Source organism: Falco rusticolus, chromosome 19 (genome assembly GCF_015220075.1).
Source record: "Falco rusticolus isolate bFalRus1 chromosome 19, bFalRus1.pri, whole genome shotgun sequence".
Lineage (NCBI taxonomy): Eukaryota > Metazoa > Chordata > Aves > Falconiformes > Falconidae > Falco > Falco rusticolus.
In genome coordinates this window covers 2521375-2628258 of record NC_051205.1, presented here as the reverse complement: position 1 = coordinate 2628258, position 106884 = coordinate 2521375, and the positions used below count along the sequence as shown (strand labels likewise).

Sequence of the window (106884 nt, the reverse complement as noted above, 5' to 3'; positions counted from 1 at the left end):
ATGCACGGGGCTGGGGGCTCCCCCTTGACCCCCCTCCCTGGTCACAATTCGCTGGGCTAGGGCTAGTCCCACGGCATTGCCTCTTGCCCAGCCTGCGGCATGGCCAAGGATGCGCGGGCAGGGATGCGGTTTGCGGAGCCGTAGGGATTTTCCTCCCACGCGGTCTGTGCCAGCTCGCCCTGGCACGCGGAACGCCGGAGCCTCCCAGCCCTGGCACGTCCAGCAGCCAGCACCGCGGGCAGGATGTGGATCGGATCTGCCTGCCCTCATCCCAAGCCAGAGAAATCCCGGCTGTATCGATGGGGCGGCAGCTCACCAGCTTCCTGGCAAGGTAGCGGAGGTGCCAAAGGGGATGTTTGTGCAGGATGGAGCTGGAGAAGCTCCAGGACGTTGCGGTGCTCAGCCTTCCCCCATTGCCACACTGAAGGCCCGCAGGAAAGGTGGATAAAAGCCATTCTGCCTCCCGGGCTCACCACGGCCCTGCTGAGCTTCCCCAGCATCCTCCTGGATCCCAGCCCAGCCCCAAGCCTGGCCTCAGGGCAAATGTCGCCAGGTTGGAGGCGCTTCCAGCACCTTCCCTTCACCCCCAGGGGAGCCCCGAGGCGAACGGTTGCGGGTGCAAGAAACATCAAGCCAGGGGCTTTTCTATGGAAAACCAGCCACGCGCCCAAAGGTCTCGTCCCTGGGGCTTTTGGGATCCCACAAGCATCTCGAGGGATGGATTAATCCTGCCTCTGAGGCGACCTCACCTACTTGTACATTTTACTCAGGTGCGCAGCGTCCAGCCCAGCACCTTTGCTCCTGCTCCGTGGGCAGCGGCAGGGATGAAACCCCCCTTTCACCGGGGCCATTTGCGGCCAGGCTGCCCCGTGCCAGAGACAGCCTTGGGGCATTGCCCCCTCGGGGACAGGGACAAGGTACGTGTCCCTCCTGGCACGATGGGATGGAGCAGCCACACCCCCCATATCCAAAGAGCATCCCCACCACCAGCCCTGGTGCAGCCCCCTCCCCTCGGGTGGGTGCCTCTCGCAGCATCTTCTGTCACCTCTTGGCAGCTCCCTGGAGAAGGGGAGATGCCTCCAGGTGCTGGCAGCTGTGCCCACCCAGGAGCAAAGCGGATGAGCCATCCCACACTCCAGCTACCAGCAGCTCCACGTCTTCTGACGCCAGAAGATGGTTTACAAACTCACAAGTCCTCCAAAACCATCATCTCATCCCTTTCTTGAGCCTGTTTGTCCTTCTGGCCATGCTGGATCCTACAGCAATGAACTCTGTTTTATTACATGCTGTCCCAGACATTTTCTCATACAAAATACGGTGTTTTGCTTCCCTGATTCACAGCGATACGGAAAACTCAATTCTTCCCTCCTTCCCTCCTAAATCCACAACCCTTGCCATGGCAGAGGCAACTTAAAGTGTGACTGAGCAACGCTGCAAAGCTCAGGGAGCAGGATCTGAAGGGAAAACCAGCATTTACGATGATTTATCTCTGGCTCCCGAGGCCTGACTCACGGCCCCCCTGCGCTTGGCACGTCGAGCATCCCCGGGGCTCCTCCTGCAACAGGGACACCGCGCCGAAGGGGACACCATGCCCAGGGCCTGGGTGGTGGGAGCTGCTCTGCTGGCAGCCGAGCATCCTCCCTGCTCCACATCCCTCCATGTTTCCTGGAGATGGACCATCTGCGCCAGCCAAACACCCCGAGCCCAGACGGGTGCGTCCGCAGCCGCCTTTCATTCATTTCCCTTTACAGAGCTTGCTGCAACAGGGGTGTTTTCCTGCTATTTCCTACCACCTCCCGCTCCCAGCCCCACTCAGCTTTTTTGCTGGGGCAGGAGAGAAGAGGGATGTGGGCTGACTGGCTTTACTACACATCAGTGCTGCAAAAAGCAAAATACTTTTTTATAAAAAAAAAAAAAAAACCAACAACCAAAAAACCCAACAAAACCACCTGCACTCAAAACAGTGCAAAACGGAAGCGCCGGGGGTAGCCCCACAGATTAAAGCAGAAAAAGAAACAGGTTGAGTTGAAGAAACGAGAGCAGGATGTTGCACGAAACTGTGGTCAAGAGCACGGAGCGCCGGAGCAAGGGGATGTAGGATTTACTACCTGCTTGCTCCAGCCCGGACCCTCTGGAGTTTGAGCAACCCCAGAGCTGCTCTGGGTGACAAAAAAAGTCTTCTCCCAAAGCAGGGCGAACAAATCCACCCCATGGGGGGAAACTCTGCATATCGGCTCTGGGGGAGGGTGGGGAGCCCCCAAAATGCAGCGGGGAGTGCCTGGGGCACAAGGGGAACCGCGGAATAAAGCTGGAGCAGCCGCACGCAGAGGTTCAGCAGAGCTGCTCCTCCGAGCTGCTCCTGCAGCATCTCCAGGTCCGTGGGCGGAGGAGCAGTGGGTGTTTTCTTAATGGGGTTTGGACGTAAAAGGCAGCGGAGGCTGGAAATGAATAGATGAACATCAAAGGAAAAATGTGATGTATAAGTGCCGGGGCAGAAGGGGCCGAGCAGCTGAACGGGCATTTCCATCCTCACTATTAATTAGGGGCTGCGGCGTGACGGAGCCCAGCAGCCCAGCTCAGCCACAGGCTGTTTGTTTGTCTGTTGCCAAGTGCCCTGCGGCTGCGGATTGGGATTTGCAAGTCCTGTGGTTCAGCCGCTGTGTCGGACTGGTTTGGGACTGGGGAAGCCGGGGAGATCCCTGCCTTTGATCTGGGGGCAGAGCCGAAACCAGAGGGTTGGGTTGGACTGGGAAGGATGGAGCCTGTGGTACCTCTGGGCTGGCCATGCCGGCACTGGTGGAGGCACCAGTTGCTGTGGGGAGCCATGAGGATGGAGGCTGTGGTACCAGGAAAGGGGTCTGGGCTGGCCGTGCCGGCACTGGTGGAGGCACCAGTTGCTGTGGGGAGCCATGAGGATGGAGGCTGTGGTACCAGGAAAGGGGTCTGGGCTGGCCGTGCCGGCACTGGTGGAGGCACCAGTTGCTGTGGGGAGCCATGAGGATGGAGGCTGTGGTACCAGGAAAGGGGTCTGGGCTGGCCGTGCCGGCACTGGTGGAGGCACCAGTTGCTGTGGGGAGCCATGAGGATGGAGGCTGTGGTACCAGGAAAGGGGTCTGGGCTGGCCGTGCCGGCACTGGTGGAGGCACCAGTTGCTGTGGGGAGCCATGAGGATGGAGGCTGTGGTCCTGACGGTAGATGCTGATGCACCGAGTGCTGGGCACCCCAGCTCACCCAGGGCGAGCGCAGGGTGCTGGTTACACACACAAGCCCCAAGAACCACTGCGCAAGAAGGGCTGGAGGACAGATCCCACTGGGAATGACTCACGGGCAGTCAGGGAACACCCTTGGCTCTGACAACAAAGACAAAGTGCCCTCCCAGTCCTGTGCTGGGGGTGAGTTTCTGCTTCCCCTTCTACCTTTGCACTTCTTGGTGCAAAGCCTGCCCCCAGCACGCTGGCCTCTCATACCTGCCATGCCTGGTCTGCCCTGCTCAGTCCACCCCATAAAACAGCCCCCACCACCTTCCAGTGAGCTGGGGAGTCCTCAGAGCTCATCCATCCAAGAGGCACAGGTCCATGCCTCAGTTTCTCCATTTGCCAGACTGGGGTAAGCGTCTTCTTCCAGCCTTTTCCCATCTTAGTTCCTCACCTGGGAGTTTCTCTGGGTAGACCTGGTCTCTTTAAGCATCTAGAATCACAGCGTCACAGAATGGTTTGGGTTGGAAGGGACCTTTAAAGGCCACCTCGTCCGACCTCCCTGCAATGAGCAGGGACATCAGGTTGCTCAGAGCCCCGTTGAACCTGACCTCACAATTTTCCAGGGATGGGGCATCCACCACTTCTCTGGGCAACCCATGCCAGTGTTTCACCCCCCTCATCCATGACCTTCCCATGCTGAGGACCCCCAAGCTGGACACAGGGCTGCAGGGGGGTCTCCCCAGAACGGAGTAGAAGGGGAGAATCCCCCTCCTCGACCTGCTGGGGGTGCAGCCCAGGAGACAGTTGGCTTTCCAGGCTGCTGGCACACATTGCCGATTCGTGTCCAGCTTTTCCTCCACCAACACCCCCAGGTCCTTCTCGGCAAGGCTGCTCTCAATCCCTTCATCCACCAGCCTGCACGCAGGCCAGGGATTGTCCCCAGCCAGGCACAGGACCTTGCATTTGGCCTTGTTGAACCTCATGAGGTTCACCTGATCCCACTCGCTGAGCTTGTCCAGGTCTCTCTGGATGGCACCTTGTCCCTCAGGCACATGCACCGTGCTCGGTGCCATCTGATGAGGGTTCACCTGATCCTACTTGTCTTCTACAGAAGGCATATTATCCTCTGCATCCCTGGCCACATCCAGTTCCAGCTGCACCTTGGCTTTCTTGAACCATCCCTACACACCCAGCAGCATCCCTATGCTCTTCCCGGGATCCCCATCTGCTGCCTGCACGTTTCCTTCTTGCCCGTCGGTTTGACCAGTAGGTCTCAGCTCAGTCATGCCGGTCTCTTGCCTTCCTTTCCTGATTTCTTACACCCTGGGGATCGAGAGCTCTTCGGCTCTATGGAAAACACCCTTCAAGTCCTGCCAGCTCCATCCTGCTCCCTTGTCCCTGAGGGCAGTGTCCCAGGGGGTCCCACTGGCTGACCCTGAACAGCTGGAATTTTGCTTTCCTAAAATTCAGGGTCCCGACTTTACTTTTCGCCTGTCCTATATCCCTTGGGACCACCAACTCCACCAGTGCATGCAGCCCAGGCTGCCTCCAGTTTTGACACTGGTGACCAGTAACGCATCCTCTCTGGTAGGATGCATATACAGGGCCCCTTTGTGAGGCCAAGCCCCGCTTGTGTCCCAGGGTGCTGGAAACTGCCACGACACCAGTAAAGCCACGGATTGTTAATGATTACGGAGCATCAGCCGCACCACAGGCCCTGCAGCTCTGCCAAACCGGCACCAGCACCCGGGGTCTGACCGGCCGCACGATCTCACAGACATGTGGCCGCATCCATCCCGCTTCCCGATCCATCCCCCTCAGTGGCCAGCGTCCACCCGACATCCCCGTGGGGCTCAGCCCTGGCAAAGCCACGGCACAGAACTGTCTCGGTGGCACACGCTGCGGGTGCCGCTGGATCTGGCCCCAGGGAAGGCTGGATTTAGGGGTGGGGGGCTCTCCCAGCCAGCCGAGGTCCAAGGCTCAGCTCAGCAGCTGGTTCCCCAGGCGGGGAACAGGAGCGATCGGCAGCACCATCTCGTGTCTGGCGTGTGCAGTACAAAAGAGGCGAGTCCAACCTTGGGACAACATTGTCCACGGTGGCTCCTGTTCCCCATCTCCTGGGGACCCTGAGCTGGGTGGGCTCGGGGGGGCTGCCAGCAGCCGTCCCCACCCGGTGGCTTCTGGACAGAGATGTCACTCGTCTCTGAAAAGTCCCCAACCTGGAGACCTAGGGTGGTGTGGAGATCATCTGGCTGCCACCCAGCGAGCTTTCAGGCTCCCAGCACCCTGGGGATGCTCACCCACAGGGATGCCCCCCCCCCTCCACCCCCTCACCCCGCTCCGCACATCCCTGCTCCCCCTGCAAAGCACATGGCACCGACGGCACAGGCACAGATTCATTTTTACAGGCACAGCACCAGGGGCTGGGCAACTGCTTCTCGTTAGAACAGCAGAACCTGGCAGTCAATGGTGGGCACTCAATGGTGGGCAGCACCGCGCTCCATCACTCTCCCACCCTATGCCAACCCCTTTCTCCCTCCAGGCTGTTTGCCAACAGCAGGCTGAGGAGCGGGGAGAGGGGGAAAAAGGCTCCTGGACAGCAGATAGTCCCCGTGAGGCAGCCAGGAGATGGGACACGCTGCCAGGAATCAGAAACCAGCTGCAGCCCCTGCATGGAGCAAGCTAACGTGGTGCCACCAAGGTGGGACCGGGATGGTGATGAACACAATCCCTGTGCAGGTAAAACGTCACAGCGCTGGACCAAAAAGAGACCACTGGAGACCTGGGATGCGCCAGCTCCTGCATCCCTGGCTCCTGGGATGGACCTGTGGTCCTTCCTGCCTCCCACTGCCCTCCCAGCCCAGCTGCATGGTGCCAGCATCCTCCCCTGAGCACAAAACACTCCCCTGCTCCTGCCGGCAGATCGCTGGCGCCGGGATCTCATTGCTCCCGAGGCAGAGCGCCAAGCGATCCAGCCGGGAGCAGGCAGCGGGCTGACAGCCGGGCTGAGCTGCAGGTGTTGGGCTGACACTGCTCAGGGCGGTGGTGGCAGCGCCAAAGGTTCTCCAGTTTCCAGAAACAAGATCTCCAGGGAGGCTGCCTGGCCCGGGCACCAACTGGCAGATGTGGCAAACACCCTGCTGGTGACGGCTCATCAGCGTGGTGCCACCCTGCTGTGCCACCACCCTGCCTGTCGCCGGAGCATCGCCTGGGGAAAGACTTTTTGGTGCTGCCTGCAGCCAGCCAGGTCCCCAGCCCTGCCCCGAGCATCCGTCCCGCTGACACTGACCTTGAAACTCCTCCAGGCAAGGCGATGGGTCCGGCATGGCCCAGGGAGCCCAGCGCATCTCCTGACACGGGGATGGAGCACGGGGCCCCACATGTCCTACGGGGGCATCAGGGGGGCTCTTTGCCAAAGCACCACATTGTGCCATAGGCAAGAAACGCCTCCCTGCCATCAGCCACCAAGGCAGGGCGGCCGAGCCCCTCCGTCCACCTGCTTCCAAGGCAGAGCCAGGGTGGGATGTGAAGCAGCAGCAGGATAAAACATCAGCATCGCTGCTCCGGGTGCGACTCCCTCACCCGACCCACTGCTGCCATGTCACTGGGATGGGATGACGCTGCCCCGAGCCCCCTCTGCAATGCCGAAGCCAGGGAGCGGGAGGCTTCGGCCACCATGGGATGCAGTAGTGGCCAAGGGTTGCCCCTTGCTCCTCTTGCTGGCCACCCAATAAAGATGTCGGAGCCCAAGGCAGTGAGACGTCACAGGGGGGGCGGTGGAAACCTCAGGCGTTGCCTCCTGCTCCCTTTCAGCTTCTCCCTCCTGGCCACATCCAGGAGAAAACCTCAGCCCTGGTGCGTTCGGCACATCCCTGCGTCCCCATGGCCAGGACCCGGTGAGCTCCCAAGGGCAGGGGGATGCTCCCGCAGCCAAGGCGAGCCCAGCATTCGGGGGAGCATCCCAGCTGCCTGCAGCTCAGCCTTGGATTTATACCAGGTGGCCCTTTGCTGCTCGCCGAGGATCCGGCCCCTTGGCAGGCTCTGAAATGATCCCAAGCCCCTACACACCCCCCACACCCCCCCCCGCTTTGTTATTAAATCAAATCCATCTGGCCTCGATGTTTGTTATTTGAGATCCCTCTCCGAGCTGGAGCTGGGATTAGCTGCTGGGCATGGGGGGGATTCTCCCTCCCTCTCTCCCACCCGCTCCCAGCCCCTCCTGCCTCTTCTCTCTTTTGTGTTTCTCCACTTCTCCAGGAGCAGGGGGAGGCACGGGCTCTTCAGGCAGCTTTTGTGCCGCACCAAGCTGCACGGGTGTCCCCGCGGGACCATTAAGCCACCGTGCTCCCGGCAGGTCCCATTGAGATATAATTGCCTGCATCTGACTTACCCGCATGCGTAGCCCCCCAAAACCCTGGGGGTGCCACGGGCTGGCAACGGGGGGGTTCCACCATGCTTTGTCCCAGCCACCTGCCATTCCCATTTCTGGGCAGCCAGCACTGAAGCGCCGCCAGGAGCTGCTTTCCCCAGGGGACACGTGGGGCTGAGCAGGGTTATCCCCCAGCCCAGCCCCGGGGAACCCACCGCCCCAGGAGAGCGGAGGCAGGTGCTGGGGTAACTTGGAGCGATGCAGGACACGCTGTCGCTGAACAAGTGCTTTTGGGTGTTGCAGCATGTGCTTTCGAGCGTTGCTGCTCGCCTGGGCCGTTGCTGCTGGTTTCCCTGCAGGCTGCAGCGTTCAGGTTGCTGCTCAGGAGCATCGCGCCAGTGCCGCTGGCTGCAACTTCCACGAAGAGGAACCAATATCCACCGCTCCGACAACAGAGACGATGCAGGGGACTGGGACCCAGTTGGGGTGAGTGGGCACATGTGCTGCCAGGGCCACCCCTGGGGCCACCAGACGCCCATCCGACCTCTACCCGGCTGGGATGAGGCGACAGCGTGTCTCGCTCCAGCCCCACAGGGACCCCTCGAGGTTGGGCAGATGGGAGCGGTGGTCCCCACAGGCTCCCCAGCACCGGGCCCTGTGCTCAACTGGTACCAGCAAAGGTACCAATTAGCGCACCAGCTCATTTCGGAGCTATCACTGGGCACGGGCTTTCGCTGAGCCATGCTGGGGGGCTCGGGGGATGCCCCAGCCCCACCGCTCCAACTGAGGCCACTTGCATCTCCGCTGCAAGCTCCTTGGCAGAGAACACAGCTCACAGCCCCACACGCAGTTATCTCCACCGCCGCTGCTCTGCATGGTCCCCACCAAATGCCGCTGCTCACCCGCTCGCACCCCCAGCCCCTCGGCCCCCCCAGACACCATGGGATGAGGCGCATCCTTCCCGGGGTGGTCTGGCTTCACACCAGATGAACAATCGCAGCAAAGCGCTGAGCAAAGGCCAGTTGGGTACGGCACGAGCAGGGGCTGGGAAAGCCCGAGACTAACTTTAAACATGGACTCGGTGTTTTAAGCTCATCTGCGAAGTCAGGAGGAAGCAGCAAGCCTGCGTTTCCTTTCCAGCCTCTGCAAACGTGATGCCTTGAATACATCTGATGAACGCTGGAGGAGCGGGTACCATTCCCCACGTTCCCCTTCCACCACAAGCTTGCCCGTACCAGAGCCCGTCCAGCAGCTGGGAGCAGGGAGGTGACATCGGAGCAGCCGCTGCAGGATGGCCCCTTGTCCCGGGAACCATCGCAGCACACGCAGAGGCTTGGAGCCTGCTCCACATGCCCGCAGCAGCTTCCCATCCCACTTCAGGACTAGCCCAGGGATTCGGCATCCCGCAGCCGGGTAATGCCAGATCTGATGGATTTCAGCCTGGCTTCCAAGTCCTGGTCCTTCTGCAGCTGGCTGGAAAATACAAAAGGAGACAAAGCACCTTCTCAGGAAGCCCTGGGGTCTGGGCCACTCAGCAATGCAAGAGGTAACAGCAGGTGCCTTCATCCCTGGGATATAAGGGGACAAACATGATTGCAGCAACTCCCCTCTCTTAGAGGTTCCTCAACACTCAGGCACCAAGTCTGCATCCAGCAGGAACTTCTTTATGGCACAAGGGACCTCCTGGTGATAGAGATGGTGCTGTCACCTCCTCCTGCTGGTACCAGACCACACCAGGGGTCTAAGCGCAGATACGGGGTGTCCCAGGTCCTCCCCTCGGCCACCCTGCCCTGCGGTGGGCTGTCAGCCCCTTTTGGAAAAGCCCAGGAACGCGTCCACTTGACGTGCCTGAAAAGCAGCGCACATCTCCCCGTTGCTATGGAAACACTGCTTTTAAAGGAAATGAATAATAATAATTAACACGATCTATTAAATAATAGTAATAAAGGCATTAGTAATGACTCGTAATTGGTAAAGCACTCTTAATAATAGACGCTCCCTCCATGACCGGCACAGGAGCTGGGGCTGGGGGCAGCATCTCCCACCCAGAGGCGAGTCCCAGGTTAGGGCGAGTGCCCTCTGCCTTCGGCACCTTAAAGGCAGGAGCTTAGCGGGATTCAGTGAGGGATCAGACATTTATCTGGATAATGAGGATGTCTAGACTGATAAGAAGAAGGGTTAAATTGGCTCAGGGCCCGATTCTGCTTCCTGGCGCTGTTGGGGTGGCTGGGCACACGCCGGCCCCCTTGGGAGCAACTTGTGGGCAAAACCAAGATGGTTTGGGGCTGAGTGGCCGCAGCCAGGCTGGACACAGCCCTTGCTCTTCCCATTTTTAAACCTAGCAGGTACAGAGGTATCATCAGGATCCTTAACCCCTGGCAGGCAGGAGTGAGAGGAACTCTAAGAAACCTTTAACCTGCTCAAATTAGCTTTTCTGAGCTCTTATTTTCCTGTCTTGGTACTATGCCCTCACTGCCTCCGCGCTCTGCGTGGAGCAAACCCACAGCCTGGGGCACAGCCGCCAGTGACACCATCCTGCAGCCCGTCCCAGCCCGAGGAAGGCAAATCCTGTGGCAGGGAGAGGGTTTTAGCTGGAACCGATGGATTGGAGCCATGCAGGACTGGGCTGGACGAAGCAAACCCCAGTTCCACAGTGACTGGGCTCTTGCTGACTCCAGTGACCCTTGAAGAGCGATGCCCGGGGAGGTGAAGGAAGCGATGAAAACGAGCATCACCCTCAGCCTCCTGCTGCTGCATCCGCTCCCAGCCCTGACACAAAGCTGGAATCTCCAGGACTCACCGGTCCCTGTGGCTTGGCAGTTCCCCCAGCCCGGCCAGCCGGGTTATCCCGCTTTGCCCGGTGCACGCCAGCCCTTAGCGCCCTGCTCCCGAAGCTGCAGCAGGCAGAGCAGCGGGCGCAGTGCAGCGGTGCACGCCTGAGCACCGAGGAATCGCTTGCAGGTGCAGCCGAGCTGCTGCTGGAGCTGGATGTGGAGCAGGGATCCCACATGGATCCTCTGCTGGGTGGAGGGGATGCCGCAGCCTGGCCTTGAAGGGCTGGGAGGCATCACTTGGCACAAAACTCCAGAGATTTGATACCTCCGGGGCCTCCGTCCCTCTGCCAGACTCAGTGGAGGCTCTTCAAGCTGTGAGGTGCATCCCGAAGGATCTGGAATTGCAGAGAGCAAAGAAATGCAAAGACCTGACAGCGTCAACCTGCTCGTTTTGCGCCCAGAGTCTCTTGGCTGACAAAGTCTGCTTCGCACAGCGGCAGCGAGGACCGGCTCGCTCGGAATTGCTCAGTGCTCCCGCCGGAGGCTGATCCAGGAGGCGAACGCCCTGGGAAAACCTGGCCCTGATTTAGGTACCGGCATGAGAGTTGAGCTGTTTGGGAAAGCAGGTCCCCACTGTCAGCGCTGAGCCTCTGGGGAGGCATTATCCATCCCCAGGCTTGCGCCAGCAACTTCGAGTCATCAAAAAAAAAACCAAACAAAAAACCACTTGCAAAATGTGCTTTGGGGTTTTTTTCCCCCAACCCACCCAGCACCCGCGCTGCTGTGCCCCGCAGGATGTCACAGCAGCACCCGGAGCAACCAGGCGCATCGCAGTGATCGCAACACACCTGCGTGGCTTAGCCTCCATCCCACCCCGCCACGCCGCGCTGCAACTTCCACCCCGAGACTAAAATTAGTAGTGAGAGGAAGAGCTCCAGAGGACGACGGGATGATTAAAGCATCCCCGGGAAGGAGGCATCACGTGCAATGTAATGACTTGCCTCATCCCTGGCACAACGACCGTTGTGGAATACAATGGGGAAATGGAAGGAAGGGAGAAAGGGCTCGTTTCTTATACAAAGTCTTCAAAATATTATTGTCTGGTCAATAATAGATATTGTCTGGTCTCCCAGGCCTGATCCCATGGACCTGGACTCGCCAAACCCAATGGACTTGGAGGAGCTTTGGATCAAAGCTCTGCGGTAATGGACTTATCTCATAGAAGAGCTTAATGAACAAATGGTTGCAAAGCACTTGAGGATCGCGGGCGTGGACAGCGAGGTGCCTCTTTGCTATCGGTCCCATCCACACATTCACTATATATACAATAATATATATTCTTCAATAGCTCCTACGCACATTGGAGTGATAGTGCTCACCTAGAGGAGCGAAACCAGGAGTGTGCCACGGACACACCGGGTGAGTTTGGTCAAATTGCTTCTACAGACACAAAAATCTCAAGGATCACACACGCTACCACCGCCTGGGATTTAGAAACAGCTTTGGTTCCAAGCAAACACCTAGATTAAAGAGGCGGGGGGGGGGGAAATATATATCTCTTTTACATCTATTTAAGTTTGCGTGTTGAGAGCGCTTTGTGAATAATCAGTGTCAGTTTTCCAGCACTGTTTTTTGGAAGGGATGAGGCACTGGTCCTTCACTCCATGCCAGGATATCCAAATCCACACTTTGTTGGCCTTGGTTGGCCAAAAAGACGACTGCAGCCCGCATCCATACTCCTGAAGGCAATGAGATTTCATTGGACCTTACCCCTGGCTAGAAAGCTTCCCTGTTTTCATTTAAAATCACCCATAATTGGAAAAAGCAGGGAACCCACAGGTTCAGCCAGCCTCCGAGCTGGAAGACGTGTCCATGCTGGGAGACTTTGCTTGGAGCTCGGGGAAAAACACCTGCCCCCCTGGTTGCACCCTAAACCAAGTTGGTTCAGTGCCCCAGGACCCAGATCCTCGTCTCCCAACTGGAAACACGGCACATCCCACCCTCTCCCAGCTGGAGCTGTAAAGACAGTCCTCGCTTGTTGGGGTGACAGGAGCCAGGTGAGCCCCTCGGATGGGGCTGCCACGTTTCCATACAAGAATTCCTGGAGAGAAATCCGTGCACGGCTCGACAATCAACGTGCAGTGAATCCAACACATCCTGGACGTGGTGGGTTCGCTGGGCACACGTGGACCATCTGGCCAGCACGTGGGCTGGGGGCTCGACACATCCAGGGAGCATCTGACTTCACTGCGGGGGGACGGGGCAGCCGATGGGAGCCCGTGCGGGATATCGGCACCACTGGGATCACGGATGATGCGATGCCCAGGGAGCTGGTCCGACGCGTGGTAGCGCAGCCGCACCGGGATCTCTAGGCTGATGCTGGTTCAGAAACACCAGGGAAGCAGCCAAAATCCTAACTCCCCCTCCCCCCCGCCCCCAACAAAATTTAGACAAAACCACGTGGTAATCCTGCCATTCTGTAAATTGAAATCAGGAATTATCTGCTTGAAGAAGATGGGATTCCAATGGGAGGGAAACGTATTCCTGGGAAAACAAACGACCTGTATAAGCAGCAGGAGTAAGGGGAGAGCATCACCCTGAGACCCCCTTCCAATCCCAGACCTGAAATCATCCGGATTTCAAACAGAAGGAATTACTTCAACAACTTTAGGGCAGATTTTCAAAAAAAACCCAAACCCTCACGACCAAGAGTCCCAAACCTCCGCACTTACAACCACGACCAATCCCGCCAAGCGCTCAGCACCAGCCGCCCCACCGCCAGATTGTCCCTGTAGCTTAGCACCCCATCTGCAGCCAATATGCTGAGCTCTTAACAAAATTGAGGGGGGTTTAAATCTGGTCTCCCAGGCCTGATCCCATGGACCTGGACTCGCCAAACCCAATGGACTTGGAGGAGCTTTGGATCAAAGCTCTGCGGTAATGGACTTATCTCATAGAAGAGCTTAATGAACAAATGGTTGCAAAGCACTTGAGGATCGCGGGCGTGGACAGCAAGATGCCTCTTTGCTATCGGTCCCGTCTACGGAGCAAAGAGGTTTAACATCGAGGCGCAGTGAAGGAATTGTAAGGATGTCGCAGACGGGGGGCAGCCAGGGACCCCCGGGTGGGTCAGCTGCCACGGGTGGGCACATCCATTTCTGCGTCTTGTGCTGTAGGAAAGGGCCAGGGGCTGCCGGGTGAGGCGGTGGGCTCAAGGCTTCAGGGAGCCGCAGGGTGGGAGGGATCCCTTCCATCCCTTGGGATGCTCCTGGCCTGGAAAGGAGCTGCCCAGGGATGGGGAGACGATGCCTCGGGATCTGGTGGCGATGTTACCCCAGCTCTGGCCTCACACCCTGTGAAAACGAAATACCTAAAAAAATAAGCGTCCCGCTCACCAGCAGCGCTTTTGCCTCGCCGCTGCCTGCATCGCCCTTGGCTTTTCCCAAACCAGGGATACTCACCCCGCGTTAACGCTTTCTGAGCAGCCGCCTCGGGTCCTTCCAGAGGGAAGAAGGACGCCGCACAGGGATGCACCAAACTTCACTTTGCATTGATGACACAAACGAACCCGGAAAGTTCCTTTCCTGCCTTCGCTCCCGACGGTGACCGTACGTTACTGTTCCGCCTGAGGACAATCTGCTGGCACCACCTCAGTCAATGGCAGCTTTATTCTTGCCTTTGACGGGGTTTTCTGTTCCAAGCTGTGGTGCCCGGCTTCCCCTCCCCGACAGCTCTGGCATCGCCAGCCGTTGCCGTTTGCAGTTTCTCCCTTTTCTTTGATCATTCCGCAACCTCCTGCCCAGGAAGGGGGTGAGCAGCACGTGACGCCGCTATATGATCCCAACTTGGCAGAGTCTTCCGTCGGCCCTGGTTTTAATTAATACTTTTTTTTTTTTCCTTTCTCTGACAGTAATTCAGGGATGTGGATTTTGAAACATTTGGAAATACCAACTTTTTAACTAGAAACACTGTGCTTCTGCCAAAAGCCCGGTAGGTATATCTGCAGAGTGGATGTAGCTGCACAGAGTCTACACCCGTAGCAAATTACTCAGCTCGTAACCCAGCACAGCTACCTGGAACCAAGAAATAACCTTTTACTCCCACATCCAGGGAGCTACAACCAGTCGAGGCTCCGCCGGTCCCAGGCTAGGAGCCCCGGTGATCTAGTCCAGCTCATTGAGTCGATCCAAGCTGAATGATGATGGAAATCCAGCTTCCCCAGAGAGCAGCGGTGCCAGACGGTGGGGCAGATCATTCCCAAGCCATCGCCATCACCGTGAGGAGGATCAAAATCTTGGTCGGAGCCCAGCGACACCCCCAAAATACCATCTGCACTGAGGAACGGCGCTATCAGGAACCCATCGGGATTAGTCACCGCCTGCTTTGCCAATTCTTGCCATTTTTCCGGGAGCACTCACGTTTGCCTGAAATTCCCAGCTCCCCGAGTCGCGTGAATAGGCGCGAGGCGGAATTTTCATTTGGTAAAGTAAGTTGCTCGACCTCGTGGCGGTGCAGAACAGCGAGGTGACGTAACCCCAGAAAATTCCCAAAGCCCCGGGAGAAGGCACATGAAAAGAAGCCCCCTATTCGTTATTTTTGCGGAGTCACGCAAACATTTGAGTTTTATCATTTCTGTTTGAAAGCTCGGAGCTGGAGCACTGCAGTTTTCCCTTTTTTTTTTTTTTTCTCCCCCCCCTCCTTTCACTTTATGATTTGGGGGGACACTTTCTTCTCCTGAAAGCTCCAGAACAGAACGTAAAATAGAGGTTGGAAGCAAAACGGTGTCCCTGGAATGACACGATACCGACAGACCAGGCACCTTTATTGGCTGCGTGAACCAGATCCAACTTTGACAGATGAAAATGTCGCTTTATAATTTACAGGACAAGATACGCCAGCTCTTAACAAGACCACAACACACTGTATGCACACGTGTTAATGCACACATGTTTACGGGCACGGATGCATGCATGAACATGCACCCGTGTTACAAACACACCTGCATACGGACACACGTGTGCACAAAATCACTGCATATAAACACAGATTTGCAGTTTCTGTACGTCTTTCAAGGGAGCACCACTCGCACGCTCGCTTTACGTGTTGGCATTTTGCACACACCCCCCGTAACACACATGCTTACACGTACACACACGCTTTTTACATGGTTTGAAGGGGCGTGAGGGAGCCAGGGGCAGCAGGTGTGTGCAAGAGCAGCAGGCAGTGCATGTGTGGACATCCACGTGGATTAAACGCACGTGGGTTTGGCCGTGTAACCTCCGTGTGGCACGCGGGACCATGAGTATCCCCACTAAATACTCCGTGCAACGCGTGTGTATGTGCACACGGAGCTACTAGCCATCGTATCGCAACACGAACAGATGCCACCTCCTTGATGAAGGAGAGCATCCCAAACCGCCAGGCTTTCACAAGTCCCATCACCATGCAAAGGTTAAAAATAATAATAATAATAATAATTACAAAAAAAAGATTAATTCAAGGCACTGTTCTATAACCAAGCCCGAAATGAGCCACGTGAAACGCAGCAGCGTGAGGGGGTTTCTTGTGTTTTTAGCGAGATTTTTTTTTTTTTTTGAACACTCGCCACACAAACAGTAAAAACTCCAACCTCACAGCACCTCAGCTCCGGGTCCTGCAGCAGAAGCAACCTGCCACCACCAGCTCGGCTGGCCGGCGTCCCAGCATCTCCCCGACTTTCTGCTACGGCTCAGCTCGGGAAACCGGGATGCCAAGCCAAAAATGCAAGCAAAATTCCCATTCCCAAAGTGCCTGGGCAAGGGAAAAGCTCTAGCAACACCTTACCGTCTGAGTCAGTGGATGAGACATTTCCTTGTGCTGGGTGCCCCATCTGCTTAGTTCATCTGCAAGCTGAGATCTTCTGCTGGTAGACCCAGAAAAGGGGAGGGGGAGAAACCTCGCTGTGAGGATCTGAGAGCCAGAAAGAGGAAATCAGACAAAATAAAGGAGGGGGGGGGGGGGGGTTAGAAAAAATTCCTGCCTCGGTGACAAGGCACCAGTGCCACCATCCTCCCCCCCACCCCCCCGCCAGCTCCGTCCCCAGCCAGCGCCGCAGCCGTCGCTGCTGCCAGAGCTGCGGCGCAACGTGGCTCGCTGGGAGCCTGGCATCGCTCCGCATTGTCCCTTGCCCCGGTGTAAGCTCGGGAAATCTCGTTTCGTGGGAGAGACCCCCGGATCGACTCGAAGGGATGGAAGGGGAAGAGGGGAGCGAGGGGCACCTCGCACGCGCCCAGCCCAGCCCGGCTGGCGGGGAGCTGGAAAAGCTATTTCCAAAAAAAAAAAAGCGATTTTCAATGTTCCCCTCGGCACTCAACCGCCTCTCATTTCAATGAGAAAAGCCACGCGGGGCATCCCACCGCTCTCCCCCAGCATCCCCAGTTTGCAGAGGGGGCTTTACTGGGAGGGGGAGCCTAAGCCCCAGCAGCTTCCCCCCCCCCCCCCCCCAAACCTCGCCGCTCCTGTACTTGCAGCCGGCGCCAGGCCTTGGGGGGCCGGGGGATCCCCCCTTTTCCTCTCTTCCCACACTGGACACGTGGTTTGAGCCCTCAACCGGTTGCATTTTGGGTTGGGGGTCTTCCCATCACAAGAGCGATGGCCCCGTGTTGGGGGGGGGGCAGCACCTCTTCGAAGGCTGGTGTCCCCCTTGGCATGAGGATGGAGCCGGTGGGCTTATCCCTCCAGGATCTGTCCCGGTGCCCCTGCCCCCACCGGTCACCCCCTGGGGTGTCCCTGCCTGGCCACCGCTTCTCCCGAGGGTCCCCACCGTCCCACCAGGTCTCCAGGCCCCCAACCCTTCACCCCTCCACAGTAGCCCTCACGGGTGGGCAGCACCCACACAGACCCTCGGGGATGGGATGCACATCAATGAGTCCCCACACAGCCCCCTCCCCCCATGACCCCTCCATGTCACAGCGGGTCCCCACACAGCCCCCTCCCCTCCACCCATCACCCCTTCATGTCACAGTGGGTCCCCACGAAGCCCCCTCCCCTCTGCCCATGACCCCTCCATGTCACAGCGGGTCCCCACGGGGCCCCCTCCCCTCCCCCCATGACCCCTCCATGTCACAGCGGGTCCCGACACAGCCCCCTCCTCTCCACCCATCACCCCTCCATGTCACAGCGGGTCCCCACGAGGCCCCCTCCCCTCTCCCCATGACCCCTCCATGTCACAGTGGGTCCCCACGAGGCCCCCTCCCCTCCCCCCATGACCCCTCCATGTCACAGCGGGTCCCCACACAGCCTCCTCCACTCAATGCATGGTGGGTCCTCATGCAGCCCCCCCCCCCCCATCACACACTGGGTCCTCACACTGCTTCCTCCACCCACGTCACCCATGTCACACCCATGTCACCCATGTCACAGCAGGTCCCCATGCAGCCCCTCCACACATGACACACCGGGCCCACCAGCTGCCCCTCTGCCCGTGACAGACTGGATCCCCACACAGCCCCTCCACGTGTAACGCACTGGGTCCCCCCGTCACCCCTCCACCCACGACACGCTGGATCACCCCCCCCTCCCCCTCCCCCTATGACACACTGGGTCCCCACGCAGTCCCCTCCACCTGTGACACACTGGATCTCCCCGCTGCCTCTCCACCCGTTACAGACACACTGGATCCCCCCAGCACCCCTCCAACCGTGAACACACTGGATCCCCTCCACCCCTCCAGGCGTGACAGACACACTGGAGCCCCCCCACTGCCCCTCCACTCGTGGCACACTGGAGCCCCCCACCCCCCTCCACCCCATGCCACACCGGGTCCCCACGCAGCCCCCCCCCCCTCGTGCCACACCAGGTCCCCACGCAGCCCCCCCGCCCGTGCCACACCGGGTCCCCACAGTGCATCCCTTCCCCGGGGCACAGCGGGTCACCCCCCCCTTGCCACACCGGGTCCCCCCACCGCCCCCCCAACCCGTGTCACACCGGGTCCCCACGGCAGCCCCCCAGCCCGTGTCATACTGGGGCCCCACGCAGCCCCCCAGCCCATGTCACACCGTGTCCCCACACAGCCCCCAGCCCGTGCCACACCGGGTCTCCCCACCGCCCCCCCAACCCGTGTCACACCAGGTCCCCACGGCAGCCCCCAGCCCGTGTCACACCGGGGCCCCACGCAGCCCCCAGCCCGTGTCACACCGGGTCCCCACGGCAGCCCCCAGCCCGTGTCACACCGGGGCCCCACGGCAGCCCCCAGCCCGTGTCACACCGGGGCCCCACGCAGACCCCCAGCCCGTGTCACACTGGGTCCCCACGCAGCCCCCCAGCCCATGCCACACCGGGTCCCCCCACTGCCCCCCCAGCCCGTGTCACACCGGGTCCCCACGCAGCCCCCCAGCCCATGCCACACCGGGTCCCCCCACTGCCCCCCCAGCCCGTGTCACACCGGGGCCCCACGCAGCTCCCCCCCCCCGTGCCCCCCCGGGTCCCCCCGGCGCCCCCCCCCCCGGGGCACAGCGGGACCCCCGCCCGGGGCACAGCGCCCCCGGCACGGCCCCCCGGTGCCGGGACTACATCCCCCAGCAGGCCGCGGGCCGGGGCCGCTCCCGCTGCGCCCAGCCGCCTTCAAACAAAGAGTTTCCCCCCGCGGGGCTCCGCGCCGCCCCGGCGGCCTCCGCACACCCGGCGGCGGCTGCGAGCCGGGGGCTGGGAGCCGGGGGCGGGGGCGGCGGCGGGGGGACCCCGGCGGGCTGGAAGTGCCTGGGCGAGGGAGCTCGGGTTACAGAGAGAAAGGGGCTTGGCCAGGCGGAGGGGAGGTGGGCGGAGGGTCCTTTTCTCTGTCTGTTTCTCTCCCTCTGCCTTTTTTTTTTTCCCTTCTCCCTCCCGAGCTCTTTGTGTCCCCCCCCCCCCCCCCCCCCACTCCCCTCCTCTCGCTCTCACACCCCCCCCTCCCCAACCAACCACCACCACCCAACCCCCTCTCAAGTCTTTGTTAGCCATGCCTAGCCTGGTAGTACCAGGGATAATGGAAAGGAACGGGGGTTTCGGCGATTTAGGCTGTTTCGGTGGGAGCGGCAAAGACAGAGCGCTGCTGGAGGATGACCGGGCGCTGCAGCTCGCCCTGGACCAGCTCTGCCTGCTGGGGCTAGGCGAGCCTTCCTCCTCCTCCTCCTCCTCCGCCGTGGTGCTGGTGGAGGACAGCAACAACAACAACAATAACCCGCCGCCGCCGCCGCCGCAGCAGCCCCCGCCGCCGCCGCCGCCGCCGCAGCAGCAACCGCCGCCGCCGCCGCCGCCGCCGCCTCCACCGGCCCCGAAGGGCTCGTCGGCGCCCAGCGCCGGGGCGGCGGAGCCCAAGTTGTGCGCCTTGTACAAGGAGGCCGAGCTGCGGCTCAAGAGCAGCTCCAACACCACCGAGTGCGTCCCGGTGCCCAGCTCCGAGCACGTGGCCGAGATCGTGGGCCGGCAAGGTGAGCGCCGGGGTGCGGGGACCCCCCCCGCCCCGTTCCCCGCGCCCGGGGTGTCCCGTCCGTCCGTCCCCCCTCCATCCATCGCCCGGCCCGGCCGGGCTCCCCTCCACGGGAAACTTCCCCCCCGCCGCCCGTGGCATCCCCGCGGCCGGGAGGGCTGGCGACCGCCCCGCCAACTTCCCTCGCCGCCCCCTCCCTCCCATTGTTCGGGGCCGGGCGGGCACCCGCGCCCCGGTCGCCGCAGCCCTACCGGGGACAAAGCGGAGGGGGCGGCCCGGGTGGGTGTGTGTGTCCCCCGCCCCGTCCTCCGCGGGACTCCCGGGGTCGCTGCTTTGCTGTTTGGGGGCGGGGGGTGTTTTTTGTTGGTTTTTTTTGGGGGGGGGGGGTGTCTCTATGGAATCTATAGGAATGCCTGCGTGGGTTTGACCGGCTGTCTGCACCGGAGCCCCCGAGCCCGTGGTTTCTCCGGTTTATGCGAGAGAGCTGTTCCTGAGCCGCGCTCTCCGCCCTCCTCCTTTTTTTTTTTTTTAATATAAATAAATAAAAATAATTTTTCAAAAGATAAAAATAAAGCGGGGGGAGGAAAGCCGAGAGCCGGGCTGAGCCCGACCCCCGTGCACCGGTCGGGGGGTCGGAAAAAAAATCCCCTTTGTTGGGCTCGGAGCGAGGGGGTGTGGTTGTACCGGGCCTAGCCCGGCTCCGATCCGGGCAAGTTAAACTCCTTCTGCAAAGCGTGTGAGCGGCGGCCCCCCCCCCCCCCCCATTTCTCTCTGCACCCCCACCCACCCCCCTTCCACCTCCCGGAGCGGGGACCCGGGTGTCCCGCGTGGGCCCCCACGCGCGCGCCCGGCCCCGCGCGCCGCCACAGTGATGCTTTTGTTCTCCTGACGGCTCTGTTCGGAGCGAGGTGGAATGGAGGAGGGCTTTAAAAAAAATAATTATATATATATATATATATATACACACACACCACACCCACTCTTAAGTCACCCCTCGCCCACCCCCCTCCGCTCCGGGCTCCCGAGTGTGCGTGTGGGGGCGAGGTGCGCTGCGGGGGGGGCAGCTCTGCCGACCCCCCCTCCTTGGCATTGCGGGAGCTGTGGCAGGGTTGAACCGTGGGGCTGGCGAGAGAAGTTTTGTGTCTCTTACGGGGGGGGGGGGGAGGGGGAGGAAAAAAGAAGAAAAAAATAATAGTGTGGCTAAGTGGGATTTTTTTTTTTTCTTTTTTTTTTTTTTTTTTTTTTTCTTTCTCTAAGCAAGTAACTTGACGCTCTGGAAGTGTGACGGGCAGAGACTGCGGCTCCAAATCCAGATGCTTCCTCTTGGGTTGGGAATTGAAATCGCCCCGAGCAGGGGGTTTGCAGTTTGACATGGGGGGGGGAGTGGCTCCCTGGGGCCGGTGGTCCCAGGAGGGGCTGTGCGGAGGTTGGGGTGGGCGAGGGGAAGCCGTGGGGAGAGGGATCCCGATGGCTGATGGCTGTACATCATCTGCTGGAACGTGTTAGGGGAACAATGGGGCCTGGGGTGGCTCAGCACCCTGCCACCAGCCAAGCCCGAGGCTGTTCCCCATGCTGGGATGGAGTGTGGTGCCGTCCTCCCCTGAAACTCGGGGTGTCTGCAGCGCAGGGAACGCCTCCTGCCCCGGCTTCCCCCCCTTGCTCCCCACCGTCACGCTGGGATCGTGGCCCTGGCGCCGGGGGCTGGAGGTCCGGCCGAGGAGATCCCACCGGGGCCTGATCCTCCTGGTTGTGCTTTTACACTGCCGCGAGCCGAGCGTGGCCAGAAATGGTGGGGCTTTGCACCAACTCTGCGCCGGCGGGTGCAAGGCCGTGGAGAATCAGGCCCCCTTTGTTTCATAAAGTTAGAAAAGAGAAAGGATTCGGCAGGCGGAATCGAGGGGATGCGGGAGGTGCCTGGGGTATTTTCTCCCTGGATCTCCCTGCTGCCCCAAACTCCCGAGAAGGGGGTGTGTTTCGCTGCCTTCGGTACGCAGCCGCATGCCTGGTGGTGGCCGGAGTGATGGAGAAGAACGTGGAGACCTGGATTTTTTTCCACCATTTTTAGTGTGTGTGTGTGTGAGTGCGCTTGTGTGTAAGGGCTTTCCCACAGCTGGGAAACTGGGAAATGTCAGTGGAGCAGAGCCCCGGCGAGCGGCCTCGGCAGCGCTCCATCAGTTCGTGGGGCAGGCGGTGTAAGCTGTGCCCCTTTCTCGAGGCGGCTGGGTCGGATCCTGTGCTGGCAGAAACCGAGATTCCTTCAGCAGGGTCGCCGCAGCCACAGCTCTTTACTCCGGCAGAGACTGTGGCTCACACTTTTTATTTTTAAAGGCCTACAGGAATGTCTCCTCGGTCATGTTTGCAATCGGCTGGATTACAGGGGTCTGCTCTCAGATGGTGCTGGGCGCAGGACACCCCTGGGGGGCCCGATCCTGTGCTCTCATGGATGCCCACCCAGGAATCCTGGGGGGATGCCACAAACCGCAGAGTGTCACCCCTTTGGTAATGCTGCTCCTGGGGCTGGTGGTTTTCGAAGGAAATGAGTGTTTGGTAGGTTCTTGTGAATAGGGTGATGAACATCTTGGAGAAGAGAGAGGAGGGGGGAAGGTAACGGTGAAATAAAAATTATTTCAGGGCTTTAATTAGTAAACAGGGTTGAGCTTGTTCGTTAACTTTGTATTTTCTGATCTGAGGCACCACGCTGTTCCTTCAGATTATTTTAAAATAGGATCTACTGCCTTTGAAAGTGTACCTTCCTGACAGATGTATGTATGGGAGAGGCCTGGATCTGGGCACGGGGGCCCTCTTATGTGCATCTGGCAACGGCATTTCCACCTGCCACCAGATTGTCCTTTACCCCGCTGGAAGGGTGTAAAGACACTTGAGTATAAATACGGCTCAAGCCCCATATATTTTTATTGGAATGTTTGTATGTGTGATTTGTGAAGAGGTGTAATTGTGGCGGAGGGGGTGGCTCCGCTTCGAAGGAGGGATGCTGCAGGAGCAAAACCTGTGCTCGGTGGCTCCTTGCCTTTCGCGGGATAACGTGCCCTCATGGAGCCAGTGGCGTGCTGGAAAACTCGACGGAGTTTGGGCTGGTACTGGTTTGTGTGCTGAATTTGAGCAGCGCTTCTTCAGCGGCGTGACCGCTGGCTGGGTGGGATGGGGTAGTGGGTCACCGGCATGAGATCGTGGGTTGCTGAAATCGTGGGACGCTGCAGGAATCGGCCGTGCGGGTGCCGAGAGCGGCTCCTCCACCGTGATGCCCCAGGGTCTGCGGTGGAGAGCTGGGTGGCTGGTGGAATGTGCCAAGGACCGCTTTGCCAATTGAAGGAAACTGGAAAAGGAAGGATGAGGGGATAAAGTCATAACAATCCCTTTGGCTGACGTTTATGACCTCTTCCGTTCTGCCCCTGGCCATGGTTGGCAATGACTTCCCTTCGCTGCCTGGAAGTGGAGCCATGACCTTCACGCGTGCCCTCCTGTTGCTGCTAGGGTGAGGAGCAGGGGTGGCTCTGTCTGCATCGTGGCTCCTGCAGATTGTTCCCCCCATCCCTCGGCATGTGGCAATGAGTGTGAACTCCAGCCGCGCTCGGCTCGGATGGCTGAAGCTCCTGGCGTGTGCCGCGGCACACACGGTGCTCCCAGGGTCTGGAGTCGGTTTGGGGCGCTTGGTGGCTCTTGCGTTTCGCCTGCCGGTTCTTACTGTGGGCATCTTCCCCGTGGCACCCTTTGCGGGGCTGCGCGTGTTCCCGGGGCTACGCAGGTGAATTTGCCAGGGTGTAAAGACAAAGCACTGAAGCGGTTTGCAGGTGGGTTTTGAGGAGATGGTGGGGCACCAAGGGAGTTGCACAGGAGAAGGTTCTTGCAGCTCAAGGGCGTGGGTTGAGGAGGGCGAGATGCTGGGAAGAGTGGAGAGTGTCTGAAGGTCTCATAATTTGGCTGTTTGGGCTGTCGACTTAGAAAGGGGCAGAAATCCTCAGTCACCGAGATGTCCAGGTTCTTCCCTAGAAGTCACCCGAGGCAGGTGTAGACCAGCCTGATGGAGATGTGTATGTGACTTTTAAACCCACTCCCACTGACAAACTGGGCTGCCGTCAGCAGAGCCAGGGCAGGGGCCGCTGGACTCTCAAGCGGGGCATGTTTAAGGCTAGATCTCGTGGTTAGGGAGGCACGGTGGCGGTTCTTTGTGTGTCTGGCACAGGGAGAAGGTGGTGGGTCAGTTTGGCTTCCTGCTGCCTGCAGAAGAGCAGCGCAAGCCGCCCGCTCCCAGCAGGTACCTTCCCTGTAAGGGCATTTTTGCTCGCACCATCAATAGTAGCATCCATTGTCACCTGTACCCAGAGCCACCCTTTGATGAAGCATCGCCCAGCCTGCTCTAACTAGCCTGTTGTCAACAGGAATGAGATGATGTGAGAGAGGAGCTTAACATAAATTGCTCTTTCTTGGCAAGGTGAAGTCAAATAACAAGAGGCCCCGCTAACCCCAGGTGATGGGGCTCTTTGTGTAGCTCCAAACATGCTCTAATGCTTTCAGCATTTAAAAATAGTCCAAGGAAGCCTTTTTCATTGAGGAAGTCTGATGATTGCAGCTCCCCCACCCACCATGTGGAGGTGGATGTACAGCATCCGAGAAGCAGCAAGGGGGTCAGATCCTGTTGTCTCGCTTGCTTCGCGTAAATCTTGGAGCTAAAGCCACCGGGTCCGGCGGGACCTGAAAACCGACCTACTCACGCTGCTCGAGATGGGCCTTCAAGGGAAAGAGAAATTGCAGTCGGTGTCAGATTGTTATAAAGTGTTAATGAGAATCCATCTGAATTTACACCAGGGAAAAGTGCCGAACGGGATCGACTTTGTGCGGTTTGAACTAGAGGTGGGAGGAGAAAATGGGTCTGGGAGAGAGACAAAGGGAATTTTCTAGGGAGACACGCACGCTCCGCGCATCGGAGCCGGCTGCTGGATGCCGCGCTGACCGAGTGAACCGCGCCGCAGCGCAGCCGGCCGGAATCTAGGGCAGTGGGAAAGCGTGCTGGCGTTGGGTGGGGGCCCTCGCCCCCCGTTGCTGCCTTTGTCTGGCGGCCCCCTCCTCCTGCGTCCCTCCGTCCCCCCACCAGCTCGCTTTGCCCCGCTTTCCCCTGCGCGCCGTCCAGCGCTGAGCGTGTGTGGCGGGGCCGCGGCAGGATTGTGCCATGCAGGGGGCCGCGGTCACACCCACCCCGATGTGATGCATTGCTGGCGGAGAGCGGCTGCTCGGGGCCGGGGGCTTCCAGCCCGAGTTCCCAACTTTCCTCCACCGCACAACAAGGCAGCGATTGTCTGTGGCATCTGGGTTGTTGCTTTTGGGTCGCGTTGCTTTTTCTTTTTTGTTTTTTGTTTTGGTTTTTTTTTTAAAAAAAAACCACCACCCCCACCACCCCTTTTTTTTTTTAATCATAAACAACTTCCATCGCTACGTGAAAAAGCTTTAAATTACTGCACTGATGTGAGGTGGTTGCTTATTTTCATGGCGTGGTGGTGTGGTGTGTCTTTTTTTTTCGCCCCTTCTTGTAAACACAACTTGCATCATCAGTACAATAAAACCTCAATGCAAAGGGATTTAGTTGTTTGCTTGTGGTCCTTTTGTGTGCATTTGTGTTTTTTTGACACCACTTTCATCAGATTTTCAATGCAGCAAAATCTTACCCCACAGATATTCAGGAGGGTTTATTTGTGATGTTCTTTGTGTGCTTGTCTTTTAACATGGCTTTCATCTTAAATGGGAAAAGAATGCCCCACCTTACCAGAGATATTTGAGGGTTGTTTATTTTATGGTCCTCTTTTTAATTTTATGACTATAACAGAAAAAAGACCAAGTTCTAATTTGCCCTTAGGCTCTCTTACACCACACCGGCAATGTCAAAATATCCTAAGTAGGGTATTTACAGGTGTAATTTATACCAGTGCAGTGTAAAGGTGCCTTAGTATATATGTGAAGAGGGCTAAAAATCTTTTGTCTGTAGAGGTGATTTTGTATCTGATGAAAACAAGCAATTTAAGGACCTGGAGTGATTTGTGTGGTGTGTTTATTTTTTTAAATAACACAAAAAAACCCCACACAAACCCCACCCTGCACCTTGGTGCTGGATCCTTAGCTGTTTGCTGTAAGCTGGTACGGCACCTCTCATGCTTTCAGGTGAAGCCCACACTTCTGGGCATAAACTGGTACATGCTGGGGGTGCGCCAGTTTGTGCCAGATAAAGACCCTCTAGAACTACATCAGTAGCAGTATGCCCCTGTGCAGGATTTGGCCTTCTAGCAGCAGCAAGGAAAAGGTTGCCAGCAGGTTTAACTCTGAATTTCCACCAAAGTCAAATATCTGACGGAACTGCTCCATAGGCATGGCTCGTTTTGCATTGCACCGTCCTGCTGGCATTTTCACCGTGCGTGGTGCAGTGGGCACATCTAGCGCACATCCATCCTGTACCCTGCTCCGGCCTTTTCTTTCTGCCAGGGCATGGACGGAAGCCTCGGTGCAAACCGCAGCGAGGTCCCATGGCAGCACCTTGGGTTTACGCCACTCTGAGTGCGAAAAGATTTGGGATGTGTTCGTGCAAAGCAAACGGCGGTTGGGTCGGATGCATCCTACACCCTTGACGCCCTCGTGAGCAACTGCCATAGCTGGAAGGGTGGACCAAGCTCTTGCATCCTTCTCTGGGAGTTTTGATAGATTTGTTTACCCCTGATGCAGGGGTAAGCAGAGAGCATGTGGCTGTGCATCCAAATCTCCCCCTGATTCCACACCCTCCCACACCCCCCCTCCCGAGCTGTCACCCGTTTGGCAATGTCTAGACTCGATTTATTTATTTGTTTTTAGCCAGAGTGAGCTGCTCTGTGGATTAATTCCAGTTAGATAACTGGTCAGGGTGCAGGAGGCTCGACAGTCCTCAAGGGTTTGTTTCTGTGTGTTAACATTTGTGGCTTACTAGGGTAATTTGCAAACACATTTACTTTGAGTCAATTGGCAATCAGTTAACCGAAGTTAAAAAGGGGTGGGGGGAGGAAATAATCGTACAAGCCTCCTTTGCAAAACGCTTTGGGATCTGCGTTATTGGGAAAAAAACAGAGTAATAGAAGCTAGGTAGTGGAAACACAACAAGAAAGGGCTCAATTCGCTCTCAGGATAAAAATCTTAACTGGCAGGAGTCTGCCAGGGATCAATTAGCTGATGTCTGCACACTGCCTTAAAGAGTGGAACGCCACAGCAAAGTTGTATATTATTATAGTTTCTGCAGGTTCTTCTCTCCTTTTAGTTTTACATTTTTAACACCACCTACTAAGCAGTTCTCTCCCCTTTTAATAATCCACTGAGTAACGTGGTTTGTTGCATGTTGTCTTCAAATTTCGGTTATGCACGAAGAAAACCTTTCATTGAAAATAAAATGTACGGGACAGATTTCATTTGAAAAAAGCACATAGGACTGTGCTACTCATCCGGCCAGGATGCAAAGGGCCCACATCCTGATCTGGCTTTGGAGCAATGTCGGAGGAGGCTCAGCCCCTGTTTAATTGTGCGAAGTAAAGTCAGGGTTGTGGGTGAGATGGGCTGGGAGCCTTGGCACTGAGTGGGTAAATCAGATTTAAGCCCAGCCTGATCTTAGCTGATGTAGATGGGTGCAGCTCTCTCGGAAGTTGGAGTTACCCGGCTCTGTATCGCTGATGGCTTGGCCTGTTGTCTGCACCAGTTTCGAGCTGCTAGAGATCTGGGCCACTGAACCTGCTGGGCTGCTGGTCTTGATGGAGTTGGTCTAATTTCCTGTAGGGTTATTTTCTCCAGTTTTTAAGCACAGGATCCCCCATCTGTCTGTCTCTGCAAAGCTGGCTTTCCTGTCTGCAGGCCTGCACGGAGACCCTCCCTCCTCCTCCCCCTGCTTCTCACACCATCGACTGCACCATGCGTCCTTTTGTCCGTTTCTAGATCCTCCCTCCCCCTCTCGCCATGCTCTCTCCTTGCCCGGCTCCCTTTTGCCATTTTGGGGGGGTCTCTCCTTTGCCTCCACACCCTTAATCCCCCCCTCCCCTCCCTCAGAGGGATCACAGCGTGCCTCTCCCTCGATTTCCATCACCTTTCCCCCATCCCTAACTCCCTCCCACCCTCTCCAGCTCGTGTAACTCGCTTACGTTTGCCCTCATTCATGTGTATTCCTTGCCACCACCGTTTCCTTCCATCTGTCCCCAGCACGGAGCCCCCGTCCTTTGTCACTGCTCTGCTCGCCTGACCCTCTGTGTTGCCTCCCCAATTGTTTCCTGTCGTGCTGGGCTCAGATCCCTCTCCCCCCCGCCCCCCCCAGCCATGCAGTCATTGTCCCGTGGCTTAGAAAAATGCCGAACCCAAGCCCAGCCCTGACAAATGCCTACCTGAGGTCCTTTTGCAAACGAGAGCGAGCCCGGTGCTCCTGGGAGGCAGAACATGGGTCACCGAGGAATTCAGCAAATGTTACTTCGGTCTGGGGTGATGCGCGGGGGTCATTGCAGCGCAGATGCTTGCCACTGACACCCCCTTTCTTTCCATGCGATGCTCCGGTGATATCCCAGGGGAAATGGTGGCATCTCGGTTAATCTTCCTAAGATGGAATCTCCATCTTTGGAGCAAGCGGCATAGGAGCAGGGCAGGGAAATGTCTGCCAGGGATGGGGCAGGGAGAGCCGACCTTGCCCTGGGGCTGTAGGAGGGCGTAGGTGACCCCTTATCGCTTTATCCCGCCCTCCACGGGCTCCTTGGGATGAACCTTTATCCTGCGATTCCGGCTGTGTTGATTTATTCTACGGTTGTGTCGTGCCCAGCACCGTAAAGTCATCTTCTGTGAGTTTCCCAAGTACTAATAATGCAACGCTGTCGATGACCATCGGTCCGCATCAACCGCTCAGAAACTTTATACTAAACAAAGCATTGCAAATATACTTCAGGGTGCAAACTCAGCGGGGAGTAGTAACATGTGAGCTACGTTGGACTTGGCAGGGAGTGGATTTTGTTTGGATTTTGGGGATTTGCCCAGCTCCTTCTCCGGGTCAGATCTAGCATTTCCATTCCCCAGGAACGTGAAATTGATGGCTTAGAGATGGGTTTGATGCAGCAGCATCGCAACGTTAAGCGTTGTAGGAAGTTTTGCAGTAGCACAAGGCAGAAGACAGCTATTCTTCCCATTCTACAAATGGGGGACTGAGGCTCAGAGAGATGAAGTAGTAGCTCTGAGGAGTTAAAAGTCACATTGGGAGCCGACAGCGAAGTCAGGATTTACCGGCACGTGTCCTACACCCATGCCAAGACCCTCTGACAGGCGGTGGGGTTTCGAAGCTACGCCGTGAGTTTTTGTGTTCGCGCAGTCTCCTGCAGCTTGATGAGGCTGCACCCCGGTGCCCATGCGATGTTGCGAGATGCGAGTGTGACCTGTCAGGCTGAGCATGCTTTGTGCAGCTGTAACTATTGGTTGTACCGTGTGCGGCGCCTGCCACCGCTGCGAGCGCGGGGAATTATTCTTGTCAGCTGTAGTGGCACAAGGCTCCCATTTTTATCGCTAAAGGTGTGGGGTTCGATTCTTGCTAATGATACGTGGTGGTGGGATCGTTACGTTCCCGTAAATACCCCAATGTCACAAGTCTTGTGTCTCATGAGACGAGCTCCAGATACGTGGCAGCACTGAGTGGCAGCCCTGAACTCCCAGCTGGGAGAGATGTTGTTATCTATTAGGAACTGTATAAATAATAACGTTCCAGGCCACGAGCTGAGGAATCTTAACTTCTTGGTTGCAAAAGCATCGTTTGCCCATCATCTTGTGTTAAAGTATGATGTCAGTGTAGTACCTTGAGGAACACTTGCTGGTGTCAGATGGTCGGAGGAGAGGACAGGAGACAGGCTTCTTCTGGGGAAAGAAGGTGGGGGATCTCACAGGGGTTTCAATCCCATATCCTGATCCTCTTGTTCCGTGAGCCCCCGAGTCAGACACCTGAATCCTTGGGAAACCACGGCAAAACGCTCGCTTTACTCCACCTGCACTAGCAGAAATGCGGTGCCCTGGAGAATCTTTTTTTTTTTTTTTTTTTTTTTTTTTCCAGTTTCTTCTTCGAGATCTGAGCTTAGAGCAAACCTCCCCACAGAGGAAGCCCTGGTCTGCACGGGAGCTTGGTGCCAGGCTTTGAAAATGCCTTCAGGCACCGAGTAAGGCTTTTGGAGAGAGAGGTTAGAGGGACAGCAGCAGGGAGGGTTTCCAGAAGTCGTTTGGAAACCTGTGCCACATCTGTAAAAATATTTAGTTGCTTGATGGCATCCTAGTGTCATCTAGGAACCTGGAGTCACACAGCTGGCTCTAAAGCCTTCCAAAAAAGCAATTTGGAAGCCAAAACACACTGAAAAGTCTCTTGCCTTTTTTGGAAAAGCAGAAAGATGGTTTTTGAGCTGTGAGGAGCAGGGGACTTGGCTCAGTGGGCTCCACGAGGTGGGTACTGGTACACGAAGGCACTGGCATGGCGAGTGCTCCGAGGGAAGGGGCCGAGCGCTTGGCTTGCTGGGGGCGGGGGGGGGGGGGGGGCTGCGGCCATTGGTATTTTATGTACCGGGTGGAGGGTCCAAGGCAAAACGCAGCCCTTGGCTGGTGGCCTCCCCTCGCCGGGAGCCGCTGCCGGGCCTGGGGTCCGCACGCAGCCCGTGCCAGGGCTCTGCAAACACGGGAAGGAATCCCTGCCCGATGGCTTGTGGGTTTGACCCCCGAGCAAATACCAGCAGCCTGCTACCCCCCGGCCTTCCACCGACATTTGGGGTCCCGCCGTATCTGCAGTGGGGAGCCCACATGGCTGACCCTCTGCTGCATCCCCCCCTGAAACTTGGCCCCGCAAAAGTGACCCGGATCATGGCGGATTCACCCCAAAAGCTCTGCAGTAGGACAGAAGTCTCCATGGAGGGCTCTGCTGCCTTGATTTACGGCAGTTGTAGGGCTCTGCTCCCCTCAGTTATGGCAGTTGTAGGGCTCTGCTCCCCTGAGTTACGGCAGTTGTAGGGCTCTGCTCCCCTCAGTTATGGCAGTTGTAGGGCTCTGCTCCCCTGAGTTACGGCAGTTGTAGGGCTCTGCTCCCCTCAGTTATGGCAGTTGTAGGGCTCTGCTCCCCTGAGTTACGGCAGTTGTCTCTCCCTCGTGCTCCCTGTGAGCTGGAGCAGGGGGGTGAAGGGGCTCCGCATTGGCCATGCCTGGCCGTGGGCTCGGCATCCCCCTGCTTTCTCCCATCATCTTGTCTCTCTTGCCGCCTCAGTGTTGGCCAAATCCTTCCCACCCTGGGAGCTGCTCTGGCGGGAGGGCGGCCATCTTCTCTGAGGGGCAGCATGGCGCCTGGGCCTCAGCGGGGACAGGCTTCCTCACAGGGAGGTCTGGAATCCCCCCCATCCCCGGCTCCCTGGTGCCTGGGTGTGTGTGAGAGGGGGATCTGCGATGGGGGATTGCTGAGGGGCTGCTGATGGCCGAGGGGAGGCAGCTGAGGGGGATCTTGTAGTGGGGGGCAGCACACAAAATGGCGACACCTGCCTGAGGATGAGGGAGTGGGGAGCCCCTGAGGGAGCAACTCTGTGAGGATGGAGAGAGGGGAGCCTTCCTCAGGCGTTTCTCCTGGCAGGGTTAGGGGGTAAAAAGCCTTTCCCTCATGGCCGGTCCCCAGGCAGTGGCTGCTGTGTGGTGCAGGGCCTGGTGAAAACATGGCGGCTCAGCGGTCTCCTGAGGCGAGAGGAGGGTGGCGGGACAGCCTCTCTAACCTCCCTGCTTTGTTTTCTCTCTCTTCCCCAAGGCTGCAAGATCAAAGCCCTGCGGGCAAAGACCAACACCTACATCAAGACTCCGGTGCGGGGCGAGGAGCCGGTCTTCATGGTGACGGGACGGCGGGAGGACGTGGCCATGGCCCGGCGGGAGATCATCTCTGCTGCTGAGCACTTCTCCATGATCCGGGCCTCCCGCAACAAGGCCGGCACCACTTTTGGCAGCGCTCCGACCTTGCCGGGGCAAGTCACCATCCGGGTGCGTGTGCCCTACCGCGTGGTGGGCTTGGTGGTGGGCCCCAAAGGAGCCACCATCAAACGGATCCAGCAGCAGACCAACACCTACATCATCACGCCCAGCCGGGACCGGGACCCCGTCTTTGAAATCACCGGCGCACCGGGTAACGTGGAGCGCGCCCGGGAGGAGATTGAGACCCACATTGCAGTGAGGACGGGCAAGATCCTGGAGTACAACAACGAGAACGATTTTCTCTCCAGCAGCCCTGATTCCGGCATGGAGAACCGCTACTCGGAGGCCTGGCGGGTTCATACGCCGGCGCCGGGCTGCAAGCCCCTCTCCACCTTTCGGCAGAACAGCCTGGGGTGCATCGGCGACTGCTCCGTTGACCCCGTCTACGAGACTCCCCGGCTGAACGACCAAAACGACTTCAATTACGGTTACCTCTTCCCCAACTATGGCGTGAACAAGCAAGATCTGTATTACGGGGTGCCGGAGTCGGGTGCCCCGATGTGGGCTGGGCAGGAGAACACCAACCCCGTCTCGGTGCTCTTCTCAAAGCAGCAGCGGTCCAGCAGTACCGGCACCATCCACCCAAATTCACATCGCTCCCCGTCCTCCTCCATCCAAGAGCCCAATCTCTCCGGTCTCCCCAGGCGGTCGCAGGGGGAACCGCTCCAAGGGTTTTCCAAGCTGGGGACGACGACCGCTGCCCGGACGTCTGTCTCCAGCAGCCGCGAGTGCATGGTGTGTTTCGAAAGCGAAGTTACGGCGGCGCTGGTGCCGTGCGGCCACAACCTCTTCTGCATGGAGTGTGCCGTGAGGATCTGTGAGAGGACTGATCCAGAGTGCCCGGTTTGCCACGCTGCAGCCACTCAGGCCATTAGAATATTTTCCTAAAGAGACGAGCAGGGCATTGGGGTGGGGGGGTGGGGGTAGGAAGGGAGCGTGGGGGGGGGTCCAGGAAAGAAAAAAATGATGATAATAATAATAATAATAATGATAATGATAATAATAATAATAATAATGACATCTGAAGAACAAACAAATGAATGAAAGAATAAATTAATTTAAAGAAGAAGAAGAAGAAAAAAAAAGAAATTATTTTACAAGCAATGTATGTTATTTTTTAAAAAAAAGAAGTGAATAATAAAATTAAAATGAATAGCAAAGCCAGAAATTTTGAAGGGTGAACGATGCTCCAGCCTGCAATGTCTTTTTTAAAGCAAGTACTCTGAACGCACACTCGGATCTCGCAAGCAAAGCGGTTTAGTTCAGTTTTTTTGGTGGTGAGATTGGGACTTCTCTGCATTGACCAAGCCGGGCCATCTTGATCGGACGGGGAAGGGAGCAGGGACGCGGGGAGGGCCCTGGCAGCCTTTCTTCTCCAGCCACGTTCAATCTTCACCTTGGTCTGAAGCCCCTACTCTCCTCCCCCCCAGGGATGGCAGCCCAACTGGGAGCTCAGAAAGAAACAAATAGAAAGAAAGGAAAACGGATGACGGGGATTTAGAAAAGCGAAAAAGGAACCATCGACCTCTGGGAACCTGTTAGAACGAGGGCACAACTGTATTACCTCAAAGATTTAAACAAAAAAAAAAAAAAAAAACCACAGCAGCTAAAGAACTTTTATTGTTTTCCTTTTTTTCTAAAAAAAACCAAACAAAAAAAACCCACAAAAAAAAGAAAATCACAAAAAGAAGATGAAGAAATAAAAATGACGCCGGTGAAACTGAAGAAGGTTTGGAAGAACCTATTGGAGTCACACTGGGCGATTAACATTTATTTTATTATTCTGAGCCACCGTGGAGTCTGGAACTTTGTTCTTTTTTCCTTATCCGAGCAGGGATTTGTTCATCAGACGAATCAGGAGTCACTAACAGGGTATTTCAAAAGCAGTCCTGAGTTCCCATCCATGGGGGGAGTGTATCGACTTCCGTGTTTCCGTAGTTCACTCTTCATCCTTTTTTTTCCAAGCGATGCCAGCTGCAGCTACACACAACACGCATGCGCACACACACACACGCACACACCTAACATTGTGCTTTTCTTTTCTTAAAAAATATATATATCGCACCAAAACCTAAGAAAGACGATCATGCAATACAGGCGATGAGCCCATACGAAACCAACATGCATCCCAACAGAAAGCAAAAAAAAAAAACAAACAAAAAACCCCGAGTTTATATATATAATTTTGTTGTCGTCGTTTTTAAACTGGACCAAAACTTTTGTTACCCAAAACCGAGTGGGGGGAAAAAAAAAAAAAAAAAAGAAGAAAAAGTATTTCTTTATGGACCAAAACCTCTTCAGCTGTCCTTTACCTGGATCTTCCTGAGGTTGGCCACTTTTATATATTATATTTTTTTCAGAACGAAACAAAACAAAAAAAAATATTGCCTTGTTGAACATCCTTTAATCATTTCAAGACTCCTGGTTTTGTTAAGTGAGATACTTTTTAAACCATTGGGTAGTGGGAGAGGATGGGCTTCGAATATCTGGCTTCTGTGCCAATGCACACGAGATGCAAGCCAGCGTCTTAACATCATCAGGTTTGTTCAACCAGTCTCTGGATGCCAAAATGCTGTGATGGTAAAGATGTGTGTTGGATTAACCTATCAAGTACCAGTATACCTATCTATGAATATATGTGTATATATATATATGGGCGCTTGACTCATCAAGCACCTCTATATATATATATGTGTATATAAAATTATATATATATAATTTTTCTCCCACCACCACCGCTTCCCCGTTTCCTACCCCTCGACTTCTGCTCACAGATCCTGGACCCTGATTTAGAACTGAACCAACAAGTTTCACAACTTGGCAGAGACAGTTCTACAGCAACAAAAAAAAAAAAACACACACAAAAAAAAAAAAAAACAAAAAAAAAAAAAGGAAAAAAAAATCGCCTGAGATTTTTTTTTTTTCCCTTCAGTTACAGGAGACTTTATTTTCATCGTAATAATGTTCCTGGGAACATCCCCTCTTCTGCTCGGTTTGCTGCTGCTTGCTCCCGGTTGCTGCCTCCATCCCGGTATGGTCCGCTTGAGCCATCCTCGGTCACCGGAGGAGAGGCTGAGCCGGCCACTCTCGGGACAGGCTGCTCCGGTGCTCTGCGTCGATAAAGATCCATTTTCTGATCTTCAGATATCGGGTGGAGGGGCGTGAAATGATGTGCCTCCAACCATTTTGCATCAACGGTAAAATACTACGTAGGGGCAAGACGTAGATGGAGGGGTGGACGACGTTCCTAGGCTCTGTAGTGGATGCTGATGTTTTGGAAAAAAGTTTTAAAAGAAAAAAAAAAGAAAAAGAAAAAATAATTAATGCTGTGCTAAAGGGACACTGTCAGGTCGAATTTGTACTCGCCTCCTCCCCAAAGCTTTAAGAAATCTCCGGCCGCTTGGTTCTCCCGGCTCTGGTGTGCACCGGGACCGGGTCGGGATGCGAGCGCTTCCCGGGGGAAGGCGCCGTCATTTGGACCCGCCGGTGTGGGTGCTGTGTGGGGGAGCCATGGGGTGACGGAGGGCTGGGGGTGCTGGCCAGCCGAGCTCCCAAAGCCTCTGCGCCCCGCTGCTGTCCCAGGGCACGGATGTGAAAGCCATCTTCCCCCCTCTTCCCCGCCGTGGAAGCGTGGCCTTTGGCAAAGGCTCGCGAGCCTTGGCCAGCTCTGGCCACCTCCTTTCTAAAACTGGCCCAGTTCTCGTCCAAAATCTGGCTTCAGCTTGGTCCCAGTAAAAGAAGGGGAAGGGAGAGGGGGAACGATCCTGTTCCCTGAGCGGTAACCTCTCCCCTCCCCACACACACCACCACCTCCTTGTGTCCCCCCTTCCCCCCCAGGGTTCTGTTTTACCCGTTCATTGTGCAAAATTCTCCCGCTGATGTCGAGAGAGTGGTCGGGGCAAGAGCTGGGAGGGAGGGGAGGGGGGGGGGTTGCGGGACGGGCAGGGGGGGATCCAAACACCCTTCGAAGGGGCGTTCGGAAATGTTGGTGTTGGTAAAACGGAGGGGATTTAGCTGGAAACTGCAAAATGGCAAATGCTTCCCTGGCCGCGTCCCCCGGGGCCGCTGTGTTAGTTGGGTGACTAGTCGTTCTTGGCTGAGTGGAGTCTGTTCGTGGTAATGTGAGCAAGTTTTTGATCAATGTCTTTATTTGATGGCCAGGTTGTGAAGAGGTGGGGGGGAGCGGGGGCGGGGGGGGGGGGGGGAAGGAGACACCCGTGTCGGGGGGGGAGGGGACCTAGGGGGGGGGGGACCTTATTCTAGCACTGACCCTAGGGAGTGGGGAGGGGGGGAAGGTAAGGGGGGCTCTTCTCCGCTCCTTTTATCTCCTCCCTTACCTTAACAAGCGAAAAACGATGTAAAAGCCTCCTGCATGCTGAAAAAAATGTTAGAGAAAAAAAGAACAACCTTTCTTTTTTTATAAAAATAAGTTTAAAAAAACCCACACTGATTTAAAAAAAAAAAAAAAAACAAAACAAAAAAAAAACCCAGAAAAAAAAAGGAATAATGACCCAAACAAACGTCCATGCTTGCTGATCGGAACCGGAGGGGGGGGCTGCCCGTGCCCCCCTCTGCAGATGAGGTTCCTACTCAAGTCTCCAAGTTGGCCTTTAATAAAATCTTCAGTTCCAATAACCTTTATATATATATATATACACATATATATATACATATACATATATATTAAAAGAAAGCTTGATGTAGCAGTTCTAGTTTAAAATGAATAGAAGTATTTCAGCCCCTGTTTTATTTTGAGTTCTCCTTTTCCCCTGCTTTCCCCCGTAACCCACCCCCCCTCCATATTTTGATGTAGCAACTTTGGAAGAAAGAAAAACAGGCGCTGTAAACGCACCGAGAGCTACCTCTGGCCCGAGAAGGGGGCTGCACGGGGGGGGCTCGGGCAGTGTGGGGGAGCTGCGGCCCCCGCCACCCCCCAGGCCGTCGGGGGCACCCAGAGAGCGGCAGTCCCGGGCCCTGCCTGTTTTAGCATCCTAGGGGAGCCCGGTTGCGGGGCTTAAAACAACAAATTTGCGTAACTTTTTTTTTTTTTTTTTTTCTCTCTTTTTAAATATATGTATATATATAAAAATCTTAAAAAAAAAAAAATAAAAACAAAAAACGAGAAAAATGCCCATGACCTTAACTATTTGCTCTGACTTGTATCTTCCTTGATAGGTGACTAAAAATGGCTTGTTGGTCTAATTCACCAGCAATAACGTTAACTATAGAGAGACCCCTCCTCCCTGCACCCCTGCCCTTCTCAGCCAGCTCTGAGCTGGGGGGGGAGTCCCCCCCCGTGCAACGGGTGTGCTTTCCTCCTCCCCTCCCCCCCTGCAGGGATGCCTTTGGTGACCCACCTTGCAGCAAGCCAGGCTAAACCTGGCTGGCATCACCTGCCCTGAGCATCCCACCCAGGACTCCGTGGGATAAATCCTTTCGGGGTGCTGAATTGAGGTGGGGGCACCCTGCTTGCGCCCGGGGAGGGGGAGGCACGCGGTGCCGGGTCTTGCCGAGCCACCCAGTTCTCCCTTCCTCTGGTTTAAGGAGCAGCAAAAAGCCTCGCAGGGAGCCTGGTCCTCAGGATGCTCCATCCTGGGATGGATGGATCCTCCACACCTCGCGGGTGGCCCAGTGCCGAGGGGTGCTGCTGGTATCCCCTGGGTGCTGCTGGTATCCCCTGGGTGCTGCTGGCCAGGCAGGGGAGCGGGTTGTTCCCCCGAGGGTTTTCATCTGCCGTGGGGACGGTGAGGCCAGGGTGGGCAGCCGGCTGAGGACCCGCCTGTGACTTGCCATGCCCGGGTGGCAGTGTGTTGTGCCTCCCCCCCAGGCACTCATCCTGCCACAGGGCTGAGCTGTATCCGGGCGCTTTGCGAGGCGGGTGGCACGGCCGTCGAGGGCACAAGCAGTGGGGTGGAGGGCAGGTCCCCAAAAACCCAGGGGTCTCGGAGCAGAGCCGCATTGGAAGGTGCTGAGCTGTTAGCAGGGGGCTTCTGGGGCCGCGCAGCAGCAACCCGTGGGGGAATGGAGCAGACCTGGCCAAAACCGGGACCGATTGGGTGCCGGGTGCGCCGCCGGGATGTACAGACGTGCTTTGCCAAACCTCAGCCGGCTTCGGCACTTGCTAAAACCAAGAAAGTGGGGGGCTGCGGTGCTTCGCTGAATTTGGGACTCATCCTGCGACCTTTCCTTGTGATGGTGACCTCCCAGGCAGAGCTGTGGGAGCGGGGGCTCCCCGGTCCTGGCCAGGGCGCGGATGGGTGGCGGCGGGGTGCTGAGCAGGGGAGTTTTGGGGTGCTGCCTGCGCTGCTCTGCCACGTCCCCCGAAACCTGCCGCATCTTCGGCCGGTGCTTGCGAGCTGCTGCGACGGGGACAGGGACTCCTGGAGAAGGGACGATGCGGGGGAGAGGGTGACAAAACCTAACAAAGGGAAACGGAGGGATAAAGTAATATCATGCTGTGATGTCATCCTCATCGACATAAATTATATAGAGAATAGTATGTATTATAATACATAACAAAAGAAAAAAAAAAAGAACCAAAATTGGATTTATATTTAATGAGGAGATACTATAAAAATATCTTGTCCTAGCTCCCATTTGCAAAAGTATTTTTCAGCTGGAGGGATATCTATTATTTTTTTCTCTTTTCTTTCTTTCTTAAAAAAAAATAATCTCCATCCATACAAAGGCTCAGACTGTTAATATTGTGAACCTCTTAAATCAAAATGCTCCAACCTGTTTATTTGGTATTTGAAGGGTTTATTTTGATGCATTTACTGGTGTTTTTTAAAGAGAGAGAGAGGAGGGAAAAAAAGACTTAAGATTTTAAAATTAGAACATTTCTTTATAATTTAATATTCTATTTTAATAAATGCATTTATTACATGTAAATGTAGCAAGGAACTGGGCTAATAAAAATACTTTTTATTAGGTAATTTATTATAAGAAAAAAGGATATTTTATTTTATGATAAAGTGATCCTTAAAAGTTTAGAAGGTTTAGAATATATGTAGGTTAAAAAATACATTTGTATCCAGAGTATTGCTTAAAAAGTGTTTTTAATATATGTTTCCTTTTTTGTGTGTGCGTGTGTGTATGTAAAAGGTGATAGTTATGGTGCAGATAGCCCTTTCCAGAAATAAGAAATTAACACAGTTGGATGTATTTAAAAAAAAGAAAAAAAAAGAAAAAAGGTAATTAAAAACCAGAGAAGTAGAAGAGAAAAAAAACAAAACCACTATGAATCAAAGCCCGTGTGGTCATTTTGAAGCCCCCGTCCTGTGGTTGCTCTGTCTTGACAATCCCTTTGCAAGGGGGTCGCGGGCTGAGCACGCTGAAACGGCTCTGTGGGGTCAGGCCCTGGCTGCGGAGACCCCCCGGGTGGGGACTCGGGGGTCTGTCAGCAGCATCACCCAGCGCCGGGCTTCAGCGCATCCCTCGCATCTGTGGGCTCCCTGGGGGTCCTGGCTCCCATGGGCTTCCCCGGGGGTCCTGGCTCCCATGGGCTTCCCTGGGGGTCCTGGCTCCCATGGGGTCCCTGGTGGTCCCGGCTCCCCTGGGCTTCCCTGGGGGTCCTGGCTCCCATGGGGTCCCTGGGGGTCCTGGCTCCCATGGGCTTCCCTGGGGGTCCTGGCTCCCATGGGCTTCCCTGGTGGTCCCGGCTCCCATGGGCTTCCCTGGGGGTCCTGGCTCCCATGGGGTCCCTGATGGTCCCGGCTCCCATGGGCTGCCCGGGGGTCCAGCTCCTATGGGCTCCCTGGGGGTCTGGCTCCCATGGACTCCATGGGGGTCCCTGGTGGTCCTGACTCCCATGGGCTGCTCCAGGGGGGTCCAGCTCCCACCCAGCACCCAGGGCAGGCGCTGGGTGATGATGGTTTGCTCTGGCCGGGGTTTCTTGGGGGGGGGGGGGGGGGGCAGGAGCGTGGGGGCTCTCAAAGCAAAGCTGGTGTTACCCCCCTCCTCAGCCTTCCTCCCGGTGACGACGAGCCCCGTCCCATCCCAGGGAGCCGGCACAGCGGGTCGCCGTGGCTTGGCGTCGCAGTGGGGTTTCGTGGAGCCCTGCCTAAAACTGCTTCTTGTTGGAGGCGAGAGGATTTAGGGTCTTGCCCGCAGCCTCGACGGGAGGGACCCCAGCCGGTGCCAGCTCAGACCCCCACCCCGGGCCGGGAGCGTGGGTGGTTGCCATCCCTTGCCTCCATTGAGGCTTTGGCTCCGTTCCTTTAGCAGAGCGGGCTGCAAGAACGGGAATATTTTGTCCCATCGTTCAGTTGCAACCATCCACCATCGTCTTTTAATTTTTTTGGGATCGAGGGGCTTGCGTGGGACCTGGGGCTCTGAGCAGCCAGGAGATGGGGCAGCTGGTGCAGAGCTCCTGCCCACCTTCCACCCATCCTAGGCAGGGAGATGTCACCCTTTCTGCTCCCCCCCCTTAAGCCAGCGTGGGCACGTCTTGTGCCAGACGACCGGTGTAAGGAAGCCTGGAGCACCCCGCTTTTCGCCGGCGAGGCTCGGGGTTCGCCAAGCACCTGCTTTAATCCAGGAAAGCCATAAAGCTGGCACTTAGCTCCGGCCACAGCCCCGGGGGTTTTGCAGGATTAGGCCCAAGGAGGTGCTTTGCAAGACGAGCTGAGCACCCTCAACCTCCCCATGGGCTGGGGAGTGCGGGGGGTCCCAGACCCCCACCACGCCACCGGCCCTTGTCCCGCTCCCCTTCCCAAAGCAGCAGGAAGGTGGGGGATGCTTCTGCTCTGTTGCCTTTCAAAGAAGCATTTTAAAATAATTTTGTTTTTGTTTGTTTGTTTGTTTTTAACCAAAAAGGAGAAGAAGAAGAAAAAAAAAATTTTGAGTTGATGGGTATTAAAAAAAAAGTTAATAATAATAAACATTCAAATTTATTTCATATAATCCTAGAGTAAAGATTAAAATAAAATTAACTAGTTCAAATAGTAGATGCTATCCATATTGTTTAATCTATAGTAGATCCAAGTGATCCCAGACAGAGCAGAATGTAAAATAAACTTGTAAACGAGATCAGCTATCATTTTTAACTTCCCCAGAAATTCCATCTTTTTTTGGTACTATTTTTCTGAAGCAAACAAATAAACGAACGAAAGCCTAACAAAATAAGAGACCACCGACTGGTACCTTCTGTCAATCAAAGTCCTGAAGTTATTTTTATAGAGGGGAAAAAAAAAAAGAAAAAAAAAAAAAAGAAGGGATCTAATAATATGTATTTTTTTAAAAAGATACTTTTGGGTTTTTATGTTGCTTTTTTAATAAAAATATAAAGATTTGGCTAGTCACTGAACAAAATAAGAAAGTTTTAGGCCGTTATTTTTGCCTTATTCTGACCTCCAGCCTCAGGGCTTGGAGCATGAAATTTCAGAAAGAAAAAGGTTAAAAAAAAAAACAACAACCCAGTTGCTGTTACTTTTCTTGTGCTGTTCTTGCTTTTTTGAACTTCTCCGAGCACCGAGGGGGTCGGCAGGTCCCCGTGACGCGCGGCTGGGACCCCCGTCCCTGGGTGGGAAAGCGAAGGAAAGGAAAATTGGATGAACTCCCCTCTCGTAACGTGACGGACGGAGCTGGAGGGCAGCGAGGTGCTGGCGTGATGGCGCGGGGCTCCGGCGCTCCTCCGGGGCCGTGGGTTAGGCTTTCTGCCCTCGGAGCTGGGCAGTGGACATAGGACATTAGGGTTTGGTTTGTTCCCTTTTTCGTTGTCGTCGTCGTCGTCGTCGTTGGGTTCTTGGTTATATCTCAAGCCGGTGAGGAAGCGTTGCACCAGGGAGACGATGCGCGCCCTTGGCTCGCTTGTTCAGCAACCGGCATCTTTCAGGATGTCTGATTTGGCTCGTTGGGGGTGTTTGCCGTGCCGGATGCTCCCGTAAAGGGATTTTATACTCAGCCGGTACGAGTGCCGGTGCCACAGGTGAAATATTTGCAAAAAGCTCCCCTGGTCCTTCCCGTGGCCGTGCGGGACCATGGCATCCCTGAGCCTGCGCCATCCTGCTCGCGGGAGGGTGGCATCCATGGCGAGCGCCTGGGTTTTTTGGCTGCCAAAGCAAAGGAGAAGGCTGGAGGCTGTTCTCAACCAGACGCCCGAACCCTCGCAGTGGGTGCCTGAGGCAGGGGACCAGCGTTTGGGTGCCAAGGTTGGGGCGGTGGCTCCGTCGGCGTGGCGGGGAGCTTTTTTGCTGGTGGCAGAGGCGCTTGGGGCAGTTCGGCACAGCCCCGGCCCCGGCGGGTTAAACCTTGGTCCTTAACGTTTCAAAACCAGGCCAGCGCTTTTCTCCGGAGCGTCGGTGACTGCTTTTCGCTGCACCAAAATCACCGTTTACATGCTAGAACTCGATTAAAAAAAAAAAATGACCTAGCGTCAACTCTGTTCTTCTTAGAGAAGCAGAGCGTTGTGCAAGGCGGTTACCTCTGGGTTTAGCTTTTGCTCCTAATCCTTTGTGTCGTGGCTCGGCCGTAGCGAACCCAGGGATGTCGTGGAGCATCCGCAAGGATCCCAAAGCCTTCGAGACACGCAGCGGCTGCCCCTCATCCCCTCGCCCGGCGCCGCTCACCAGCATTCATTCAGCAAAGCCATGCAATAGGTTAGGACAGGAAGCGAAGACAGTTCTCATTCGGTTTCTGCGTATAGCACTGTGAATCGGAGGTGACGCCACGGGACCCTCCCCGCTCCGGAAAGCGCGGGCGCCACGTCTGCCACGCTTTCGGAGGGGGTCGTGCTTGGTGGAATCAAAGCACCCGGTCCTTCCCCGCAGGGGCGGCGAGGCGGCCTGTTTGCTCTTTCGTTTTTGTTTTTACCTCATTTGTTTTGGGTTTTGATACTTGAAGAAGAGTCAGTGATTGACATTGTACAGTGATGCCCTGGACTGGAGAGTGGATGCACTTTATAGTAACTTGTATACTGCTAGTGGGGTCCCATCCTGCCTCTGCTGAGCCCGCAGCGAGGTTTCCTTGGTGCCAGCACTGGCAGGAGCAGAGCCAGGATGGGCTGGTTCTTCCAAAAACCTTTCTAGGATGTTAGGGAGCAATCTCTGTATTTTATTGTGGGTTTTCACGTCCTGTAGAAACTCAGAGTCACCTTCTGCTGTCTGTTGACCTGGTGGAAAATCCAGCCGTGATTGGGCTGGGCTGACTTCAGTTTGAGGGCTGGGGACGGTGCTCCTGCCTTTACTCCCGTGTAACTCACCCCTGATTTCAATGGGGTTACTCTTCTGGAATCTGAAGTCACTTCAGCCCTGGCAGGCTGCGGTGATCCGCTGGATCCACTCCAGCATCGCTTCAGGGCTGCTAATGGAGCAAATTGAAAGTCACCCCCGGTAAAGTGACACTAATGTAAAATCTGGAGTTGTTCCATTGGTGCCTGTGCAGGGATTAAAAAAAAATTAAAAAAAAAATAATAATACTAATGAAGTCACCCTCCAATGGTGGCACCAGTTTACCAGGCAGCTGATGGCAGAACGTGTTTTCTGGTCTTGCGATGATGCTTTTGAAACAAGTTGCAGAGAAATGGAGCGGCGAGACGGAGCAGCACGTCGTGGCTGCGGAGATCTCTCGGCTCCCAGGAGCTGGGATGGAGAAACGCGGTCGCAGGCTGCTTTGCTCATCTACAAAACCATCAGCAGGGTTTTTTTTCCCTTTTTCCTTATGAATTCTGGTCAAGATAATCATTAAAAAAAAAAGGGGGGAAAAAAATTTATAAAATCCGGGGCCGGATCCTGTTTTGCAATTGAGGATTTGCTCCTGGGCCAAAAGCAGCGTTAAGCAAACATGAAAGGCAGCGGGCATGAGCGCTGGCAAATCCCAAACTAGCGGGTCTGGCCACGGAGCCGGCTCTGATCCCAGCCCCAGGTGAGCCAGGAAAATCCCCAGGGATGCCCAGAGCAGCCCCCCAGGCATCTGGCTGCAACAGTTGGGAGCCTTTGGGGCTGCAGAGGTTTTCCTCCGGTATCAAAGAGATCCAGGCTCCGGCTTGCTGCCATTGGGACTCTGGCAAAGCAGCTCCGGTGGGATTTCCCCCGTTAAAACAGGAGCTAAAAGGAACCCCAAACCTCCGGGGCCCGTCGGCGGCCAACCTGGCCGGTACCCACACAGCGGAGGCTGCCAGGAGAGCTCAGCCCCCCCGCCAACCCTTCATGGCTTTTTGCTTGACCGCTACCACCTTCGCTTTCTCTCGTCCTCGCTCCAAAACGCTGTACAAGTTTGTGTGTATCCGCTTTCCCCACGGATCCGGGCGCTGTCGGGATTCCCAACCTCGCGCTGAGCCAGCCAGCCACAGAGTTGCCCGGTTTTATCCTGGCCATCCTGACTGTGTGGCCCTTCCATTGAAAATCCATTCCCTATTATGTTGTATTTCCTTTTTTATTTCTTTTTTTTTTTTTTTTTTTTGGTCGTCGTCCCCCCCCCCCCTTTTTTTTTTCTTTTAACGTCATAGGAAACCTGTAGTCGGGATTGTTACTATTGGAAACCGATCACATGTTCCATCCAGGTATTTTTCATCTCTCCGGCGTTAACGCAAAAATAAAAGCCTGAGAGAGAGATATAACCGAACATAGAAGTAGAGTTAGGCTCGTTGTCTGAGTTTTGAGGCATATAGTATAAGGGGAGAAGGAAAAAAAAATTAAAATAAAATAAAAAATTAAAATAATGATGTTGCACAACTTGTAGAAAACAAAGAAGGGAAAGGGTTAATGTATTAAATGTGCTAAATTACATTAAGAACTTAATTTTATTAAAGTATTATTACTTAAGAAACTTGGTGGCTGCTCTTGGTTTCTATCTGTTCACGCTTTAGGAGGGGGGTCCGGGAGCGGTGGTGGGGAACGGGACCCCCAGCCAGCCCATGACCCCCTTCTGCCCCCTCCTCCACGGGTCCCTCATCAAGCCACGGGCTTAATTACGCTCAGCCCCCCTGTGCCAGCTGCCCTTCCCCGTGTCCCGGGTCCGTGAGCCCTGTGTGCAATCCCGTGCCTGGCTTCACCCTTCCCGCTGCTTCATTCCTGCACAAATCGTAGAAATGCGTAGAAAACCTGGACCAAGCCTGGACCAAACCCAAGCTGCCAAGCCTGAAAGCATCTCCACGGGCCTAAATGAGCTCATCATCCCGCGTGTGCGTGCCAGCACCTGGCAGGATGGCAGGACCGATGGCAGCGAGCCCCAAGGGACCTTTGGCTCAACGCTGCGCAGTGCCAGGGGCACCATCCTGCCCCCGCACAGCACCCACCTCTCCCGGCGGCAGGGCTGACATCACCCCTTGGCACCGCGTTTCGGTGTGGGCAGATGGTGGTGCGGGAGGGGGTGATGCTGGGCAGCTTTGCCTCTGCCAGCTGGTCCGGCTGGGTCAGGTAATAACTGTCACTCACCTGGGGACACTGTCACTCACCTGAGGACACCCTCCAGCCACAGGGACCGGGGATGTGGCCAAGGATGGGTCCGGCTGGCCCAGGGGTGATGCTTCCTCTGGGATGCAGCAGTGCCGTGGTGCGCGGACACGCTGCACCGGGGTAGCTGGAGCCAAGGTTATGAAGCTGCCAGGGCTGGGGTGGTTGGGGGTGGGGTGGGGGTGGGGGTTGGGGGCGGGGAGGGGGCAACCTCAAGCCCAAGGGGGCCAGCACCCCCACGGCGCAGCCATCTCAGCACCCCCTGTGCAGGATCCAACCCACCCCTCAGAGCCTGAATTTCAAGGTCTCCCCTGCAGCCGCCCAGCAAGACACCCCCTCACCCAGGGTCACACCTCCCTCCCCACCCCTCCTCCCCCTCCCCCCTCACGCCCTTCATCACTTGGGGTGCTGCCCAGCGCCCGAGCTGGCCTCGAGGAAGGACCCTGGGCAGAGAGAGAGAGAGAGCGCTTCCAGCAGCACCTTTATTTGGGGAATTTTTGCTCAAATTCCTGTTTCCTGGATAAATTGGTCCCCAAGGCAAGACCCTGGCCCAGATCCTGCCGGCGCAGCCCCTGGGTGGGCTGGGGTGACCCGGGGCAGCCATGGAGAGACAGAGACCCCCACCCCGCTGTGATGGGGGAACACACTCCCAGCACTGGGGTCAATAGGGACAGGCTTTCCCAAGCGCACACACCCACCTTGATTGACACCTGCCAATCACCCCCGACAGCAGCACTGGGCTCAGCCCCGTTTGTCCCAGCCCTTTGGGCAACTGGGAGGAGTGGGCCACTGTCACCCAGTAGGTGCAGCAGATGCTCCATCTAGTGGCAGCCGTGTCCCCAAAGCTGGCCCACCAGTGACAAAACCACGAGTGGGGCAGGTTCCAGACTCCTTGCAGCCCCCAGCCCAGGGACCCCCTGCGCTGGTACCAGCCAGGTGCATGCAGGGATCACATGCCCACCCTCAGCATCACATCCCTGCCCCCACCAAAGCCCCAGCACCCCCCTTGTCCCCTTCCTGGGTGCTCCCCCAAAGGATGTGTCCCCCCACATCCCTGCTCCAAACCCCTGCACGGTCCCTCCAAGCAGGAGTGGGGGGAGTCACCCCCCACACACCCCAGGTGCCCCAGCAGCACCCAGAGGTGCACCCAACCCTGGGTGCTGCTGGAGTGGGTGCGACTGTCTGCGTTACTGCTTCACCAGGCACAAAAAAAGGTGCAGCCAGTGTGTGTGTGTGTGTGTGTGTCCCACCCTGCCCCGAAGGGCTGCACCCAGGGGTGCCACAGAAACGTGGCACCAAACAAGGGAGTCACGCTGTTTGGACACGCAGTGATTGGACCTTCAGGGCTGGAAGAAGCATGGACACAAGGGGATGGCATGTCTCGAACCACGGGGAGAGAGGAGAGAGACCCCGCTGCTTCCCTACCCCCTGCCCCATTTCAGTAGGTCCTACACAAACACAAGGAGAGCAGCACGATGGCGCACACAGGAGCGCCCATGCAGAAGCAGCCACCAGCTCGCCCTGTTCTTGGAAGGGGGGGTGGGGGGTGGGGGCTGCAGCGAGCACAGGTAGAGGGTGAGAAACATGATGCTGGGGGGTGGGGTGGGGGTGTCACGGTGGGGGCACCCCGGGGGGCTCAGATGTTCTGGCAGCAGGGTGCCTGCCTGCCCTCCTGCTGCGTGGGCAGCACGCGGATGGGCTCGATGGTCGTGGTGGGGCCAAATTCTGACTCCGGCTGCCCGGTGATCTGCCTCTGTGACACGATGCGGTAGATTTCTGCCAGGAAAGAAAGAAGAGAAGGAGAAAAAAAGAAAAATTATTTAAGTATATATTTCGGGGGGGGGGGGGGGGCACAGGACGAGGGGGGACTTGCCCTCTCCCAAAACACACAGCTCAAGGGGTGTAAATGCCTTTATCTCCCCACCCAGGGGAGCAGGACCCTGGGATGCACAACCAGGGTCCCCAGCAGGACCCAGTATCCAAAACCATCCCCATCCCTTCCCACCCCGTCCTTCCTGGTTGCCCCTTACCCGAAAGGATGTTGTGGAAAGCTGTCTCCACGTTGGTGGAGTCCAGAGCCGATGTCTCGAGGAAGGACAGCCCGTTCTTCTCTGCAAGGACAGGGCGAGCTCAGGCAGGTGCCACCAGCCAAAGCCACCCTGGGGTGGGATGGGACAGGGCAGGATGGAGGAGATACCTGCAAAGCTCCTGGCCTCATCGGTGGGCACAGCCCGCAGGTGCCGCAGGTCGCTCTTGTTGCCCACCAACATGATGACGATGTTGGCATCGGCGTGGTCCTGCAGCTCCTTCAGCCAGCGCTCGGCGTTCTCGTACGTCAGGTACTTGGCGATGTCGTAGACAAGCAGAGCTCCCACCGCCCCTCGGTAATACCTGGGGGACATTGAGTTGGGGGGGGGTGGGGGGGGGGGTGTCACAGCAGGGCTCTGGGTGAGGGACATGGCAGGGGGGGGGCAAGGAAACTCACGCTGAGGTGATGGCCCGGTACCGCTCCTGCCCTGCCGTGTCCCAGATCTGAGCCTTCACCGTCTTGTTGTCCACCTGGATGCTCCTTGTGGCGAACTCCACGCCGATGGTGCTCTTGCTCTCCAGGTTGAACTCGTTGCGGGTGAAGCGGGACAGCAAGTTGCTCTTCCCCACCCCAGAGTCCCCGATGAGCACAACTAGAGGGGGGGGGGGGTTTGTCACAAGCACAGCGTCAGCCCCCCCCAGACACCCAGCAAAGGCATTTGCCTCCTGCAGTACCCACCAGCCCAGCAAACCCCCTCCCCAACAGCCCCCACCGCATGCAGGGCCAGGGGTTGAAGCCACACTTGGGGACAGGGACCAGCAGCCTCCCCTCATCCTGGCAGCACCGCCACTACCTGTGAAGACCCCTCGAGAAAATTCCTGCCATCTCCTGGGAGCTGCCGTGGGTTTCCACCCCAGCACCGGGGATGGGGGGGGCACCACAGGCACCTGTGCACACAAATCGGGCAAAAAAACCAGAGCCAGGACCTGTGCGGAGCCAGCCAGGCTGGAGGTGCTGAGCAGGATTTGGTCTTCTCTCTCCAGCCCAGCGCCAACCCCAAGGGCACACACACAAGAGGAGTTAGAGGCTTGGGCTCAAAAGCATCCTACTCCTCCTCCTGCTGATCCGCAGGAGGTCCCTGGGTGTGGGCTAGTTCAGTGCACTTTCTACTTGCCCCAGACTGGAATGGTTCCTGTAAAATCTGGTGCAACAGGCTCTGGGGAGGCTTTATCACCCGGCTCCCCTATCAAGTTTGTTGAGTTTATGACTCAACCGGCTTTGATTTTTTTCAAAAAAAATTTTTTTTTTTTTCTTTTTTACGTTCCCTTGCTGCCGGTTCTGTTCGTACTCCAGGTGCCCTCAAGTGCAGCCTGCTCCACTTCGCCCACCCTCCCGGGAGTGAGCTTGGGGGACACATCCCCCCACCAGGGCCAGACAACAGCAGGGCCGAGATCCCAACCATCCAGCCACCACCCTGGGGAGAAAGATGGCTCCGCGGGGGGGAGGGGGGGCAACACCACCAGCAAGGGGCCCCCGGCCATGGCACGCCACCGTGCCCCCCCCCCCCCCCCCCCGCCCCCCCTGGGCTGCACAGCACCCTGTGTTTGGCAGCAAGATGCATCTACGTTCCTGCAAGGCTCAGCAGCCACCAGCTTCCAAGATGTTGCTCCACACCCTGGGTGACCCCTACCCCATCAGCTCCCCCCGGGAGGGACCTGGCTCCCTTCCCCCTCGCCAAACCCCTGGTGGGAAGTGGCACCGCTCCGAGAAGCCCAATAGCCTGCGGAGCAACTCCTCGTGACCACCAAAGGCAGCTGGAAGGCACTGGAGCGTTGCTGGCCATCCCAGTATCAAGGGTGGCTAGCAAGATGGAAGGGTGGCTCCTCCAATGGAGGCCTGGGACAGTCTGGGCTATCCTGGACAAACCGGTAGGAAAATGCAGGCCAGTGACGAGGCAGGCTCGTTAACGCTCACCGAGCCTCATTAACGCTCACCGAGCATCGCCGCCTTGGTCGGGGCTTGGCGTTTAATCAACGGGAAGTTGCTACTTCCCCCGGCTCAACCGCCGCATCGCCAGTCCCGGCCGTACCGGGGTCCCTGGTCCCCAGCACCTCCGCGACCCAGGGGCGGGATGGCAGCGCAGCTGGGAAGCAGCACTAAGTACAGCCAGGGGAAACTGAGGCACGAGCATGCCGTGTTGCATCGCAAAAAAAAAAAAAATATTAAAATCTCGGTACAGGAAAGCTGTAGGAAAGCAAACTGGGGGAGGGAGGAAGGGGGAGAGCCAGCCCGCGGTGGCACACTGGCCTCGCGCAGCCCCCCACGGCCATCGCACCATGCCAGGGAGGGGGCAGGGGTCCAGCAGCATGCACGAGGGTGCCCCAGAGTGGGGGGGGGCAGCTCAGCCCCATCCCCCTGAGCTTGAAGGGGGGGAGGGATTGGAGCAGCATCCTCCACCCCACGCACAAAACCACCTGCCACCCCGAACACGCAGCGGGAGCTGTTTAAAGTGGGGAGTGGGCATCGCGCAAGCCGCGGTGCGACATCCCTGCCGCATCCCATCCCACCCCAGCGAGGGGGCTGGGAACAGCCTGGGGCTCCGCACAGGGGCCCTGAGGAAGGGTCCGAGAAGCAGCCATGCCCAGGGCCATTTCACGTCCGCCCCAAGCCCCTCCAGCAGCATCCAGGGCTTTCCCGTGAGCACAGCTGGAATTTGCCACCCGCTTTGCAGGAGAAGGCAGCTGACGCTCCCATCCCCATGGAAATCGGGGTAAAGTGGCTTCGGGTGCTGAGCATCTCCCATTTCTCAGGGGCAGAAACTGGTCCCAGCAGAGCCAAGCCCAAGGAACACTGGCCCAGCTCTGTGTCCCTAAACCCTTCATCCCGCTCAGACTTCGCTCCTGCTTCGGGAGGGATGAGCAGACCTCGCGTTCCAACCCAAGTCCTCTTCATTTTAAGGACTCCAGAGACCCCCGGGTGACCAAGGAGGGGGGACGCAGAGCCCAGCGCGGCAGCCCTGGCTCCTGTGGGATGACAGGGAAGGGATGGGCACAGGGGAGGACACCGTGCCGGGGCCACCTCGGAGCAGGGCGAGAAGAGAAGGATGCGCTGGCACCCGGCACCTCGCTCCCAGCCTGTCCCTCCTCGCCACGTCCCAGAAATAACTCCAGGGAGGAGGATTTTAGGAGCCAGGGGAGGTGTGCGAGGAGCCGGGGGCTCCCGACAGGTCGGTGGCTGGAATTACTCAGGGCTGCGGAGGGAGGATGGCTCACGGTGAGCTCAATCCAGGTTTTTTTTTGGGTTGGGTTTTTTTTTTGTTGTTGTTTTTCCAGGTATTTTTTTCCCCCCCAGGTATTTCCCAGGAAGCTGCGATGCTGCCCCGCTGTCCCCTCACTTCCCCCAGCTGTGGCACAAGGGGGGGGGGGGGGGGGGGGGGGGGGGAAGAGCTGCTGATGGCAGGGCTACCCGGCATGGTGGCAACTGGGATGGCGATGCTCCGAGGGGATACTGGGCCAGGAAAACCGACGTCACATTTCCAAGGGCCCATCCCCATCGCCTTGGCGCAGCGGAGAGGTCACCAGCGCCGGGAAGGACAATGCCGGAGCGCTGGATCCTTTCCCTTAACCGCAGCCAAGCCACAGCGCAGCTCTTCCTTTCGGGATCGCTCCCTCAGCCCCCAGAACTGGCATCTTCACCCCCCCACGCCACGCAGAGGAGACCACCCAAACCCACTCAGAGGGGCTCTGGGGCCAGCACAGCACCTTCAGCACCGCGCGGAGCAGCTCCCACCGCGGCCCCCCCCCCCCCCCCCCGACACCCAGCACCCTGCCACGGCCACCCCTCCCCTGGGTGCTGCCCCCAGCTGAGGGCTCCAGCCTCTTCCCACAGCATTAACGAGCTGCTTTAATTAGCACCGGGACCACAAACAGCCGCTCACACCCAGCGGCCGCAGACCCTCGGACCACCGCAGCGTTTTAACTCCACCCTGAGACCCAGCATCACCGACACCCACCACCAGCACCCCAACATCCCCCCCCCAGGTCCCCAGCACTGGGGGCTCCAGTTACACCCCAGTACAAGCCCAAATCCAGCTTCCAGCTCCATCCCCAGGGAGCTGCAGGGAGGGAGCTGAGGCCGTGCACAGCTCATCACACCCACCTTTGAAGAGGTAGTCGTATTCCTCGTCCTTGCCCCGCATCTCGCCCAGCACCACAGCCCTGCTCCTACTGGGCAAACTGGGATTTCCGGGCCTTATCCAGCCTTGGCAGGGGCTGTCCCTTGTGCACCCATTGGTGGCCACAGCCCTTCCTCCCCTGCACCCATTGGTGGCCGGGGCTGCCCGTCACTCCAGGTGTGCTCACCTGGGCCAGGTGAGGCGGAGCAGGCATGCAGCAGGGGATGCCAGGGCTCAGCACCCTGCTCAGCACCACTTGCCTGAGGGCTCTGGGCCTCCTTACACCTCCCCATCCCCGGTGTCCTCACACAAAGCGCTGTGTAGCAGCAGGGAAAGGTCACAGCCACGCGTGCCACTGACCGGGATGGCCACGGTCACGGCCACGGTCACGGCCATGGTCACGCTTTCGGTGCAGAATCATTGACATGAAATGGGAGCTGGGCTGACGCATCTTGCAAGTGCCCAGAAGTAAGGGGGATGTGGGGCACCCAGCACCAGTTCGCCCACTGCCAAGGGGGGGGTCGGGAACTGGCTGAGGCCAAGGCAGGGTCTGGGCTGATAAACCACCACCCGCTGCCCCCATAAGTCACTGAGGGGGTGGGGATGCGACTGGGAAAGGCTGTGTGGGGAGGGGGTGCGGGGGACCGTGGCATCAGGCTGGGAGGGGGCACAGGGGGACCATGGCATCAGGGTGGGGGGACACAGGGGGACCGTGGCACCAGCGTGGGATGGGGTGCAGGGGGACCATGCAATAGGGCTGGGGGGGCACAGGGGGACCATGGCACCGGGGTGGGGGGGGGCACAGGGGGGACCATGGCACCGGGGTGGGATGGGGCGCAGGGGGACCATGTCATTGGGCCGGGAGGAGGCACGGGGGGACCATGGCATCGGGGTGGGGGGCACAGGGGGACCATGGCGTCAGGCTGGGGGGGGGGCACAGGGGGACTGTGGCACCAGCGTGGGATGGGGTGCAGGGGGACCATGGCATCAGCAGGGGGGCACAGGGGGACCATGACATGGGACTGGGGAGGCACAGGGGAATCATGGCATCGGGGGGGCGGGGCACAGGGGGACCATGGTATCAGGGTGGGATGGGGTGCAGGGGGGCCATGGCATCAGGAGGTGGGGGCACAGGGGGGGAACGGCATCGGGGAGGGGGGGGGGCACAGGGGGACCACGGCATCAGGGTGGGATGGGGTGCAGGGGGGCCATGGCATTGGGCTGGGGGGGCACGGGGGGGCCATGGCATTGGGCTGAGCTGCTTGGGCAGCCACAATCTCTGGCATGCCATGGAGGTGGGGACGAGGGGATGGGAAAACAAACACACAGGAATTCCAGCTCAGCCAAGCTGCGTTTCACAAGTCCTTTAATGATTGCGTCACCCCCGCGCTGGACACGGAGCTGCTCCCAGGCCCCTCGGTACCCGGCTCTGCACTGAGCTCCATCCCACCATGCAGGCACAAGGGACCTTTGCTAGGTCCTGCCATCACGCTTGTCCCACGCCTGCGCTGGGGACAGAGGTGTGCCAAGGGCTGAGTGCTGCCAAGGGCTTGGGATGACCCCAGAGCAGCCCCCGGTGGGGATGGAGACCTGTGGGGACAGCCACGTCCCCAACGCGTGGCGCAGGGTGAACCCACAGGAGCAATTCCAGGGCCAGACGCAAGCGGAGAGGCTCCGGTCACTGCCACGGTCCTGGCCAGAACCTCCCGGCTCCTTCTCCCACGATGCCTCGGGTGTCTCCGTGCCCTGGGGGTCCGGAGGGGCTGGGAGGTCCATGCGTGACGGTGGCGAAGCTCATCAGAACCGAAGCAGACAGAGAAGAGCTGCCGGCACTGGTGCTTCTCACCGGTGATGGCAGGATTTGGCCCCTGTCCGGGCTGCAGGTCCCCACTGCACCAGGACAGGTGTGACACCGTGTGGCACCGCAGGCTGGGTGACACCTGTGCCGGTGGCCAGACCAGTCTGCACCGAGGCAGAGCTCTACGCCACTGGCACGTCCCAGGGCTGCGGGGGTCCCCGGGGGCTTCCCGGGGTGCCCGGCCGGCTCAGAGGGCCACGCAGCATGGGCGCTTCTCCATCGCCGCTGGGGCCGTGCTCTCCACGCTCTCGTTGGCCAGTGCCACCAGGTTGCTTTGGCTGCTCCTCTGCTTCTGTTTCTGCACTTTGTGGAAGATCTCTGCAAAACAAGAGGTGCCGGGGGGGGGGGGCGGGGGGCTGCGTGTCAGCTGAGGGTCCCCCAGGGAAGCTTCGAGCCTGCAGCCCCCGTTGCTCGCCCTTTGGGCCACTGCTTGCCACGCCGGTGGCCCTCCTTCCCCTTTATGCGGCAGAGGGGATGGGTTGAGGGTGCCAAGGGAGCAGATCTCCCCAAGTTGCATCCCTGCGGTGCCTGGGGAACACCCTGCACTGAGGCAATTTCCTCTTGCCCAACCTGGGATTAATGCTTCACCCCACGCTGGTGCTGGCAGCTCGCCGGGCCGGCCTGGCTTGGCACGCTCCGGCACGGCACGGCACGGCACACCTCGCTGCGCTCCTGCCCTGCCGCTGCTGGCTGCCATTCCTGGAGAGGTGCTCCCGGCTGAGCATCACCTCCTGCCATCCATGTCCCCCCAGCCGGTTCAGCAGGGTGCTGGAGACATTGAGTCAGGAGCCCAGGACAACAGGAAGGGGGAGTGGGGATTACAGGGGAGGGGGGAGAGGGAGCCCCCGGGGGCTTTGGGGATGCCCAGGGGCTGTGAGAACAAAGCCAGGGGTGCGGAGAGCGAAACACCCCGGCAGGAAAGGCCAGAAACCAAACCAGCCAGAAAAACAAGAGGGAACCAGCCCCAAGGAGCTCACGTGGAGCAGGGCAGAGCGAAGCGCACGCACCCTCTGCCCAGCCCCCTGTTCCCGCTAAGGGACCCCGCGGTGCCCTGATCCCCAGGACCCTGGTGCATGACGGCACCGGTGCACGTACCCTTCAGGATGGTCTCGAACGCCTGCTCGACATTGGTGGAGTCCAGCGCCGAGGTCTCGACGAAGAGCAGCCCGTTGTTGTCTGCAATGAGAGGAGACCCCCCACCCCCGCACCGATGCAGCCCCCCACTCCAGTTCGGACCCTCTTTCGAGGTGTCCAGGTGCCGGCATAGGTGCGGGTCCTGGCTCTTGAGGAGGGTGCCAAGCCCCAGCACCACAGCAGGATGCCAGCCTGTACCTGCAAACATTTTCGCCTCCTCCATGGGCACCTCCCGAGCCTGTGCCAGGTCGGTCTTGTTCCCCACCAGCATGACGACGATGCTGGCCTCAGCGTGGTCGTACAGCTCCTTCAGCCAGCGGTCCACCACGTTATAAGTCTGGTGCTTGGTGATGTCAAAGACAACCAGGGCACCCACAGCTCCCCGGTAATACCTACGGGAGAACCCCACCGTCACCCCCGTCCCCCAGCATCCTCACCCGTGGGGCTCAGCTGTGAGGGCATCACCACCCGGGGCAGAGCCCTGGTTTTGGGTAGCCCCAGCCTTACGCAGAGGTGATGGCGCGGTATCGCTCCAGCCCGGCCGTGTCCCAGATCTGAGCCTTCACCACAGCATCTCCCACCAGGATGGTGCGGGTGGAGAACTCCACGCCGATGGTGGTGCGGCTGTCGTGGTTGAACTCGTTGCGGGTGAAGCGGGAGAGCAGGTTGGTTTTGCCTACCCCGGACTCCCCGATCAGGACGACTGTGGAAGGGAAAAAAGCCCACCGGAGTCGTTGGGGAGGGGCGAGGGCTGCTCCAAGACCCTCTACGGTAATTAAATATTCCTTCCCAACCCGAGCCAGACCACCCAGCAGCTCCTCGCCTCGGTGCACGGGCACCCCTTGTCACCTGGTGACCCCAGACCTGGGCAAGCACATGGGTCTGATACCCACCACAGTCACACCTTCAGCAAACGGGGGTCCTGGCCCCACACCACGAGCTCGCAGCCCCTCGAGTGCGACTGAGCCACCCCAGCTGCCCAGGGGGTCGTGGCTACCAGGCTGTGGGCAGCAGGACACGCTGGCAACCCCCTGGTCACCCCACTTGGGTGGGCACCCTGAGCTGGTGGCACACCGGAGCCACTCCACCTCCACGTGCCCAACGGGAGCACCAAGGTCCAGCAGGATCTGGCCGGTAGCACCCACAGGACGCCGGGGTCCTGTGCCCCAGGAGCTCAAGCTGGGGGGGTACGAGGCTGTGCCCCCGTTTCTCCAGCCCAGGGTTGACCCCTGTGTCCTCAGCTTGTGCCACCACAGGTCACTGCAGCAGAATGACTTCCAAACACCCGCCGCTCTCGGGGGTTAATGGGCTCTCACCGCATTTATGTCTCGCACCCTCTGTGCCAACAGCTTGCCTGCGGTCCCACGTGGTGGGCCTGGGTCTCCCTGTGCCGTTTCCAGCCCTGGCCTCGCTGCCGCCAGCCCCGGGGTCACGGCCGGCGCCTGCTCCCCAGTCCCCTGACCCTGGCAGGCATCCAAGCCGCGGGGACGGCCAACAACATCCCAGTTCCCTCCCCGCAGCCCCCAGCCTCCTGCTCCATCCCTTTTGGGGAAGGGGCAGGGGGGACTCGGGAATCCCCCCGAGCTCAGGACTCACCCTTGAAGACAAAATTATAATCCTCCTCGGCGCTGCCCATGCTGCCCTGGCTGCCACCCTTGCTGGCGCTGCCGTCGCTTGGCTTCCTCCTTCCCGCTGCAGAGCCTCGAGCAGGCGGCACGGGGTGGGACGGGCTCCGGGAGGCACCGAGGGGGCAAAGTTTCCTCCGGGGAGGGGGAGGGGGGGGGGGAAGCAAGTGGGGTCTGGGGGTGCAAGCAGGGTGTGGGGGGGCTAGAGGGGTCCGGGAGAGAGACGGCAAGGCCAGCGGGGTTGGCGTCGCGGCGGGGCTGGTTGACTCAAGGGGTGGGACCGGGTGTCGCGGCGCAGGTTGGGCAGGTAGTGTCACCCCTGGGACCGTCACGGGGTGGCCGGAGGTGGAGCCGGGGCCTGATCCTGGCAGCTGGGGGTGGCGGAGGCAGCGGCGCGGGGCAGGCTGGGGCAGCGGGGGCCAGGAGCTGAGCCCCCAGCTCCAATGTGTTACCCCGCCTCTGCTGCCATCGTGTGAAAGCTGGGCAAAGCGGGGCAGGGACGCAACCCCCGCTGCCCCCCCCCGCCCCCGCCCCCCCAGGGTGCAGGGGGCTCAGCACCACGCTGACACAAGCCCCTGGCAGCGCTGGTTGACCCCAAAGCACTGCCCAGGGCACCCCAGTGCCTGCGCTACCCCCCCAGCTCCTTGGATTCACAAGAGACACACAGCACGGAACCATCACACGCATTTTTATTCCCCCGCCCCTGCATCTCTTATACTCCCTCCACTTGATTTTTATCAAGGCCACACCAAAGCAGGACCAAGCTCCAGGATGCCCGTGAGGCTGCTCAGCACCACCCCCCAGCACCACCAGTGAGGGCATGGAAGCAAACAGCCTTTGCACCTCCAAGCCCCTGAAGCGCCGTGCTCAGGATGCGGCCACTTGCGTGAGCGGCTCCTCCAGGTACTGGACCAGCGCCTGTGCCTGCGAGCGGAGAGCGGCGTCAAGGGGGGATGTGAGGTGGACCCCCCCCCAACCCATGCGCACCACCCGTGGGTTTATTTTAATTTATATTTAATTTTTAGGGCATTAAAAAGGTGTGGGGCAGTGCGTGGGGCTGGCACGGGGGACAGTGGAGGCAAGGAGCAAAAATGCATCCCAGGCGCAGCAGCTTCCTCCACCACTCCCATCCTCATCCTCCTTTTCCCAAGTGGGACGCAGCCTGGACCCCCTCCCCGCCCCAGCGCCTCCCCCCGCCCCCCCCCAGCATTACCTTGGCCTTCAGCATCCCAAATCCCACCGTCTCCTTGGCGTACATGCAGAGCAGCAGGTTGGCCACCCGCGTGATGGCCACGCGTCCCTCCTGCCCCGGGGGAGAAACAGCACCCATCGCACCCCTAGCTCGGCAGGGACCCCCAGCAGGGTCCCAGGGGACCCTCTGGGAGGGGGGGGCAGCCCCCAGCCCCACGTACCATGCAGTCCATGAGGATGAACTTGAGGTTGTCCTCATTGAATGCCTGGTGGCCGTTCTTGTCGTAGGCCACCCAGATGTTGCTGGCGATGGCTGCGGTGACCCTGGCATCGGTGTCCCCGTAGCCCGAGTAGGCAAGCAAGGACCCCTCATTGTTCAGGAGCCTGGAAATGGGGGGGGGGGGCCCCAAATTGGTGCCTCTACACGTAGCGGGGCAGCAGACACCACTGTGGTGCCAGGGGGCAGAGCAAACCGCCCCCCCCCCCACCCGGCGCCAGCACAGGGCACCCCAGGTTTGCAGGGGGCTCTGGCAGGGGGTGAGGGGTGCAGGGTGGTGGGGGTCCGCGGTGGCTGCGGCTGGTGCAGAATGGGCAGCAGCCCGGTGGGCACGCACGGTGCACCCTGCATGGCCCTGGCACCGTGCATGGCCCAGCACCACGGATCATGCACCGTGCACAGGCCCAGCACCACGCGCCGTGTACAGACCCAGCACCATGTGTCGTGCACGGCCCAGCACCATGCACTGTGCACAACCCAGCGCACCATGCATGACCCAGGACCGTGCACGGTGCCAGCACCATGCACGGCCCCAGCACTGTACATCATTTACCATGCACAGCACCAGCGCCATGCACCGTGCACAGCTCCAGCACCACACACTGTGCATGGCCCAGCACCACGCACCAGACACTGTACACAGCCCCAGCACCACATGCCGTGCGCTGCCCAGCACCGTGCATGGCCCAGCACCATGCACTGCCCAGCACCGTGCACTGCCCAGCACCGTGCACAGGCCCAGCACCGTGCACAGGCCCAGCACCGTGCACAGGCCCAGCACCGTGCACTCCCCAGCACCGTGCACTCCCCAGCACCGTGCACAGGCCCAGCACCGTGCACAGGCCCAGCACCGTGCACAGGGCCAGCACCGTGCACTCCCCAGCACCGTGCACAGGCCCAGCACCGTGCACAGGCCCAGCACCGTGCACAGGCCCAGCACCGTGCACAGCCCCGACCCCACGCACCACGCACAGCCCCACGCACGGCCCAGCACCGTGCACGGCCCCCGCAGGACCCCCCCGGTGGGGCCCTGGCAGGGCCGGGGGCAGGAACCTGTCCCCCCCGGCTGCTCCCCGCACCGGGCAGGATCATGCCCCCGCCCCCGCCCCTACTCACAGGGTGCTCTGGACCCCGCCGGTGTTGGCCTGGCTCAGCACCTGCGTGAGGGCCTTGGGGCGCAGCATGGCGGCGGGGGGCGGGGCCGCGCGGGGCATGCCGGGACGTGTAGTCCCCGCCCGCCCCGCGCGCCCGCCCCGCCCCTCGGGGGACCCCCCGGGTGCCGCCCGCCAGCTCGGGGGGCGGGGGTCCCCTCGGGGTGCCCTGGGGTGTGTCCCCCCCCGAGGGGCCGTGGGGTGAAGCCACCACGGGCGGCGAGGGGGCGCAGGGCAGGGCTGGGATGGGCCGGACACCCCCAAACCCCCAGGCAGACCCCCCCGGCCGGACACCCAAGCCCCCCGAGGGGAACGCCCAACCCCCCAGCCAGCCGTCACCCCCCCGGTGGGACCCCCAACACCCCGGCGAGACACCCCGAAACCCCCAGCTAGACCCCCCACCCCCACCCCGCTCGGACCCCCAAACCCCGCAGCCAGCCCATCCTCCCCCGCTCCCCACCTGGACCCCCAAACCCCCCAGCCAACCTCCCCTCGGCGGGACCCCCAAAACCCCCCAGCCAGCCCCCTCCCCCCCCGGACCCCCAAACCCCCGGTCACGGTGCGGGAGGCTGGTTGCCCAGTGAAGGGGGGGTACATGGGGGGTGGGGGTGCGGGACGGACACGGCTAATGGGGGGTGCAGGGGGGATCCGGCTAATGGGGGGAGGGCAGGATGGGTCCTGCCAATGGGGGGGTGCAGGAGGCATCTGGTTAATGGGGGGAGGGCAGGATGGGTCCGGCTAATGGGGGGGTGCGGGAGGGATCTGGCTACTGGCGGGGGGGGGGCGGGACACAGGACGGATCCGGCTAAGGGGGCTCTGCCGGAGCCCGGGGGTGTGGGCAGTTGCCCCCTCTTTGCCCCGCCCCGCCCCCGTCCCGCCGCGGTGCAACTCCCCGCCGGGCCGCCAGGGGGCGGTAACCCCGGCGCCGGGGGTCGTGACGCCGCTCTTGCGCGGCGGCGCGCGCCGCCTTTCTCTGGTGGCGGCCCGGGCTGGCGGGGCGGGCGGCGAAGATGGCGGAGCCGAGCGGCGGCGGGCCCGGCCCCGGCGGGGAGGGCGAGGCGGGGCTGGTCGGCCCCGGCGGGGCTCTCATCCGCGTCACCGTGAAGACCCCCAAGGACAAGGAGGAGATCGTCATCGCGGACGGCGCCTCCGTGCGCGAGGTGCGGGCGGGGGCGGGCCTGGGCTGTGTGGAGGGGCCGGGGGGGGCCTGGCTGTGGGGTGAGGGGGGGGCTGGGAGGGTGAGGGGTTGGGGGTCTGAGGGAGGGGGCTTTTTGGGTATGGAGCTGGCTTTGGGGAGGGGGGAGGGCTTTCGAGGGGGAGTGAGGGGCCCCGAGGAGCGGGGGAGCCTGGCTTAGGGTGGGAGGGGGGGACTGGGGGGGCTTTTGGAGGCCTGGCTCTTGGGTGGGGGGCCTGGGGGGTGGTTGGGGGGCACCCCTGGCCTTTGGGGCCTGGTGGGAGCCAGGCTGTGAGGGGGCAGGGGGATGTGGGTGAGGGCAGGTGCTTGGGGGGTGGGTGGGGGGCTGAGGCTGGGAACAGCCTTGGGGGAATGGTGCTGGGGGCAATCCGTGGGAGGGTTTGTGGGTGTCAGAAATAGGGGGTGAGGGGCTTGGAGATTGGGTTTGAGGGGGATGGTGGCTGGGGGTGTGTGTCTGTGGGCTGGGCTGTGTGGGGAGCGGGAGGGAAGGGCGCTGCGATGGGGAGAAGTGGCTTTGGGGGTAGAGCCGGATGGGTGCGTGGGGGGTGCTGGGGGGTGGGTCCAGACACTGGGAGGCTGAGCCCGTGGGTGAGAGGAGCTCCATGAGTCTTTGGGACAAAGGTCAGATGGAGCAGGGGCGGGGGCTCGGATGGATGGAGAGGGGCAGGGGGCTCGGATGGATGGAGAGGGGCAGGGGGCTCGGATGGATGGAGAGGGGCAGGGGGCTCGGATGGATGGAGAGGGGCAGGGGCTCGGATGGATGGAGAGGGGCGGGGGCTCGGATGGATGGAGAGGGGCAGGGGGCTCGGATGGATGGAGAGGGGCAGGGGGCTCGGATGGATGGAGAGGGGCAGGGGGCTCGGATGGATGGAGAGGGGCAGGGGGCTCGGATGGATGGAGAGGGGCAGGGGGCTCGGATGGATGGAGAGGGGCAGGGGGCTCGGATGGATGGAGAGGGGCAGGGGGCTCGGATGGATGGAGAGGGGCAGGGGGCTCGGATGGATGGAGAGGGGCAGGGGGCTCGGATGGATGGAGAGGGGCAGGGGGCTCGGATGGGTGGAGAGGGGCAGGGGGCTCGGATGGGTGGAGAGGGGCAGGGGGCTCGGATGGATGGAGAGGGGCAGGGGGCTCGGATGGAGCGGAGGAAAGGGGTTGTCACCCCACACGTGGGCTGGGGGGGTCTGCTCCTGCGAGGGAGCGTCACCGGGCACGGTGGCACGGGGTGAGCGGAAGGGCGCTGGAATTTGCAAGGACTGGCTGGAGGACCGACGGAGCAACTGTGCCCACTGGGGCAAGGTGGCATCGGTGCGGCTCTCAGCTTGCTGCGCGCTTTGGTCTGGGGTGTAGGGCAGGAGGCTGTGGTGTGAAGGACCCGGTGGACATCTCTGGGGAGTGGAGCCGTGGGGTAGGCAGGGGCTGTAGTACGTGTGGTCCTCCTGCTTCTTCCCGGAGCCCGTTGCTGTAAGTGGGATATTAGTGACAGCTTTGTACGGAGGAGGGCATGGAGCTCTGCGGCCGGGATGAGCCAGGGCTCCGGGCTGCTCTCCCAGGTGTTGTTTTTGAGGATTCTGGTGCGAAGGCTGCGAGCTCCTCTGGGACAGGTGTGCGCTTTGCTCTCCAGCCTAGCCTTCCCCTCTGAATTTCCTGTAGGTTTCCAAATGCAAGGCTTTTTTTTTCCTCCCAAATCAACTTAGGAATGCCCCAGCTGGGCTAGCCGTGACAATCTTCTTGGTAGGTGTTCACCCCACCCCATCTCCCAGTGAGGAAGAGGTGTCGGTGTTAGTGGCATGGCGTGCTCCTAGGGAATTCGGTTGCAGAAATAGGAATTGGAGGAGACCTAGTTTATTTCCATTGGCTGGTAAAGGATTGTTCCCTTTTCCATAGAGCTCTGTCCTGTATTAAATCAGAGTTGGGCTTTCCTTAGGAAAAAAAAAAAAATCAAATGAGCAGAGACAAAAACAGTTCAGTCATTCAGAGGATAAATGGTGTGTTTGGATTAGACCTAAGAGACACAGTTGATCTTGCTTTGGAAGCCTCCAGCTCTTCTTGAGGTAATTGCTCTATTCTTTCTGAAATTTACTCCACGTTTTGTAAGTGTAGAGCTTGTCTTTGTGTTTGTTGTTTTTTTTTTTTTTTCTTAACGCCTCAGACATCCTCAGCAACTGGTGACTGACTTGGTACCTGCATGGGCTCCTTTTGGGTGAGGTACTGAAGGACTGTCAGTTCCTTATGCTGTTTGCATAGTGGATATGATATCTGGAGTATTAGCTTTAAATTTCTAGTCTTGGTCCTTTGCCTGAAAAATATTTCATTTGTTTTTCAGTTCAAAGAAGAGATTTCCAGGCGGTTTAAAGCCAAACAGGATCAGCTGGTTCTGATCTTTGCCGGGAAGATCCTGAAGGATGGAGACACATTGAATCAACACGGGATTAAAGATGGGCTGACTGTGCACTTGGTCATTAAGACTCCGCAAAAGTAAGAAAGTTTTTCGTTGGGGGGGGGCCGAGAGTGAGCGGATGATGCGAATAAACGATGGTGGAGCATTTCTGCCCTGTGACTGAAGCAGGCGAGGCCAGAGCGCTGCCTTTGGAGCGTGCGTGCGTCTGGCAGCGGCGATCCGGCAGGAGAGCTCTCCCAGGCTCTCCCTGCTGTGGCTCTGCCACGCAGCTGTGGGGTTTATCGCTCTGCCTCTTCTCCCTAAGTTACACAACTGTGTAAGTTTGTGGCGAGTGCCTGAGGGGGTTGACTCTTCTTTAACACAGCTCGTGTATATGGCTTTGCGTATTTTGAGCCTTTACAATTTAGTAATCTTGAAAAAACCCGTTGAAACTTAATACTAGTTCTAACAGAGATAAGTTGCAGGTAACAGAAATTACTTTCCCAGTGAATTCGTGTTGAAGTTAAAATTAACACCCAGCTTTTCTTTTGCTTCTTATGACGTCCTCTGCTCTAAGCCAGTGCTCACGCTCTTAGGGGTGCCGTGGGAGGCACGCCGCGCGTGCAGAGCAGTGTCTGCGCTACCTATAGGCGCTTCTGCACGGGCAGGTGCAGACAGGTGGGTGCTCCTCAGTGGAGATTTGGGGTGTACGACCACCTGCCCGCAGCGCTGTGGTTGCTAGCTCCAGTATGGGACTGCGGGCGCACCCTGGCAGCTCCCAGTTTGAACGTGGCTCACTTGTGTCCGTCTGCACCGTGTTGCTCAGCCTGAGAACGGGACGCAGGATGGATGGCAGGGTCCTGCAGGGTCAGGCTTTTCCCAGTGCTGCCCAGTGGAGTGGTGGGCACGGCAGGTTCCTGGGAGCAGTCGCTGTACCTCAGGCACAGCCTACATCTCGTAGATCTCAAAACCCCCTTCGCAACCATTTCTTGGGCTTCCTGCTGTGGTTTGATCAGGCTCCTGGTGAACTAACAGGCTGCATCTATTTGTGCCGTTCTGCTGTCCCCTGGGAGAGCTGCCTTACTGGCTTAGTTAAGATTAGTGCTTTTTTTTTTTCTTCTTCTTCTTCTTTTACCCTCCTCTTTTTTTTCCCCAAGACAACCGTGTGTATTGTCAGCTTCAGCAGGAGGCCTCTCTCTGGGTTCTGCATCTCCAGGTAGCCTGATAGTCTGGTGCTGTTTACCACTGTCTGAACCATTTCAAAGGGTAAACAAGAGAGCTGTCCTGGGTTGCTCCTTTTTCCCCCCCTCTAACAGTCACAGATAACTGCTTACTGAAGACATTACAGCCTCTTCCTGTGCTGAGAGAAACCAAGTGACCTTTCTCCAGCTTCCTTCTTCCTTTTTTGTTCAGCTTCCTATTTGTTTTGTTTCCCCGCTCTCTGCCTCCCTCTCGGTGGCTGCTGGTTTTCAGCAGCAGTCAGGTGAGTCTGGAAAGTGGACAGGGACCTTTAGGTTTGATTTTTAAAATCCTAGAATAAGAGTGAAAAAAGAAAGAGAGTTAGAGAAAGGAATCATTCTTGGTTTGGAAAAAATATAATCAAGAAATTGTTGTTCTTATTTACTTGTCAGGGGCATAATAGCATTATTTGAGGCGAGTTAAATGAATTTTGTGGTCTAATTTCATGTGAAAGCTCTTCAGCACTAGTCCAGGACTTGCTGCTGTGTCTGCAGATGCCTCAGAGAATCTTTAAATGTTCTCTTTTTCAAATTCCTATAAAAATCCTGAGGAGGAACTGTGATTACAAGGTACTAGCTTGGGTTGGTTTCCTCAATAAAGCTGATGTCCAGCATCTGCTGCACTGTGGCTTCTGGCACAGCATCTGCATGTGTGTATTAAAAGAAGCTCTCGTCAACTTGTGTTGGACGGGGAAGGCTTGCATGCAAGGTGCAGCCAGTGGCAGAGACGTAAATTCGTAGCCAGGCTGGCCAGAAACGTTCGGTAGCTTCGTGGGACAGATGCTAGCTGCCTTGTGCCTCAGTTTCCCGATCTGGAGAGTAATGCTGATCCTTATTTTTGCCCCCAGGAGCACTGGTAGGAATATGCAGTGCATGGGAGGATTTGCAGAAAAGTAGTTTCTTGTTTACCCCATGCACTAGCCCTGCTGTAACCTCCTGTGGTTTCTGTGGGAGCAGCAGGAGGATTTTCCTGTTTGGAGCGAACTCATTGCTCAAGGATATAGCTGAGGTAAATAGTTCAGTGCGATTCAAGGAAGAGCTAGATGCAACTGGGGGTAAGACCAGTCAAGCCGCTTCGTGTGGGCCAGGATAAAATGTCAGAGGCTGTTCTGCATCAGGGTGGGAGGCAGATTCCAGCAGATGGAAGGCATCTGGGAGCACAGCTGTGCCTCCGTGCAGGCAGGGATGGAAGCAGCCAGGGCTGGCTGCTGTGGGGACAGCAGGCGTGAGGGGAGGCTTGGTCAGTGTGGGGTGCGCTGGCCTGTGTCCCCCATGGGGGACTCTGCTCACCGCTCCTGAATCTCAGGAGTTTTAACACCTTCTTTTGTTTCTTTGCAGGGTCCAAGATTCAACATCTGCTGCTTCTGCCCCCAATGCTGCTTCTGCCCCCGCTGCAACCCCTTCTTCTCCTGCTGCCCCGTCTCAGCCTTCCACATCCAGCAGCGCCGTTTCTGATGCGGGGAGCGGCAGCAGACGGAGCAGTGGGTCAGGGACCATGGGAGGTCCTGGAGACGGAGGCCCTAATAGTGCTACATCCATCCTGTGTAAGTGGTGGCTGCCAGAAGGTGTGGCAAGAAAGAATTCCCTAGGGTTAGACCAAGGAGTCGAGGTTCTTGACCCCTGGAGTTGTCTCTGCTTGCTTCGCATGAGTCGCTTCCACCGGCGTACTGTGGTTTCCCTGCTCAGGACAATGCCCAAGCCCTTAGTAAAGTGTGTGTAGGGGGTGTCCTCCCTCGCAGCTGGCTGCCGTAGGGATGTGGGATACTCCTAGGTTAGTGTGGGTGCAGTTCAGCTGATGTGCTTGTCCTCTTTTTGCAGCTGCCGACAGTTACTGACTCACACCTCTCTCCCCGTGTGTTGTTCCCTCTCCAGCTGGCTTTGGCGGCATCACTGGGCTGGGCAATCTTGGGATGGGCTCTGCCAACTTCATGGAGCTCCAGCAGCAGATGCAGCGGCAGCTGATGTCCAACCCGGAGATGCTTTCTCAGATCATGGAGAATCCCTTGGTGCAGAACATGATGTCTAACCCTGACCTCATGAGACAGATGATCATGGCCAATCCCCAGATGCAGCAGCTCATGGAGCGAAATCCAGAGATAAGCCACATGCTGAATAACCCGGAGCTCATGAGGCAGGTGAGTCAGTACGCCAGGGCCTCTTTAAAGCATGTTCAGGAGCATCTTTGTGGACCAGCTTCGGTGTGTCCTCTCCAAAGGGGGTGTGTGAATTGCCAGATCAGTGATTTTAGAGATCTCTTCCTTCCTGCTGTAAGCTCCCCACAAACAGATGGTGGTCTCGAGTTATGTGAATACTGATTACTCAACCCACATACTTGCAACTCTTTATCTCCCTTTCAGGGCTATTGAATCTGTCATGTGTTGGGCAAAAAGGGATGCTGGGATCATCCTGGCATGCCGCGTACAAGGCTACAGGGTTCTGATTCAGGAACAGGAGTAAAAGCAGTCACAGAGCAGTGAAGCTACCGCAAAAGCTTTTTGCTTCTCTATTTCTCTTGATAAAGTATTGATTGCAGAGCTGTGCAGGCGATATTTTACTACCTGTATCAGCAGAGAGTGCTCCTAGTCGTAGGCCAGGATCCCAGAGGTCTCAATTTTCTGTACAATCCCAGAACTGAGAGGACCCGTGCCTTAGAGGACCGGCTGTCTGGAAGACTGAAGGTTCATCGGAAGGGCAGCGTAAGGGTTGAGTGAGAGCCTGCGTATTAAACAGCCCTTGACAGGACTCTGCTGTTCCCCCAGGAAGACTTATCAGGAGGTCTTTCTGGGTTGGTGCTGGACGAACCTAGTTTCCATCTGCTTCTCGGTTATCTTTCAACTCTGCCAGCCGTACGTGAAGTGCCAGAGCTGCGGGACTAAATTGTGAATGATCCGTACTTAAGCAGCTCCCCAGATGAGATCTGGATCTCCCTCGCGCAGGGGAGACCCATCAGAAGCCTGGAGAGGGTGAATTTCTTGGGTTTCTTGAAATGGGAAGGATCTAATCTCTTCCACCTTCTCGGTTTTTGAATGCAGTCCATCTCCTTTGAGTGGGAACATATGGGTGTTAGATGTTTGGATGTCCTGATACTGCTTAGAAACAAAACAGTCTCATCCAGCTTGAATTGAGGTTGAGAAGGAAGAGAGCTGAGCAAGGATGGGAGGAGCCAGGATCCCTGGGCTCTCTTTGCTTGGATAAAAGATATCTCTGCTTTCTGGCTGTGAAACAGGTTTAATTATACTCTTTTCTTGTGGGAGCTGAGATTTAACTCTTTCAGTGCTGGGCTGGTAGATCACTAGAATGCCACTGGGCTGCTTCCCCAGCCTCTTGATCCACTCTGGTCTTCTGTGGTGCACGTGGGCCTGAGCTTTCCACGTTTTCCTCCTTCTCCCAGACAATGGAATTGGCTCGTAACCCTGCCATGATGCAGGAGATGATGCGGAACCAGGACCGCGCTTTGAGTAACCTCGAGAGCATTCCAGGAGGATACAACGCCCTGCGCAGGATGTACACGGACATCCAGGAGCCCATGTTTAGCGCAGCCAGGGAGCAGGTACCGGCTGCGTTCCCGTAAGCGGGATGTCGTGGGCTGAGCACGGGGAAGGGGTCCTGTGCTAACGGGGCACCCTGAGCAGGGTTCTTCATCCCCTCCCGCTCTAAACGATGAATGCAGCCACTAGCGGGAAGACGTTGCGCAGCACCTGGTTTTATTGCGTGGTTTGGTGTATCGGAGACGGGACCTGCCCTCGCTCCTTTGCTCCTCGGGCGGGCTGGATGCCAGCCATCGCTGATGGGAAGGCCCCACAGCTTCGTTAAGCGCAGCCCTCTGCTCCCAGCCCGGCTGGCTGTATTAGCTCAAGCCTGACGCCTTTGGATTGGAGCTGGCTGAGATCCAGCTGGCTCGGAGCGCAGGAGGAGGGAGCGCAGGTCTGTCTGCAAAAAAAGCTGTGCAGACATACTCCAGTCTAGCATTACCTACTGGTATGTCCGGGTGCTGATTTTACATGGATGTTTTGAAGCCCTGTGTTTGGGGAGCCAAATGGAGGGCTGTGGTCACTTCTTGAGCCTGGTCTTTTCTGAGCGAGGTGCGTCGTGGATTACGGATTTCTCGGGAGGCAAATTACGGCATGTGCTTAGCAAATTCTGGACCTGGATGAATATGATCGGCTGTTTCCTAGCTCCGGTGGTGGGGTTAGTCCAACATTCCCTGCTGGGGCTAACTGATGACGGCTATTTCTTTTTTTTTTTTTTCTTTTTCCCTAGTTTGGCAACAATCCTTTCTCTTCCTTGACGGGAAATTCTGATAGCTCGAGCTCTCAGCCTTTGCGGACGGAGAACAGAGAGCCGTTACCGAACCCCTGGAGCCCCACGCCCCCTGCTTCCCAGAGCCAGGCACCCAGCAGCGAAGGGAGCACTGGCTCGGCAACCACCCAAAGCACACCAACTGTATCCAACCCCTTTGGGCTGAACGCTGCTAACATTGGGGCTGGTACGTAAGCAAGAAAGGAGCCAGAGGGTGCTACTGACTGAACAGGTCGCTGCTCTCCAAGGAAGCCCGAGTTCCCTCTGGTGGTTGAGTGCCTGTGCGTGGCTGCTCTCCAGATGAATGATTCGAGCCCGGTTGCAAGCACAAACGGGGGGTTTTTTTCTGGTGTGCCAGTCGGAGGGTTACTGGGGGAACTCTGGTGTCCCTGCAGCCCTCGAGAGCATGGGAAAGTGGCAAGTAAAGCACTACCGTGGCGTCCACCACGATATTTGCTGTTGGCCAGGGGATGAAGTAAAAGCGTTGCTGTTACGTGTCAGGTTGTACTTCGAACATTGCGGCGGTGCTCAGGCTTGTAAGCGGTTTTCCTTTTGTCTTCTCTTCCCTTTCCCCTTGCAGGCATGTTTAACAGCCCAGAGATGCAAGGACTCCTGCAGCAGATTTCTGAAAACCCTCAGCTGATGCAGAACATGATCTCTGCCCCTTATATGCGGAGCATGATGCAGACTCTTGCCCAGAACCCGGACTTTGCAGCACAGGTAAAAGCGTTGCAGTTGTCTTGTGTTGTCAGACGGGCTGTGAGCGCAGTGCTGGCGAGACCCGTCTGCTTCTGTAGTTGCAGTGGTTCCCCCTGCAGAAACTGGAGAGCTGAGTGAACGTAGACAGTTCTGGTGTATTTCTCAATAGCCTGAAGGCAGTCACGGTACTGAATCCTCTGTCTTAGCAGAGCCCCTGATAAAAAAAGGTGGCTTTCCAAGGGACACGGGGATGGCCCTTCCTCTTGCCCATGGCCAAACAGCCCCTTGTTCAACACTGCTGCCAGGAACCGAGCTGTCTTATTTCAGTCCCCGCTAGCAGGGGAGCGTGTCGGAAGCCCAGGGAGGGAGTCAGGGGCGTGACTGACTTGTTCATCATGGCTTAGTTACGTAGAGCTTAACAGCCAGTGGCAGAAACCCTCTGACCCTACCTACCTGTGCTGTCTCTTGCTAGATCATGGTAAATGTCCCCCTCTTTGCTGGGAATCCACAGCTTCAAGAACAGCTCCGCCTTCAGCTCCCTGTCTTCCTGCAGCAGGTAAAGGCCCCTGTCTGGCCCTGCGCTGCTCTCAGCCCCGGGGCTCCAGAGTTTTTCCATCCTCCGTAGGAAAGGGAGTATCTCAGCTGCTTAGTCAGGCCGCGAGGACTAGGAAGCATGTGGGCTTGGGTGGTTGGGGACGTGGAAGAAAGGGGTTTGCACAGGGGAGAAAGGAAGAGCTTGCTTAGACGAGGCAATCTAAATTAAGTAATCTAAATTACCTAAAGGTGGACTTTCCAATTAGACTAGTTAAGCTACATCAAACCCCTGTGTGGACAGTCTCTCCCTGTAATGGGTTTACAGAAATTAAAACAGCTAATTGTGCTAGAGCAGCTGGTTCACTCAAGTAAATCAGATAAAAATCACTTTTCATTCCAAAGGCATGCGCCCCCACTTCTAATCTGATTCACCTAGTTCATTTAGGCAATCTGATCTAAACTCTTGGAGTATCTCTGTAGAAACCCTGCAGTCTGGAGACTTGACGGAGGAACCAGGCTCGCAGGCTCGCTCTGGCTGCAGCTCTGGGCCGATTCCTGTTCGGATGTAAAGCTGGTGGATCTCTGGCTGCCGAAGCTCTCGCTGTTTCGGTACCGCGGTGTCTTTTTTGCCTTTGTTCCCAGATGCAGAACCCAGACTCCCTCTCCATCCTCACTAACCCCCGCGCCATGCAGGCACTTCTCCAGATCCAGCAGGGACTCCAGACGCTGCAAACGGAGGCCCCAGGACTAGTGCCAAGGTAATAAGCGTTTCAGAGTGGGTTTCTGCAGGCAGAGCTGACGTGCTTGACACCAGCAGGCAGACTGGCTGTTGATTCATCGAGGAGGTCTGCTTAGGCCACTCCATCATGGAGACTTCGGCGTGTGTGTGCGCTCCGCCTAATTAGCGCTTCCTGCTTGTTTGTACTTGACGTGGGAAGCCCTTGACCCTTTCTTTTTGGTGGAAAGGTTTGGAAAGCGCTCGGGTCCCTCCCCCATCTTTCTTTGCCATAGTTCCTATCGGCTGAACTCAAGATTTTTCTCTCTCTGGAGAACAGCGTGAGCTGCACAGCCGCGACGTGGGGTGGGTACGTTGGGGCAGGCTGCTCTGGGTCACGTGCAGGCTCTGCAGTTCCTTTCAGGCCTTCGCCTCCGTTAGGATTGCTTCCTTCCAGCACCGCGTGCGAGCGGGATGTCGATGCAGCCGGTTTAATTTACAAAGCTGTCCTGTAGTCCGGACCTCAGCGAGGGCCAGCGTGGCAGAGCCTGGTCACCCAGAAGTGCCAGCTTGCCTCTGAGCGCGCCCTGCCTTCCTCTGCAGCCTCGGCTCCTTCGGCATGCCTCGAATGCCCCCGTCCTCCACAGGAGGAAGCACAATCCCGGAGAACCCCGTTCCCTCCGCTTCGACGCCGGCCAGTGCCTCTCCAGCTGGGGGTGGTAACCCCCAACAGCAGCTCATGCAGCAAATGATCCAGCTGCTGGCCGGAGGAAGCTCTCAAGTATGTAACGCCCAGCTGCATGCCGATACACTTCTGGGGGGGGACGTCTCCAGGGTGAGCTAGAGGTTGTACCCAGTGCCACCCCGCTCTAGGATGTCCCCAAAAAGCATCTCTTGGTGTGGTGGGTTGACTTTGGCTGGATGCTGTTGTCACTGCCCTCCTCAACAGGACAGGGGAGAGAAAATAAAAGGCTCGTGGGTTGAGATAAGGGCAGGGAGATCACTCAGCAATTACCATCACAGGCAAAACAGACACTTGGGGAAATTAATTTATTACCATTCAAATCGGAAAAGCACACCTTCCCCCACCCTTCCCTTCCTCCCGGGTTTAATTCCCAAATCCTCAACCTCCTCCCCACAAGGGGACGGGGAATGGGGGTTACGGTCAGCTCATCACACGTCGTTTCTGCCGCTCCTTCCTCCTCACACTCTTCCCCTGCTCCAGCGTGGGGTCCCTCCCGCGGGAGACAGTCCTCCACGACCTGCTCCAGCGTGGGACCCCCGCGGGGCCACGGGTCCTGCCAGCAAACCTGCCCCAGCGTGGGCTTCCCACAGGTCACAGCCTCCTGCGGGCACCCCCTGCCCCGGCGTGGGGTCCTCCCCGGGCTGTGGGTGGGGGTCTGCTCCCCCAGGGGCCGGGGGCACAGCCTGCCTCGCCGGGGGCTTCACCTCCAGCTGCCGGGGCATCTCTGCTGCGGCCGGGAGCGCTCCTGCCCTGCCCTGGGGGTCTGCAGGGCTGCTGCTCTCACAGTCTCGCTCCTCTCTTCCCCTGATGCAGATTTATTTTATTCCCCCCCGCCCCTTCTTAACGCGCCATCAGAGGCGCTGCCGCCATCGCTGCGGTGGGTCCATCTCGGAGCCGGCTGGCATTGGCTCTGTTGGATGTGGGGGGAAGCTTCTGGCAACTCCCCGAAGCCACCCCTGTAGCCCCCTGGCTACCAAACCCTTGCCAGCAAAGCCGCTACACTTGGCTCCGGCGCTTTACGCTAAGTTTGGTGTCTCAGGCCGGCTCCTTTGGGGCGTAGCGACCCTCTGCAGAGGTTTGAAGCAAAGAGTGTTGGGGGGGGGTGCTGGGGACCCAACCCCCTGCGCTGCCATCACCGTCGGGACAGAACTTGGCCTCCCCGTGGGCGGCAGCGTGGGGAGGTGGGTAACGGGCAGCGTGGGGAGGGGGGCAACGTCGCTAACGAGCCTGGGGTGTCTCCGTCCACCTAAAGCTGAGCTGGGGGTCCCTGCTCAGCCGTTGGTGGCCCTGCCCGTCCTGGCTGACACTTAAGGTCTTTTGTCCTTGCCCTCTGTAGGCGCAGAGTCCTGAAGTGCGATTCCAACAGCAGCTGGAGCAGCTGAACGCCATGGGCTTCATTAACCGTGAGGCCAACCTCCAGGCGCTGATTGCCACCGGTGGAGACATCAATGCAGCTATTGAGAGACTGCTGGGCTCCCAGCCTTCCTAAACTCTTGTCATGCTGCCCCACAGACGTCAGCACATGCATCCATACACATGCACAGGGGGATCTTTCAGGAAAGCCCACCATCATTTTCATATCTGACAGCTGTCCCATGTATTTAAAACAAAAAGATACAGCTTAACCCCTGACCTTCCTACTAAGTTAAGATTTCATGTTGAAATGCTCTTTAACTGGCTTGTATGTGGATTCCAGTTCTCATCGTGGCCACAGAGACTTCAGATGTGTATTTTTTCCTAAATATGCCCTCTGTCTCAGACACTCTTCTCTCTCTCTCTAGATGGTAGAGGCGATACTTCTAGTTACTTACCTGAATGATTGTGTTTTGAGTAGCTTGATTTTAACTGTACATGATTCCCTCCCCTAGCCCTCCTTTCAGGCAAATATTTAAAAACTTGAGCCAAGTTTGGGTTTTGGTTATTTCTCCCAGCATCTTATTGGGAATGGATCAAAAGAAAAAGAAAAAAAAAAAAAGAAAAAAAAAAAAAAAGAAAATAATTGAAATTACCTGGAAATTTCTGATGTCATTTGTCTTAATGTTCCATGGGATGACCTGAGCCTGTGTGCCTTGCACACAGGTGCTTCTGATCTCCTGGTGGAGGTTTTTATGGGCATGAGAACTACGTCGGAGGCACGGCCTTTTTACACTCTTGGGATGGTGTAAAGGAGCCTGGATGCCTTCAGGGATCAGGCTTGCTGTTCTTGAACCGGAGTGGAAAGTGCCGTGCGGAAGAACGTGTTTGAAAGGTGTGTTTCTGCCCAAGCAGTTTTAGTTCCTGCGCAGCGGTGTTGGAGTGGGGGGGGGGGGGGGGGGCGGGGTGTTGACTCTTGTGCTCAGCCGGCTCATTTCTGAAAGCCTAAAAAAAAAAAAGGAAATTGAAAAGTAAGTTAACGACTTTTTTCGCTTCACTGGAAAATGTTGAAGTTCATGTTCTTCCCAGTTTAGATCCATCCTCCATTCCCTCCCCGCCCCATTTTGGTGTGTTTGAATGTTACAACTCTCCAGGAAACTCCCCGAGGACCAGCAGGGTGATATTTCCCCAAGAGCCTCCATGGCTGTGTAATTTGCATACCATTTTTATCAAAGAAAAATAAATGCGCACAACCATCTGTCTCCCTGCACTCCATGTATCTTCCTTGATTGCCACGCTGAAGCTGATCGAGATCCTCTAATTACTCGTGATTAATCTGTCTTGTCCCTCTTGCAGGTAGCGTGGGGCATCGCGTGACACCCCCCCCCGCCCGGCCAGGCATCCTTCCCTCTTGCGGCAGGAAATTTTTTGACGTTTCTAAGAAACGCTGCTGAAACTTTGCCCAAAATCTGGCCCGTTTGGAAATTTCCTTTGGATTAGGGGCTCTGAAGGATGTGTAGGACGAGCTACCGGCCGCTTGGTCCTGCTGGATTTGGATAACGTGACTTTACAGAAGCCACCAAAGCCACCCAGAGGGGTTTGCTCACGGCTGGACGGTGCCGGTGCCCGGGGAGCCCTTGGGCCACCGTGTGCACGGTGGATTTTACCCCCAGCTTTTCCATAGTGAGGTTAGCTGGCTGTTGGTACTTTTTATTTATTATTTGCGCTTCCCCCCCCGCAAAGTTTCTTCTGGTAGGGGAGGATCGGGCAGCGAGAGGGAACGGGAGGAATACCTGTAAAAAAACCTGCTGCACCCAGCGTGCTCCAGAGTTGGAGCTGGGATCTGTCGGTGCTCTGCGGTGTTGGAGAGTGGAGACGGAGCGGCGGTTGCTCGAGAAAACACGGCAGCACGCGCGGGCTGGAAGAGCTCCTGCCTCCGTCTGTGTGCGTCGCGACGAGACGGGGTTTTTTTTAGCTGAGGATTCAGAAAGGCGAGCTGTAATCTCTTGGAGGTTTGCACACCGGTGGATTTTTTTTTTTTTTTTTTTTTGCAACTTCGAATGTAAAAAAGAACGTGCGAAGGCTTGTGTGGGTCCCAGCTCTGCCCTAACACTGCAGGTTGGCCCCTTGGCAGCTAAAAATGGGTTTGAAAGGGTCTGTAGAGGGGACACCTTTGATTCGGCGCGGTCCTGCGCCCGCGCTGAGGTCGGTTGAGCTCCGCGAAGGCTCTGTCCCCGTGTAAACCCCCCTCTTTGCCCCCCGTCTTTGCCGTAAGGTTGTGCTCTGAGAAGCAAAAACTGGTCCCAAAGCCTCTCATTGCCAGCCAGGAATGGTCCCTCTCGGCTCAGTGTTAGCAAAAGGTGCTGACGGGGTGCGAACCCGGGCTGTTCGCGGGCAGGATGGGTGCTTCCGACCTGTCCCCCCGCTTCCGACGCAGGAGGGACCCGGGGGGGGAGGGGCGCTCAGTGGGTCCAAGGTGAGGAGCCCACCGAGCGGTCGGGCTCCGGTGGGGCTGGGGGTGCCCGTTGCTGGCCCAGCGAGGTGGGAAGAGCTGGTGATGCTTCAGCGTGGTGGGGATGGAGCTGGCTGCTGGGCACCGGTGGGCGAAGGTGCCTGGAAATTCCTGTGGGGTGGAGGGATCCCGCCGGCAGCGCAGGCTGCGGGTTAGCGAGGAGAATTAACGTGATTCTCATTTTTGCTAGGATGGTTTTTTCTTAAGCTGGGGTCCTGCTTTTCCAGGGAAGGCTCTGGACCACGGCAAGTGCATGGAAGCCGTTCTCCGGTGCTTCCCACAGGAGGAAGATAAACCTGGGGGAGAAGCGAGCTGGGAATGCTGAGTCTTCACAGGCCATTCGGTCCTTGGTGTCTCTCTGCTCTTTTAAGCAGGAAAACATTAAGCAGCAAAGCCTGTTCCTCCCGTCCCTCCACATCACAACATCCACTCCGATGTCAGTTCGGGATCATTCCTCACCTGCTGCCATCCCACCAGCCCAGGTGCTAAAATCAGGATGAGGACAGGGGGCTCTCGGCTTGCAGCCTCCCTTTGCATCCCATGTTCATCCCCCCACTCTCCATCTTTCCCTGGGGAATCTGGCCAAGCTGCCGCCCTCCGTGCTGCTCCAGGGGGGCTTTGCCGTACGGATTTGTGGCTCCGGCTTTGGCGAAGGGGATGCGCTGGGGGAATGAACTCCTGTGAGGGCCGAGGGGTGGGTGCTCCCCCCCCCCCCCAGGGTGTGCTGAGCGCCGTCGTTTTGTGGGGTTTGCCCTGGGGTTGGTGCTCTGGTCCTTCTTCCCTGGGGAGCAGAAGAGCATCGTGACCCCCCATGGTGGAGCTGCCACTGGGGTCTGGTGGCCTCAGTGCTGGGCGGGGGGGGAGCAGCAGTGTCCCCCCCTTCTCCAAATGGGGGGGGAAAAGCTGGTGGGGAAGGGGCTGGGGCTTCCCCAGAAGGGGCGGCAGGTGGGGGGTGGCTGGGCTGTGGTCCCACATGCCTGGAGGGGGGAGGGATGCTGGTGCTCCAGCCCTGGGTGTGGGTTGGGGGCTCGGGGGTCTCTCTGCCGGCTGGTGACAGGGAGCTTTTTAGTGACACCATCATCCCCTCCACACCCCTCTTTCAAAGGAACAATCGCACTTTCTCCCTCTTATCTCCCTCCTTCCCGCGGGAATTGCCCAAAGGTGTTCCTCGCTGGCTCTTGCCTCTCCTTTTTCCCTCTGATAAATCGAATTATTTCCTTTAAAATACACCAGAAGGAGCCGTTTCCTCAGCGGGTAGTGGCAAATCTGGCTGATTGAGTTGGAGAGATTTCTGCCATCAAGGACTTCTTTCCAATTTATCCCCACCATTCCCTGGAGGAGAACCAGAGTCTTTTCCCCAAAAAACCACTTTCAACTTGGAAATCAAACCTCTCAAACGAGGAGGGAGATATAGGTGCGTATATACGTGTGTATGTAGGTGTGTATATTGCACGCTGCAGCATCTTTGCTGGGCACCAGTTGCTGTGGGGAAGGGCTGGAGGTGGAGCAGGAGGAACGATGCTCCTTGGCCCCTCTGCTCAATCCCGTGACATTCCAGCACAGAAATCCACGATTTATGAGCAGCTGGGACATGGCCAGCTCGCTCGGCTGCCCGCCAGCAGGATGCGACCATGGCACCCCTCAGATCCCTCTTCCCGTGGGTTTGATTTGGTTTATTTTTAATTTTTCCAGCAAGACGAGACTTTGTTCCCTGCATGTTTCACCGGTGTTTGCACATGGATGCAGCATTCCCAGCGTGCGGCGTCGGCTGCGCTGGAGCCGGTGGTGCCCAGCCTGGAGCCTGTGCCCGGAGCAGGATGGAGACTGGGATTTGTCGTTTGTTCTCTTTGGAAACAACAAAATCCCAAGTCTTCCAGCCTGCCCCAGGGCTGAAGGATGCGCCGGCAGCGGAGGGTGGTCCTGGGATCCTTGGGATCCTTGCTGGAGCTGGCACCCATGGGTGCACCAGCGGCTGTCACCCACGACACCCAGCAGGTTTCTGTGTGCACCAGAAGAGGGGCTGGGGTGCTCCCGGCTGGTGCTGGCAGCGGTGACACAAAGGACAATGCTTGTGCCCCATGTCCCACGGCCAGTACCAGCCATGGAGCTGAGCCCTGATCCCGATCCCTTGGGACCCCGGGCTGTCCAGGGGGGCTGCTCCAGCCCCACCTGCCAGGGATGGAGGAGAAACCTCCCGCGCCGTGCCACATTCTTTGGTTTTGGTGGATTCTGCGGGGCTGGGATGCTTGGTCCTGCTCCATCACGTTATCCTGGTGGGAATCTCCCCATCCTGGTGGGAATCTCCCCATCCTTCTGCCTTGGCTTCCCGGCTCCCGGGCTGTGGCCATAAGCCGGCTCCTCCGCGAAGGTTATTCCTGCTTTTTTGGCTCCTGGCAGACAGAGCAGGGAAATACGGAGCGGCCAAGGCTGCTGCCAGGCTCCCTGCTCTCACCACCCTGGGATAAGCCCCCAGCCTCTTACCGAGGGGAGGGGATGGCAGCAGGCGCCGCGGGAGGAGGAAGCCAAGCACAAGGAGGTGCCCGAGTGATTCTCAGGGGTGCTGGAGCAGGGGAGGGGGGTCCCGTGACCCCCTCAGCCATGCGGTGAAATGTGGGCACTGTGCACGACAGCTGCAGCGGTGCCAAGTACAGTTGGTGCCTTTGCTGCACGCGGGTGCACCCCGCTGCACACCCTGCACGCCATGCACCCCTGTCATGCATCCTATTGCACCCCCTGGCATGCCATGCACCCCATACACCCCCTATCATGCACCCCATTGCACCCCTGGCATGCCACCCACCCCATACATGCCCTATCACACACTCTCTGCACATCTTGCACACTACCCACCCCATGCACGCCCTGTCACGTACCCCACTGCACACCTTGCACACCATGCACTCCCTATCATGCACCCCACTGCACCCCTTGCATGCCATGCACCCCACTGCACCCCTTGCATGCCATGCACCCCACTGCACCCCTTGCATGCCATGCACCCCATTGCACCCCTTGCACACCCTGTCATGCACTCCACGCACACCTTGCATGCTGCATGCCCAATGCACGCCCTATCACACACCCCATGCACCCCCTATCACGCACCCCACTGCACCCCTTGCATGCCATACACCCCATGCACACCGTCATGCACCCCACTGCACTCCTTGCATGCCATGCACCCCATGCACGCCCTGTCATGCACCCCATTGCACCCCTTGCACACCCTGTCATGCACTCCACGCACACCTTGCATGCTGCATGCCCAATGCACGCCCTATCACACACCCCATGCACCCCCTATCACGCACCCCACTGCACCCCTTGCATGCCATACACCCCATGCACACCGTCATGCACCCCACTGCACTCCTTGCATGCCATGCACCCCATGCACGCCCTGTCATGCACCCCATTGCACCCCTTGCACACCCTGTCATGCACTCCACGCACACCTTGCATGCTGCATGCCCAATGCACGCCCTATCACACACCCCATGCACCCCCTATCACGCACCCCACTGCACCCCTTGCATGCCATACACCCCATGCACACCGTCATGCACCCCACTGCACTCCTTGCATGCCATGCACCCCATGCACGCCCTGTCATGCACCCCATTGCACCCCTTGCACACCCTGTCATGCACTCCACGCACACCTTGCATGCCGCATGCCCAATGCACGCCCTGTCATGCACCCCATGCACCCCGTCATGCACCCCATTGCCTGAGTGTACGTGCATGCACGCGTGTAGATGTGTGTGCACGTGTGCAATGTGCACGCGCGCGCGCGTGTGTGTGCGTGCAGCTGTGTGCACAGACGCGTGTTCATGCGTGTACCCGCGCGCACGTGCGTGCTGCAGGCGCGCGCCCGCGTGCGTGCCGCTGTTCCCGCCAGGCGCGTGCCCGCCCCGCCCCGCCCGCACGCGCAGAGCCGTGACCCCGCCTGACCCTTGCGCGTGCGCGCTGGGCACTTCCGGCCGGCGGCGGCGTGGAGGCGGGCGGTGGCGGACGGGCCCCCCCGGCACCCCCCGGAGCCCCGGGACCCCCCCGGATCCCGGCCATGAGCGCCACGGAGCCGCCGGGCCGCGGGATGCGGTTTGCGGAGGGGCAGCTGCGGCGGCACGGCTGGCGGAGAGGTGGGGGCCGGCCCGGGGGCCCGGCCTGCGGGCCCCGCTGCCCCCCGCTCGCCCCGGCCTTGCTGCGCCCGTGGGGGTCCCAGGCCGCGGGGGTCCCCAGGCTTCAGCAGTCCCAGGCCCAGGGGTCCTTAGGCCGCGGGGGTCCCAGGCCGCGGGGGTCCCCATGCTCCAGCGGCCCCAGGCCCAGGGGTCCTTAGGCCGCGGGGGCCTCAGGCTACGGGGGACCCCAGGCCCCGGGAGTTCTCGGCTCCAACGGTCTCCAGGCCATGGGGGTCCCCGGCTCTGGCGATCCCCAGGCCCCAGGGGTCCTCCGGCCCCGGGGGTCCCTGGCTCTGGTGGTCCCTGGGCCGCAGAGGTCCCAGGCCCCAGGGGTCCCCAGGCTCCAGCAGTCCCAGGCCACGGGGGTCCCAGGCCCTGGCGGCCCCCAGGCCATGGAGGTCCCTGGCGCTCCCCGGTCTCATGGCCTGTCCCCAGCCCCCTTCCCAGAGGAGCAGATCTCCGCCTCGCGGCCTCGCCCCCCACACTTGGGGTCTCGCAGCAGCCCCAGCCCCCACTGGCCAACCCCTGGCAGTGGGGGGGGTCCGGGGGAGCCGCTGCGGCCGGTGACGGGTGCTCTTGTCCCCAGGGCGGGGGCTGGGGAAGCGGGAGGACGGCATCGCCGAGGCCATCCGGGTGAAGGTCAAGTGTGACACAGCGGGGGTGAGTGCAGCCCCCTGCACGGTGCGGGCTCGGACCCGGTGGTCGTCGCCGGCTGCAGCCGTTTTGGTGGCCCCTCTGCACCCCGCAGGTGGGACATGACGCAGCGGAGCCCTTCTCCTTCCACTGGTGGGACCACGTCTTCAACAAGGCAGCTGCCAACATTGCAGTGGAGGCCAGGCAGGTAGGGCTGGGGGCGGCGAGGGGGCACCCCAGTGGGGCTGGGACGGGGCCACAGGCGGGGAGGGCTTTGGGGTCCCCCTTTGGTGGGCTTTGTGCTGCCACCGAATGTCCCTGCAGCCCTTCACAGCATGCAGCACCCTGCATGGGGACCACGGTGCTGGAGGGGGCAAAGCCCTTCAGAAAACTGCTCCTGAGCCTTTTGCATCTCTCTGCCCCCACCCCAGGACAGTGTTGCCATGAAGACCCTTTCTGAGCAGGGAGCCTGGATCAGCACTAAGAAGCCCCGCAAGGCCGGCGGCACCGGCAGCATGCTGTACGGCCGCTTCGTGAAGGTAACTGGCCCTGGGGACACGGCTCGGCGAGCAGCTGTGGCTCTGGAAGCTGCTGTGAGCTCTGCGCCCCCCTTGCAGTGCAGCCTCCCCAGCCAGTCGCTGCTGTGCCCCCCCCAGGGCCCCCTTTTCTTTGTCCCCCTTCCTCACAGCCCCTCTGCCTCTCCCCACCGCAGTCAGCCACGCTCACAGCATCCGGGGAGGAGTCGGCGAAGCTGCCCACTGGCTCGGAGAGCAGCGAGGAGGAGGAGGAGGAGAAGCTGGACCTCTCTTCAGCCAGGAGGTGAGGTGATGTGGGGGACAAGGGCTGCAAGGGGGAGTCCCACTCCGGGCCGCCCTCCTCCCCATGCCGATGCTGGGGGTGACGCGTCCCATCTGTGTCCCGCAGGCTGACGGATGAGGAGCTGATGCGAGCATGCGGCGGCCGCACGGCACACAAGTAAGTGGTTGGGGGGGGCTGCGTGGTTGGGCTCCCCCCTCCTGGCAGGGTTTTGAGCAGGCTGGGCTGGAGGGTTCTTCACCAGGAAGGTGCCAGACCCGTGCTGCCCACCGGTGTTGCAGGGGTGCCCGTCACGGCCTGACCATGAGTGCCAAGCTGGCGCGCCTGGAGGAGCAGGAGCGAGCCTTCCTGGCCACGTACCGACGGAAGGAGCAGCAGCGTGAGCCCCCAGAAAACAGCCCCCCAGCTGAGGGGCAGAAAACAATAAAGGAAAAAAAGAAACAGTCCAGGGACAGAGCCAACCCCGAGCTGCTGCAGCACCAGGAGCCAAGTGGAGAAGAGGAGCTGGCAGGAGAGGAAGGGAAGGTCGTGAAAAGGAAGAAGAAGAAGAAGCAGGAGCCAAGCAGGGAAGAGGAGGTGGCAGGAAAGGAAGAGAAGCCTGCAAAGAGGAGGAAGAAGAAGAAGCAGGAGCCAAGCAGGGAAGAGGAGGTGGCAGGAAAGGAAGAGAAGCCTGCAAAGAGGAGGAAGAAGAAGAAGAAGCAGGAGGAGGAAGACGAAGAGCTAGATGAGCCAGAAAAGAAGAAAAAGAAGCAGCAGCAGGAGGAAGAAGACAAAGAGCCAGAAAAGAAGAAGCGGCAGCATCGGGAGGAGGAGGAAGACAAGGAAGAGCCAAAAAAGAAGAAGGAGGAGGACAAAGAAGAGCCAGCTGAGACCGAGGTACCTCTAGAAGACACAGATGGGTCCGATCACGCTGGGCACAGGCCCAGGAAGAAGAGGAAGAAGAGGAAGAGGGAGCCAGAGTGAGCAGGGACCAAGGCTGCCGCCCTGCACAGCTGCACCATCTGGCTCTGAGGGTCCCAATCCTGCCTACTGGTGCCCAGGGGGTGCTCCGGGCCCTTCCCAGGTGGAGCCCAACACTGAGGCCCCCAGCTGCATGTTCGCTGCCTGGAGACACTGGGCTGGGACTGGTTGGTCTGGAGCTGGATCAAGCTTTGCACCACCCCCGGGAGCCTTCCTTCTGCCAGGGGTGACCCCAGTGCCCACCAGCCCCGAGGGGGGGGGACACCAGTTTGCCATGGGTCTGTCACAGAGGGCCACAGAGGGACAGCCCCCACATTTTCAAGGGCACAAATAAAATCTTTATTGCAGTGAAACTATCCAGAAGTGCAACGTACGTGGCAAACCCCAGCGTCCTGGATTTTGTCTACACCTACAAACACTCGGATGAGGCAGCAACCCCAAACGGAGTCCCCCGGCAGCCGGCCCATCACCCCCAGGCTCCTGGGGGCTTTGAGTCCGCTGCAAACCTCGACCCCGTGGCAGAGCTGAGTAGGACCGAAGCCCAGTGAGGCGCTGAGCATCCTCCTAGCGGAGAGCTGCAGCTTTGGCAGAATGAGACCCTGATCTGCCGTGCCAAAGCCTAGCCCGGCACCCCAAGCCCCCGCTGCGCCCCAGCCCTAGGTCAGCTGCAGGACGCAGTCTGTCTCGGGGTACGGCGGCAGGTTTAAAGCGTATTTCTTCTGGAGCGCGGGGGGCACAAACCTGCCCCCGAGGAAGTGGTAGCGGCCGGCAAAATGCTTGGCTGCTGCCTTGGGTGCCGTCAGCGAGATGAGCATGTCGGGCTGGAGACCATCCGCCTTCCCCTTCTCCACGTCCCAGCCTGCAAGGAGCCCCAGGCTGGAGCTGGGAAGACCCCCCAGAGGCACCTTCCCCTGGGGGGTCCGGAGTTACTCACCCGAGGGGATGTCGATGCTGGCGATGGGGACCGTGACGCGCTCGAGGGTGCCGAGGATGCTGCCGAAGGGCTCCCGCACCGCTCCCTTGAAGCTGAACCCGAAAATCGCATCCACCACCAAGCCGTAGAGCTCGTCAATGAGCGCAGCCTGCGGCGGGGAAGGCGGTGGGTGAAAACCAGCCCCCAACACGGCTCCAAGGGCAGCTGCTCCCCAGCCGGGGGCTCCTCACCTCCGCCGGGAACTCGGGCAGGAAGGGGATGTCCATCTTCTGGCACTGGGTGGTCAAACCTTCAAAGAGGGGCTTGTTGGGCCGCTTGGGGTAATAGACGGTTGGCTCGTAGCCCTGCAAGAGCAGGAGGGAGCTGGGCAGGGCTCAGCACCAGCTGGAGGAGCGAGAACCCCGAAGCTTGTGGGGCTGGGGGTGCACGGGGCCGAGCCCCCTCCCCGGGGGGAGCACGCAGCCGCTCGCACAAGAGACTCACAAACATTTTCAGGTGCCGGGCACAGACCAAGCCATCACCGCCGTTGTTTCCCGGCCCACAGACGACCAGCACGGCGGGCTGGCTGGTGGTGAAGGAGCTGGGGGGGTAAGCCTGGAGGGGGCCAGGAGCAGGATTATGCTGGGGGATGATGCTGAGGACCCCTGCCAGGACCCCCTCCCCGCCTCATGCGCCCACCTTGGCGATGGCGGTGGCGCAGCTCAGCCCCGCCAGCTCCATCAGCTGGTCCACGCTGAATTTGTACTCGGTGAAGAGCTCCTGGTCGATGGCCTGGGCCTCCTCCTGCCTGGGGGGGGAGGGTGGCAGCCCTGGGGGTCCCAGACCCCCGGCCGGACCCCGGCTTTCTGGGGTCAGGGCCAGCCCAGGGCCAGCCACCATCCCCTTGACTTTGCAAAGCGCCAGCAAGTGAGGGGGGTGGTGGGGGTAGGGTGCTGAGCCCCCACTCCATGCACCTCTGCACCCCCAGGCATCCCACCCAACGACTCACCCCCCCCAGTGCCTCTCTCCACCCTGTTAACCATGTCCCGCACCCTGCAGACCCCCAGACAACCCCCTTGCACCCTGCAGACCCCCAAGCCACCCCCCTTGCACTGCCCCTGCACCCTGTGGACCCCCAGGCATCCCCCTGCACCGTGCGGACCCCCACACCACCCCCCTTGAACCCTGTGAACACCCAACCACCTCCCCTTGCACCCTGGGGACCCTCCATCACCCTCCTTGTACCTTGAAGACCCCCAGCCACCCCCTGCACCCCCCCTACCCCCTGCAGACACCCAACCACCCCCTGCAACCCCTCCCCCACCTTGTGGACCCCCAGGCACCCCCTGCACCCTGCGGACCCCCAGTCACTCCCCTTGCACCCTCCCCACCCCCTGCAGACACCCAACCACCCCCTGCAACCTCCCTGCACCCTGTGGACCCCCCATCAGTCCCCTGGTACCCTGAAGACACCCCCCCCCCTCAGTCCCCCTGCACCCTGTGGAACCCCCATCACCCCCCCTGCACACCCTCAATCACCCCCCTTGCACCCTGTGGACCCCCAACCACCCCCCTCGCACCCTGCAGACCCTCAATCACACCACCCCCCCGCACCCTGGGGACCCCCAAGCTCCCCCCCCAAGCACTCTGTGGACCCCCTGCACCCTGAAGACCCCCAGCCACCCCCTGCACACACACCCCTGCACCCTGCGGACCCCCAACCGCACCCCCTCCCCCCCATTCTGCCCCCCCTCTGCCCATTTTCCGCCCACCCCCACCCCCGGCTCCCCCCCCAAGCCCTACCCGAGGAAGCGCAGCTCCCGCGGGCCGGGCCCGGCGCTGGGCCCGTGCATGGCGCGGTGGGGGCGGCACCAGCCGCGGTCCCGGTGCCAGTCCCGGTGCCAGCCCCCCCCCGGGCAACGCCCGCCCGCCCGCGCCGCCGCCACCAGCAGCCCCAGCCCCAGCAGCGACCGCGGGCCCGGCATGGGGCGGGATCGGCTGCGCTCGGCTGCGCTCGGCTCGTTTCGGCGCGGCTCGGCTGCACTCGGCGCTGCTCGGCTGGGCTCGGCGCGGCTCGGCTGCGCTCGGCTAGTTTCGGCGCGGCTCGGCTGCGCTCGGCCCGGCTCGGCTGCACTCGGTCGGCCTCGGCTTAGCTGGGCTCGGCTGGGCCCGGCGGCACTCGGCCGGGCTCGGCTCGGCTCAGCTCGGTCCGTCGGGGCGGAGCGCCCACCCCCGTGCGGGGGGCGGTACCTGGCTGGAAGCCCCGCCCCCTCCCCCTCCCGTATTAAGACCGCGCTGGCCCAGGCCGGGGTGCCCGTTAGCGACCGCGCCGAGGGCTCGGGGAGGGGGTGGTGGGGGGAGTGGGAGGGGACGGGACGGGACGGGACCCCTCGTGTCCCCCGGGACCCCTCGCTCGTCGCGTTTAATGACCACGGGGGCGCGGAATGGGCGGTTAACGGGGGAGGGGCTGGGTCCGGTACTGGGGGGGTGGGACAGTGCGGGTGGGCTGCCGTGGGGCACCATCTCCCTGTGGTCCTCTGTCCTCACACAGCGATGCCGTGGGCTGTCACCACCTCCCTGGTGTCCTCCGTCCTCGTACGAGGATGCCATGGGATGTCCCCGTGTCCTCTGTCCTCGTGCAAGGATGCCGTGGGCTGGCACCATCTCCCTGGTGTCCTCCATCCTCGCACGAGGATGCCGTGGGCTGGCACCATCTCCCTGGTGTCCTCCATCCTTGCACGAGGATGCCGTGGGATGTCACCATATCCTCCATCCTCATGCGAGGCCACTGTGGGATGCCACCATCTCCCCGGTGCCCTCCGCCTTCACACAAGGCTGCAGATGACGGATAGTGCCCTGGTCCTGGTGCGGGGGGCCTGGTTGGTGGGGGGCCAGCAGCTGGCGGCAGCGGTGGGGGTGGCAGCGGCGGGGCTGGGAGGTGGTGAGGCCACTGGCGTGTTACAGCGTGTCCGGTGGGATGCAGAAGAGGTGCCGGGTGGGTGGGTGGGTTTCCTGCAGGGGTGCTGTGCTGCCCCCTCCCTAGGGCGGGGGGCTGGTGTTGGCCCCAAGGTCCCCAAACCACCAGCCTCGGTGACTTCAGGCTTGGGGCCACGTGGCCAGCAGGGGTGTCCCAAGCCCTGCCAGGGGGTCTCCATCCCTGAACCCTCCCCCCAGAGGACCCCCCGTAGCCCAGACTACCCGCCTGCTCCTCCAGCGTGTCACCTACCGCTCCGGGGGCCTCAGTCGGAGGGTCCGGGGGGTCCGGTGCCCTGTGGACCACCGGGTGAGAGCAGTGGCCCCCGGGGCAAACCCAGCCCCGGTGGCGCTTGGTACTCACGGGGCTGGGGGCTGCCGTGGCGCGGTGGGGCTGGGGGCTGGTGGGTGCTGCTGAGGTTACTGGGAGTGAAGCAGAGACTGCTGGTGGGGGTCTGTGCCACAAGCCCACCCCCACCGCCACCAAACCCTCCCCAAATTCCAGCCTGAAAGACCCCCAAGGCGCTCCCCGGAATTGTGCATCTTTTAAAATCTCGGGATTTTCACCTTGGAACCACGAGAAATCGCTGGGGCGCCACCGCTCGCTGCATCCCCTTCGACACTCCTGCGTGGGGGTGCCCCTCCTCGCCCACCCACCTGTTGGCGCGGGGCTGACGGTGACACCCTGCAGCCGTGCTGGGACCATCCTCATCCTCCCCAGGGATGTCCTGTGGGTTGCGGGGCTCTGGTGCGGGGCCATCAGCCAGGGCTGCTCCTCTACCTCCAGGGAGGAAGGACAAACGGGCAGGAACCCGGTGCCAGACGGTGCCAAAGCTTTGGCTCCGGCAAAAATTAGCCGCGTGGTTTAATTAAAACTGGGGGTTAATTTGCAGCCTCTTACCTGAGTGCCTGGGACGTGTTCCCGGTGCGTACGGCTCGTCCCCAGCCTGGGCTCCCCCCTTGAAGGACCTGGGCTCAAGGGAAGAGTTTTCTCACGGATGACACTGGGATGTCACCGCCGGAGCAAGGAGGAGTGGGGCAGGGTGGGATGGGGTGGGGTGGGATGGGGATGGGATGGGGTGGGATGGGATGGGACGGGGATGGGATGGGGTGGGATTGGGTGGGATGGGGTGGGGTGGGATGGGATGGGAATGGGATGGGATGGGATGGGATGGGGTGGGATGGGGATGGGATGGGAATGGGATGGGATGGGGTGGGATGGGGATGGGATGGGAATGAGATGGGGTGGGATGGGATGGGGATGGGATGGGGTGGGATGGGGATGGGATGGGATGGGATGGGATGGGATGGGATGGGATGGGATGGGATGGGATGGGATGGGATGGGATGGGATGGGATGGGGTGGGAGCTTCCCTACTCACGCCTTGCTCTGCTGGAGCTGCCTCGCCCTGGCACGGGGCCACGTGGAGCAAAACCACAGTTGGACGGGGTCCTGCTGCGGGGGGGGCGGACAGCTCGGGGTCCACATGCGTGTGTCCCCCTGCCCACCCAGGGGGATGCTCACTGCTGCTGGCGTGGGCGCCCAGGCCCCCCTGCGGGAGAGGCAGAGCTGGTGCTGGATGGCATCGCTGAGCTTCTGCACGACGCGCTCGCAGGCAGCTCTGGGGGTGTCCTGCGGAGGGGACAGCCTGCGTTGTCACCCCGGGACACCCCGGGGGTGACACGGGGGGGTCCATCCTCAGGGGTATCCCCGGCATGTCTTACCTGGCAGCGGGCCAGCAAAGTCAGGGCCTCCTTGTAGTGCCTGATGGCTTTTTGGGGGTCTCCCAGGTGGAGGCAGGCTGCCCCCAGCCCCTCGCACGCTTGCCACTGTCCCTGCATGTCCCCTGGGGGGCAAAGGACAGCGTTGGTGCCACAGAGGGACCATGGCCGATGCCCTTCGGATGCGGCGCATGGTGGGCTGGACGCCACTCAGGATCCAGATGCACTGAGCCCCCTGCCCCCAGCCCAGGGATGCCTGCGTGTCCCCCCCCCCCCCCCCCCCAACCTTACCGGAGTCCCGGAAGGCTTGCAAGGCGTGCAGGTAATTCTCTGTGGCAGCCTCATGGTTCCCGAGCCGGCTGCAGGCGTACGCCAGGTTGCTGAAGCACTGCCCCTGCGCCCTCCGGTTCCCTCGAGCGCCTGCAATGGGGAACGCCAGGCTCCATCCCCAGCTGGTGCAACTGGCCAAACTGGGAGCAAAGAGCTGCCCTTACCGTGCAGCGCCGCCGCTCGCCGGTGCCAGCCCAGCGCCGTGCCAAAGCTGCCCAGGGCGTTGTGGGCAGCACCCAGGTTCTGCAGCAGCGCGGCCTCACTGCACTCATCCTGCTCGCCAGCACGGGGGGCGAGCGCCTGCTGGAAGCTCTCGGCAGCCAGGGAGAAGATGCGGAGCCGGCAGTAGCCGAGCCCAACGTCGTTGTAGAGTTTTGCTACAGAGCAAAAAGGAAAAGCTGGGTGCCGGTGCTGCACCTCGGGGTGCAGCGGAGAGCAAAGGGGTGCTGCACGGCGGTACCTCGCAGGGCGGCGTCGGGGATGCTCGGGCAGAGCGAGCGGCACTGGGCGAGGACCCGCGCCACCTCCGCCGCCCCGAAGCGTCGGCTCTGCAACATGGAGCCACCTGCCCTGCTCAGCGCCACCGCCGCCGCCTCCGGGCTGGCCGCCGCCGCGTAGCTCCGTGCCGCCTCCAGGAAGCAACGGGCGGCTCGCGCCGGCTCCCGCATCCCCAGGTAGCAGCATCCCATCTGCACATGGGTCCCTGCCCGGCCGCCCACCTGCGTCGCCCCAGGACGCTCCAGCGCCTTCGGAAAATCCTGGAGCCCTTCCTGAGCCGCCCCCCTATTGAAATAGAGCCCCCCGCCCCGCTCCCTGCTCTCCCCTTCTGAGGGCTGGGATCGGAGCAGGAATTCCAGGCCCTTGGTGGGTTTCCCGCTCTCCACGTAGGCGACCCCCAGGTTGAAGGCACAAGCCCTGCGCAGCCGGGGGCTGCCCGAGCCCCCCGAAAGGCGCAGTGCCTTCCTGAAGCGCCCCACCGCCCCCCGCGTGTCCCCCCGCGCCAGCGCCCGCTGCCCGGCCCGCATCAGCGCCGCCACCTCGGCCCCCCGCCCCGTCACCTCGACCCCTGGCACCCGCCCGCCTCCCCCCCCATCCCGCTGCTCCTTCCCTTTTTTCCGGCTTTTTTGCGGGATGGCGGGGGCTGCGGGGGGCTGCGCTCCGGTAGGCGCCTCCGAAGCCATGGGTAGGGTGGGCGACCCCCCTGTGAGGAGGGGGTGCAGCAGGCAGCTAAGCCGGCACAGTCCGGGGGTTTCTTAAAGCAAGCAGCGTTATTTTATATTCTCTTTTTTTTTTTTTAAATAAAATAGATTATTTTCTATTCTTGCAAAAAATAGATATTAGAAAAGCCTGGTAGCCTGTTGGCTGCCAAAATTCCCGGGAGGAAAAAAAAGCCTTTCCCAGGGGGACCCCAGCCCGGCGCCTGCCCCCCCGCAAACCTTTGTGGGCACGGGAGAGGAGGGGGTGTTTGGGGGGGTCACCCAGCACGGTGGGTCCTTCCCCGGGGGGGTCTTTTGGGGGGCAGAAGAGTCGGGTGCTGGCACTTACCGTGTGCTCTGTAGGTGCGAAGGGTGGTGAGAGCGGGGTGGGGGGCATCACCGCTGCAAACCGCAGCCCCACTGTGTCCCACAGCCCCCCCCATGTCCCATGCCCCCCCCCTGTGTCCCACGGCCCCCCATGTCCACAACCCCCGTGTCCAAAAGCCCCCCGCCACCACCCCACACCCCCTCCCCATGTCCCACAGCCCCCCCGCCACCACCCCACAGCTTCCGCCCCCGTGTCCCACACCCCCCCATGTCCCACAGCCCCCCCCACCCCACAGCTCCCTCCCCGTGTCCCACGCCGCCCCCATGTCCCACAGCCCCCCCCACCCCACAGCTTCCCCCCGTGTCCCACGCCCCCCCCATGTCCCACAGCCCCCCCCACCCTACAGCGCCCTCCCCGTGTCTCACACCCCCCCCATGTCCCACAGCCCCCCCCACCCCACAGCTCCCTCCCCGTGTCCCACGCCGCCCCCATGTCCCACAGCCCCCCCCACCCCACAGCTCCCCCCCAGTGTCCCACAGCTCCCCCTCCACCACCCCATACCCCCTCCCCATGTCCCACGGCCCCTCCCCGTGTCCCACCACCCCACAGCCCCCCCGTGTCCCACCCCCCACCCTGTGTCCACCGCCCCTTCTGTGTCCCGCAGCCCCCCTGCCACCACCCCACAGCCCCCCTGTGTCCCAGTATCCCCCCGTGTCCACAGCCCCACGGGGGGGGGTTATGGTCCGGATGGGGACCGAGGGGGTCCAGGGGGGTCCCCGAGTCCCACCGGAGCTGGGCTGCCTGGAAAGCCCCCCGCAGTGGGTCACAGCCCCCCGGCTGGGTGACGGCTGTGGGTGGCACAGGGACAAAGCGGGTCCCCCAGAGGAGCCACCTCGCCACCACGGCCCGGCTGGCTCCAGTTTCAGCTCCGTCACTGGTGACATGGCAACCTGGGTGGCACGTGCTGGGGGGGGGGGGGGCTCATTTCACAGAGAGCACGGCCGTGGGCACCCCGAGGCTGGGGAGGGGGGGTAAACCTCTCCCCCCCCCCCCCAAAAGGGCTGCACCATGCTGGTCCCCTGGCCCAGTCGCCGCAGGGGTCCCCAGCAGCCCCCCTGGGCACGGGGTGGCCCTGGTGGGTGCAGGTCTCCGTGGGTGCGCTCGGGGGCTGTGCCCATGGTGGGGGCGGCTGCCTGGGGGTGCCCCCCGACCTGCACCCCAGCACCCCTGAGCTCAACTTGCACCCCCGCTCTGTGCCCCCCCGCACCCATGGGCTCCCCCCCCCCCCCAGGGCTCCCCTCGCCCCACCGTGTTCCCACCCCCCCCCCCGATCAATACCCACCCCAGCACCCATGGGCTCCCCCCCCACCCCAGGGCTCCCCTCCCCCCACCGGGTTCCCGCCTCCCCCCCAATCAATACCCACCCCAGCACCCATGGGCTCCCCCCGCACCCCAACACGTGCCACCCCCGCCTCCACGACTCCCCCTGCGCCCCCGCGCGGCCCCGCCCCCCGCCCCCCGCCCCGCCCCGCCCCGGCCCCGCCCCCCGCCCCGCCCCCGCCCCCCGCCCCCCGCCCCAAGACCCGGCCCCGCCCCCCTGCGCGGCCTCAGCCCCGCGCGCGGTCCCGCCCCCGCCCCGCCCCCGCCCCCCGCCCCCTGACCCGGCCCCGCCCCCTGACCCGGCCCCGCCCCCCCGCGCGGCCCCGCCCCCCGCCCCACCCATCGGTCCCCTCGCGGCGCCGGGCGGGCGGCGCGAGATTCAAACGGCGGGTGGGGCCGCGCGACCGCGGCCATGGAAGGAGCGGGGCCGGCGCGCGGTGGGTGCCCGCGGGGGGGGGGCGTTGGGGGGCTTATTGCTACACGGGGGGCTGTGGGACGCGGGAAGGGGCTGTGAGACACGGGGGGGGGGTTGGACACGGGGGAGCTGTGGGACATGGGGGGGGTCGTGGGACACGGCGTCTTTTGGACACGGGGGGGCTGTGGGGCCGTGGTGGGGGGGGCTGTGGGACAAGGGGGGGGCTGTGGGGTGGTTGCAGGGGTGCCCGTGGGACAGGGGGGGAGGGGCTGTGGGGCATGGGGGGGGCTGTGGGACAAGGGGGGGGCTGTGGGGTGGTTGCAGGGGTGCCCGTGGGACACGGGGGGAGGGGCTGTGGGACATGGGGGGGCTGTGGGATGGTGGCGGCTGTGGGGCAGTGGCAGGGTACGGCGGGGGGGCTGTGGGGGGGCAGTGGGGCGCCGGCGGTGCTGGAGGATCCCGGACCCACAGCCACGTCCCTCCGGCCATGACCGTGACCTTGGTTGGAAACATGGGCCTGGGGCCATTTCATCGCCCCCCACCAGTGCTGGGGGGGCGCTGGGGACCCCCGTGTGGGTGCTGACGCCCCCTTCCCCCCCCCTCCCCCCCCCCCGCCAAGGCGAGCGCCTGACGGCCGAGCAGATGGACGAGCAGCGGCGGCAGAACGTTGCCTACCAGTACCTGTGTCACCTGGAGGAAGCCAAACGGTGGGGCTGGCCCTGGAGACCCCCACCCCCCAAAAAACCCAAAAATATCGGGGGGGGAACAAGGAGAGGAAGGGGGAGGGGTGGTAAGGCACAGGGGGTCTTGTGGGTGGGGGGGTGGGCGGGTTGTGGCAAAATCCTGCCGGTTCCTGGTGCTTCCTGGCCAGGTGGGTTTGGGTTTTTTGATTTTTTTTTTGGGGGGTGGGGGCACCCAGCTGTGCTGCTGCACCCCAACCAGCTGTCGGGAAGGGGGGAGTGGGGCTGGCCCGTGGGGGGGTTATGGGGATGGGGGAGGTGTTCATGTGGGTGCTGCTCCTGGTGGGGAGGGTTTGGGGGGGTCTCTGACCCCCTCCCCCCACCCTGGCAGCTGGCTGGAGGCCTGCTTGGGGGAGGAGCTGCCCCCCCCGGCGGAGCTGGAGGAGACCCTGCGCAACGGGGTGGTCCTGGCCAAGCTGGGCCACCACTTCGCCCCCACCGTCGTCCCCCTGGCCAAGCTCTACGACCGCCACCAGGCGCGCTACAAGGTGGGGGGGGCATCTCGGGAGGGGGGGGGGCTTGGGATGTCACCATTGACCCCAAAAGTTGTGCTACAAGATAGGGGGGGGGGGGGGGCGTTGGGGTATCACCATTGACCCCAAAAGTTGCACTACAAGGCTGGGGGGGGGAGGGGGAGCGATACCCCGGGGCGGGGGCTTGGGGTGTCACCATTGACCCCAAAAGTCGTGCTACAAGATGGGGGTGGGGGGGGGCATTAGGGTATCACCATTGACCCCAAAAGTCGTGCTACAAGATGGGGGGGGCACCCCGGGGGGGGGTGTTAGGGTATCACCATTGACCCCAAAAGTTGCACTACAAGGCTGGGGGGGGGAGGGGGAGAGATACCCCGGGGGGGGGGGCTTGGGGTGTCACCATTGACCCCAAAAGTCGTGCTACAAGGGAGGGGGGCACCCCGGGGGGGGGGGGGGCATTGGGGTGTCACCATTGACCCCAAAAGTAGTGCTATAAGGTGGGGGGGAGGGGGGTGGTGGCAGTGGGGGAGGGGTACCCCGCTGGGGGGGGGGGGTATCACCATTGACCCCAAAAGTAGTGCTATAAGGTGGGGGGGAGGGGTACCCCGGGGGGGGGGGGGGGGGTATCACCATTGACCCCAAAAGCAGCTGGAGCCTTTCCAGCGCCGCAGGGTTGAACCCCAACTGGTGGCGCAGCCCCCCCCCCCCCCCCCCCTCCATTGGGGCTTGGCGGGGGGGGGGGGGGGGGGAATTGGGAAAAGTCGCAGGATGGGATAAAAGTGGTTTAATTGGGGAGGGGGAATCTGGGAATCTGCTCCGTACTGGCTGGGGCTCTGGGCTCTTGGGGGGGGGGGGGGGTTGGGGGGGGCAGATACCCCTCCCCCCTCCTGGTTCCCACATGGAGCGCAGCATCCCTTGGGCACGAGGAGCCCCCTCCCGTTTTCCTGTGCGCCCCCCCTCCCCTCTGCCGCAGCGCCTGAGAAGCGGAGAGGTCCTTGGTTTAATGTAAATATTAATTAGCAGCAGGTCCTTGGTTTCGTGGAAATATTAATTAGCAGCAGCCGGGAGCGCGGCTCGTTATCGGTGTTTTTGTCCCGGTGCATCCAACGCCCGCTCCGGCATGGGAAGGAATTCCCTCCTGGCTGAAAGTGGGGCAGGGGGGAGGATACGGGGGTCCTGGCTGGGTCTGGGAGTGGGGGATCCCAGGGGTGGGGGTGAGGGGGGGGGGTCACCCTGACCCCGGCTCTCCCCCACCCCCCCCCGCAGGCAGCTGGGCTTCACTTTCGGCACACGGACAACATCAACTACTGGCGTGATGCCATGAGCCACCTGGGCTTCCCCTCGGTAATGTCACACACGCACACACACACACCCCCCCCCCTCGGTAATGTCACCCCCCCGCCAAGGGACACGCTGGCCTTTGCCATGGCGGTGGCACTGGGGCTGCTCGGCTCCCTGCAGGACCCTCGTCTCTGAGTGTCCTCCCCTCCCCGGGGACCCCTGTCCAGTCCTCCCCCTCCCCGGGGACCCCCATCCCATGGTTCCGTCCCCTCCCCAGGGACCCCCATCCCACCCTCCCTGCCCTGCCTGGGGACCCCAGGCTGTCCGGTCCCCCAGGGGGTCCCATCCCCAGGGGACGCTTGTCCGTCCTCCCATCCCCAGAGACCCCCATCCCATCTTTCCTTCCCTCCTCAGGGACCCCATCCATCCTCCCCATAAAACCTGTCCTCCCCTCCCCAGGGGCTCCCCATCCCATCCTCCTGTCCCCTCCCCGGGGACCCCTGTCCATCCTGCCTCCCCAGGGACCCCCATCCCGTGGTCCCGTCCCCTCCCCAGGGACCACTGTCCATCCTCCCATCCCCTCCCCGGGGACCCCCATCCCATCTTCCCATCCCGTCCTCCCATCCCCCTCCCCCGGGGACCCTCATCCATTGTCCTGTCCTCCTGTCCCCAGGGACCCCGTCCATCCTCTCCACAAAACCTGTCCTCCCCCTCCCCCCAGGGACCCTGGTCCATCCTCCCCCTCCCCCCAGGGACCCCAGTTTGTCTGTCCTCCCCCGAGGGACCCTGTCTATCGTCCCCACGGACCCTGCTGGTGCCATCCCCACCTGAGCCCTCTCTTGTCTTGTCGGCAGATCTTCCACCCGGAGACCACCGACATCTACGACAAGAAGAACATGCCCCGGGTGGTCTACTGCATCCATGCGCTCAGGTGGGCATCCCAGACCTGGCCCTGGGGCTAAAACTATTGTCATGAGCCACATCCGCACTCAGGACCCCTTGGGTGGCATCGCCGCGGGGCTGGGGACCACATCGGGAGGATGGAGCGAGCGATGGCATCGTCACGGCGCATCTCTGTCTTGCAGCTTGTACCTCTTCAAACTGGGGCTGGCTCCACAGATCCAGGACTTGTACGGGAAAGTGGATTTCACGGGTACGGTGCCCTGGGGGAGGGGGCTGCAGCATTCCTGGTGCCCTGGGGAGGGGGGCTGCAGCATTCCTGGATCGCTGAGGTGGGAGGGATGCGGTGAGGGGGGGACCCTGGGCAGGATTTTCCAAGGCTGCCTTGGTGATGCGTGCGTGGGTCTTTGCACCCCTCTGGTCTGCGCGGGGGGTGTGGGGCTTCGCTGCTGGTGCTGAGCGGTGCTGAGCGGTGCTGAGCGGTGCTGCCTGCCTTCTGGTCCAGAGGAGGAGATCAGCAGCACGCAGCGGGAGCTGGAGAAGTACGGGCTGCAGCTGCCCGCCTTCAGCCGGATCGGGGGCATCCTGGCCAAGGAGCTCTCGGGGGACGAAGCCGCAGGTGATGGGGGGCACTTGGGGGGGGTGGGGGGGTGGGGTGGGGGGGGAGCGGTGCTGAGCATCAGCCCGTGATGGGGTCGCAGCTTGGCCCCTGGGTGTCAAAACTGGAGGGTGCTTGATGGGAGGGGGCCGCTCACCCCAAGGGTTGCTTGCTTTGGGGGGTCATTCACCCCAAGGGTTGCCCACTGTGGGGGGTCATTCGCCCTGAGGGTCACTCGCTGGGGGGGGGCTGCTCACTCCAGGGGGGCTGCTTGCCCCAGGGGTCGCTTGCTCTGGGGGGGTCATTTGCCCCAAGGGTCGCCCGCTGTGGGGGGCTGCTTGGGCTGGTGCAGCCCCTTCCCAGCAGCAGCAGCCAGGGTTTTGCGTCAGCTGCGCTTGCAGTAGGGGCACGGAGATTTTCCTGGAATTTTCCTGGGTGCTGGAGACGGCAGCCAGCCCTTTGGGAAGGGGGGGGGGGGGGGGGGGGTCCCTGCCACCGTGCAGGGGGCGCAGCTCATCCTGCTGCACGCAGGGAGGAGAGCGGACGGTTGGTTGCAGCCCTCCGTGACCTGCCTCCCCCTGCCTCCCCCTGCCTCCCTCTGCCTCCCCCTGCCTCCCCCTGCCTCCCCCTGCCTCCCCCTGCCTCCCCCTGCCTCCCCCTGCCTCCCCCTGCCTCCCCCTGCCTCCCCCTGCCTCCCTCTGCCTCCCTCTGCCTCCCTCTGCCTCCCCTGCCTCCCCTGCCTCCCCTGCCTCCCCTGCCTCCCCTGCCTCCCCTGCCTCCCCTGCCTCCCCTGCCTCCCCTGCCTCCCCTGCCTCCCCTGCCTCCCCTGCCTCCCCTGCCTCCTTCCCACTTCGCCTCCAGTCCACGCCGCCGTGCTGGCCATCAACGAAGCGGTGGAGCGGGGGGTGGTGGCGGAGACGATGGCCGCCCTCTGCAACCCCAGCGCGATGCTTCTGGACCTGCGCCAGGTGCTGGCGGGCGCCTACCAGGAGATGCTCCACCAGGCAAAGCTGGAGAAGGGCAGCAATGCCAGGAACAGGGTGAGGGGGGTGCAGAGGGGGTGTCCTGGCAGGGCTGGGAGAGGAGCAGCCCTTTTGGTGATGGGTGGGTGGGTGTTTCCAGCTGGAGGGGGGGATCCCTCCAGAGCCTGGGAGAGTCCTTGAGATGATCAGAAGATGGGGTGTGGGAAAAAGTGGTGGGGAAATGATTCCTCTTGGGGGGCTGGTTGACCTTGGGGTGGGGGAAGGAGCCCAAGCATCTGCAGGGGACCCCCGGGGTGTGGAAAGCTCAGGGTGATGGGTCCCTCTCCAGTACCTCCAGGTAATCCCCGAGGGAGAGGACATCTACGACTGGTGTCTGACCCAGGCTGAAATCCAAGGGAACATCAACAAAGTGAACGGTGAGCAGAGATGGGGCAGGGGTCTCCAGACCTTATCGGTGGGACCCCAGGCCGCAGGGGGGAGCCTACCTGGGGTGGTGGGTGCAGCAGAAAGGAGCTGCCTGCTCGGACCAGCTCCGGATCAGCGGGGAGCGGGGCTGGCATTTCCAAGGAGGAAATTAAAATTTATTGGCGTGTGGGCTTCAGCTTGCAGCTCCCTTTGCTCCCTGGGGCTGTGGGATGATTTCCCCGCTTGTCTTATCCGGGCGTAAAGTGACTTCTCCCCTAGTGCACGGAGCCCTGGAGGAGGTGGATGATGCCCTGGAGAGACGGGATGCGCCGGCACTGTACCGTGCGCTGCAGGACCCCAGCCTGGCCCTGCGCTGCCTCCGACGGGATAACCTTGACCGCTACCTGGAGCAGCTCAGCATGGACCGGGAGCAGAAGGCGCTGGTAGGAACCTGCTGGTACCTCTGCTGGGGTGGCACCCCAGGAGCAAAGGAGGGTCCCGTCCCCCCCTTCCCTGGGTTGCTCTGTGGACCAGCAGCATTCTGCAAAGGGGCTGAGGTCCGTCGGTGCAAGCAGGGTGTGGGGTGAGAGCAGGAGCTGCTCTCTCTGCCCGCTGCAGGAGCTGGGCTACACGGAGCTGCTGGAGCAGGAGGAGGTGGAGGCAGGGGTCCTCGTGGCCAACGAGAGGGGCGAGGAGGAGCGAGCCAGTGAGTGCTGCGGTGGACGCGGTGCTTGCGGCAGGTTCTGCCGCCTGGTGCATCCCTCTAGCTGGTGGCCCTGGTGGCAACCTGAGTGCCCCAGCAGGGGGGAGACGGGGCACGGCCACCTCCTTGCAGCCCACCGTGGTCTCCCGTTCAGTGCTGCGGGCTGTCAGGCAGATCAACGCAGCCGTTCGCCGAGGGATGCCGGCGGAGACGTTGGAAGCGCTGATGGACCCTGCGGCGCAGTTGCCCGATGTCTACGGGCTGGCTGCCCCCCTGTACCAGCAGCAGCTGGCCCTGCTGCAACGCCAGCACCCACGGGTGAGAGCTCCCCAGGGACGGGCTGTGGGTCCCACCGGCCGTGGGGGGTGCTCCCCCTGCCCCTGGGGGGCTGCTGGGGCTGGAGGATGCGGTCAGGGGGGGTCAGTGCCTCTGCTGGCTCCACGCAGGGTGAGCTGGCCCACGAGGAGCTGTTTGTGGCTGTGGAGATGCTTTCGGCCGTAGCGCTGGTTAACCAGGCTCTGGATGCCAGGGACGCCGAGGGGCTCCGGAGCAGCCTGGTCAGCTCTGCCCTGGGGCTCTCGGGGGTCGAGGATGCAAATGCACAGCGGTAAGGAGAGGGGCACCGTGGGTGGCGTTGGTGATGTGGAGCAATCCCGTGGGGGGGTGTGTGTGGCCCTGGGCTTGTTTCACCACTTTTTCCCCTTGGAAAAGCAAGGCAGCCAGCTCTGGCAGACGCTGTCCCTGCTTAAAATGCTCCGAGCCGTTGCCCCATGTCCCTCCTGCAGGTATTTTGAGGATTTGGTGCAGCTGAAAAGCCAATGTGGGGAAGCGGGAGCCCAGTTCCTGAGCTGGAATGACATTCAGGACAGTGTCAATGACACCAACTCATCAGTGCGAGATGAAAACGACCGTGAGTCCTGGTCGAGTGGGGGAGGAGGGCGGGATTCTGCGAATCTGGGAGAGGGAGGTCGTGCCAGGAGCTCAACCCTAATGAGACACCCGAGAATCTCGCGCTACCCTGAGCTGCGGCTCCGGTGAGTGCCCGGAGCACGGAGGGAGCTGAGCTGCGTGTCCCCTCGCCCCCACTCAGGGGTCCTCGCCGTCCGGCTGGTCAACGAGGCTCTGCTGCAGGCGGACCCCGAGAAGACGCTGGCGGCGCTGCTGCTGCTGGCGGCCGCCCTGCCCGGCATCGCCCCCCACGCCGCTCTGCGCTACCACCACGTGCTGGCCCAGGCACGAAGGCTGAAAGCCCAGGTGGGGTGGCATCCCCCCTCCCTGTAGCAGCGTGGCATCCCCCCCCTCCCCAGTAGCATGGCATCCCATCACCGCCAGTACAGCATCCCCTCGAGCCACGCAGCATCCCCACCACCACCACCCCTGGCAGCGTGGCATCCCCCGCTGCCCCCCAGCAGTGCAGCATCCCTTTGAGCCACACCAGCATCCCCCCACCTCCCCCACCCCAAGAAGGGTGGCATCCCCTCAAGCCACACAGCTTCCCCCCCCTCCCCAACAGTGTGGCATCCCCTCGAGCCACACAGCATCCCCCCCCTCCCCAACAGTGTGGCATCCCCTCGAGCCACACAGCATCCCCCCCTCCCCAACAGTGTGGCATTCCCTCCCCCCGCAATAGTGTGGCATCCCCTCGAGCCACACAGCATCCCCCCCCCCCCCCAGGGTGCCATCCCCTCGAGCCACCCCCACCCCGGCAGTGCGGTGCTTTGCAGAGCTCAGGGTGCTCGAGGGGAGTTGTAGCACACAAGACCAGCGCCGCTGAAACTCTTGGGGGGCAGGGGGGGTCATGCAGCTCACTGGACCCCCTATTCCGTCCCCCACCATCTCTGCAGGCCACGGAGGACGAGGGAGCCATGCTGTGGTGGGAAGAGATCCGGGAAGGCGTCAGCAGGGCTAACCAGGACACGGTGGCAGCCAGGAGGAGTGAGTGCTCCCCCCGGCACTGGCGCTGGGTGGGGGGGAGGCGTGAAGGGTCTCAACGAGCCCCCCCCTTGCCCCCGCAGTGGCGCTGGGCACCGCCGCCATCAACCAGGCCATCAAGGAGGGGAAGGCGGCGCAGACCCTGCGGGTGCTGCGCAACCCCGACGTGGCTCTGTGCGGTGTGGCGAGCGCCTGTGCTGCCGCCTACCAGGAGCAGCTGGCGGCTCTGATGGCCACCAAGAGCCACGCAGGTGAAACTGGGGGCTGCACGAAATCCCCACCCCCACCCCAGACCCCCAGAAACCTGGGGTACCCAAGCCATCCAGCGGAGCAGCATCCCCCTGCCCCAGCAGCACCCGTCTATCTCTGCAGGCAGCGGGAAGCGGTGCTGGGTCCGGCACAGGCTGCAGGATGGTGCTGAGTACTACCTGAGCCTGCAGACCTTCGAGGGCAGCTGGCAGCGCCCGCAGGATGGTGACCTCAACACCACGCACCTGAGCCGGCAGGAGATCCAGGTACGGGCAGGATGGTGCTGGGGGGGGTGGGGGATGCTGGTGGCGTCGCTGGTGCTGAGCCGGTGCGTGGTGTCCCCCCAGTCGGTCATCACCCGCGTGACCGCGATGCACGACCGGGAGCGCCTGTGGGGGTCCCACGTCCCCTTCGTGGTGAGGCTCCAGGCTCGGCTGCGGGGTTTTCTCGTTCGCCGGGAGGTCGCGGCACGGCGGCGCATCCTGCGGGACCACCAGCCGGCTGCCCTCAGGATCCAGGTGACATAGGCAGAATCTGTCCCACCTCCGCGTGGGGGGGGGGGATGCAAACCATGGTGGGGGTGGGGCTGGACTCCCCCAGGGTATTACAGATGATGGCACAGGGCTTGTTTTTTCTGGTAGCGGCTGCTCTGGGCGCTGCTCCCCTGCTTTGCCGTCCTGTGTCGGATGCTTCCCTCGTGCAGGCTGCCAAACCCGACCAGGCGCGGCAGGGACCCTGCGCAGGTCTCGGTAGCCCCATGTCTCTTCTTACGCCCAGGCTTGGTGGAGAGGGTCCAGGCAGCGCAGGGCGTACCTGGAGAGGCTGCGCTACCTGCGAGCCAACGTGGATGCTGTGATCAAGGTTTGGAAGATTTCCCCGTTGCCCTTTTTTTATTTTTTTTTTTGGATGCTTCCCTGTCGCCTTTTTTTTTTTTTTTTTTTTTTTTTTGGGTTCCCCTTCACTCCCACGTCGGGCATCACCACCTGGTTACTGGGCAGTAAGTGCAGAGTTTACCCCCTGCCTGGTACAGCAGGGGATGGAGGATACAGAACCTGGACCAGGGCATGGCTGGGCATTATGTGAGGGGATGGGGGGGGGATATCTTGGGCTGGGGGAAAAATCTAGCAAAAATCCCCCGGTTTTTCTCCTTTTCCCCCGTTTGCTTTGGCTGGGTGAGCCCTTTCAGTATCCAACCGCTTGACCATCCCTGCCAGATCCAGGCAGCCGTGAGGATGTGGCGGGCTCGGAGAAGGTACCGGCAGAGATTGTGCTACTTCAGGCAGAATGTGAGTGATGGGATGGGGAGGAAAACTCCTCCCGGGACTGTGTCACCACGCGTGGGAACGGAGGGGGACAATCCTGGGCGGGGCGGGTGGATCTCTGCCCCGAGCGCTGGCGGTGCAACTGGAGGGAGGAACCGGAGCATCCTTGCAGTGGGATGGGTGGGTGGGAAAGGATGCCTGGTGGGTCTTGAAGCCAAATTATCAGGATCTGTAAAGCTTGAGGAGAGAAAAAATCCCTCCGGTTCCATCAAAAACCAATGAGGACTTCAAGGTGCCCACGAGAGGGGACGGAAATTTTCTGGGAAAGGGTGCGTGGGAAGTGAAGCTGCGCCTCTGGAAGGGCGGTGGCACGTGAAATACGGCGAGTGGAGGAGGAACAACCGCCGAGGAGAGTGAAATCCTGAAATTCCCGGGCTGTGGAGACCGTCATCCCAGGCCGTGGGCAGATTCCCAGCAGCGGGAGCAGGCAGCCGGGTGTCCACCCAACTCTTCCCTCCCCCTGTGTTTCGGGGATGCTGCGGGGAACCACCTCTCACCCCCTTGTTTGCCTTGGCAGATTAAAGCTGTAATTAAAATCCAGGCTTTTGTACGAGCTAACAAGGCCCGTGGGGATTACAGGATGCTGGGTAAGTGCCTGCTCGTCTCTGCTCTGAAGTGGCTGTAATTAATTAATTAGGAAGGGGACTCTGCCTCCTTCCTTGCCAGCCTTGCACAGTGGCGAGGCGGTGGCAGGCTGGCCACCAGTGTCCCTGTGGCCAGTGGCTTGGTGGTCCCTTAGCATCAGCTAGAGCATCCCCAGGGCTGCTCTTGGTGCCCTTCCTAGGGAGGTACCACACAGCGTGGCACGGCCTTGTCCTGCATCCCGGCATCACAAGATGCTTTTTTTGGGGAGGAGGATGCGGGGTGTCTCGATGAGATGCTGGGGCTCCGAGGGTCTACGGTGGGGGTGGCTGCTCAACCTTCCCTGCAAGCGTTCATGGTGGGACCGTGCCTTGCCGCAGTCCATGCCAGGAACCCGCCGCTGAGCATCGTCCGGCGCTTCATCCACCTGCTGGAGCAGAGCCAGCATGACTTCTGGGAGGAGTCGGAGGTGCTGCGGCTGCAGGAGGAGGTGGTGAAGAGGATCCGCGCCAGCCGGCAGCTGGAGAGTGACCTGGACCTCATGGACATCAAGATTGGGCTGCTGGTCAAGAACAGGATCACGCTGCAGGTGGGGAGAGGACCTTGGCCACCTCGCGTGATGGTGCCTAAGCCCGTTCAGCCGGCACGGAGCTGCTGCTCCCCTCCTTGGCATCACACCACACCGTGAATTTCTCTCTGCTTGGCTTTTTGAAATGGTTGGAGGGGTTGTGGGGGGCGTTGGGATGCCTCTGGCTCTTTCCCCAGAAGCTGGGCTGGATGCCGGAGCTTGCCGGCAGCCACCAGCCCTTCTCTCCCCTCACCCATGTGGCTCCAGGAGGTGGTGTCCCACTGCAAGAAGCTGACCAAGAAGAACAAGGAGCAGCTCTCGGAGATGATGTCCCTAGACAAGCAGAAAGGGCTCAAGTCTCTCAGCAAGGAGAAGCGGCAGAAGCTGGAAGCCTACCAGCATCTCTTCTACCTGCTGCAGGTGGGGCTGGTGGGGGTCTGCTGTGCCCACCACCCCTCGTGACGCTTGGACTTAGCTTGGTGTTCCTCCTCGTTCCTGCAGACGCAGCCTGTCTACTTGGCCAGGCTGATCTTCCAGATGCCCCAGAACAAGTCCACCAAGTTCATGGAATCGGTGATCTTTACGCTTTACAACTACGCGTCCAACCCACGGGAGGCTTATCTGCTGCTCCAGCTCTTCAAAGCAGCGCTGCAGGAGGAGATCAGGTGGGTGGCCGTGGGTGCCTGATGTGGGGGGAGGTCCAGGAAAAGGCTGAACACCAGCTTGGATGCAGTTCTCTCCTGGCTGCTGCGTTGGAGAACAAATGGGTCCATCCCCTTCATCTCCCCTCCCCCCCCTCCCCCATCCTGGTCTTTCCCCAGGTCCAAGGTGGACCACGTCCACGACATCCTGATGGGGAACGCCACAGTGATTCGGCTAGTGGTCAGCTTCTACCGCAACGCACGCGGGCAGAACGCCCTGCGGCAAATCCTGGGTGGCCCGGTGCAGGAGGTCCTGCAGGACAAGACCCTCAGCATCCGCACCAACCCTGTGGACATCTACAAGGCGTGGATCAACCAGACCGAGTCGCAGAGCGGGCAGAAAAGGTCAGGCCCTGGGCAAGGAGGCTTAGGCCAAGGGTGCCGGGAGTTGGGATGGTGATGGGACCTTGTCTTCCATTTACAGCGAGCTCCCGTACGAGGTCAGCCCTGAGCAGGCTCTCAGCCATCCCGAGGTCCAAAGGCGGTTGGATATTTCCATCCGCAACCTCCTCGTGATGACGGACAAGTTCGTCTCTGCCATCACCTCTTCCGTGGACAAGATCCCGTACGTATCTCGATGGTCTGTAGGCCACGTCCCTGCGGCGCTCTTGGCTTGTAGGTAGCTTCGGCGAGGTCTTGGAGAGGGAGGTTGGGTTCTGGGGGGGCTTCTGGCCCCTTGGCTCCTGCAGGCCTGAGTTACTGCCCTGGCAACAAGGGGAAATCCTGCTCCTTCTGCTCCTCCACCAGCCCCGGTGGGCTGGTGGTTCTTGCCACTCTGTTTGGGAGCGCTTTACTACAGGTGTTGAGGTGTTTGCAAGGAAGAAGCTGAGCTTTGTGATAACCTCGGAGGATAAAGGCTTTCTCCGGGGGTGGGGGGGGTCTGGGCTGGTGGGAGGGGAGGGAGCTGGGGGGATGCTGCAGCTGCTGACCCCTCCTGCAGACTCCTCCATCGCCCCAGGGCTGGGGGCTGGCCGCTGTGTGGGTGAGGGGTGGTGGGGACGGGGCAGGGTGGCAGACCTGGTGCTGCCTCACGTGCTGACAGACCTTGCCCTGCCCTCTCCTCAGCTATGGGATGCGCTACGTGGCCAAGATCCTGAGGACATCCTTGGCTGAGAAATTCCCCAAGGCTTCAGCAGAGGAGATCGACAAGGTACCCTGGGGCTTGGGGGGGGTCCAACGGTGTGTGCCTGTGAAGTGCTAGTACTCCTTTATGGAAGGCCATGTCCTCTTGACTTCAAAACACCTTCAAGGCGATATTTTCCTTGAGCCACTGAGGAAATGCCAACAACGGGCTCTTCTCTGCGCTGTTGTCCCCTCTGGGTGGATTCCACCGGGACCAAAGAGCCTTCCCTGCCGAGCTGCCGCATCCCTGGCCACCAGCCCCCGTACTCCCCCCAAACACAGCCTGTCTTGCACCCTAGATCGTGGGCAACCTGCTCTACTACCGCTTCATGAACCCAGCCGTGGTGGCCCCCGACGGCTTTGACATCGTGGACATCTCGGCTGGGGTGACCCTGCATCCCGACCACCGCCGCAACCTGGGCTCCATCGCCAAAGTGCTGCAGCACGCGGCCGCCCGCAAGGCCTTCGAGGGGGACAACTCGCATCTCTGTGGGGTCAACCAGTACCTGGAGGACACCCATCACAAGTTCAGGTGGGCACCAGGGTGGTCTCGGGGCTGGGGGAGGGGGGAAGGCGGCTGTGAGCCGGCGGTGGGGGTTTGGGGTGACCAAAGAGGTGGCTCTCTGCAGGAGGTTCATCTCTGCTGCCTGCTGCGTCCCTGGGCCGGAGGAGAGGTTTAACGTGGACGAGTACTCGGAGATGGTGGCAGTGGCCAAACCGGTCATCTACATCACGGTGGGGGAGCTCATCAACACGCACAAGGTAAAGGGTGTAGGACCTGACCGCAAGCAAGCGGGCTCCATGTCTTCTCCCACCTCCTGGGCTTTCTGCTGCGTTTGATCACACTCCTCTATCCCACAACCACCACGGCTCCCCCTGGCCTCTTTCCCCCCCCCCCCCACATTTTAAGCAAGAGAATGATCCAGATTCCACAGGTTCTCTGCTGCTTGTCCTCCCCTGCCCCTCCCTAACTCCTCAGTCCTCTCTGGGGGGCAGAGGGCATCTCACCGTTCCCAACTGGCCCCTTCAGTGCTCACCCTCCTCCCCTGCACCACCCAGCTCCTGCTCGAGCACCAGGACTCCATCGCGCCGCGCCACGGCGACCCCCTGCACGAGCTTCTGGAAGACCTCGACGAGCTTCCTACGGTCCAGTCCCTCGTCGGTAGGTAGAGCTTTGGGACCCACCACCGCTTCGGCAGGAGGAGGATGGAGATGGGGGGGATGCTTCCCTTGGGTGAAGCTCTAGCCGGATTGCTTTGGGCACGGGGAAGCCACCTGCCCTGAACCCACCGTGGCTACCTGGGCTCTCTCTGCCCTCCCAGGGGAGACTGTCGCCAGCCCGGCGGACGGCGATGCGGAGCAGATGCTCTCCCAGCTCAGCAAAATGGAGATCTCCCTCACCCTCACGGGCAAGCTGGTGCCGGCGGCCAGCAGCGAGGAGAGCGACACCAGGAGCTTGGTGCTGAGGTGGGGCCGGGCTGTGGGGGAGTTGCGGGGGTCGGGATGCTCAAAGCGGGCAAAAAACCTTTGGGAGGCAGCTAAATTCATCAGTTGGACTTAACGATCTCGAAGGGCTTTTCCAACCTAAATGAGTTGAGGATTGAAATGAGGAGGAGGGTGGGGGTCCGGAGTGGCCGCCTGATGTCTCCCCTTGCCTCTAGCACCAAGCAGATGCTGGTGGATGTGATCCAGTCGCAGCCAGGAGATTCCCTCCCGGAGATCCTGTGGACGCTGGCCTCGGAGCACGAGGTGGGGATGCGTGAGGCTGCTTCTAGGGATGAGCTAAAAAGTTTCTCGGGGTGGGGAATGGCAAACAAGCCCTCAGCAGAACGCTGCCCTGCTGCTCTCGAAGCCTTGGTTGCTGCTTTTCTGCTCCCGCAGTGGCCGGGCTCTGTTTCTCGGAGAAGGCAGCACGTCTTTTGGGGCCAGGAGACACGTATCTGAGAGTGGGTGTGAGGAAGGGTTGGTGGCTCCATCTCCTCCCGTCCCGTTCCAGCCGTGTGCCTGGCTCACCCCCTTCTCATCCCTAGGAAGCCACCCACGAGCAGCTCCTGCGGAGGCGAGCGCTGCGGGATGCCCAGACCCCTGCCAAGCTGCAGCGCAACCGTTCGCTGGCTGCCAACAACCAGCTGTCCATGGAGGAGAAGAAGCGCAAGATCATCCGCAACCTGCGGCGCTTGGAGAGCCTGGGGCTGGTGGACTCTGCCCATCAGTACCAGGAGCTCATCAACGAGCTGGCCAAGGTGAGCTGGGGGAGTCACCTCAACCCCCCTCCAGATCCTGCTGAGAAGGAGTCGGATGAGCTTTCTCGTTTCCCCCAGGACATCTGCAACCAGAGGCGGTACCGGCAGCACCGCAGAGGGGAACTCCTGAAGCTGAGGCAGACCCTGCAGGGCCTCAACGCCAAGACCTTGTTTTACGAGGAGCAAATCGATTATTACAACCAGTACATCAAAACCTGCCTTGACAACCTGGCAGCCAGCACCACCAAGTAGGTACCCTTACAAAAAAAGCAAGAATTTAAAAAGGGAAAAAAAACCAAATTTTTTTTTTTTGGGGTGCTGTCTGGATGTTGGGGGTCCTGGAGATGCTGGGGGTCCGAGGGGTGGCGCATGGCTGGGGACCAGCTCTGAGTATGTGGTCCCTTCTCTTCAAGGATGAGCGGGAAGAGCAAGAAACCGCAGTCGCTGCGCTACACGGCGGCCCGGCTGTTGGAGAAGGGGGTGCTGCTGGAGATCGAGGACCTGCCGCTCAGCCAGTACGTGGTCCCCAGGCCGTGGGACGAGCTGTTGTGGTGCAAAGCTTGGGCAGGTAGAGGAACGTAGCGTGGGTGGAGGGTGCACGCGGGCTCAGCATCATGCCCCCTTGCCCCCCACCCAAGGATGGGGTGAGTGGGTTTGGGTATCACCAGGAGAAGATGGCAGAGGTGGGATTGGGAAAGGGGGGGTGGTCTTTGGGCTGGGGGGCTGCCCTCGTGTGCTGAGGGGGTTGTGCTGGGTGACCTGGTCCTTGGTTGCGTGGACAAAGGCTTGGCATCTTCCCCCCCTTGCCCCCCCACCCAAGAATGGGGTGAGTGGGTTTGGGTATCACCAGGAGAAGATGGGAGGGGTGGGATTGGGAGGGGGGTCTTTGGGCTGGGGGGCTGCCCTCGTGTGCCGAGGGGGTTGCACTGGCTGGGTGACCTGGTCCTTGGTTGCGTTAAAGCCACGAAGCCCCCCTTGGTAGCCACTGGCTCTGTCCCGTCAGGTTCAGGAACGTGATTTTCGACATCACCCCCTGCGAGGAACCGGGCAGGTTCCAGGTGAAAGCCAAATTCATGGGGATCGACATGGAGCGGTTCCAGCTGCACTATCAGGTGGGGGGAGCCCATCCTGGGGCACCTGGGGGGTGGTGGTGGTGGTGACCCCAAATCTGGCTCGTTTGGGGGTCACACACACTCGGAGCCCTGCCCTGAGCTGGGGGCAGCCTCGCCGTGCATTTCCCTGCTGCACGTCCCGATGGAAACCCAGCTCCGTGCCGGCTCCCCTCACCCCTGGGGGATGCCGAGGGTGGGCCAGCCCCCTCCCCTGGCTGGCCATGGGGGGCTGGTGGTGGTGATGTCCCCCCCCACCTCTCCCCCAGGACCTGCTGCAGCTGCAATACGAGGGCGTAGCAGTCATGAAGATGTTCGATAAGGCCAAGATCAATGTCAACCTGCTCATTTTCCTCCTCAACAAGAAGTTCTTTAAGAAGTAACAAGGGGGGGAGGGCTGGGGGAGGGGGGGGGATGCAAACCAAACCTGCCAAAGAGAACCCTGGGGGTCGGTGGTCCGGGATCCCCATGGCGGGGGAATTTCTGCCCGGACATGGGGGCGAGTGGAGGGCTCAGAGTTCAGCCCCAGCCCTGGCTGACCCCAGACTGGTGTTAACTGGAGGTCAACTGGGAGCTCCTGTAGCTTTTGCCGGGGTAAGCTGGTACCCGGCGCTCCCCGCAGAGAGGATGCGGCTGCTGCGGCTTTTGCAGCGCGCGTAGCTTTTAAAATTTTGGGGGTTTGGGTTTTTTTGGCTGTTGCTGTGTTGCTAACAGCTGGCTGCTCAAGGACACTATGGATTCTGGGCACTGCACATTTTTAGCGATGAAATAAAGGGATTTTAATTTTTTTTTTTTGCCTTCCTCCCACTAGAGATTGGGGGAATGTCAGA

The 106884-nt window shown here is 60.1% G+C and overlaps 9 protein-coding genes across 13 annotated transcripts; 4 read left to right on the top strand and 5 right to left on the bottom strand.

The window, feature by feature from the left end:
- Positions 1-19252: 19252 nt before the first annotated feature.
- MEX3A (mex-3 RNA binding family member A) lies at positions 19253-32788 on the top strand. The gene is made up of 2 exons (XM_037370983.1): positions 19253-19786; positions 31583-32788. The coding sequence occupies exons 1-2, from the start codon at positions 19315-19317 to the stop codon at positions 32686-32688; spliced, it is 1578 nt and encodes a 525-aa protein (XP_037226880.1). The 5' UTR covers positions 19253-19314; the 3' UTR covers positions 32689-32788.
- Positions 32789-46216: 13428 nt separating this feature from the next.
- On the bottom strand, positions 46217-51461 carry LOC119140062 (ras-related protein Rab-11A-like). Its single transcript, XM_037371100.1, has 5 exons — positions 51379-51461; positions 47677-47872; positions 47389-47582; positions 47222-47302; positions 46217-46967 (listed from the first exon to the last, which is right to left on the bottom strand). The coding sequence occupies exons 1-5, from the start codon at positions 51416-51418 to the stop codon at positions 46828-46830; spliced, it is 651 nt and encodes a 216-aa protein (XP_037226997.1). The 5' UTR covers positions 51419-51461; the 3' UTR covers positions 46217-46827.
- A 1282-nt stretch (positions 51462-52743) lies between these two features.
- Positions 52744-56563, bottom strand: RAB25 (RAB25, member RAS oncogene family). 2 transcript variants are annotated; one of them, XM_037371107.1, is made up of 5 exons: positions 55983-56563; positions 54894-55089; positions 54585-54778; positions 54348-54428; positions 52744-53570 (listed from the first exon to the last, which is right to left on the bottom strand). In XM_037371107.1, exons 1-5 carry the CDS (start codon positions 56020-56022, stop codon positions 53440-53442), a joined length of 642 nt encoding a protein of 213 aa, XP_037227004.1. In that variant the 5' UTR covers positions 56023-56563; the 3' UTR covers positions 52744-53439. The 2 variants fall into 2 exon arrangements, with proteins under 2 accessions (XP_037227004.1, XP_037227005.1); XM_037371108.1 differs by lacking the exon at positions 52744-53570 and adding an exon at positions 53588-54020.
- Positions 56564-56682: 119 nt separating this feature from the next.
- On the bottom strand, positions 56683-58720 carry LAMTOR2 (late endosomal/lysosomal adaptor, MAPK and MTOR activator 2). Its single transcript, XM_037371127.1, has 4 exons — positions 58596-58720; positions 57424-57586; positions 57225-57314; positions 56683-56935 (listed from the first exon to the last, which is right to left on the bottom strand). The coding sequence occupies exons 1-4, from the start codon at positions 58691-58693 to the stop codon at positions 56879-56881; spliced, it is 408 nt and encodes a 135-aa protein (XP_037227024.1). The 5' UTR covers positions 58694-58720; the 3' UTR covers positions 56683-56878.
- Positions 58721-59603: 883 nt separating this feature from the next.
- Positions 59604-73055, top strand: UBQLN4 (ubiquilin 4). 4 transcript variants are annotated; one of them, XM_037370945.1, is made up of 12 exons: positions 59676-59790; positions 61975-62025; positions 62149-62300; positions 64779-64984; positions 65313-65575; positions 66832-66990; positions 67701-67926; positions 68320-68459; positions 68911-68994; positions 69615-69730; positions 70291-70468; positions 71769-71921. In XM_037370945.1, exons 2-12 carry the CDS (start codon positions 62011-62013, stop codon positions 71919-71921), a joined length of 1692 nt encoding a protein of 563 aa, XP_037226842.1. In that variant the 5' UTR covers positions 59676-59790; positions 61975-62010. The 4 variants fall into 4 exon arrangements, with proteins under 4 accessions (XP_037226843.1, XP_037226841.1, XP_037226840.1 ...); XM_037370943.1 differs by lacking the exon at positions 61975-62025 and having other exon boundaries at positions 59614-59790; positions 71769-73055; XM_037370946.1 differs by lacking the exons at positions 61975-62025; positions 66832-66990 and having other exon boundaries at positions 59604-59790; positions 71769-72387.
- A 5233-nt stretch (positions 73056-78288) lies between these two features.
- On the top strand, positions 78289-80496 carry GPATCH4 (G-patch domain containing 4; the record flags this gene model as incomplete). The annotated part of the gene is made up of 7 exons (XM_037371089.1): positions 78289-78438; positions 79064-79137; positions 79226-79318; positions 79542-79649; positions 79823-79929; positions 80035-80085; positions 80208-80496. Coding segments are annotated over exons 1-7 (798 nt in total), but the record flags the coding sequence as incomplete, so codon positions are not given.
- A 705-nt stretch (positions 80497-81201) lies between these two features.
- Positions 81202-83807, bottom strand: NAXE (NAD(P)HX epimerase). The gene is made up of 6 exons (XM_037371082.1): positions 83603-83807; positions 82499-82607; positions 82304-82414; positions 82051-82164; positions 81821-81968; positions 81202-81745 (listed from the first exon to the last, which is right to left on the bottom strand). The coding sequence occupies exons 1-6, from the start codon at positions 83782-83784 to the stop codon at positions 81543-81545; spliced, it is 867 nt and encodes a 288-aa protein (XP_037226979.1). The 5' UTR covers positions 83785-83807; the 3' UTR covers positions 81202-81542.
- A 62-nt stretch (positions 83808-83869) lies between these two features.
- TTC24 (tetratricopeptide repeat domain 24) lies at positions 83870-89526 on the bottom strand. The gene is made up of 11 exons (XM_037371267.1): positions 89411-89526; positions 89136-89312; positions 88370-88377; positions 87285-88076; positions 86989-87201; positions 86786-86914; positions 86498-86619; positions 86155-86405; positions 85674-85741; positions 85430-85553; positions 83870-85195 (listed from the first exon to the last, which is right to left on the bottom strand). The coding sequence occupies exons 1-11, from the start codon at positions 89524-89526 to the stop codon at positions 85039-85041; spliced, it is 2157 nt and encodes a 718-aa protein (XP_037227164.1). The 3' UTR covers positions 83870-85038.
- A 561-nt stretch (positions 89527-90087) lies between these two features.
- Positions 90088-106437, top strand: IQGAP3 (IQ motif containing GTPase activating protein 3). The gene is made up of 38 exons (XM_037370853.1): positions 90088-90165; positions 90763-90850; positions 91215-91371; positions 92623-92700; positions 93492-93568; positions 93723-93790; positions 94043-94156; positions 94997-95175; positions 95447-95534; positions 95803-95966; positions 96142-96229; positions 96381-96544; positions 96673-96833; positions 97012-97136; positions 97317-97480; positions 98071-98161; positions 98242-98409; positions 98531-98673; positions 98755-98925; positions 99185-99268; positions 99622-99693; positions 100247-100316; positions 100692-100900; positions 101147-101299; positions 101381-101544; positions 101701-101925; positions 102005-102145; positions 102646-102730; positions 103002-103234; positions 103332-103464; positions 103762-103864; positions 104025-104169; positions 104364-104451; positions 104733-104945; positions 105024-105193; positions 105359-105460; positions 105949-106057; positions 106324-106437. The coding sequence occupies exons 1-38, from the start codon at positions 90141-90143 to the stop codon at positions 106435-106437; spliced, it is 4926 nt and encodes a 1641-aa protein (XP_037226750.1). The 5' UTR covers positions 90088-90140.
- The last annotated feature ends 447 nt before the right edge of the window (positions 106438-106884 follow it).

Bases quoted from the DNA above. Each gene is read 5' to 3' on its own strand.
- MEX3A (XM_037370983.1), top strand. From the start codon at position 19,315: ATGCCTAGCCTGGTAGTACCAGGGATAATGGAAAGGAACGGGGGTTTC. The intron at 19,787-31,582 runs GTGAGCGCCGGG...CTCTTCCCCAAG, and splicing joins CGAGATCGTGGGCCGGCAAG to GCTGCAAGATCAAAGCCCTG.
- LOC119140062 (XM_037371100.1), bottom strand. From the start codon at position 51,418: ATGCGGGGCAAGGACGAGGAATACGACTACCTCTTCAAAG. The intron at 47,583-47,676 runs GTGAGTTTCCTT...AATGTCCCCCAG, and splicing joins TACCGGGCCATCACCTCAGC to GTATTACCGAGGGGCGGTGG. The intron at 46,968-47,221 runs GTAAGGGGCAAC...CTTTCCTGGCAG, and splicing joins TTTCCACAACATCCTTTCGG to AAATCTACCGCATCGTGTCA.
- RAB25 (XM_037371107.1), bottom strand. From the start codon at position 56,022: ATGGGCAGCGCCGAGGAGGATTATAATTTTGTCTTCAAGG. The intron at 54,429-54,584 runs GTACAGGCTGGC...CTCTCATTGCAG, and splicing joins GGAGGCGAAAATGTTTGCAG to ACAACAACGGGCTGCTCTTC. The intron at 53,571-54,347 runs GTACGTGCACCG...CTTGTTTTGCAG, and splicing joins GTTCGAGACCATCCTGAAGG to AGATCTTCCACAAAGTGCAG.
- LAMTOR2 (XM_037371127.1), bottom strand. From the start codon at position 58,693: ATGCCCCGCGCGGCCCCGCCCCCCGCCGCCATGCTGCGCCCCAAGGCC. The intron at 57,315-57,423 runs GTACGTGGGGCT...CCCCCGGGGCAG, and splicing joins TCATCCTCATGGACTGCATG to GAGGGACGCGTGGCCATCAC. The intron at 56,936-57,224 runs GTAATGCTGGGG...CTCCGCTCGCAG, and splicing joins TTGGGATGCTGAAGGCCAAG to GCACAGGCGCTGGTCCAGTA.
- UBQLN4 (XM_037370943.1), top strand. From the start codon at position 59,641: ATGGCGGAGCCGAGCGGCGGCGGGCCCGGCCCCGGCGGGGAGGGCGAG. The intron at 65,576-66,831 runs GTGAGTCAGTAC...TCCTTCTCCCAG, and splicing joins ACCCGGAGCTCATGAGGCAG to ACAATGGAATTGGCTCGTAA. The intron at 69,731-70,290 runs GTAATAAGCGTT...CTTCCTCTGCAG, and splicing joins GCCCCAGGACTAGTGCCAAG to CCTCGGCTCCTTCGGCATGC.
- NAXE (XM_037371082.1), bottom strand. From the start codon at position 83,784: ATGCCGGGCCCGCGGTCGCTGCTGGGGCTGGGGCTGCTGGTGGCGGCG. The intron at 82,608-83,602 runs GTAGGGCTTGGG...CTCCCCCCCCAG, and splicing joins CGGGAGCTGCGCTTCCTCGG to GCAGGAGGAGGCCCAGGCCA. The intron at 81,746-81,820 runs GTGAGTAACTCC...GGCTCCTTGCAG, and splicing joins CAGCATCGACATCCCCTCGG to GCTGGGACGTGGAGAAGGGG.
- TTC24 (XM_037371267.1), bottom strand. From the start codon at position 89,526: ATGGGCACAGCCCCCGAGCGCACCCACGGAGACCTGCACCCACCAGGG. The intron at 86,406-86,497 runs GTAAGACATGCC...TCCCCTCCGCAG, and splicing joins CTTTGCTGGCCCGCTGCCAG to GACACCCCCAGAGCTGCCTG. The intron at 85,742-86,154 runs GTGAGTAGGGAA...CCTTGAGCCCAG, and splicing joins CAGCTCCAGCAGAGCAAGGC to GTCCTTCAAGGGGGGAGCCC.
- IQGAP3 (XM_037370853.1), top strand. From the start codon at position 90,141: ATGGAAGGAGCGGGGCCGGCGCGCG. The intron at 100,317-100,691 runs GTAAGTGCCTGC...GCCTTGCCGCAG, and splicing joins TGGGGATTACAGGATGCTGG to TCCATGCCAGGAACCCGCCG. The intron at 105,194-105,358 runs GTAGGTACCCTT...CTTCTCTTCAAG, and splicing joins CTGGCAGCCAGCACCACCAA to GATGAGCGGGAAGAGCAAGA.